This window comes from Lytechinus variegatus, chromosome 6 (assembly GCF_018143015.1).
Source record: "Lytechinus variegatus isolate NC3 chromosome 6, Lvar_3.0, whole genome shotgun sequence".
In the NCBI taxonomy this organism is placed as follows: Eukaryota; Metazoa; Echinodermata; class Echinoidea; order Temnopleuroida; family Toxopneustidae; genus Lytechinus; species Lytechinus variegatus.
The window spans coordinates 41428494-41572672 of NC_054745.1; the positions used below are offsets into that span (position 1 = coordinate 41428494).

Sequence of the window (144179 nt, forward strand, 5' to 3'; positions counted from 1 at the left end):
ATCCCTTCAAACTTAATGCATTTGTGGGTAAAGTCATTACTACATTTGTGAGCGATCGAAATTGATTGTATTTGTGGATGAAGTGCATTTTTAAATTTGTGGGTGAAATTAATACTTTCGTCAGTGAAGTGCATTTTTACATTTGCGGGTGAAATTAATACTTTTGTGGGTAAAGTGTTTATTCCATTTGTGGGTGTTATTACTGTACATTGATGGGTGAAATTTCAATTTTGGGCGTTATTACATGTGTGGACGTTTATTATATTTGTGTGTGTAACACCCCCCCCCCCCCTCATCGGCACTCCGGTGAGCCACTTTCCCTCAGTAATAGGTTTGCACAGCAAACTAAATTGTGCTAATGCTGATGCCCCAAAATAAATGGTATAACTGACATTTGGATTTCCCCTTGCTTTGAAGTGATGAACACATGCTAAGTTAAAATGTAATTTTACAGAAAGTAAACTTGAAATGTGCTTGAGTCCAAAAAGTATGATAATATTATTATATTGTCATTATTTTTTTTTCAGAAGTTTGTACAGCAGTGTTAGAGGGAGCGGCTTTCAAATGGGACGAGCTGAAAAGCAAATGATATTCTAAAGAGTACTGTGAATTGTCAACATTTACTTATTCTTATTATACTCGAATGAACAACGTCCTGATCTGATCATGTTTTTTTAACAAAGCAAGGCTCAGCAGTGTGGAAAAGTCAACATTACTTCTTAAACATCTGAGAGAATAAGGAAATTTTGTTAAACATGCTGTAATATTAATGACTACTCTTTTTTTATAACATCCCCTTTTCACATATCTCAAGACAAACATTCCCCGGGGATTTCCCTTTTAATGTACCCTTCTTACCCGTCTTGTGAAAACAAATAACATGATAGTACCTAACTTAATGAATCTGAGTTATAATATCAATGATGAAAAAATACTACACTCATCGAATGCAAAAACGAGTGAACGCAACGATTATAAACGCAGTAGTGTTGTCAAACTTTATCACCAAAGTGAAACAACGTAATCTGAATTAGTTTTTAGTACGATATATAATTTGTTACTAAGATAAAATGGATTCGAGCGTCAATACCACGAATTCTTCCGAAAAAAAGACAATATATATTATATAGAAGCAATTTCTTGATTTAGTTCGTCTTTCTTATTTTTTTTTTTTGTATATCATTCGTGTTTTTTATGAACTATTACAAATAACAAGAAATCTTTTGAGGTCATAAATATGTTTTAAGATCTTTTTTCAGCTATTAATTTTTGTTTTCAAATGTACTTGATTTTTTAATTGACCCAGTTTAAACGATCCCATTGTTTGAGACAATGCCCACCCCCCGAAAGAAAAAATAAATAAATAAACCCAGACAAACAGAAAGTTTCTTGAAATTGCACTTTTGCCTTAATAAAAGTTAGTTACTCTACAACTGGATCCAAAACTTGTTTACCATGTCTACATCTCATATCCAATACTATGAGAAATACAATTAGATGTGAAAAAAGACGTGACAAGCAATCATAACCTGGAAAGAGCTATCACAATTGATTTTGATTACCATGTCATGATTAGACTGTACTTATAGTTTGCAAAATTAAAATGAAATTCAATATTTTTTTGTTCTTTCGGAACAAGTAAGTTTGTGTTTATTTGTACATATCGTTTATAAGTAGTTCGGTGTGAAAATGGCAGAGGTAATGGTGTCAGAGGTAAAAATGGCAGATGCTTACCTCACGAGATGGTAAATCATTAGAAGATTGTGTAGCATATATTTGAACCTGGATGTTTTCAAATAAGCCTGTTGAATGATAGAGAAACTGAATTGTTAGTCATTGGTACCCCACGTAAGGTTTCAAAATTTGGGAGCTATAGCTTAACTGTTGGCGATTCGGTTATAACTCCATCAGATAAAGCCAGAAACCTTGGTGTAGTCTTTGATACCCACTTAAGCATGGAATCACAAATCAACAATGTCTGTAAATCCGCTTATTTTATGATCTATAACTTGAGACGTATCCGTAATTTTTTTGATCAGGACACCATGAAAATTATTGTTCATGCTTGTATCACAAGTAAATTGAATTATTTTAAGTGTTCTCTATGGATTACCCGATTCTCAAATAAGCAAACTTCCAGAGAGTGCAAAACACATGTGCACGTTTGATATGTCGTCTTTCCAAATTTTCTCCAGTCACACCACTATTCATAGAATTACACAGGCTACCTGTCCGGCATAGAATCACACTTAAGATCCTAATGATAGTCTTTAAAGGTCTTAATGGTCAGGGCCCAAGTTACATCTCAGATCTCTTGAAATTCAAATCCCGATCTTATGACCATCACCTACGTAGCTCACAAGATACACTCAAACTGCAAGTACCCCACACAATATTAAAGCAACACTAGGAGATAGGTAATTTCTGATGTCAGCCCCACGAATATGGAAAAAATTTCCCCTCAATATTAGGAATACAACAAATTTACATAATTTAAGTTAAAATTAAAAAGAAGCAGGATTGTGACAGGGGTTTTGGTTCCGAAAAATAATAATTATTAGGATAAGTTTCATTTACTTTTCGAGGTTAGAATATGTGTTTGGCTTAAAGTACATATTTGCTATCAGAGTTATTGTTGCAAGAGAAAATGTCCTTGAACCTTCCCATATTTCGTTCAAGTCAATTTCCCTCCAAATACCACAACCCCCCCAAAAAAAAATCGAATAAAGAGATACAAATAACAAAGGTATAACTGCAAGAATTCGATCGAATTCGGATGACATTTTTGATTTTCTAAAGTTTTAATTGATTTCACAAAACTGTAATATATACATTTCGACTGATATAAACAAGAGTTCCGATGGTGTTAAAAGCGTATTATTTATTTCACATTTTATCAAATGGAATAAATATCAAATGTTTTCCTAGATAAAATGTGTGGCATGATTAACTTATGAAATATCTAAACCTCTCAAAACAAGTTTGGAAATCTGTGTTTGGCCATTAATTTCTCCCAACTCCCAATTTAAGACGATGTATATCTCACATCATTCAAAAGATCATTAAATTCCCTTTTAAATGATACCATGCTTGTTATGATCATGCCATTACGAAAAGAACAGGACTTAAAAGTGTTGGATGAGGTCTGAATCGAAAAGCTGCAAAACGCGCAAAAAAGGTTTGGAAATCTGAGTTTGACCATTAATTTCTCCTAACTCCCAATTTGACAAAATGCAAATTTGATATCATTCAAAAGATAATTTAATTTTCTTTAAAATGATACCATGCATGTTATGATCATGCCATCACGAAAAGAACAGGATTCAAAAGTGTTTGAATGAGGTTTGAATTGAAAAGCTGCAAAACGAGCAGAAATAGTCATGATTGGCATGGGTCAATACAGAACATGTTTCTTTTGTCTGTGTCAATCGAGATTAAAAATCCATTCAAATCAAGCCCCTGCTTCCGTAGTGATAGTACTGTGAGATAACATGGTTCGATCCGTGGTTTTAAATACCCATGCATGTTTCTTTGTTACATTTTTACTTGTGCAGAGGTGTGTTTTATTCCATGTTAATGTTGATGTTAAGTTGCATGAAAACAATAAAAAGAAACCGCTTAGAAAATCACTCATCACCACTGAAACAACAAAAGTGACTTTTGCTGTTTTGTATCTTTTGAATTTTGAACTTGCCCAACATTTCAAGGCTTTGCACCTCCATGTGAACCATAATCATATATCATGTAGGGTATAATTTTAAAGAACATTGCATGATTTATTCATTGAAGTTAATTACACATTGATATTTATTATAACCGAATGAGGAATTATCGATCAAAGTAAAAAAATAAACGCTGAGAAACTCAATCATCGCTTCCGAAAAAAGAACAGTGTCTTTCAATATTGTGTCATTTAGCAACTTTTTAATTTTGACTTTGCCCCACATTTCAAGGCACTGCACCTCCATGTGACCCATAATCATATCATTTGGGGTATTATTTTAAAGAAAATTAAATGATCTATTCATTGCTATTAATCACACATTGACATCTTTATTGTTACGACCGTTTGGATCTGTATCCATATATTTTTGCCATTTCATGACAATGTTATATACTGTAGCGATCAGTAAATGCTGTATTATTCCGATTTCTCTTCTCTTTGCCTTTCCCACCTTTTCTTCTTTTTCTCCTCCCCCCCCCCCTCTCCCCTTCTCTCTTCCTCGATCCTATCTATCTTTTGCTTTTTTTCTTTCTCTCACTCTTCTTCTTTCTTACTTCTTTTTCCCCCATCTCTCACTGTCTCTATCTTTCTGCGTACCATATGAATGCATTTATCGCAGTTTGAATTTATTTGTAATGTATTTTAGATATTTAATGTTATAATCGTTATATTATTGTATCAAACAGTAATATAATAATGTATTATGATTGTAATGTATAATGTACTCCGATTTATGTATCATATAATAATATAAATTTAACATCCCGGTCAACCTGATAGGTTGTCGGGCCTGGTTTTTGTTATGCTTGATCTTTAATAAAGACATGATGTACTACTACTAAAACCAAGAAGGGATTATCGATCAAACTTAGATTTCAAAACTTTTTTGTGGAGTTTTATGTCTAGATTAAAACACACATAAAAAAATATGTGGGACATCATCGTCTCTTCAAACTTTGCATGACAGGTAAATAGTGGGAAACGTTGGCACAATGCATTGCGTCGTGCTGACAATAATGCAGACAATAATCCAGGCATCATTTTATATATACAAAGCATGTACAGTGTCATCATCATCATCGTCATTCACATCATTATCCTCCTTCCCATTATCGTCATCATCACAATTAAAAATATCAAAGTCATTTCTCTAACGATGATGATGATCATCATCATCATCAACACTATCGTTCATGTGGATGTTTCAAATAACGTAGGGATAGATTGAATTCAAAGCATCTTACCTTCCACAGACTTACTTGATAATCATAACTAAGAACTCCTGCTAGCACAAAAGGTTCAAAATCAGAAGAGAAAGTCGCGGCTACCGAAAAAAATCCCCGTTCTTCACCTCCACCTGCCAGATTGTGAAACAACGCGGAGTTGAACGCAAAAAATCGTCACTCATGAACAGGCACCTGTATAGCGCTGTCGTGTTGTAGATGAGCGAAATCAATACTGTAAGTTGTGATAATAGTAGATTACTCTTTGTTGTCGAATTGAATTTGTTTCAATAAAAGAGAGTTTCAATAATAATAAGCTATACGTGCAGAACTCGAACCGTCGCCGTACTGGGTGTCATTCCTTTAACTAAAATTAGTTTGTCATTTTGTTGGTTAGTGGAAGGCAGGGTAAGTTGAGCATATAGGGCAAGTTGAGCCAGGCCTATAATGAATGAGTCAGTCACTTTGGTGTCATGTATCAATGACCAAATACACAACCCTTAACCCCACCACATTGTTCTCAACTTTGAAAAAAAGTACATTTTTAGAGGGAAAATACAAATTTCAGTAAAAAAAGTTTTAAATCTTAAAATTAAATAAGGAAATAAGAGCAATATTGTTAGTCCAGGTATGGACACTCATTCTTGTTATAGTCTTTTACATTATGTATGCGTAAGAAATGTGTGGATGTGAAAATATCGCCTGAAGTTCAAACCGGGTGTAATTTGAGCCGGCCAACATGGGGCAAGTTTAATACAAAAAAGACCTTCTAAAAACCTTTGATATGCAGGCAGAATGGAGCAAATTCACATGACAGTTCTTTACTTTTAGAGGATGTTAGTATTTATAGAGAATTAGCAAGTGAAAAGACAAAAATGGCATGCTGGTTCTTCCCGTATACATTTTGTACATACTTTTTTGTAGCTCAACTTACCCCAGAAGGTGGCATAACTTACCCCACAGATGGGGCAAGTTGAACCACTTGACATGTTTTTTTTTCAGAGGTCACAATGACTTCTAGTGCCGGAGTAGAAAGTAATAAATAGGTGAAAAATATTTCCCTACTCAAATCAGTTGAAAACCATTTCCAATCATTTTATTCCAGATTGGCTAGTTTGGGGTCTAATTTAGGGATACTAATTAGATGCATTAAAAAAAAATCTGAAAATATTAACCGCGCTTTATCAAGCTGTGTTGACTCGTGTAAAACGTTTCTAATGTAAATGCAAAAACATATGTGTTTTCGGCCTATTTCGATGAATAATCATCTATAAACCTCCCGAAAGATGTTTTTTTCTACTTTGAACCCTTTCACACGAAAAAGGAATATATCAGGATTATGTGGGAGCCATTTCAGATTCCTACATCAAAAACCTCTTGTGAACCTGTTTTTCAACTAGGCTGTCATATACGCGACATTTCGCAAAATGTCACATTTTACGAATTGAGGTAGGAAATGAACAACCTTTATGCGAATTCCGGAATGAAATATTTTTCTGAAGCATTCTTCAAAGTGTTGTCTTTTCGGCTGGGCATGACAAAAAATAAAAATCTGAAATTGCCCAAAATGACTTTTGGCGCACCTTTGTTTCACTCCGGCCCACTGTGCGGCGCTTCCAAAGGGAAATGATGAGCGAAATAAAAGAGAAAGAGGAGCAAATCAGAGTCGGAACGACTCTAGATAGACAGGAGAAAAGAGGAACAAGAGGACAAGAAAAAGAAGAACAGACCAGAAGTCGGAGCGACTCTAGATAGCAAAAGAAAAGCGCTTTACCATCAAGGCAAAGTAAATGAACAAGAATTGAAATTACTGGTCGACACTTGAGCTACCAACACTCCCATTAGAGAGAAGGTGCTTGACCAAATTTAGGAAATCAGAAGACCAGAATTACTTCCAGTGACAAGTGTTGTACTACAAGCAGATAGATCTCAATTGAGAATCAGAGGAAAGTCAATGTTGGAAGTGCAGATTGGAGATATAGTCGTTACTACAATGGCTACAGTGGGTTGTCTAAAGAATGAGTGCATTTTAGGGCTAAATTTCCTAGTCAAAATCAATGCTGTATTAGACTGCCAAAAGATGGAATTGAGGATCAATTATGGCATAATTATTTGCCTAGATAGCAACAGAGAATCATTCTGCAGGAGGATAGTAGTGGGAGAAGATTATTAGATTCCCCCACGACACGAGATGGTATTAGCAGTTAGAGTTACAGGCAGGAAAGTGTTACTAGGTGTTGGATTAGCAGAAACACCTCCAAATCCCAAAGAACTAATCAAGAAATCACTAATCGTCGCCAGATCTGTTGTGAAGGCAAATGAAGATGTATTACCTGTTCGGGTGTTCAACCCAACAAAGGAACAAAGGACTTTACGGACAGGCACTGCCATTGCTTCATTGTCAGGGCTGGAAGAAGTGAGCATGGAAACGTGCAACCTTGCCGAGCCAACTGAGACTAATACCAGCAAAGACATACCAGATCATTTGAAGGACCTCTTTGTTCGAAGTACTGACGAAGTGCAAGCCCAATGCCATGACTTGATAAAAGAACTGCTGGTTGAGAATGCAGATGTTTTCTCTACAGTACCTTCGGATCTTGGACAGACCAGTTTTGTCCAACATGGCATAGACACTGGTACTGCGAAACGAAAACGTCAAGCCCAGAGGAGACATCCCATAACGCAGAGGACAAAAATAAACGAGCAAGTACTACTAGCTCAAGGCCTGCTTGAGCCAGTGACCAGCCCATGGGCATCCAACATCGTACTGGTCAAAAAGAAAGATAGCAGCTACAGCCTGTGTGTTGACTACCGTCAACTCAATGCAGAGGCGATTAAGGTTACCTACCTGCTTCCTAGAATTGACGACATTCAGGAACAGGTAAAATTTGTTGAAACTACCACTGACCGGAGCACACAGCAGATAGCTGATTGGCAAGGACATGAAGGAGAAGACAAGGACAAACGTCCTTTCTACACGACCAAGAAAGTTGGCAACAGGCCTAATCAAAATGAAACATGCACGTGCTCCTTGACTTATAGACGTCTACTAGAATATTGGGATCATTTTAATAGAACTGAAGGAAGATTCTACATGCCTTCCTGTTCAAATGGACCCTGTGCCGCCACATCGGGAAGTACCAGCGAATGAATCGATCTTTTAGGAGGTCACCATGTCACTCTGACTCTCGAACACCACGTTGGTCAGAACGTGGTAATTCGGATCGTCACTCCCGTTCTCGATCACCAAGACAGAGGTCCAGGACACCGCAAAAGTACATGCCTAAATCATTAGTTCCAGATTTTCCAAAGTCTCCTCAACCTGACGATCAGAAGTATCTCCACGGCATGGTCGGAATTCTACCTCTGAACCAAAGGAGCAACTAGATTATGATTTGAGATACGCTTCTAGGAAAGTGGTGTCGGGGATGCCGTCAACCAGTGACTGGTCAGAATGTACTAGTAAGGATGCTGAGAAGCAGGCTGACAACCCCCGCTAGGGAAGGGGCGTCGATCCATTTTTCAGATTGGGGGGGGGGGGGGAAATCATGAATCAATTTTCCAAAAGCGCTCGATCACACAAAACGAACAAACTCACACACATATGCCTATATATATGTGTACATATATATATATGTATATATATATATACACACACACACACCCCCATATATATATATATAAACATATCTCACCAGCAGATTAATGCGAGCGCGAGATGAAAAATTGTGATATTTCGATCTGAAAAAAAAATTGAGTTTAATGGACGTTTTTAATGAAGAACAAGATATATATCCAACAAAAGATTATTGCAAGTCGAAGTGGGAGTTCTTTTGAAGTTTAGAACTGAAAATGGGACCATATTCACCTATTTAATCATGGAAAGTATGGGTGTTTGTTACAGAAATGATGCGAGCGCGAAGCGCGAGCTGAAATTTTTTGATATTCCAATCTGAAAAGTGGACATTTTGAGCACGATTTTAGACGAAGAACGAGTTGTGTATCTCAATCTCGCTCGCTGACATCTGTGTAACATCATAATCTTATTTTATTTTTAGCACATGCGGAATTATTTGGGGGGCAAAACGATATGTTGGCCCCCCCCAATATTTTCATTGGTGGGGCGATCACCCCCCCTGCCCCCCCATAATCGACGCCTCTGCGCTAGGGAATTCAGGCAAATTTACAAGAAATGAGAGCCGGCGGATCAGAGAAGGTGACCCTGAACAAGTCAACAGACACATTCCAGATTCCCCCAAATGTCATCCTTGTTCGTACCATGAAACGTTATATCAATAAGGAAGGAGAACTAGTTAGAAGTAGTGACGGAGGAACTCAAGAAGAAACAGTCGTCTTGAACAGTATCTCTCGTGCTCTTTAGAGTTATGTTGTTAATACAAGGACACAATTAGACGTCATGTCACGAGTAGCTTGTACATTATTTTTCATGCCGCATTGTTTAAGAGTTTTCTTTGAACTTTATTTGTTGTTTTTTGTTGAACCTCAACATTAGTTTATTATGACCCCCTTATGCATAGTCAGATACACATGGATCAATTTTGTTAACGTGCTACATTTTTTTTATGACGCTCGGGGGCCGAGCTTTGAAATATAAGGGAGTTGTGTGACGAAATGGGTTTTATTTCGTGTTTAGAAAGTTACTTTTGGTTGAGTTATAATGTTTTTGTCGTAGCTGGCGATATTTCATGCATGCTTCTACACTAAAAATGACGTGGATAGGAACATAAAAGTTATGCATGTTTTGAACGGTTGTTGTGGAATAACAATTTCCTGAAGATGTTTAACTGGTTATTGTGGTTATCACTAGCTTGATCTTATTAATGCTTTAATATGATATGTCATTGATGCATATCCGATTTCGGAGAGCAAAGTTATAGCTGATTTAAGATTGTTTTAGAGGTTAACTATAACAGAAAATGTATAATTAATGCACAACTACGTTAAGTTTGTGAACTCGTGAGGTTTGGGCGATGATCTGTTAAAATACGCCGCCCACGGGGTGTATTGCACGTAAAGTATGCAAAATGATTTGGATTTGCAATCCAATAAATAAAGTTAGTGGATGCAATCGAAATGATTTGTATGATCGTTCGCATGTCTTTACACGGGAAAACCTAGGATGGATTTCTAGTCCTAGGCGACGACTGTGATCTTTTGAACGCCGGCAAGAGACTATACCAGGGCTTACTCTTTCGGTAATCTGGTTGGTTTGGAAGCGGACGATTCGGAGTCTGGAGCAGACGACGGGGGAAATTACATACACACCAGCGTCCATGGGTATGGTCGTGGGAGCTTGACTACAGAGAAACCCATACCTATGGTCGAGAGAGCTTAATACAGGAATCAGATGCATATGGTCGAGAGAGCTTATGAGCTGATAACAAAGAGTGTAGCCGTCTGCAGGTTGCCTGGTGGTGGTACTGGCTGGTTCGAGGCTTGTGCAAGTGTCAACTGCGGCAGTATATCTCAGCCAAACGGATCCGCGACGAAAAGTTTGGAAATCGACGTGGCAAGACACGCGCTGGCGCGGCAGGCATTCTGACAAGAGCGGGCTGCCGGTGGACCAACCCCCCCCCCCCCATCACGGCCGGCCGATTCCGTCACAATGCATTTATATACATCATTATATTTATTTGTGTGTGTGTCTTTCATAATAAATTCAGATATTTTAATGTATTTTGAAAAAGCATAGGCGTATGGCTTCAACCTTAAAAGGACTGGTCTATGCGAGATGCATTGAAGACTAGGGTGGCAATAATGCCCCCCCCCCTTCTGACCTCGCCCGATTTGACACGCAAATTCTTTGCCACCTAAAATATCTGCTAGAATAAGACAAAAATAACTAAAAATATATTTATTATTTTATCTATCACGACAAAAAAAATGGAAATTTATTCATGAAAAAAAAATCCGTACGTACATGTACCCTTTACAAATAACTTATTTTCCTGATGCGGATTTTGTTGGATCTTTTTTGTTATTCCCGACAGCAACTAGTACAAACAACCGTGAAAAATATTTGCTGACGTTTGTTTAGGTTTTTTTGGTCGTATATTGACCCGTCTACCGAACATGTAAATTGATCAGTGAATGGATTACCCCTTAAGTTGAATATATTCATATGTTACTTTAACAAATTATCATAGTATTTTAATAGTTACTTCGTCAAAATCACTTGCGTAATATTTGGGGGCCAGATGCGGCGTATCGGACAAAATTGATAAAAACAAAAATTGCCAGCAAGTTAAACAAAAAGCGATTTTTTTTCAAACGCAATTTTATAGATTTTTGGCATAGCATTTAAAAAAATAGTCCTTTCCTCTTTTTCTTGGTAATGATTTTCTATCAGGGGAAAAGGTGTTCCGACCCCCCCCCCACACGCACATCTGGATGCTGTTGGTCAAAATTGGCACCAGCTGCCATTTTCATTATTTTGGGAAAAAAAATCCATTAGGAGTTCAAGATCATGTCAACTCCTGAGGTTTGGATTTATCAACATCTATAACCCCCTTACAGATATGACGAACATATTCAAGGCACAAATCACCCCAAAAGGCCTTCTTCGTTAATTTGATGTTATTTTGTTGCTATGGCAATGGCTTAATATGTTATTTTTATATTTTTACAAATATGTTTCACTTCTCTAGAGGAAACCAAGCCGTTACCAAGGCAACGAACTTATTAAAACCCAATGATATTGAATTATCTAAATGTCATACTATTCAACAGGACGCTTGAAAATTATCTTATTGCTAATTTATACCAAGTTTTTTGTTGACAATTAACATAGGAATGTATGCTATTTTTTGAGAAATTGATTCGTTGTCATGGTAACATCTGAAAATGGCATGAAAATATATCTCCTATCCTTAAAATTACGGTTTATACTAATCTTTGTTAAAGTGTACGTTCATGCACAAACGATTTTCGGCTTATCTGTTGTATTAGAGCAAAAAAAAACACAAAGAGTCATTGATAGCAATGATATACAAATAACACTGACGTAGAGTCTCGTTAATTCTTACTAGAATTTTAATTACAACATCTTCCCATCAACCATTACCACAAATCGCATATATTTTCTCACAAAAGTACATGTACAATGATTGTTCAAATGCTTCTAGACTTGCAATAGTAATAATATAGTAGTAATAATATGTATTATAATGTATATACAATAAACACTATTTTTAAACTGCCATTACTTGCATCACTTAATCAAGACAGTACCACCAATTAAACTACTTGTATCCCGTGATAAACAAACTCTTCTCTTATTTTTGGGATAATATTTATATAATATATAAAACACCCAAAAAATTATAAACAATATCAATATCAAGACTGAATTACTGTATTCGAGGTGAAGGGATTAACACCATATCTCTGCAGCAGCAAAACAACACACCAAATATATGGTACATATTTTCTGTTCTACTATTATCTCTATTCCTGCCATTATGTATAAAAAAAATACAAGACTACCGTACAACACACTCCACCTACTGTTACCAAAATGTACACATATATCATATGTATAGAATTAAACAAATAAGCAATTAAAACATGATCGTTAAATGCCACTATCAATACTTCCCCTAAACCAATCAAAGCAATGATAACATCGACGATAAACACTCGAGAGACTGCTAGACATTAAATAAACTACTATGGGCAAAAGGCCTGTAAATGACATACATAGTAAGAAATGACGATATAGCTACGAAAGTAATTATCCCTGACATCCCTGAACCATAAATGACAAATTAATAAAAAAAAACGTAGTAGCAGACTAGCGGTACAAGGGAAGCTGTAAAAAAATGGCCGAACCCGTAAAAACTCTACTGGTCATAGACAGTCCCTTTACACCAGATAAAATTCCCGCTACGTTGTTGAAATTCAGAAAGAAAACTAGCAAGTGGCACCAACTTCCTTAGATTTTCTCGAAAAATATGGTATTTTCACGCGCTCGCTACGCCAGGAACCCCTCGAAGGAAAAATGCTATTTTTTATTTTAAAATGGAAAGAGCCCTTAAAAAAAAAGTCGTGCCTTATTTCGAAATGAAATGCCCTTTTGAAGTCATTATATAATATTTACTGGCCTTGAGGGGAACATCACATATATTGCCAGCAAAGGGATCATATTGGCCCGAGTCTTTAGACGAGGGCAATATGGGTCATTTGTGGGCAATATATTTGATGTTCCCCGAAAGAAGAGCTAGTCAATATTTTTATTATCATCCAAATCAGATATCTAGAGCAAAAAATCATTATAATGGGGATATTTCGTTTAAAAATAGAGTTCTATTGTGTGTTGTTAATATCAGGGTCTAGGCTCTGCACTTTACCACTATGACGTACTTGCAAGCGCTCGGATCCAGCGTTGTCTTTATTATGACGTAATTGTTAGTGCGCAGATCCTAATGAAGCGTATCCCTTTATACGCATCCTCAAATGCCCGGATGTGAGACTAGGGAAAATACAATGCTATATTTTGCATGGTCTCTGCATGCAAAGTAAATATCCCCATTGAGACCGAGGAAAATACAAACAATATTCCTATCCCTTCCTGGTATTCAGAGAATGTAGGGCAATACGGTTTTGTAAATGACCAGCTCAGATGTCTGATACGGGTAATACATAATAAATATTAGGTACTGTACCCCCTTTACACAAATGCTACGTCCATGCAGTTCTAGCAACCTCATTGAAAAATGACAATGACGCAATGGGAGCTGCTACAGCGTACTAAGAAAGTAGCGAGAACTGCTATTGACGTGGCAAAGTCTGCCTGATCTCCGGAGACCCATTTTCCGCTACGTGGAAATTAAAGTCCACAAAGTCTACGTAGCAGGCGCGCCGTCTGAACAGTGCGTACGAATACCCCCTTTACACCAGATGAAGTTTCCACTACGTTCTTGAAGTTCACAAGCAAAGCACCGTGGCACCAGCTTTGTTTATGCCCCCATTACACCGGATGAAATTCCCGCTACGTCCTTGAAATTCCGAAAAAAATACAGGGACGTAGCGATAACTTCCTTGTTTTCGAAAAATATGAAATCCTTCCGTGCATGCTACGTCTGCGCTACGTCCTTGATAGGTTCATGGTGCGTTAATGGTATTCTTTCCGTGTCCGCTACGTCTATGTTACGTCGATGGAGCTTTTAGTACGCGATAAGGTTTAAGTGCGTCGGTACTACGCACTGCTCAGACGGCGCTCCCGCTACGTGGACTTTGGACATGTTCAAAGTTCACAAAGCAAATCAAATTGTCTCCGGAGATCATGCAGACTATGCCACGTCAGTAACAGATCTGCTACGCTTTCAGTACGCTGCAGCAGTTCCCACTGCGTCATGGCAGTTTTCTTTAACGTAGCGAGAACTGTATGGACGTAGCGTTGGTGTAATGAGGGTAGGTAGCAAGGGCCTCATTAGAACCAAGTAACAGTTCAAACGACGTAGCATGGACGTGGTGGAACGGGGGGAAAACGAGAAAAAACTGTTTTCCATGTCTACTGCGTAGCCACTACGCACATTAAGTTGTCACTAATATACATCAGGTAAAGTTCCCGCTAAATTGTTGAAATTCCGAAAAAAAAACTTGCATCCGGAGCCAGCTTCATTCGATTTTTTTAAAGTAAAATTTTCAAGTGCATGCTACGTCCGCACCAGGTGCTTCTGAAGTTCCAACGAGGTCTATTTTGTGCGCAAAAGCGGTCCATGCTGCGTCGAAACAGCTCCCGTTAGGTTCTTACTCCATCAAGCAAATGACTGTGCTTGTTGTACATTCGTCAATTCAGACTTAGCGCCAACCGGGTGTGCGTGATGGCCGCGTAGTGGCGCGTAGTAGCAGTACAGTAGACATAGACAGAGTTGTTGCAACATTCTACTGTTCTCAACGTTTATGCTATTTCGGTGGAGTTGTTAGTAGGTCCTTACTGCGCTTATAACTACGCACTGTTCAGATGATGCTCCCGCTACGTGGACTTTGGACATTTTCAAAGTCCATGTGGCCGAGAATTGTTCCCCCAGAGTAAATGCAGACTATGCACTCTAAGAAATGAAGTGCTTATTTAGCACTTTGGGTGGTTGTATAGTGACTGCACTATGAGTGCTGATTTCTTAGTTCAAATTTAAACTAAAAAATTAGCACTCGTAGTGCAGTCACTATACAAGCACTTTAAGTGCTGAAATAGCACTTAATTTTTTACAGTGTGCCACGTCAACAAGGGTTCTTCCTACGCTCTCAGTACGCTGTCGCATTTCCCACTGCATCATGGCCATTTATATTGACGAGGCGAAAACTGCATGGACGTAGCCTTGGTGTAATGGGGTATCACTTGGAGTTACATCAAAATCGACGAGACAAATCAAGTTGCACAATCTGCTGGATGTAGTCAGAATTTAGCAGGGACCGTTTCGACGCTGCGTGGACCGGTACTGAGCGCAGAATAAAGTTAATGCAGAGGATGATCTCATGGTGAAAAAAAATCCGTTGACACGAAAATGCCAATTTTGAGTTATGAGCATCCATTTTGGTGCTTTGGTCCCCCTACGAAAATACAGTCCTACGTCATTATGGAGTTTATGTTGTCTGCGCGCAGAAGGGGTCCATGATGCAAGGGGTGAAACATGGGTCGGTGGCCGGGGGAGGGGACAAGAGCCAACAATTTCCAGTTCCTATCATGCTATGAACAGGATTTTTACGATTTTGCCCGAGCATAAAGGGCAAAGCTCAATGCATGACAAGTACAAAAAAAGGGGCACAGCATGGCGCGCGCAGCATGGACTTTCCTATTTATTTGTATCTCTGTCCCTTTCTTTTCATTTTCCCTTACCCTTTTCCCCTTTCATCTATTCCTTTCGTTCGAATTCCCCTTGTCACTTTCTCGTTTTTCTCAAAATTCCCTTTTCCCATAAAATCCACCAGGGGGGGGGGGGGGGGGCAGCTTGCCTCCCTCCGTGCCTGTTACGACACTGCATGCTGCGTCGAAATGGTTCATGCTACGTTCCGACTACCTAACAGATTGCGCATTTTGTTGTACCTTAGTCTATTGGACGTAGCGCCGACTTACATCCCCACTACACCAACGATACGTCAAAAAAGATGCCATAAGGTAGTGGGAACTGCTCCAGCGTACTGAGGGCGCAGGAAGAACTTCAATTGACATGTTCAAAGTCCACGTAGCGGGGGCGCCGTCTAAACAGGGCGTAGCAATGACGCAGTAAAGACCTACCAACAGACATAGCGGACACCAAAAGAAAATTGCAAGGACCATGTCTACACATCAGTTTGGATACTCACAAGAACATGCATTCTTTCATTCACACCCATGCTGTACGTGCTATTTTTTCACATTATAATACACCTTACATAATTACGTTGCAAAAAGGCAAATAAAGAAAAATTGTACAGAAAATAAAGGATATTTGCATAACATTCCCCTTTGATGTGAATGCATCATACCTACTCTTGAGAGATTTAAAGGGAAAGCATCATTTTATAAATTCAATTTGTATAAATTAGTCATGTCAATGACCAACCTTGCTTGTGTTCTAATGCAGTAGTGAATAATTGGGAATGATTTAGTCAGCTTAATTAAAGGACTAAGCATAGGCTACGCATCACATAAAATGCAGTTACGAAAATAAAATAAATTGTAATTACATAAATCCCTTCAACTTCTTATGATACAATCTGGCTGGTTTTCGGAAACAAAATTCAAGGTCAGATTTTTCATACAAAAGCTGCAAAGGAAAGGTTCTACAGGGAAGGATTATTGTCGATCTGACAACATAATACATATATCGTTTTAATGTACTAAAATAAATCATCGTTGTACTTGCATGATTTTAAATTGATATAGGATGTTCAGATGGTCCCATGACATTTGCTCCCATGGAAAATCTGCACATTAAGCAAAACATAAAACCTAACTTCCAAAAGTGAAACGACCCAGGTTTTATTATTCTCAATCAATAATTATAGTACTATATATTCCAAAGTATAACCCTTTGAGATATCAGAACAGTAGCAGGACAAGATGTCGTGTCACCGTTCGGAGAGCAAGATTTCCTTGCTCTCCCTGTGCTAGGACTTACGGTACACCACGGCCAGGAGACTTTCTCCTATGATTTGGATCACTTAACTGTTTATTGATTACGTCAGAATACTAGAACGGTAAAAATATAGTGATGTAATGAGGTATGACGTCACGGTTCATAAACTTTCTCTTACCCTTGAGTTATTTGAAGGCATGACAAGTTTTAAGATTTATTTTTATGAAGACGAGAATTGCGCTTGAGCATTACATGTATTCTGACCGGAAGTTACTTGGAGCTATGTAGGGGCGTAAGAAATTGCCACTGTCAGAATGTCTGAAGGCATCGCCTTCGCGTCTTGCCCGAAATGATGATAGACGAACTGGATCATCTCTCTCTAACGCCTGCGGATGATACACAATGATATAATAACAACAGCCAATTATGATTTCCCAACATTGTTACCTACTTTGTATGTAAGTTAGGATAAGAACATATATGAACAGAAATCAATGGCCTGTAAACAAGCTAGAATATCATATAGCTATTAAATGCTTTATCAAGAAGATTATTACAAAACAGAACCATAATAAATTAAACCAAACTGAAACATAAACAAATTAGTGTTGGCTGAAATGTAAGAGACATTCATCTTTAAAAATGATGGAATGGATAAGGCTTAAGGTACGAACCTAAATCCAATTCCGTTTAATTTTCATGAGTTGCGTTCAGATGCAGTTTCACAGAAAATACACCAGCTGCAATTAGGATATTTTAATATTCAGTGTTGTACATGGAAATAAAGACTACATACACTGAAAAAACTCCGATGTTGATTTAACACCAGCACGGAATCTATATATGTCCATACCAGAGAACTTTTAGCAATACCGGTGTTGGTGTTAGTCTAACACCAGATATGTGTTTATACAACACCAATTAGTATTAAAACAGTATCGGTTTGATTCCAATCTGGTGTTCATTCAATACTTTTCTGGTGTGGACGTATATAGGTTCCGAAAAAAGTGTTAAATCAACATCGGAGTTCTTGCAGTGTATAACTGACAGAGTGAGAAATATACTTACCCCATCCTTCATGCCCTTGCGGTTCGTTCTTAAGGCAAACATGCAGCAGAGCAAAAATGTGACAACGAGAACACAGGCTCCTACAGCTAATCCAACCAATCCACCCACACCAAGCACGTTGCCAGCGGAGGTGAATTCTGTAGATGAAATCAACGTATTGATGATGACTACGATTGAAAATAGCAGTAGTAATAATAATAATAATGACAAAGATAATGATTACGAATAAAAAAGTAGTAGTGATGATACAAAGAATGATATGAAGAAGACGAAGAAGAATTTCGTTAATAATGATGATAATGGTATTAATAACAAAGTAACTTTGATATATCAATAGTCTAGGCGAGGGCTAAAAAATTGCACGGATAAAAGTTAAAAGTATAACCCGTGGCAAAATCATTCTTTACCTCACAATAATATCATTTTGAGGGGTGGTGCCAACATTTCCCAAACTTTCCTTAGAATCCTTGGTAAGAAAATTACACCCATTAACTCCATATCCCTTTGTTCTTACTCAAGAATATAAAACAATTAATGTCATTAACTTTTTAAGACACAACCAGGATCCCCCCCCAAAAAAAAAAATCATACAGCAGAATAAAAATGTGACAAAAATAACACAAACTCCTACAACTAATCCAACCAATCTACCCACACGCAGAACGTTGCCAGTTGAAGTGAATTCTGTGGATGAAATCAACGTTTAAAAAAAAATGACAAGCGACAGCAGCGGCGTCGTCAATATCGTAACCAATGTTAGGTTTTTAAAATGTCATCATGACTAAGGAACTATATGGACCTGTTTCATAAAACTCTGACATATATGTAAGACTAAACAAGTATCAATGAAGATTATACCTGAAAACTAGGTAACATGATCCAGTTCATAGGCCATTCAGGGTAAATTAGTCTTGATCATGTTTTGGGAAATACTATCACAATGTTCATCTTAAGGTTATAGGTTGTTTCTGAAATGACATCATAACTTTCAAAGTATAAAGATGACATAAAGGGTAAGAAATTATGACTTGTCTAGTCTTCTTGCACGAATATCAGGTTACATGAATAATATCATGGTCATTTAAGGTCCATGAAGTAATTCTTATATGAATGGTGTTTTGGGGGAATAATTATTCATCTCTTTTTTCATTGTCTTTACTGTTTAAGGAGGTTGCGAAGATATCTATAAATATAACTGAGGTGATTTTTACCCCGCCCCATGCCGTTACCACGGTAATGCAGATTACAAAACATTAAGGAAATGAGTGTTGCATGTCTTTAACCCATGATGAATATGTGTGCCAAGTTACATGAGCACTGGCTTGAAACTGGGGAAATAGTTTGATCTCCTGTCTTTTTTGCCATAGTATGTGGTAACAATGGGAACACAATTTCCGAGAAATGCGAAAAATGTGTATTTCATCTTTCTAGCTTTATACCTATGTGTGTACCAAATTTCACGAGCATAGGTCGTAAAAGGAAGAAGTAGTTCACTCTGCATGTCTACAGATTGTTGTAATATGCTGTTAACGTGGCAACACAATTTCTTTTTTTAATAGGAGGTTTTAAGCTTCAAATGCTAGATTGCATTATAATCAGTTAACATCATTGGTTCATAGACATTATATTTACCGGTTGGTAATGAAAATACGTTTCCTAGCAACCATTGCTATACTGATTAGAGTTCACTTGGGCACTGACCCTTTAAATGTTAAAATGCTATTTTGATCACGTGACGTCTGCCGAGTTTCATGTTTAGCAAAAGCTGAACACTTTTCCTTACCTCTCACCTAGACTACAAGTTTGTTTTTTCCCCTTCAAAACTATTGCAGTTCTAGGTAAAGTGCTAATGTATAATTAAGGGTCAAGTTCATGTCAGAATAATGTTGATTTGCATCAATAGAGAAAAATCAGTCTACCAGAATGGTGAAAGCTTCATCAAACTCGAATGTAAAAAAGAAGGCAATAATGTTTAAACGTTTCGCCTTTTTTTCACAAGATAGTAACATTAAGTCAAATTCAAATGAGAGAATAGATGACGTCTCTCACTCACTGATTCGTTCGTTTGCTCTCGTTTGAACCATACAATATTTCACATTTTTCAGATTTGGCTATAACGATCAACTTGACTGAGCCATAAAATGGCAATTCCACATTTTAAGGGAGAAATTAACTTTGTTTCAAAGGACAATAAGGAGAATATGAGAATATTGCGTAATACATTTTACTTTTTGAGTGATGACATCAGCTCCCTCATTTGCATACCGATCGGGATGTGGAGATAACTGTTTGTGAAATTAAGCAAATCTTAAAAATGAACATGACATAACTTCTTATTTTACATCCGATTTTGATGAAATTTTCAGTGTTATGCTCGTTGGATTTTTCTCTTCTTATTCAAATCAGTTTCGTACCAGGGGGAACTTTTCCATCAATAAGTATTATTCACAAATTTCTTCTTTAGATCAGTATAGGACAAGGCCTTTGGGTGACTGTAATACCTCGGTCACATTTGCTCTACGGCGGCCGTACGGCGAGTCGTAAACAGCCGTTTTATTCATAGTTCATAAAAAAAACCCTATATTTAGCTGGACCCTCCAAAAAAAGGGTTAAAACGACTTTTTTCGACTCGCCATACGGCCGCCGTAGAACAAATGTGACAGAGGTATAAGTGAGATGATAGTATGTATGCGGCGTAAGAGTGTTAGCCAGAGGGTTACTAAGTGAAATCAGAAAGTGTATGGTAAATTAAGGTGAGTGAAATGTGAGTGAGTGTGTGGGTGAAGGGGCATTGACACACAGGGGAGAGTAATGGCAGGACTAAATAGTTTCCTTATTTGAATAGTTTCCTGAATGCAGGTGAAGGTAGATGAAAGTGAGTGTTATAGTGTGTGTGTGCGTGGATGAATGTGAGTGAGGGCAGGTGAGAGTGGGGGTGAATGAGTGAGAGTGTGCGCGATCGAGTGAGAGTTTAAGTGAAAGTGAGGAGAAGTGAGCGTGGATGAGTGTGATTGGGAGAATGGTTGTGATGTCGAGTGAGGGTGGGTGAATGAGTGTGATTGAGTGTAGGCGACTGGGAGAGAGTGTAAGTGTTGGTAACAGTGAGATTAAGTGTGCATCAACGAATGTGTGAGGTTGACTGAGAGTGAGAAGCACATTTTACGATCATGTTCGTGAATTGTTGTGAGTGGCTGGGAGAAAAAAAATTCAATGAGGGCGAGTGTGTCAGTGATTGAATGTGAGTGTGGGTATATTTGAGATAAAAACTGAGAGTGAGTGAGATGGTAACTGTATGTGGATGAGTTTAATATATGAGTGAAAGAGAGTGAGTGCACATGGTGAGTGTGAGCGATCGAGAGAACGAGTGTGAGTTGCGACGATTGAGAATGAGTGAGTGTGCGTGACAAATGTTCTAGTAAAATAATGTGATCGAATAAGATATATATGGAATTTAACTTGATCTTACCACATACTCTACCAGGACCAACTGCAGCTGGTGATACATCCGTGTAACCATGTTGACAGGTGCAGGTGTAAGACCCATCCGTGTTAGTACAGTCCGCGTTTGACGAACAACCGTTCGTTGTCAAGCTTGCACATTCATTGAAATCTAATGAAGATTGCAATAATAGAAATGTAGCTGATCCTTTTTCAAGTTATTTTTTTTACATACATCTAGGAGCCAGATGTTCGAAATATGTCATTTTTGTTAGTGAGGTATAGTCTTCCGATGTCTTAGCTCACTTTTTATCCCCCCCCCAAAAAAAAAAAATGAGGACGAGGGAGCTTGCATAGTCATGGTCAGCATTAAGCTTTTAGGCGATATACTTACAGGGCACATACACACGGGGCCGTACAATATTTACAACCTGGGTCAGTAAAAACTTCAAAATTCTTTCCATAAATTCTTGCTTGAAGAAACTAAAAAAATCAGGGCCGTGGAATGGAATTTGGACATTGTATTTATAATAACAATATAACATTATATATTACATCACCCGAGAAAAAGTGGCATAGTCAGACCGGGGAAGCCAAGTCCCCCCCCCCCCCTTACGATAAGGGCTAATTCATATAATGATAACCAATATGGTGTTGTTAGTCAGACTACGCTTCATGAATATTAATAGCAACACGAAACGTAAGGAAAAAAATGCCCAAACCATCGATCAAACCAATCCGGCAGTCTAGTTCATGGACGCAGTTTCGAGACTCGCCTAGAACGGTTTTCAAATAATATTTGTTTTATTCATTTTCTTATTAGAAATAGAATACTCGCCCAAAACACTTTTTAATTACTTATATATACATATTTGTTTTTTTATTAAGAGAGTATGTCAGGACTATTAAAAATATGCTGACAAACTTGTAGTCTGATTCAAAGCCTAAAACACCAACAATATAGTTTTCCAATAAAGTGGGTTTGTGTGTGGGTGGGGATAGATATGCTGGAGATGCAGATGTTCACTCGGAAGTTCGGTCTCTGTATCGCTGACCTATCAGATTATATAAGTCATTGATCATAAATTATATAAGTCACATACAGGCATAATAGAGAAAAAGTGAAAAGTAGTGGGTTTTTAAAATAAAACAATATAAGCAGCATTGTGGAATTATTATACAAAAGAAAAAGATGCAAAAGATAATTAATTACATATATTCCTAATATTCATCTTCACTAGTTATGTAACGGTTTTTAGTCAATACCCACCTAACAACAACTTATATAGAACCGGTGGACATCACTATCGCCACAACAATATTGACATTTCCCCCCCCCCCAAAAAAAAAAAAAAAAAATTACCAGATATGACTGTGTCACTGGGAGCAAAAAACATGGTGGTTGGTCCTGCAGTAGCAGAGCCAGTTTGAATGGCATTATGTATGTCTTGTTCAAGTTGGAAAATCGTTGTAGAAGACTCGGTAGTGACGTCGGCTAGAAAGATGATGCTCCCGCTCATCATTTGATTAACTTGAATATCAAGAATGTTTGGGGTGTTTTCCATCATCTGCATGATAACCATGTCAACAAGACAAAAAAAAATTAAATTCTTGACAGGTGTACACCCGGATCGCTATCTTTTCTTTAATCTCATTTCAGAAAGTCTTATCCTACTTCATCTACAACCAGATCGTTTTACTAACCATTTGGTTTAATCAAAATGCCAACTAGCATATTCACCTTTTTTTTTGCAGTTGGACTTTTCTAGTTTCTCTCTTTTATCATGTGTATACATTCAGCCGAAAGGTTTAACTTTCGAAACTATTATTGATAAAGCAAAACAAAAGAAAAGAGGGAAAAGAGGTAAGAGACGGGTGAAGTAGAAGTTGAACAAATGGTGGTTATAACAGATGGGAACTTGCCCTTGTGAAGATAAAACATAGAGGAATGAGGACATCAAGAAAGAGAAACACAAAGAAAAAAAAACGGGATTGGTTCTGGGGGATCGTTGCAGAAAGAGTTGCGTTTAAGCGCAAAAACAAGCACAAAAAAAAATCCCAAATCCCAAATGCGCGTTGTTGATTGGTTGAAAATCAAGTTGCGCATGATTTTTTAGAGTTGCGATTGATTGCAAATCTTTGTGCAACGGGCCCCTGATGAGACATACCACGACTTTGAATGAATTGGCGACTGCTTGGAATGCATCAGAATTTGGATTGTTCAACTCGGCCGAGAATTGATACTCGACGTCGTTTTCCGCGAGAGCTGTTATTTGTATTTTATACATGTTCATCGCTGCGAAACAAAAAGAAATGAAAATAATTTAAATAGAAGTATGAATTTGATTACAATAAGGAGCGTGGAGCGTTGTGGCCCAGTGGATTAGTCTTCGGACTTTGAAACAGAGGGTCGTGGGTTCGAATCCCAGCCATGGCGTAATTTCCTTCAGCAAGAAATTTATCCACATTGTGCTGCACTCGACCCAGGTGAGGTAAATGGGTACCGGCAGGAAGTAATTCCTCAAAAAGCTGTGTGCACCGAGAAGGTAGCCTAGCTTAGCCGGGTAATAATAGCAGGGCCCGCTGGGAGAACAGTTTTCGGAACTGAAGTGGCTACCCTGGGTAAATATACCTTTATTATTATTATTAATAATAATAACAATAATAACAATGATAATGCTGATAATATAAACAATATTAATGACAATAAAATGATGATAAAATAATTGTATTGATTCGATAACCAAAATCTAACTGTCAGATAAAAATATATGAGCTAGTAGGATATAACCAAAGCTAATCGAGGCCCCAGATAATATCATATCATATTATAAACAAAATAATAGTAACTAAATTACAATACTGTACATTAAATTCAGCATTATTTCGTCAATAATATTGAATAACTACGGTCGTATTAAGTCACCATAATTACACTATTTGCATAAAAACAATGTATTCGTCCAAAATATCTTAAGACAGAAATAATTCATTTTTAGGCAGTATGCAAATATCAATAATTATAGTAGTAGTAAAATAACATAAATATTTATATGGCGCAAAAATATTCAGTCATTATGTTTGCGATGTAAGAGCTCTTAAAATGCTTGGAACTCAAAATTAAAATTTTTCGATATTTACTAAAATAACAGGTCTGTAGTCTAATTTCAGATGTTTTTCCTGATTGGGGAAGTTTATATCACGGACAACGATGATGGTAAATATAAAATATGACCATAGGGTTAGGCTGTCAGTCGGCAAGCCTTCAAAAAGTAGCTTCTTTTGTCCAAGTGGTATTCATGACTAGAGTGTTTTTGCATTGTTACCGAGATGAGTGCAGACGAAAACACCTCATTTTATTCGGTCATTGCTGCTCTAATTATTCAACTGAGATGTGAGATGTGAAACAAGAAGATGAAAATAAATAACTCTCACGATTTTTGCTTAATGAATCGATACATGTATATTTTCCACGGATATGAAAATCCATAATTGTTCCATGCTTTATTGTTCGAAGTAGACATGAAATAAAAATTTGCTTTGTTCAATTGATCGTGGGCCCGGCAGCCGCTGTGAATTGACAAAATGTCCTGTTTTCATTCAATCCATGAGTCTAGATTTTTAAAATGATTTTGTAACTTAGGTGAACCTTTTTTTTCTAAAACATGAAATGAAATAATTATTTTTTGCAACAAAAGTTGCTACTTTTACACTTCAGCCCGTGTATTTTTGTTACAATGATAAAGCTAAAGATCTCAGAAATTGAGACCCAAAACTAAAGGCCCCCTCACACTTAACCGAATTGCCTGAAATATGCCTTGCGATGGCTGGCGACAGGTGTTTTATTCTAATCGTTTTCAATGGTAACTGATAGTAAATTATATTTACCCTTCGTGTCTGCGTTCGTATGTCTTCTGAATAGCTGCGATCATTCAGATTCGAGCGGAAATTTTGAACATGTTTAAAATTTCGCGACGAATTGAAAAATCGTTGGTTATCTGTTTGAATTCGTATCTCTTATTTAGTCGGCGGTAATCGTTCATTTATGTTATTGTGTTATTGTCGCGCATAGTCCAACATCGCACTTTTGCCCGTGTGGACCGATCTCGAAAGAACCCTTAACGAAGCAACACGATCACACAAACGTACAAGAACGCCCGATCTATTCCCCCATCTTCGTTTCTAATCACACGCCATATCAAACTTTTGCTTACTGTCCGTTCGTCTTATTGAGTTACATGTATATCAACCCTTCGCTCGCCCTCGGCTGCAATTTACTTAAAGAGGTGAACCGATAAATCGATATTCTTTGCATGTCATACTCAGTAGTTACTGATCGCATGATTTGACGGAAATTTTATTTGAATTCGTTGAATTCCCATGCATTTCGTCCATTTTCCCATTCATCACCCTTCGTCCGCCTACATTCGGTCAGGTGTAAGGGGGCTTTCAAAGCCGGATGCGAACGGACAGATTCATATGACCGTTGGTCTGAAAGCGCATGGTTGCTGGTCCGAAGCAGACGATCGGAGGTTACGGGCAGACAACGGTAGAAACTACAAGTAGAGCAGAGCAAAAGCGTATGGTCTTGAAGGGAGTAGGTATTTTGAAAATACAAAGCTGCCGGCAGACCCGCCGCTTCCGTTACAAGATATAATAAAATAGTAATCCAAATCTCGAGGGCTGATATTCGGATATTTGATTTTGTGATTTCTTTTGCATGGACATGTATGAGAAACTCATCAGAATTTATTGATATTATATTTGTACCATTTGTGCCACGCATGACCAAATCACCCGGGGGGGGGGGGGGGGCACTTACATTGAGTAGTGGATACCATGCGCGACCAAAAAAAAAACACGTAAAAAGGATGTCCTTTTCATAGGGCACGTTACGTACGTAACGTGATAAGGGTGTCAAAAACACAAAAATAATGAAAAAAGGGTATCTATTTCGCTAGGAAAATTACGTGTTTAGGGTTGTTACACCCACAAATGTAATAATCGCCCACAAATATAATAACGCCCACAAATGTAATAACACTTTACCCACAAATGTAATAACGCCCACAAATGTAATAACACTTTACCCACAAATGTAATAATCTTTGATCGCCCACAAATGTAATAACACTTTACCCACAAATGTAATAACGCCCACAAATGTAATAACACTTTACCCACAAATGTAATAATGCACTTTACCCACAAATGTAATAAATTTGAAGTGCTTTTTGGCGAATTCGTTCTAAACTAATATCCTATAGTAATGCGTTCATATAGCGCAAAAGTTCAAAGTCTTTTTTCCAGACCCGGTTAATGAAATATTACAGTACAAGTCCAAGTCTTTTTCCAGACCCGGTTTTTCAAAATTATAATATACGTCCAAAGAATTTTTACCAGACCCGGTGGTTTCAAAATTGTAATATACGTCCAAAGTCTTTTTTCCAGACCCGGTTAATTAAAAAATTATAATGCAAGTCCAAAGTCTTTTTTTCAGACCCGGTCGTTTCAAAAGTTATAATATACGTCGGTGAGGAGTAAAGACAACATTCTAAGCCCAAGCATTTTAAGTGGGTTTAATTTTGAAGATTGGTCTCAGCTGTCATTTTTTTCAATATTTCTTTATCTTTTAAATAACCGGGTCCAGACGAAAGACTAAGCATAATACTCGTGTTATTCCACAAGAATAAGAATATGAGTCTTTTGTTTTTAGGATTGTTTAAATCATTTTTAAATCACCGGGTCTGGAATAAAGACAACGCTCTAAACGTGTGCTTTTCTACATGCATGGTCTTAATTTGGAGGATTGTTGGTTCTTAGATTCGTTGTTGGGGGTTGAGTTTTATTGATTTTTTATTCCTGAAATAATTGTGTCTGGAGGAAAGTCGATCTTCGACAATCGGTCTTCATGTTGTTCCACAGTAATTAGATTATTGGGTATTCGTTTTAGAATATTTTTCAAATAGTAACCAAGTCTGGAGAAAGGATGTCATATATACCCACGCGTTATTACAATGTTTTGTAGGGGTAGTAGTATTATTTTAAAAAAGACATATTTTTACTGGGTGAAACTTTGGAAATTTGGTCTTAGATTCGAAGTTTATCAGTTACTTTTTTTGATAGCCGGGTCTGGGGGAAAGAGTACGTTTTAAAACTCGTGTTATTCCACGAGAATAAGAATATAAGGTCTTATGTTAGAAGATTTTTTTTTCGTAACTGTTTTAGGTCTAGAATAAAGACAACACTCTAAACCTCTTTTAAAACAGGTTCTTAGGTTGAAGGTTTGTTTGGTCTTAAACTTTGATTTTTTTAATTCTTACTATTAGCGTTTTTTTTAGAGAAAAAATGGTCGGGCTGAAAGACTACGCTATGTGTTCAGCATTAATAAGATTATGGGGGTCTTTATAGTGTTTTAAACTGTTATTCATAATGTTTAAATAACAGGTAACCGGGTCTGGAGAAAAGACTACGCTTGATTCTCAATTTACTCTTAGTGCATATATTCACAATATACACCGTATAAGTTGAAACAACAATAAAGACATTAGTTCCACCAGTTTTAATTAACTGGGTCTGGAGAAAAGACTAAGCTCGATTTCCATTTTTTCCACAGGAATATCATTATCGTATCTTAGTTCGGACTTATATTCTAAATTTTGAAATAACTGGGTCAGGAAAAAGACTTTGGACTTTTTAAAATTCTTGAAACAACCGGGTCTGGAAAAAAGACTTTGGATTTATATTATAATTTTTGAAACAACCGGGTCTGGAAGAAAGACTTTGGACTTGTACTTTGATGTTTTATTAACCTGGTCTGAAAAAAAGACTTTGCACTTTTGTGCTATATGAACGCATTACTATAGGATTTTAGTTTAGAACGGATTCGCCAAAAATCCCTTCAAATTTATTACATTTGTGGGTAAAGTCATTATTACATTTGTGGGCGATCAAAAATTATTACATTTGTGGGTAAAGTGTTATTACATTTGTGGGCGTTATTACATTTGTGGGTAAAGTGTTATTGCATTTGTGGGCGTTATTACATTTGTGGGCGTTATTACATTTGTGGGTGCAACAAGGGTCGAATTTGCGGGGATGATAAAACAAAATTAAAATGTTTTATAAAGGATGTCCTTTTCCCCCTGAACACTACGTGTCTAGAGTCCTATTTGCATGAGGTGTAGAAGGTGGGGTCGTACTAAACCAAATAAGGTAAAGCCGACGACCGAAGGGCCCGTAACAAAACATTCCTGTACTTTTTTAGGGGTTCATTTCAGGGAATATTTGCCAAGAGTATCGTTTTGTTTCCAATACTTGTTAAGGGTAGGGTTTCACACGCCAATACTTGTTAAGGGGTGCATTTTCAGAATATGGAAATTACGTGTTTAGGGTGCTTTTCGAGACCCCATGGTCGCGCATGGTATCCACTCGTGAATGAAAGTGCCCCCCCCCCCCCGGGCCACATCAATCGTTGTTGAAGACAACAGGTTTTGGTAAATTGGGTAAAACGTGTACTTGATGGAATAGATTGTTTTCCAAAGTAATTTAAATTTTTGGGATGAGATTTTACTTGAGGCATATCTCTGAAATGATGAGTGAAAAGTTTGTTTCTAATCATGGACCTGGACTTATTGACCCACACATGTCTCCCTCTCCTTTGAAAACAAAGACAGAAGCGTGGAAGGATATCTTGGACAGCTAGTCTTTAGTGTTCCTAAAGAATAATCACAGGGCGTGTGGTCAGGTGCTCTTGGCGGCCTTTCAATGCCATGGTTGAGGGCAACAACGCAATGTCCAAAGAGTTCTCTGAGTCTATCATGAATGATACTGGAACGATGGTCAGGAGCGCCGTCCTGAATCCACCAAACATGCCTGTACTCTGCTAACAACTGTCTCTCAAAATGTTGGACCATCTGTGGAACAATCTCCTCGTTAATGGTGTGCACGTACATTCACTTATCAACACTCCATTGGAAGAAAAAGGGTCCAATCAAAAGATTTTTGTCAACTCAGACATTTGAGGAAAGTATTTAGATAAGCATTTCATTTTCATCAAGTTTTAAAAACTTGGAAAAACTGGTCTTTGCTCTTTCTGTCTTCAACATCAATTAATTCGTGGTACCAATATATGGTACCAATGGAAAGCTGGTGAGTTTATCTTTTATATTCATGCACAATAATATCACTGAATTAAACATGTTTTGAATATCACCCTTTTAGATTTGGAATACCATTTTTCTGAAACGCACTTTATATGTATATAATGTAAATAGAGGATGTATTTTTTCATCTAGAAGTAGATGGTGGTTAAGACCAATAACCCCACACAGAAATACAAATTATACCTCACCGGTGCAAGAACTTTCAGCACCGCGGAGTCGAATGAAGCCGGTTGCACAGTGGCATAAGCTCCGCACACAAGTTTCTGCCTCTCCGCACTCACCATCGTTAACGCATCCGGGTGGAGCTAAGACGAAATGAAATAATGTAGTTAGACAAGATTGATGAAGTTATATTTTTATAACATCAACGTCAGGCTTCCATACCCAAAGTTTAAAGTATATTCTTCGTATATTCTTGCCTAACACACTAGCAAATATAGAATTATATGAAAGATGCAAACAAGAGAATATGGAAGACATGCTTATGAAAAGGAGGTGGAGATGGATCGGACATGTAAAAGGAAATAACTGTACAAGGGGATGACATTACGAGCACATCACTACAATGGACCCCCTATGGAATGACAAAACGAAGTCGACCCTAAAGCAGCTGGCGATGAACAGTGGAGGGCGAATGACTAACTTCCGACAGACCTGGGGATCATTACAGAGACCAGCCTAAGAAAGAGGCGATCATTATTTTTCTTACTTCTGCGATATGTGTTTAAAATGAATCATACAAATGTCATTATAAAACCACAAATCTAAATCAATAGCTGGAAAGGTCGGAGGTCACAGCCTCACCTTCCTCATTGCATACTCATGATAAAGAGAATATTGTTAAATATGTATTTTACAATCTATCCGTGAAAGGAGGGGCGTGATTGTGGGTATCTGTTTCTCTTTATTCAAATCATGTCCTTTTCCAGTACCACTTGAATAAAAGTTAAGACAATGTGTTAGACTTTACTCAAATTAGTAAAATCTCGGGCGTGTCAAAGATTGGGTGTTGTGTCTGACTCCGACGTACTTATGTTGAACGCGTACTTTAATTGATGAATAGGGCCAATGCAATGACGCGCCTCCTCTGAGCATGATTTGACAACTGCGGTGCTATGTAGCCGCACACAACTAAAATTCAAGTACGACTCTAATTATGCTTCAATCCCTGTAAAACATCTTTCCCCTTGAACTGAAAGAAACACCATTTCCCCTCATCAGTCACTTACCCGTCACCGATATAACAAATGTACATGTTGCCATGTTTCCACTGAGATCTCGCGCGGTGTATGTCACCAGGGTTTGGCCTATGGCGAATGAATCTCCGCTTCCATGACTTAAATCCAATGTCACGTTTCCGGAATTATCTGATTCGATGGGTTCGGGCCAATGAACTGTTGCTGTTTCAGATCCGACGTCTGATGTTTTAGTCTTGGCAGATGGACAATTGGTGATAACCGGGGCTTCATTATCTTTATAGAAAACATAATTTAGAGGTAAAACAATGGATAGTTGCGTTTTACAATTACTTTATGGGGAAACTTAAAAAACTACGGTTGATTGCTACCATATTTTCATATAAGTAGATCAGGTCAGCTACATAACGTAAAATTAACATAATGAAATCATAAAATTCTTGATTGACATAAACCAATCATTCTTAAAATCATTATTAAACCTTATGAAAACGGCATGTGTGGAAGCTTGTACATTCTGACGAGATGCTGTGCGCATAGGGCTAATTTGATAGCAATGACACATTTCCTTCTGAAATCTTTAGGCACATGTTTATTTTTTTTCTTGTGTATACGTACAAGCACTCTGAATCTGTTAAAACTTGAGATCGCTACCACAACTGGCATTTATCTTTAAAATCCGAGTTTTATCAAAAACATAATATGGCAGCGTGACAGTTGTTACCTTAATTCACAAAAATGGATTACAATTACTAATAATAACCTAATGCAAAAAACAAACAAAGAAATAAACAAAATTAAAAAAAATCAAACCACAATTACAATCGTGATTGCAAATCGGTCTTTCTCCAAATATCTCTCAAGCTTCTTTGTTTACAAAGTTGAATTAGTTTTTGTGGTGTTTTATAATAAGAACTTTGACTACCCTAAGACAAAAGAGTTTTTGTTTTGGCGAAATATAAGAACATAAGCATTTTTGTTGGCATTTTTACTAGGAAATTTTCTTTTTTTTCAGTACGTGCATCTTCTATCATGACATAGGAGTAAAGTCCTCCATCATTTGTTTTTATCTACCTTATTGATATTTTAAAACAACTATTCCACTTGAAAGAACAGCAACACTGCTATAATTATAAGTAAAATGTGAAAAGAAACATTTTCCTCTTCTTTTAATATTATGGTTTCAAATCCTTCACTCTAGTAGGTTTCTTGAAAAGCAAAATATCAACGTTTTCTTGTTTACACCATCTACATATCTGACGTTTAAGTTTGTTCCTTAATCTTCCTACATCCAAACTTTGTAGGTGTCAAGAAGAAAGAGACATATTACAAAAATGTAAAAGGAATTTCCAAAGAACACACTTTACAAAGTCTCTTCAAAAGAAGAAGGAAAAAAAAAACATCTTTTCATCAAGGATTTCTTTCTTGATCTTGGCTTTCGGTTAGATGCAGTGCTCATTTTGATCCTTGCTGTCACTGGATCTGGAGATTCTGCCGAGAGATCAGACTTTTGTTCAGTGACGATGCCTTCCTCGCACTCAGAATACTCCGCTGACACAGACTCATCATTTTGAGAAGACGCGCTTCCACAGGATACGTTTTCATCTGGTGACCAACGATTGCTGACTACACTTTGATCAGTCTAGTTTCTCAGTAAATTGCGCAATCTTCGATTGTTGGTGATTGCTCAACTTTGAAGGTGCAATCTGATCAGCTGTATCCGAACTTTGCTCTGGTCGATTCGTGGTTACCTCGCTTGAGCGGGTCGCGATAGGCGCTGGCTCACCTGGCTAGTTTCGTTTGAAGCACGCACGCTGGTATCGCGATATATCCGGTGTGTGTTGTCTCCAGTTGCGAAGGTAAAGCGTCTATCAGTATCAGGGTTGCCGTGATGTCGGCGATTAGTAGACTTGATAGGTAGAAGACGGATCCGCGTAATCCGGGGATGACTGCTGCTGCGCCTCTCATTGGGCCGTCAGTCAGACAACAGGTCCCAAGAAAGTGGCTTATTTCATCCAAGTGATATTCATGACTGGAGATGTTTTGCATAGTTAATGTGCTTGATGCGGACCAAAACACTTCTTTTCATTCGGTCATTGCTGCTCTAATTGTGCTTCGAATTTCATGAATTTGGTATCATTGCAAAGAAAAAGAACCATTCTTTCAAGTCATATGTTTGAATTTATTCAAAGATTTTTCACTATAGGTTAAAGTTTTGATCTAAAATATGCTACAAAATAATTATATTCACCTGACAAAAGCTGCTATTTTCACACTTTATTTTTGTTTGAGCCCAAATGATTTTTACACCATGATAAAGCTGAATATGTATGCTTTAAAATGGTATATATTCTAAAATAAGAATTGTTTTAATCGGGTCAAGATCACACCTTTTTTTTGCAAACTACATAAAGCAGCTTGAAAACAAGAATACTGCACTCTGATTGGTCAAAGAGACCACACAATGGCAAATTCCAACGGTTCCAGTGCCTGGCTTCATGGGGAGGTCACACTTCTAATGTGGTAATCCCCTCAAATACCCCGCGCCTGTTGTTCTTTGAACCTTATCCAGCCAATCAGAACTCTGGATTTCATGCAAGTACACCATTTCAGAAATCTCGTCTTGTACCTTGGTGGGAAAAGTGTGATCTTGACCCGATTAAAAGGTGCCGCATATCAAGAGTGGCATTGTAAGAAAGAACAGAAGTTCAGCTTTATGGTGATATAGATATCATTGAGGCTCAAAATAAAAAGATATGCACAATTTGCAAAAGAAAACAGAGGAAGAAAATTCAGTTTTAAGGCACATTTTCAGCCCAGAAATTTTCTTATTTAACAAAAATATTGTATACAAAATAAATGACCAATATGAAAGAGTAACATTTACTCTATCTGATGGTGCAATAATATTTCATTTAACTTGAGGTTAAAACAGGTCAATTCTTAGAGAAAGAAAATCTCACAAATTTTGCAAGGAGGAAGATTCAGCCACGACATCATTAGGATGAATCTGGCCTTTTTGCTCATTAGCATATGGACGTGCGGTCTGACCGGCCGTATGTCTGGTTTTCTAAAAACATGGGAAAGTCTGTGTTGTAAGGGACGCTCTCTGTTTCTTGATTTTCATAGCGCAGCTGAAACCCGCACTGGGTGTCTGCTTGCGGGGACCATCGCGATGACTTGACGTTTTCCGGCCGCTGATTGGACGAAACGGTGGGTGTGTCGTGGGTTTTGTTGGTAAGCTTCAATGAGCCCGGTTTGTTTACAATTGCCTCATTTATGCATGCCGAACGCAGATGCCCTGACTGCAGGCATTTTGAGCATGTCTCGTTTGTTTAACCTGTCTGCCCTAGTTGGGAAATTCTCCTCTTGAAGCGTCAAAACATAACTACCTCGGTCACTTTTGCTCTACGGCGGCCGTACGGCGAGTCGAAACCATCCGTTTTATTAATTCTCATTTAAACCACCTATGTAGCTGGTACCACAAATGTTGAAACGGCTGTTTTCGACACGCCGTAGAGCAAATGTGATTAAGATATTAGTGAAAAATAAGCAGAAACTTAAAATGTCGTAATTTTCTAATTTTACGTCTCATTTCAGTTAGTGTTTCCCCACTGATTCAAATGAACATTTTTTTTAGGGGTTGGACTTGACCTTAAAAAGCTATCAACTTACCACTGACAACAATTGAAAACATACATGTTGCTGTGTTTTCGTGGGCATCAGTTGCTGTATAAGAAAGGGTAGTTATTCCCAGTGGAAAGTTGCCGCCATTTCTTCCATTCCCCATGAATGCGAGGCCAACGTTTCGATCCGAGTTGTCCATCGCAGTAGGTTCGTCCCATGAGACTATAGCAAATTTCTGACCAGGATCTGTGCTAACAGACTGTGTAAGTGGGCAATCGTTTATTACAGGGTCTTCGTTATCTGATGAATAACAAAAAAGACAAAATGTATAAATAAACAAAACAATACATGGGTTATTTCAGTCATTGTTTTAGTCTTCTGACTTTAAAACACAAGAGGTTTATGGGTTCGAATCTGAGACAAGGCGTAATTCATATTGGAAGAGTTGATCTAAATTGTGCTGAACTTATCAGAGATGAGGTAAATATGTACCAGAAGGAATATATACGTTTTTGCTATAAAAGGCTGTTGGGGATGACTTAAAACAAAAGAGTGGGTTGAGGCTGATAACCCCCTCCCCCCTCTTTCAATTATCGGATGTCGATCGTGCGATCGCTACGAAAATTGTTGCGCGCATTACCGATTTACAAAATTAAACTGTAGGTTCAAATTCTTCCAAAAATCTTATTAGTTAATAATGATAGTTAATGCGTAAAATCGAAATTTCGCTCCATTTAATACGACCAAAGCTGTCATTTTTCATTAACCGACTTTTTGTAGGACTCTGATCAACTGTACAATCTATAAATATATCATAAATTATATTTCTTTACGATTCTTTATTTTTTATTTTCTTTTTATTTTTTTTTTTTTTGGGGGGGGACTCGTAGGTGAGTTTAATCTGACTAGTAACAAGATAGAATTCATTAATATTTATAATTCAATAAAAGTAGAAATAATGACATGAAAAGATAATACATGTTGCGTAATTTCGTTCCTACCTACATGAAGATCATATGTTTGAAAGAAAAACTTCATGCCACGTCGCGATGTTAGCTAAAAGCGTTACAGATGTATTACAAGGAATTTTCGCGGGAGCGGGATGGGGACACTTAGAGTTGAGCTATGTTATTAATTTCTTCATACCTCACACATGTAATCTGTACAAATGGATGTTGAGGGACAACCCTTTATGTTCACAGTACATCCCCGTAGGATAAAAAATATATATATATATTATCATTGTTTTTTTCATCAGTCACTAAATGCAGTCCTTACCATGTTCATATCATGGTCACTAAAAAAATCGTTCGCGCTTAAGCTCGCGTCAATTCTTTTAATTAGATACACATTTTCAATGGTAACAAAATGTGTAATTCATATATTGTATTATATAAAATTTCAAAGAGTTCGAGATTCGCGCTCGCAATATCTTGCAATGATGCCATTAGCGTCATGTAATATATAAGTTCTAGAAATCTCATTCGGAAGAAGTGTGTTTGATATAAATCTATCACTATTAATATAATGTTTCAGGAGACTGATGAAGTTCAAACGGTTTGCCAATATGAAATTAAAATCAATAACATCAATTTTAAGAACAATTTAGTCAACCACCCTCCTCCCAAAAAAGGAAACATGTAAATTATTGTTTTCAGTAATATGAAGTTTAGTCGATGCGTTCAGATCGTTTGACTCGCATCAACATATTTTTAAAAGGGAAGTTCACCCTGACAAAAATATTACTGCAAAAACACAGAAAAAGAGATAGTCATAAATATTTCCAAAGGTTTGAGAAAAATCAATTTAAAATAGGTTATACGGATTTTAGTTATTACTGCGAGCAATTCCTACAAACTGTATTTTGCTTTGGAGCGTATAACCTTGGACGTGAAATGAATCAACTGTGTAATTTGAAGTGTCTTGCATACTTTAATTAAACTGTATACTTTATCTCTCATGATATTGGAAATGTCATTGGTATAATAATTTTCAACGAGTAATTGCAGGCATGGACAAACTTTCTTCTCAATAACGAACAGAAGTGTAATCATATTCACAAACTTTTCCGAGTCCACCAGCGAAAAGAAATATTTGAATTAAAAGAGAAATATCCAACAAGCATAAGACAAGGATGTAAAACAAATAGTTTAATGGCCTTTTTTTAGTTTCACTTCATTTCACAAAATAGTCATATGTAAGTCCCGATCAGTATTGAAATGAGGAGACTGATGACACCAAACAAACGATATATTTTTTTATCATATGAAATATAAAAGAATCTTATTTTCTCTTCATTGTTCTGTGAAAATGAGTTATATTCATCCCTGTGTGTATGGTATTACCATTTTTATAACAGCTTATGGTTTAGTAAAGCAAAAGTAAACATAAGAGATATTGAGTGACTGACATCATCGACTCTCTCATATGTATTTCATGTCACTGAGTTGTGCATATACTTCTAACTGCATTGTAAAAATATAGGCAAGTACGTAAAATACCGTAACCCTCTAATATTACTTCTGATTTTGAAGAAATGTTTAGTATAATGCTTTTTAAATTTTTTCTCTATTGATTTACTATTTTTTTCTTGGGTGGGCTTGACCTTAAAAAAAAACAATCATCATACCCCTGACAACAATTAAAAACATGCATGTTGCTGTGTTTTCGTTGGCATCAGTTGCTGTATAAGAAAGGGTAGTTATTCCCAGTGGAAAGGTGCCGCCATTTCTTCCATTCCCCATGAATGCGAGACCAACGTTTTGATCCGAGTTATCCATCACAGTAGGTTCTTCCCATGAGACTGTAGCAAAATTCTGACCAGGATCCGTGCTAACAGACTGTGTAAGTGGGCAATCGTTTATTACAGGCTCTTCGTTATCTGATGAAAAAAATAAAAAGACAAACCATTTTGAAACATAACAAGGTTCGTTGAGCCAAATCAGAGACATCCCGTAATTATTTTGGTCTTAAATGTACTGAACTTATCCGAGATGAGATAATTAGGTACACGAAGGAATTCATGTTTTGGAGCTATGAAAGGCTGTGGGGTTGACAACAGAAAAATTGTCTGATTTATTATGACGTAAAGACAGAGCGGAGGTCGGGCTGATTAACCAGCCACCTTTAAGATATCGGGCCGCGATCGCTACAAAATATTTGTCGCGCGCAGTACCCGTTTACAAAATCAATCTTTAGGATCAAACTATTCAAAATATCAAAACATTGGTTAATTCCTTAATGAATTTCGGTTCGTTGAATCATATAACGATGTATATTAATGAATCTAAAGATTAGAGATTATTATCATTATCATTATCACTTAAATGATTGTTCTTGTCATCATTATTATTACTTCCTTTCGCGTGGTTAAAAACGAATAGTGCACATTATTACATTGCGTAATGACGATTTTCGTTTAGTATTAAAGGGTAGTGACAAATTAAGTATACGGAATGGCGTGAAGTGGATGGAGTTTGCACTCGGACTTGGTGTACCACTCATTAGTGCAAAATAGGTTCTGTACAATACGAAATGAATTTGGACGCCATTACATTTCATCGAGACAAAACTCATAACTGGAGGTTAAATATAATTTTCTTGTAGGAAATTATACTGCGTTGTGACGGAATGTATTTTGTATGAATAAAAACTAATTTTTGTGTACGGATTGAACTGAATTCTGTTATTTCCTAGCGGAATGACGTTAATTCGATGGACTTTCCAATCGCACCCTTTGCACCCCTTAAGAAAAAAACGTCTTTTCTTTTCTGCTTGCGAACTAATTACGCATTAATCATCAGTACATCCTACGAATACATATATATATTCATTCAGTCATATTTTTAGAGATTCAAACGACAATTAAAATGAGACACACTTATGCTGACATCATTAACTATTGTATTTTAATGAAAACATACACAAACCTGAGAAGTACGATAATTTTTTTTCTCAGATAACAGATATAAAGCGGCCAAGTTCACTTTTCTCTCAATTAGTAATATAATAGAACATCCGGAGGGATTGCGAATGGCAGATAAAGCATCGACGTTATTCACATACACTCTGCAACATAGATCTATCAATAGAAAGCATTTGCTATGAGAAGTACGAAGCATTCAATAAAACGCTTAATGTATTGAAATGTCTGTTAACAGACAATGTACAGCTGAACATTTTTGTCAAAAATACGTGTGCCACAAGAGCAACAGACTTGTTGTGTGGGCTCGTCGGGGTCTAGTGGTTCTTACTCTCGCCTTTCAAACAGAGGGTCGTGGGTTTGAATCCTAGCCATGTCGTGTTTTCCTTCAGTGAGAAATTTATCCACATTGTGCTGTACTCGACCCAGGTGAGATGAATGGGGACCCGGCAGGATTAAATCATTGAATGCACCAAGCGCCTTTAGCAGCTGGAACTACAGACGGGGTAATATACAGTGCGTCCCAGAATAAACGAAACCGAGATTTAGCGATCATTTTTCATAACTTAATCATAAATAGAATAGACAAATTACCTACCAATTTAAAGCTGAGAATCTCCTCTTTCATCTGATATTACTTAGGTTATTTCTTATTCATGCATGAGTGAGCAAAAACAATTTGAAGAAAGGATACCAAAAACTCATTTGGCGGGGGGTATCTGGGTTTCAAAAGGAAAACCACATTTCTGAAAACTTCAATATCTGCTCTTTAATTTGGTGCCTAAATTACAGAAAATGGTCAAGAAATAAAAAAGTTCTGTCATTTGAAATAAGGCTTGTATTTCCATAATTTCATGAGATAAACGTGTTTTCACCGGTTTCCCAGAGAAGCTTTCGCTTGGTGAACAAAAGATTTAATGCATGGCTGATCGTCAACAAAACAGAGTGTCCAGTGAGTTTGAAAGCCAGCCTGGAGAACCTCTTCATTTTATGAAATTATTAAAATTCAAGCCTTATTTCAAATGACCAGAACTTTGTTATTTCTTGACCATTTTCTTAATTTAGGTGTCAAATTAAAGAGGAAAATAGTTACATTGCCAGTCCAATCGATGATTGATTATTCCCACTATGCTTTCGAAAGAAAGGCCTGATATTATTTGTTTAATAGCCCTCTTTAACATTGTGGATCTAGTCCTACTCTAGGTCTGCCTAGCATATTACTAGACAGTTTATGGAGAGGCGGCGCGCTGCTTCTACCCGACTGTACATAAGGAGAGGTCCGCTGTGCTGCGTTGGCCGTTGCTTCGGTGGTGCTCAAAATAGATACGCGCAGGTAAAACGTATGCTCTAAAACCTAGTATCAGATCTTGATTCACCTTGTTAGGTATGTTTATTTAATATTAAAGGATCCATTGTGAATGGCCGTTGAAATTGGATTTTCTGCATTGTAATCTAGACCCAATTCAACACTGTTGTTCATATTGTCGATAGGGTAATTTGGGCGAGAACTTATATTTTACTTTATTTACTTTTTTTGCGGATGATCGATATCTATGTCAAGCATGCACAATTCAAAGTTGAGAAGAAAAAAAATCGAGCATGAGCATGCGCATTTCTTCCCTTGAAAGTATGCCCAAAAACCTACGGAGCTACACAAAAACTATATCAAGTTTATTGCAGTGATGTGTTTTCCTATTGAAATTATACTTTATCACATGATCACGAAATGACCAATAATTAATGTAGAATACTCATGAATATTCACAAGAGGGATATAACAGATCATATACCAATCGAAACTTTATAAACTTGTAAACACAGCAATGCAAGCTTCATTCATGTTAATCAGCCGAGCATTGTGTTTGAGAATATCTCGAAATTCTCGGGCTGTGCACTAAGTTTTGTACGATTTTCATCGTATTCAAAATCATGGCATCAAATTACACCAGCAACTGCTTTCACTCGTGCGAAAGTAATTTTGTCATGACGCGGTGTAATTTCGTATACCAAATTTATTTCGTGCCACAGAAAATAAATTTCGTTGACACGATATGTAGTTGCGTCTATTATATTAATTTCGAATGGTACAAAAAAAAATTATTTTAACAAAATGTAATTTCGTATATGAAATGGCAAGCCAATGATCCGCCGCACAATTTAGTACTGCTGAAAGATATTTGTAGAAAATGATTGTACCGAAATAGTAATTTTGTAATCACAACTATTACAAATTCCGTTTTCCAACGATCAATGATTAAAAATGTTGTCTCGATTCGACTCGTGGTCGTTCTTTATCATCAAGGTCATTTGACATTTACCCTCTTCTTGAATCTTCTGTACATCGCTGTATTAAAATTCTCTGCTAATGATAATAATAACGTTTTATTTACTCCGGTTAGCGACTTCGATCATATGATTGTTCTTCCAGCGGGCCCTGCATAACATAATATGTTATTATTACCCTCCACAAGTCTAAATGCTGAGCGCCAAGCAAGAAGGCAGAAGGTTCAATTTTTATAAGTCATTGGTATGACTCGGCCGTGAATCGAACCCACGACCTTCCGTTCATGAGGTGGACGCTCTACCACTTTTAGTCAAAACACCCGGTCTAATTTCATGTTAGACTCCTGCCACCAACAACAATAATAGTTCTCTGAGTAACATTTCCCGAAATAATTTACAATATGATTTGAAAAGAACATGATGGTTATACCTATAACTGTTAGGCTGAACGTGCAGGTAGCTCTGTTTCCAGCGGCATCTTCAGCTGTATATGACAGAGAGGTAATTCCTTCAGGAAAGTTGTCAGGATTTGTCCAGGCGTTGACTTCATTGAATATCAGTGTTGCCCTCTGAGAATTGTCCGTTGCAAATGGTGTATCCCAAGATACTGTAGCGTAATCCCGACCTGTTTCCATTGCCACAGATATCGAAGAAGGGCAGTAATGTATAACAGGTTCCTCTTTATCTGTGGGGAAAAAACAAAACAACTATAAATACCCATGATTCTCAAAGATCTTGACCGGACCCACAGGTGAAATTAAAGAAATCATATACCATTTGAAAATGTATAAACTTCAAAACATAACAATTAAAAACTTCCTTCATTTTACGGATTAACAGCTGATCATTCTGCTTGTGATTATGTCGAAATTACTGGGCTGTTCACGAAAGTTTCGTGGACTTTTTTCTGTGCTCAAGATCCAAATTAGACCAGAAACGTTCTGATTTCATTAGTTTGTACACATAAACATGTGAGGCGCAAGTTTGCAATATGAAAGTCCGACTATTTCACACTATTCCGGACACAAAATTAGATTTTACTCATAATTATGAAAGGTATTTTGTAAATTTTGTACACAAAATTTATTTCGTGCCACACAAATCAAATTTGGTCGAGACAATAATGGAGTTGCGTCCATTCAATTAATTTCGTAAGGTAAAAAAAAAAGTATTCGGCTTTTTGGAAAAGCAGCTTTTTCGTATATAAAGTGGCACACCAAGTGTCCGAAGGACAATTTCGTCCAATTCACGCCATTCCATTATCAGAACTTTACTACCCTTACGAAAAACATTTTGTCAATACGCAACATTTTTGTAATTTTTCTAGATTTGCCAATTTTTGACAAAGACTTCTTGGATGTTTCTTAACATGAAGAGGATTGGACAATACATCTCTGTTTGTAATCTCCATACGCCGCTGTGCAAAATTTCCTACTAGAATCCCGCTAACATCAATAATTAAAGGCATATACATGTATAATATTTCTGTAATTAACATTTCCCAAAATAATTTATAATATACATTAAAGATAAAGAGAACATGATAGATTTACCTATAACTGATATGGTGAACATACAGGTAGCTGTATTTCCAGCTATATCTTCAGCTGTATAGGAAAGAGATGTGATTCCTTCAGGAAAGTTGTCAGCATTTGTCCAGGCGCTGGCTTCATTGAATGTCAGTGTCACGCTATTAGAATTGTCCGTTACATTTGGTGCAATCCAAGACACCGTAGCGTAATCCCTACCTGTTTCCATGAATACAGACATGGAAGGTGGGCAGCCATTTATAACAGGTTCCTCTTCATCTGTAAAAACAAAATCAACCAATTTCAACACCCATGAATCATTTACCAGACCAGACTAAAAAGTATAATAAACCAAACATGTACAAATCGAAAGCTTACAAACCTCTAAACACAGCAATGCAAACTACATTCATTCTACGGCTTAACAGTTTAGCATTCTGCTTGAGAATATCTCGAAATTATCGAGCATTCAATAAAACGCTTAATGTGTTGAAATGTCTGTTAACAGACAATGTACAGCTGAACGTTTTTGTCAAAAATACGTGTGCCACAAGAGCAACAGACTTGTTGTGTGGGTTCGTCGGGGTCTAGTGGTTCTTACTCTCGCCTTTCAAACAGAGGGTCGTGGGTTTGAATCCTAGCCGTGTCGTGTTTTCCTTCAGTGAGAAATTTATCCACATTGTGCTGTACTCGACCCAGGTGAGGTGAATGGGGACCCGGCAGGATTCAATCATTGAATGCACCAAGCGCCTTTAGCAGCTGGAGCTACAGACGGGGTAATATACAGTGCGTCCCAGAATAAACGAAACCGAGATTTAGCGATCATTTTTCATAACTTAATCATAAATAGAATAGACAAATTACCTACCAATTTAAAGCTGAGAATCTCCTCTTTCATTTGATATTACTTAGGTTATTTCTTATTCATGCATGAGTGAGCAAAAACAATTTGAAGAAAGGATACCAAAAACTCATTTGGCGGGGGGTATCTGGGTTTCAAAAAGAAAACCACATTTCTGAAAAGTTCAATATCTGCTCTTTAATTTGGTGCCTAAATTACAGAAAATGGTCAAGAAATAAAAAAGTTCTGGTCATTTGAAATAAGGCTTGTATTTCCATAATTTCATGAGATAAACGTGTTTTCACCGGTTTCCCAGAGAAGCTTTCGCTTGGTGAACAAAAGATTCAATGCATGGCTGATCGTCAACAAAACAGAGTGTCGAGTGAGTTTGAAAGCCAGCCTGGAGAACCTCTTCATTTTATGAAATTATTGAAATTCAAGCCTTATTTCAAATGACCAGAACTTTGTTATTTCTTGACCATTTTCTTAATTTAGGTGTCAAATTAAAGAGGAAAATAGTTACATTGCCAGTCCAATCGATGATTGATTATTCCCACTATGCTTTCGAAAGAAAGGCCTGATATTATTTGTTTAATAGCCCTCTTTAACATTGTGGATCTAGTCCTACTCTAGGTCTGCCTAGCATATTACTAGACAGTTTATGGAGAGGCGGCGCGCGGCTTCTACCCGACTGTACATAAGGAGAGGTCCGCTGTGCTGCGCTGGCCGTTGCTTCGGTGGTGCTCAAAATAGATACGCGCAGGTAAAACGTATGCTCTAAAACCTAGTATCAGATCTTGATTCACCTTGTTAGGTATGTTTATTTAATATTAAAGGATCCATTGTGAATGGCCGTTGAAATTGGATTTTCTGCATTGTAATCTAGACCCAATTCAACACTGTTGTTCATATTGTCGATAGGGTAATTTGGGCGAGAACTTATATTTTACTTTATTTACTTTTTTTGCGGATGATCGATATCTATGTCAAGCATGCACAATTCAAAGTTGAGAAGAAAAAAAATCGAGCATGAGCATGCGCATTTCTTCCCTTGAAAGTATGCCCAAAAACCTACGGAGCTACACAAAAACTATATCAAGTTTATTGCAGTGATGTGTTTTCCTATTGAAATTATACTTTATCACATGATCACGAAATGACCAATAATTAATGTAGAATACTCATGAATATTCACAAGAGGGATATAACAGATCATATACCAATCGAAACTTTATAAACTTGTAAACACAGCAATGCAAGCTTCATTCATGTTAATCAGCCGAGCATTGTGTTTGAGAATATCTCGAAATTCTCGGGCTGTGCACTAAGTTTTGTACGATTTTCATCGTATTCAAAATCATGGCATCAAATTACACCAGCAACTGCTTTCACTCGTGCGAAAGTAATTTTGTCATGACGCGGTGTAATTTCGTATACCAAATTTATTTCGTGCCACACAAAATAAATTTTGTTGACACGATATGTAGTTGCGTCTATTATATTAATTTCGAATGGTACAAAAAAAATTATTTTAACAAAATGTAATTTCGTATATGAAATGGCAAGCCAATGATCCGCCGCACAATTTAGTACTGCTGAAAGATATTTGTAGAAAATGATTGTACCGAAATAGTAATTTTGTAATCACAACAATTACATATTCCGTTTTCCAACGATCAATGATTAAAAATGTTGTCTCGATTCGACTCGTGGTCGTTCTTTATCATCAAGGTCATTTGACATTTACCCTCTTCTTGAATCTTCTGTACATCGCTGTATTAAAATTCTCTGCTAATGATAATAATAACGTTTTATTTACCCCGGTTAGCGACTTCGATCATATGATTGTTCTTCCAGCGGGCCCTGCATAACATAATATGTTATTATTACCCTCCACAAGTCTAAATGCTGAGCGCCAAGCAAGAAGGCAGAAGGTTCAATTTTTATAAGTCATTGGTATGACTCGGCCGTGAATCGAACCCACGACCTTCCGTTCATGAGGTGGACGCTCTACCACTTTTAGTCAAAACACCCGGTCTAATTTCATGTTAGACTCCTGCCACCAACAACAATAATAGTTCTCTGAGTAACATTTCCCGAAATAATTTACAATATGATTTGAAAAGAACATGATGGTTATACCTATAACTGTTAGGCTGAACGTGCAGGTAGCTCTGTTTCCAGCGGCATCTTCAGCTGTATATGACAGAGAGGTAATTCCTTCAGGAAAGTTGTCAGGATTTGTCCAGGCGTTGACTTCATTGAATATCAGTGTTGGCCTCTGAGAATTGTCCGTTGCAAATGGTGTATCCCAAGATACTGTAGCGTAATCCCGACCTGTTTCCATTGCCACAGATATCGAAGAAGGGCAGTTATGTATAACAGGTTCCTCTTTATCTGTGGGGAAAAAACAAAACAACTATAAATACCCATGATTCTCAAAGATCTTGACCGGACCCACAGGTGAAATTAAAGATATCATATACCATTTGAAAATGTATAAACTTCAAAACATAACAAAAAAGAACTTCCTTCATTTTACGGATTAACAGCTGATCATTCTGCTTGTGATTATCTCGAAATTACTGGGCTGTTCACGAAAGTTTCGTGGACTTTTTTCTGTGCTCAAGATCCAAATTAGACCAGAAACGTTCTGATTTCATTAGTTTGTACACATAAACATGTGAGGCGCAAGTTTGCAATATGAAAGTCCGACTATTTCACACCATTCCGGACACAAAATTAGATTTTACTCATAATTATGAAAGGTATTTTGTAAATTTTGTACACAAAATTTATTTCGTGCCACACAAAACAAATTTGGTCGAGACAATAATGGAGTTGCGTCCATTCAATTAATTTCGTAAGGTAAAAAAAAAAGTATTCGGCTTTTTGGAAAAGCAGCTTTTTCGTATATAAAGTGGCACACCAAGTGTCCGAAGGACAATTTCGTCCAATTCACGCCATTCCATTATCAGAACTTTACTACCCTTACGAAAAACATTTTGTCAATACGCAACATTTTGTCATTTTTCTAGATTTGCCAATTTTTGACAAAGACTTCTTGGATGTTTCTTAACATGAAGAGGATTGGACAATACATCTACTCTGTTTGTAATCTCCATACGCCGCTGTGCAAAATTTCCTACTAGAATCCCGCTAACATCAATAATTAAAGGCATATACATGTATAATATTTCTGTAATTAACATTTCCCAAAATAATTTATAATATACATTAAAGATAAAGAGAACATGATAGATTTACCTATAACTGATATGGTGAACATACAGGTAGCTGTATTTCCAGCTATATCTTCAGCTGTATAGGAAAGAGATGTGATTCCTTCAGGAAAGTTGTCAGCATTTGTCCAGGCGCTGGCTTCATTGAATGTCAGTGTCACGCTATTAGAATTGTCCGTTACATTTGGTGCAATCCAAGACACCGTAGCGTAATCCCTACCTGTTTCCATGAATACAGACATGGAAGGTGGGCAGCCATTTATAACAGGTTCCTCTTCATCTGTAAAATCAAAATCAACCAATTTCAACACCCATGAATCATTTACCAGACCAGACTAAAAAGTATAATAAACCAAACATGTACAAATCGAAAGCTTACAAACCTCTAAACACAGCAATGCAAACTACATTCATTCTACGGCTTAACAGTTGAGCATTCTGCTTGAGAATATCTCGAAATTATCGGGCTGTGCACGTAAGTTTCGTACGCATTTCACTGGGCTCAAGTTGAACTGCATTTTTGTTTTCACATGAGACGCACTTACGCTGACGTCATCTAATCTATGATATATTTTTGTATGGAAACATACACGAATCTGAGAAGTTCGAGTAATTTGTCCCATATATCAGATACAAAGCGGCGAAGTTTATTTTACACTCAACTAGTACTCTAAAAAGCGAAGTGTTGGGAAATGGTGAATAAAGTATTGACGGTATTTTCATACACTCTACAATATAGATTAACGATATAGAGTTTTTGCTCTCACACGTATGGAGGATTCAATAAAACATAAAATTTGTTTAATCCCTGGTATAGGGGTCTACCTGCACTCCCCCAATGAGATAAATCGGGGGAAAAGATTTGCGGTTCACAGTAATACTTTTCGATCTTATTTTTGCCTCCCAGGCACAGGTGACGAGTAGCAAATAACAGAAATAACAATATTGAATATATTATTTACAAAACACATATATATGTATAAATTATTCACACAAGAACTTTTTTTCAGAGATTATTTGTTTTTAGGTAATATACATATATATATACAGTACACTAGTATTTGCACTCTTCCAACATCATTAGTTCTAGTATTTGCCATATATCTTGCGGATGGAGTTGTTTCTAATATTGCTTGGCTGAAAATTTTATAAAGTAGGGCCCGAAGAAAAAATTGATTGTTTGGTGATATTGTTTGCCATGATTCACATCTATCTTTTCTCATATTATAAGGACGGTCTTTGAGTAAACAAAAGAGCAATATAACACTACATATATGCGTTAACCGATTATGCATGAAATTGTTCATAAAAACCCATATCAAATATTTTTCTTCAATATCTACAATATTTAGATCATAAAATAAAGGAGCAAAGTAAGCATGACCATTTTGCATTATTATTCTAGCCATCCTTTATTAAAGTAATATTATAGGGTATAGGGTTGTCTTGCATGTCCTAACCCAAACTTCCACACCATAAACGAGTTGGATATCATTGTTAAGATTCTCTTTGATGCATAATTCCGCAATCTATAGGGTATGGCATTTTTATTATTATATTTTGTTTTGCCTTGCACATTGGATACAATTTTAATCTGTTATTTTCATGCAAGGATTTTTGTCGATACATATACAAAGCAATAATGTTGATTCTACACAGTCTAATCATGTGTCGTTCATTGACAATTGTCCTGATATTAAAACATATTTTCGTCTATTATCAAAGAACATATATTTAGTTTAGTAACATTGACTTTTAATTTATTGGGATGAATCATGCTGCTTTATTCTTAGATTAGGAATGATTTTTTTTACACATGACCCCTACCTGCTTCGGCCACAAATAATAAATGATAATAAAACAAACAACCGGAATCGGCAAAATAAAATGCAAATGGTTCGAGTTGAAAATTAAATGTTGAAATTTAATCCGTCCGAATATCCAAGAATAATATTTGAACTTACTGTGAACCCTGACTCACAGAAATAAGAATTATGCAAAATGTTCTTTTCCAAAACACACACACCAAATAAAAAATGATAATAATTCAAAAGAAAACCCACACTGAAACGATGAATCTACATGTCTAGATACATATACATAACATCTAGAAAAATCTCGTGAACAAACCTCCTTTTTAGATGCATACATGTACATTTCCGTAGTTGATTTTCATCGGATCAATCGCAACACTTAAGTAAGGCCTGGTCACACCGCCCGAGCGTTGTTGGAGCGGTCGTGGAGCGGAGAGAAAAAAATCATCACCGCTCGCTACCTTTCACCATTTTTGATTTCGATTGTTTTGGGGTATTTTCGATTTTTTTTCTCGATTTTTCCCCAAATTTTGTGAGCGAAATTCGACCCTCTCTCCCTACCGCTCCACGACCGCTCCAACAACGCTCGAGCGTTTTTACCAGGCCTTAAGAAAAACAAAATATGGACCCTAATTCAAGGTATTTACCTATAATGGATATAGTGAACGTGCAAGTTTCTCTATTCCCTGATGGGTCTTCGGCTGTGTAAGAAAGAGGGGTGAGCCCGATGGGAAACAAGCCAGAATTACTCCAGGTGTGTTCCTCGTTAAAAGTCAGTGTAACTTCATTTGAATTATCAGTTGCGTTTGGTGCATTCCACGACACAGTAGCATACATTGTCCCATCCTCCGTGGGTACAGTCATGGATGGCGGGCAACCAGTAATAACCGGATCCTCAGTGTCTGGGGGAAAATTATGATGTGTTGATTATCATCCAAACTATTACATGCATGTAACGATAACAAGGATAGTTCCCTATGACAAGGTGATGGTGATTATGATGATAGGACTTCAAACGGCAACACAAATAGCCATTATCTGGATAACAAGTAGAACAAAAACAATACCTGATTGTATTATATATAAACAAATTAATTGGACTTACATGTATATTCATCATGCTCACGACACACACTAAACACGACCGGATATTACCCGATTTATTGTAACAAATCTCATTTTGCATTCAATTCGAACGGTCCAAGAAATAGAATGACTACATTTGTACTTCGCCATAATGCTAGGAATATTAAGATCATGATTCCGATTTGCTGCAAGACATGTGGTCGGAATAAAGTTAAAATCGTTTTTGTAGCAGCCGACAATGACGCCATAACGATTTGGATTTGAAATTTATACCTTACAGGGAAGCTCGGTTGGGTTTTTTTGCATATAAATGCGTATTTGAGATCTGAGGTCGCTCAGTGAAAAGGACATGCTACTTTGTTTTAATTACAATACCATTTTATGAATATTTTTTTATTCAACATTTTACTAGAAATCTATTTATTCAGCGCGTCCCAGAAAATAAATATCCCTCTGACATTGGACTGAATTCACTAAAAAAATATGAAGGTATTCTTCATCAAATGTACAGGATTACAAAAGCCATGTTATCGGTCTCGCTTAAGTGGTTTTGAACGCACACTCTGTTACGTAACAGTGGTGCATTTCGGCCCATTCCAAGTTTGCAACATTGCTCTATTACCCCCATTGACCTAAGCATGACCGCCTTTTCTACATCCAGGATCTGAGCTGGGACATTTAGCTAATCTGTCCAGGCTCATCAAATCATAACATTGAGCATTTTCTGAAGGGCATGAAACATAAAGAAAAGGGTTTTTTTGGTCGATGGGGGAATTGGTGTAAAAACAACGAAAGAAAATTTGAATAATGGAAGAGAAATAAAAGTTGCATGATAAAGGAAAAAATAGTAGAGTATTACATTTTGCGATTGCGAACATAATCAGTGGAAATCGTCTTTAAATTATGATAACTTAATAATAATAATGATAATAAAATAAATGAAAAAAAATCATAATGAAAATGAAATGCAATTTTTGGAATCGGGCAGGAACAATCATGACCTGTTGCCTCCATTCGTGTGAAATAATCATTATCAAAACAAATAAAGCACTGCCAAGCACTTGTGTTGCCCTTCTAAACATGCTCAAGGTTGTGATATGATACGCCTAGTTAGATCAGGAATTTCCCTGGTCAGATTGTGGATGATCAAAGGGAGTTGGTAGTGCTGGAAAGTGCAGAACATACAACATTACAGCTGGCAAACTTGGAATGGGCGGAGAAGTTTCACTGTTACAAAGATATTGTGTATTCAAAACCGCTAAAGCGGGACCAATGATATGTTTAAACAAGTTAGAACATGAAATAAGCTTCATATTTCCATACATATGCTGATTCAATTTTGGAATTGATTTAGCCGTATGTCAGAGGGACATTGTTTGGGGACACGCTGTATATTACTTTATACAATATTCCTCAGCTCTGCATACTGCTACCCCGCCTTTAGTAAGCGCAGATACTCTATCTAACCAGTTTGCATTCATGGAAATCCTTCCTACCGGCAGTCAATTCTTGCACTGTCGGAGAGTGGCAAATGTAGATAAACGCCTTGCTAAAGAACGCAAATGCCATGGAGGGATTTTAACTCCTAACATGTTTGTTCAAGGACTGGAGTCTTATCCACTGGACCACAAGCTGTTTTTTTTATTCTTCTTGATTTGCATTAATGGTTTAATTTTCATTATTTAGAAGGAAGTAGCGAGGGTAATTCGTTTCATTATTTGATTGTTAGTTAATCGGTACATATCAACATTTGTACATTTCAGATATTTTATTCCCAATAACAAATATATTACCTTTCACGTGTATTTCAAACGAACATATGTCGACCTCTTGATCTAGGCTGTCTGTTACGTTGTACTTAACGATATATATCCCTATATCGAAATCCATGCCGTTCACTGTATTGGACATCGATCCGCCTCGGTATAACCATGATAACGTAAACAGGCTATCATTTCGATTTATAACGGGCATAACAGAAACCAGTGGAGGTAAGTTGTCGGATAGTACAGGTTCGTGCCAAGATACGCGTGCAGTCGCTTTTCCAGGATCCGTAATGACGCTTACACTCAGTGGACAGTAATCAAACAGTGGAGGCTCGTCCTCTACATAAATTGAAAATGATACATAGGAAAATTCAGAACTCAGTCCGTTTATAATTTTCATTTGAATTAATATATGTAAAATGTGGTAAAAATTAAAATTGATTAGTAATAATAATGATACATGTCTGACATTCTAAAAACTGAAGTGTTAAATTAACGCTTGATGTTTCTTGTACAGGTACTGTACTTTTAGTGCTGATTTTCTGGTTCAAATTTGATCAGCACTTGAAGTGCAGTAACTATACAGGGACAATAAGTGCTAAACTAGCGCTTCGTTTTGTAAGTATGGATTATTAACATGAATATATTGCTTACTACGCTTTGCTTTTAAGCACTTTATATTGTATACGAGTTCGGCACATGATCGGAACTTGGTCGTACGATGATTTTTTTTTGCGGGGGGGGGGCAGGACGTGAGCCTTTTTTTTCTGAAATGGCCATGTACAACTTGAAAGTGAGGGAACGAACAAATAAAATAATTAGATGACACAATTATGTAGTTGATTTACGCTTTAAAATCGCATGTATTGAATTAAAAAGAGCTCCTTACAAACATACCAAGCATTTTATTTTCTGAGATATGAGAGGATTTTCATGGTGATTCCGTACACATTTTTAATAAGCTACGCAAATCCCATTGGAACGGGTACTGTAGGAGCGCGATACAACTTGTTGACTGACCGCGATTTCAATGCGCGAGGTCAACCAAACTGTCGTATCGGCCATCTGAACTGCATTGACTTTGCACTTGAAAAGCGATACGACGTTTTGACTGACCGCGAAATCGCGGCAAGGGTCGTTGTATCCTTTATGGCGTTTTTGTATAGGGAAGATCTAAACCGGTCAAACCGAAATTTTAAGCATGTAGCTCTTTTGCGATATTTTATCGGATTCTTAGTTTTGTGTAAAAATAAACATACCAATGTCATGCAATTGTTTGGTCTTTCCAACTATGTATTTATCTAGCAATGAATATGTTGTAAGGCCGGGGAACTAAGTTTGAAAATTATAGTAAACTTTGAAGTCGATTTTCCCTGAAATGGGTTTACACCATCGTATGTGTGAACCGACTGTTCGGAAGACCACCGACGAAGTATTCCCCAGACCTTCAAAATGTGTCCATGTAATATAAGAAGATATTTTGCCAGATATGATGAACTGAAGGTATTATGTTACATAAACTTGAATTTCAGTTACACATACACTGTATCATATGAAATAGAGAGTTATGTTTAAAAAATATTGTGACATGAGGTACCATAATCAGTACCCGGGTACCAAAGTAGAGTCAAATAAACAAAATAACACATTTAGAGACTCGATAATTTAATAATGTTGAAAGGAAATTCTATCCTTTAAAAGTGCTGAATAAATAGGCTATGACATATTCATGATAAATGTTCAGTTAAGGTTTATCAAAGGCATTGAGTATGAACCCGCATGACCCTGATAGAGCATACAGTGCGTATCAAACTTTGAAAAAGTCTCGGGTATTGACAAATATGCAACAGGTGATCCTTTCTTGTGCTAAATGGTACGTTCATTGTCGATGATTTTGCGCTTAAGAAATGATCACCAGTAATTCTGAAAGCCGCCATTAACTTACGAACAGCTTCATGAAATAGTTCCCAGATTGAGATAAAGTTAATGTGCTAGCCTAAACTTGCCATTAATGACAGTTTGATAAGTGTTTAAAAATTGGATCTGAGCATAATTATAAGGCCTATGTCAGGGGCGGAAATCTCTCCCAAAAGGTAGAGGGGACGAGGGTCTGGAAAATTTGACCCAAAAAAAGGCTATTACCTAAAATTTAAGGTCATTTCGACGAAAATAGAATTGACAAGCAAAAAAAAAAAAAAAAAAAAAGGTCATCTCCTCCGAAAACGCACGTTTTATTCACATTTTGAGTGATATATTTCTTAGCATCACCAAAGACCCAAAATAGTAGGGGGGACATTTGATATTATGCCCCCCCCCCTACTATTTTGAGACGTGTCCCTGTCCCCCCTGGGATTTCCGCCCATGGCCTATGTATGTAAGGGTCCAATAAGTTCAGGGTGCTGATTCATTTGTGGCAACGTGTACGCTAACGACGATCACTGACATTATTTTGTAAAGATAAAGTCTACGCCCATGCGTACTCGTATTCCGAAGACGCAAGTAATTAATATTCATATTGACTTCCTGAACTGCGGTGGGAAAAATAATTTCCCGGCCCGGCAACCTATCAGGTTGGCCGGCAGGTTAAATTTACATTATTACATAATACTAACAGTATATTATACAGTACAGTCATAATACATAATTATATTGCTGTTCGATATAGTAATATGACAATAATAACATAAAATATATAAAATAAATTACAAATAAATTCAAACAACGATGGATTTATCCACAAGATAGAGAGAGTGAGAGATAGAGGACAATAGAGGGAAAGAACAAGTGAGAGAGGGGGAGTGAGAGGAATAAACGAGAGAGTAGATAGATAGGAGAAGAAACATTGGAATAATACATTATGATACTGTTCAATACAATAATATATAACAATGTTATGGGAAAGTAAAAACAAGCGATATATATAGATCCGACAAGAGATATCGAGCAGTAGGATACAAAGAGAAATAGAAAGATACATACATAAAGAGAGGGGAGAGCAATAGAAGAACAAGAGGGAAATGTAAAGAGAGCAAGACAGGTCGGAATAATGTATCATTTACTGCACTTAATGCTCTTTGTTTTCTCTCGCTCTCCCCATTTCTCACTTCTTCCTTCCCTCTATATCTTACTGCGTACCACGCCTATGCATCCATCGTTGTTTGATTTTTGTATTGTATTTTAGATGTTTAATGATATTTTTGTTATTTACTGTTTCGAACAGTAATGTAAGAATGCAATATGATTGTAATGCATAATCTACTGTGATTTATCGTCTGTAGTATTGGAGGAATTGAAAGCGAGTCAGCAAAATAAGATCCATTTACCTTGACAAGTATCAGTGTCTGTGTGTACGCTGTATCCCACGGCACATTTTCCCTCAGGACATGCTCCTGTTGTTTTATTACATGATGCATCATCCATGCAATAACATTTATCAATACACTCAGGTCCATAGTAACCGGCTTTACATGTATCAGGAACTGAGAAATTACAAGTGGCAAATAAACAATTAATTAGACATAATAAATATAGTGATTATTATTTACAACCAAGGATATTGAGCGTGCTTCTGCCGTATTAGAGTATTCACACGAGTCTTTCGAGTCTTTCAACAAGCATTTTTTTTCAAACAAGGGACATCGTAGACTCTGTCATTTTTATGTTACTATTTTGTGAAAAAGTAGCGAAAGTTAAAATATCATTACTTTCCTATTTTACATTCGATTTGGATGATTTTCGAGGGCAAGACGCTTGACTGATTTTTCTCTATTAATTCAAATCAATAGTTTTTTTCTGGGGTGGACTTGAGCTTTAAGCTGAAACCAGATTTATTTGTGTTTTCTTTTCTCAGTGGGTTTCGCACAACAGTAAGTGTATATACATGTATTCTGAAATAGGCCGTGATATCTTGATATCTTAATCATTGAAAATCGGATATAAGATAAAAAAAGTTATGATATTTTAGAATTTCGCTCATTTTTCTCAAAGTATTTACATGCACAATTAACTCATATATACTTTAAATCGGAACTACGGTGGGAAAAATAATTTTGCCGGACTTTCCCTTTTTTTACGAAAATGCAAAATTTGACCTTCTGTTTTTGCGCTCCTGTGAGTACTGAGCTGACCGGGCTTGACCCTTAAATTGTCGGTAAACTGAGCAGCAGGTGGGAGGGCACCATCCCTCACCAGGACGTAGCTTGGAATTCCGGTGGTTTACGTGAGTATTTTAAGATCTCTTTGTTGTTTGTATATATCCAAATTGACTGTTCCTGGGCTAGCGTCAATAGAATCTCTGGACGATATTCGTTCAATAGGGCCCCAAGGAAGAACAGCAGTATTTTGTAAATACAGCTGAATTGGGTGACCTTCCGTTATTGTATGTATCTCTCTTGTACATGTTGTTTATTGCATAATTTTTTTTCAATAAAAACAACAACAATAAGTTATTTCAATCATTAGCAAAATAATCAAAATGAACGATTTAAATACGATTTGAAACGTTTTAAAACAATAAAAGCATTTATCTTTGTTAAATGAAAAAAAATAAAGCCCCGTGCGAACAAAATATGATATCTACATCCTGGTGAGGTCTTGTGTCCTACTTGCTGCTCAGTTTACCGACAGTTTAAGAGGCATGCCCGGTCAGCTTAGTACTTACATGAGCTCTAGCGCACAAGGGTAAATTTCAGACGATTTTTTCCCCACCTTACTTCCAACCCAAAGTCAATATGATATAAATATTCATGACTTGTGTCTTTGAAATAAAAGTACGAATGTGCTTTGACCTATTCTTGACGAAATTAATTATGACCGTTTACGTTGCCACGAAAGAATCAACACCCTCAAATTACTGGTGCCCTTACTATGCTTTATGGTTGGATCTATATCTGTCCAAATCTTTAACACTTAAATTGCCATTAATGAAAAGACAAAATTCTATATAAGCAAGGCTTGGGCTAGCCTAGGCAAATTTTATCTCGAATCTGACCCTGAAATGGTTTGATAACTTAGAACTGGTTTATTTTGAACTTTACATTCACTTACATAAGACCAATGAGGGTGGTACACTCTAAATTACAGGGATTTAAAATAAGTCCAGATGGACTGTAGTTAGGGACCAATCGATTTCTGGATTTAGTTTTAATTATAGAGACTTAAAATTCAAATCTCAATTTAAATCTTTCGAGATTTAAAAATTAATCTTAAGGATTCAAACTAAATCAGGAATTTGATTGGTACAGTCCATGTAGACTTATTTTAAATCCCTGTAATTTAGAGTGTAGCCCTGGTTCAACAGGACTAGTCCATATATAAAGCTAGTCCTAGATATAAATGAATTTAGTTTAGATCTAGTCTAGTCTCTACATCATGAAAGACTCTGCTCTACACTGTATGAGCATGGAATGTATTAACGTCAGTGCGCAGAGGATGCGGCTCTACATTATTACAAGTATTGCAATTACAGAGTAAAATCCCTTGATCAAGAAAATGCAGCAGATAGATATGCATCGTCATAACCAAAAATCAAGTTTTTAATTTCTAAACCAATACTACCAACCTCGTTCGTCTAACATTAGTTATTGTAAAATTCGAAATTAACCAGTTCTAATTACACAATAAAATTTGGCGGGCCCAAGCCTCACATTTTGTCTGGTTATTAATGGCAATTTGATAAGTGTTTAAGAATTTGATTTGGATGTAGATCAAAGACCCCTGTTACACCAGATTTCCTAAGTAGTCTTGGGACGCCCCGAGAACATTCTCTGGCGGGTTTCTAATCCGGTGTAAAAGCACAAACCTACCCGAGACCCCATCTGAGCAAACCTATCCCAGACCACCACGCGATGCATTCCTAGACCGGTCTCGGGCGCTCAGAGACTGATTTTGATAATGGGTGTAAACGCACACCTGCCCAAGATTGGATCGGTTATCCAAAAAACAAACACAGCGCGCGCTTGGCGCTCTGCCGAAGCCATCTTGGTCAGCATTGGCAATTCGGTTTAAATGCACAAAAAGTTGTCTTAGGGCGCCCCGATACTCGTCTTAGTGCTCATCTTCTGCGCCCTGGCGTTAATACATTCCATGCTCACACAGTGTATAGCAGAGTTTATCATGATGTAGAGGCTAGACTTGATTATAAGACTAGATTAAAAAGTTGTCTTAGGGCGCCCCGATACTCGTCTTAGGTAGGACATCCGATGTAACAGGGTTCTAAGCCTAATGCCTATGTAAGGTTGCCTGTATTTTGAGGGTGCTGATTCATTCGTGGTAACAGGCAAACGACTACAATCATTTTCCTTTGTTTTTTTTAAGATAAAGTACAAGCCCATGCGTACTCTTATTCCGAAGTCATGAATCTGCATACGTGTAGACTTGGTGTCCAGAACTGCGGTCCTGGCTGCTGGCCGTAAACTGTGTGAGGGTGTAGGCCTGTCAATAACGACAATCTTTATTCATTATTAATAAGAATAATGATGATAATAATGACAATAATATGTTTTATATATATATATATATATATAGCGATTTTTCCATAACAGCTAAAAGTGTTTTACAGCATATTATTACGTGATATTTCGTATTTTGCTTGTAGCATTTCACTAAATTGGTTGTTCCCTGAACCCAACACTTCGTAAATTAGGGGGATGTATACGGATGTACGCAAAACATGATTCGCACCGTGATTACGTGAGTTAACCAAATAAACACACATATCCATTCAAATTTACAACACACAATTTTATCCTGTGTTTTATAGTGTGTTTTTTTTTTTTTTTTGGGGGGGGGTAAAAAGTTTGTGCATTAAAATGCGTTTAAAAGAAACATGTTTTAAAACGCATTTAAAACATGTTTGAACACACACCTTTTAAACATACCTACCCTATTTGCATGTTCAGGATACAGATGATTGTGTCATGGTAGAGTTTAAACGTGCAGAACCTTACACATACACATGTATACTGTTTCTTTCAGAACAAACCGTTTTCTCTCAGAAGAGCTAGAATAAGGGACTTACTTTGACAATTGTTCCCTGACCATCCCGGCTGACATCCACCTGTAGTGCATATTCCACTAAAAGGGTCACACGATGATTCATTTGCACAGTGACATGTCTGCGAGCATCCTGCACCGTATGTACCAACAAGACAATCTGAGAGAGAGGGTAATTGGTATTCTTAAGAACAAAACTTTGGCCTGTATTCTTGACAGCAGGTTAAACTTAAACTCAGGTTTATAGGTGTGGCTTAAGTATGGATAGCCAATTGTTACATGAATAACTAACGGTAGAGATAGCATATCTCAGCTCATTTGGCTCTCAAATCATTCATAAATTTCTAGGAAGTATAAGTAAATTATTGTCTTCACCATCGATGAACCAGGAAAGAGAACAGTAAACATAAGAAACATTCATCTTAAGAAAAACAATAATTACTTGGGCTTACCATACTCAAACCACAACTTTAAACCTGAATTTAAGTTAAACCTGACTCCATAGGGTCATTTCATCTTTTTCCTCCGCTTTTCTCCGTTCTCTCTCTCTCTCTTCTCTTTTCCTTCCCTTTCTCATCATACTCTTTGACCTCCTTCTTCTCCATCTACTACTACTTACTACTACTACTTCTACTACTACCCCTCCTCCTTCGTCGCCTCGGTTTATTTCCTATTCGTCTAACATCCATTTGGTTTACTATCACTTCATCTACCCACCTCATGGTCTACTTTCATTTAGTCTAATGCCATTCCGTCTAGTAACATGTTGTTTTAATAGCCATTTAGTCCATACACCATTTGGTCTAACTAAGCCAAAGTGTCAAATGTGCAAAATGAATGAAAAGAAAATGGATATTTGGCCAACTGGTTATCACACGAAATAGTATTGGACGAAATACACAAGATGATGATTGGACCATTGTTTGAATAATTATCCATAGAGACAATTTTAGAGCCCAAATACAAGTGTTATTTTGTTGATGCACTCGACCCACTTAAAAAGTTTGTTGAACTCGCCTAATATTTTTTTCCGAGGTGACACAACATTGAAAATATTGGACGACTAGAAGGGGAATCCCCGACATTTGTAATAATAATAATAATAATAGCGGCATATTTACCCAGGGTAGCCACTTCAGTTCCGAAAACTGTTCTCCCAGCGGACCCTGCTATTATTACCCCGGCTTTAGCACGGCTACCTTGATCGGGCGCTCGAGCATTCGAGGAATTTTTTCCTACCGGGTACCCATTCACCTCACCTGGGTCGAGTGCAGCACAATGTGGATGAGTTCCTTGCTGAAGGAAATTACGCCATGGCTGGGATTCGAACCCACGACCCTCTGTTTCAAAGTCCGAAGACTAATCCACTGGGCCACAACGCTCCATGGTGAGGGGGGGGGGGTAAAATACGCACCACACATCGCGCGCGCATGCAGTTTTCAATGGCAAATGCGCACTCTGCGTCGAACTGTGACTGCAGAGTGATGAACAATTCCTATTAATTTTTTTCTACAGAGGCTGCAGTAAATCTGTAAATGCAGAGAAAACCAACAACTGTTAGGAAGTTCGGAGTTATATTCGCTTTAATTTCATTTTATCCTATAATAATTTAAATATATTTTAGAAATTGAGGCACAGGAAATACTATTTTTTGCATGATAAATCGAGTGCGTAGCTTTAGGACCCCTTCTACATCGGGCGGCGAAATCAAGAGGTGTTCGAAAAACACGACGGGATTTTCGTATTAGTGAGTTTTGTGATATTTTCTACTTGGTTAAGAATGTTTGCCACAAATTAGTGAAATATGATTTGTGGAAATATTAAGATTGGGACAGTTTTTATTGTTTGAAAACAAAGTGCGTAGCTTTAGGTCCCCCTATCATACAGCAGAGTCAGAGTCTCAGGGCGGGAGGGTAAGTTAAAAATTACTTGCTAAAATTCTCTGTATGAATAATAATCATAATACTGGATGTCCCATTTTTCGGTCAATACAAGGAAATATAGGACTCGCTTTGCAAAATATTGGACTCGTCTTCGACTCGTCCAATATTTCCTTGTATTAACCTCAAGGCCATCCAATATTATATAAATATCAAACTCTAGATTTTGGTCAGGATGAAAGCACTATGCAAGGAGCAATACAAGTAAAAGTCGATAGAATCATTAACCATTTTAATAATGCTACTATGCATGAAGTGTAAAACATACTTTTCTAGAACAAGCTTGACGGACACCGTTCACCACAATACTTACCACTATCACATGAAAGGCCTCGGGAACCAACATCACATGAGCATCCATAAGGATCAGGTAGACAAAACAGATAGGTACGACAGCTCGTTGGGAGATTACGATATGAGCAATAAGATTCACAGTCTATTCCAAAATTATTCCCTCCATCATCCCTGCAAACTGAGGAAAAGTTTTAATTGGAAATAACAATATAGGGTATTTATATTGCGCACACATCCACCTTGTTAGGTGCTCAAGGCGCTCCTATATTACCCGGCTAAGCTAGGCGTTCATAGCGCACACAGCTTTTTAAGGAATTAGTTCCTACCGGTACCCATTTACCTCACCTGGGTTGAGTGCAGCACATTGTGGATCAGTTTCTTGCTGAAGAAAATTACGCCATGGCTGGGATTCGAACCCACGACCCTCTGTTTCAAAGTCCGAAGACTAATCCACTGGGCCACAACGCTCCAAATGATGCAGAGAAATATCACATGGTGCATTCCTAAATTTGTACTTCCAATATCAAGGACATCAGTGTTATTTTTTCAAACAACCCTTAAGATTATTCAATTTGTATAAGCCCTATGATAATGCCAGATATACATGTGCTACAAACAAATCATTCCAGCATAATTTAAACGTCCACTTTCCAAAGATATTTCCAAGCCATCTATTGTGTTTAGGACTATAATAAACCATACATTGTCATGTACATGTACATGTACTCTGTCAAAGTACTTACTACTGGATGATGGTTAAAATATGCCTAATAATGCATAATAATAATAATAATAATAATCAATTGATGATGATGATAATGCTGCTGATGATTGAAGGTAATGATGACGACAAGGATGATAGTGAACCATTATTACCGTAATAATATAAACAATAGTGTCGCTGGGGCGAGCACATATAGTACACCCGTCTGTAACGCGACAAATTCAGTTATTGGTCAAGCAAGAACAGTTGAAGGTGGCAACTTAAACTTTGACCTTTTGACCTAAAAATCAATATGCATTATGGAATCCTTGCTAGTATCATTCACACAAAATCATATCACACAGAATAACTTAAACTGAAGTTATTATGTTTAAAGAGACTTTTCGAGGGGAAGATAAAAGCATGTCACTGTGACCTTAACCTTTGACCCTTTGATCTCAAAATCAATAGGCTTTCTTGGATCTATGCTAGTATTTCATACACACTAAATTATATGAGCCTAGCTTCGGCTAAACTGAAGTTATCTTGTCTATATAGAAAACATAAAGGACAGACACCGAGCGTGGTATTATAATGCGACCCGTGGGACAGGCGTATGAAAAATAAATGCTTTTAGTTATTTTTTTTCATTAATACTAACTTTCTAAACAATTTTTTCCTTTGAAGTTGTTCGGGCAGATGCAAATACCAGATTTATCATCACAGACACCACCGTTGTAGCAGTTATCACAGACACCTTGGCATTTAGGTGGACCCCACTTTCCGGCAGGACATTCTAAGTGCAGACACAGAGAAAAAAAACGAAACAAATAGAGAATTAGCAGATGCCATGGGAACACTGCATGGACGAAACAAAGGGAACTGAACCGACGAATTGAATACTCTGTGTTGTGAGAAAATTATGCAAGCTGTGTTTTAGTTATAAAATAATTGAAATAAAGAGCGTCGACCCCCCCCCCCCCCACTACACAAATTGTGTGACAACACCACAGCGCAATTTTTCTATCGTTCCGCTTGCTGACTTCCTTTTTTAAAGTCTTACATATCGCATGTCCTGAAACTAAATTTGAAATACCCAAACTGATGCAAGATTTTATAAAAGTATGTCAGAAGAAAAATGCTCAAAAACGCGCTTTCAAGTGCTACGCAAAGTTAGTTTCGTGTGTATACAAGGTCATTTCAAATTGCATTTTCAACCTAAAATCATACGTGTATGATCAAGTTAACTTTTACTGGTTTGAATTGATAATAATATCAAATTTACGTTATTTGAAAAAAAAGTATCAATTTATTCACACTGTGAAATGTTTTGATTTTCAATAATTATTTAAATATACTATGCCCTTTTTTAATAAGCTGTAAATGACTAAGGCAATTGAGTAGCAAAGTTTCTTTTTAATGAAGATTATTTGTTCTTGATAAAATAATATATAATTACATATATTGAGAGGGACATCATCGAACGAAAATTTTTCGATCTCAATGCTTCCTAGAAATTAAATGTTTGTTTCGTTTCTTAAGGGACTTTGAAATAATTCTAACTGATCTAAGTGATTAGAAATAATAAGATGCAGATTACCCCTGACGATAAGTCTGGCGATTCCTCCTCTGTTTTGATCTCTCTCGCCATCATAGTAGATCTCATAAAACCCTTGGTCTGATATCCGGATTGGGTTTGGGAAGCTGATATTGGTCTGACCTTCAAATTGTGTAAGAACATCACCACCATCTTTCCTCCATGTGATACTTCCATCATCATCAGGTTGGTATCGATCAGTCATTGAGATCACTACTCCTGTGTCATCCACACTGACTGTCTTTGTAAACACTCCATCACTTGGTATGAACTTAGCTGTTAAAATGAAAAAAAAAAACGCTCATGAATATTGAATCATTAAAATGATCGTTATGTCGTATCCTCAATGCACCATGATGCAGCTTTATTCTCAGATACAGTAACCCTTCATGCAATTATTTAAGATAAATCAAATGCTTTTAACTGAACGAGTAAAAAAAAACCGGGACCACTTTTAATTATGCACGGCATTTAAAAAAAATAGCAGGAATATTATTAAGAAAAATCAAAATACTGCGAGAGTATGAACGAGAGAGGTTTAGACCTAAAATCACCGATTTTTTAAGAGAAAATTGTAGCAAACACTATACAACATATGTCCTGAACGAATATTTTTCTCAACAAGAGTGTCGCTAAGGCGAGCGAGCACATAACACGCCCGCCTGTAACACGGAAAATCGAGTTATTTGTCCAGCAAGAAGAGTGAACTTCACACAGCAAAAACTGTGGTGTTAACCGGTGTACATAGAGGACCACACCAGTTATTTTACAACGGTGTTATATTGACAGTGTTAGTTTTACACCGATTTGTGTCATCACAACACCTTTGGTTGTTACATTTACAATCTGGTGTTATGTTCAATCTCTTGGGTGTAATTTTAACACCTCAGGGTGTGGTCCTCTATCAACACCAACTGGTGTCAGTTTTAACACCACAGTTTTTACAGTGCACATTTTACCTTCTGACCTGAACATCAATAGAATTGCTTGGATCTATAATAATAATATTAATAATAATAAACATAAATTCATATAGCGCAGCTTTAATATGGATATATTCAGCTGCGCTTGTTCACAGTTCGTTTTTACTTATGTCTACACAGCATATTTTCTTAACTAAAGAGATATGTTTTTAATTTTGATTTGAAGAGAACCAAGGATGGAGAGCTTCTTATATCAATTGGCAGGCTATTCCATAGTTTGGGGCAGCAAGTGCAAATGCACGATCCCCAAGTATGACTTTTGTTTTGTGAAATTGGATCTGAAAAAATAATTTATCTGTGGAACTTCGCAGGCTTCGACTGTGTGATTGGGTTTTAAGTATGAGTAATTCTGTAATGTAATGTGGGGCTTGAGCGATTAATGATTTTTATACAATTGATAGAATTTTGAATGAAATTCTTTGACGTACAGGCAACCAGTGGAGTTCTCTCAGAAGAGGTGTATATGGAAGTAAACTTTGGGACACGGTAGATAAGTCTTGCACATGAATTTTGGACTCTTTGCTATTATCATACACGCCAAATTATATGAGCTTTGGTTGAGTTAAATTAAAGTTATCGCGTTTACAAGGACTTCAGAAGGGTGAGATGAAAACATGTCAGTGTGGCCTTCACCTTTGACCTTTTCACATCAAAGTTTTCACAAAAAAGGGTGGAAACACGATCTTACCATCACTTCTCTGGAAAAATGTAGTGACCCTTGTTACATCTCCACAAGCCGAAGTAGCCTCACAGTAGAAGGGACCAAAACCGTTTGTATGCCAATAATCCCCATAATCAGAGAACTTAACAATCTTTATTTGTGCATTGTTAGGGTGACTTCTGTATGGTGGTGGTAATATACTGGTTGTTATGGGCGCAGATCGTCCAAATGATAATGATGCATCCGCATGCTGTACACTGCGGTAGCATTGGTACCATACATCACTGGAGGTCTCGATTGATGTATATTCCTTGGTGAGCACTGTGATACGAACCACCTCACCTGCAAATTAATATGGAGATTACCGGTAAACATAATTTCAATTTCAATTGAAACAGTCGACTTTAAATGTAAAAGACAGCAGTTGCAGCAAACAAATCATCTTTAGAATCAAGGTGAAATGCCGTCATATTATCTTAGATCTAGTTTTAGTTCTGGTATATTGAAATGAAATAAACTGTCCGAAATCAGGAAATCTTAGCTATTAAAACGGGCAATTCTTGTGATCACTAATAATATAAAGAACACATATTTGGGACAGTGTATTTATACTGTTCGGAGAAAATTCCCGACGGTTTATTTTGTAATCATTTCGCTTATTTCTCAGCAACCAGTACACATTTTCATTAAAAGTCATTTGGCGTGTTTTTTTTTTGTATTCATGCATACAAACACTTGGGGCAATTCTATTGGAAAACGTTTAAACTCGTTTTTAGATCGTTACCACAACTGATATTTCTGATATTTATTTTCAAGAAAGCTTTTGATCTGATTGATCACGATTTTACTTTAATAGTCCTAGAATCGATAGGCGTAGGTCAATTTCAATTTTAGTTAGTTCACTTCCATCAAACAAAAACAAATTGTATACCATATATAAACATAAGTATTTGTATCCGTTGCAAAGAAACAAAACAATAATGCATATGTTGTGAAAAACACTTACAAAATTTGGGCAACACATTGGAGGTTTCAAATAAGTATACTATTTTTCAATAGAAACTAAATTAAGATGGAAATGGAGGGACCCACTCAAAAGCAATGCTTGTACAATGTGGGTCCCTCAAAAAAATAGATAACAAAACCAATAACAAAGTACAAATACAGGCATATGTAATCAAATGAGAAAAAAATAAATGAGAGAGAAATAATACTCACAAAATAAAATCCCCCCCCCCCCCGAAAAAGAAAAAAAAAGAAAGGGAGAATGCCCTGAGAAGATGGATGGGTGCTGCTGAACGTAGGTAGAACACATGCCATTGTGGACTCAAGCAAACTTGATTCAATGATGTGTATAAAGGGAGAAAAAAAATATATAAAACGACCTGGAAAGAATATAATGCGCGAAAGATGTGATTGATGCCGTGAATAAATAAGCGGTAAGAAGGCGGCTAAGCGGACAGGAGAGAAAGAGAAAATAGATGAGAGGATAGACACAAATAATGCATGAGGTTCAAAACCGAGCACAACTGAGAAGGACTTGCGTCTGTTTTTTTTTTTTCAATTAAAAAAAGATGATTTATGTTTTAATTATAGTCTTTATAGTAAAAATGATGACTTGACAGAGATGATGAATTAGATTGAATTTGAGGATACATTATAAGATTTTAATAAAGATAATTTGAATTTAGTCTTAAAAGAGTTCAAAGATTTTGCAGTTATAACATTATGAAGTGACTTCCATAACATCGGTCCCTTATATATAAATGTGTTCTGAGCCAGCAAAGTTCTTAAAAGTGGTAAATGGAATTCACCCAATCGCCTAGTTGGATAGTTATGAATGGATTGATTTTTTGGAAACATTGAATTAAATCCATTTGGGGAGGTTGTTGTTGCTATAATTGTACATAAACTGACCGAGATTAAACAATTATAAGTCTTTAATTTTCAATATTTTATGTTAAAAATATTGGGTCAGTATGAGACAAATATGCTGTGTGACATATGACACGAAAAGACTTCTCTTGTAATAGGAGTAATTTGTCTAAGAGTGTTTCATGTGTGTTGCCCCACGCTAAAATTCCACAATTTAAATAAGGCAATATAAGGGATGAATATAATGTAAGCAGGGACGACAATGGTAAACAAAATTTAAGCTTGTTAATTATACCAAGGTTGCGTGAAATAGTTTTACATATGTTATCTATGTGGAATTTCCATGAGAGCTTATTATCGACTGTTATTCCAAGAAACTTAATAGGTCCAATGTTGATCAAGTGGGTCACAACATTTTATCGGGACATTGAAGGATGTGTGCTGAAAAAAGGCCAATCTAAAGGTTATATCTTATATCCATGACATAAGACAAGCGGATCAATTAACACCTTATTTTTTCTGATTGTAATGGAAATATTACCATTACGTATAAGAAGAAAAAACAATCATTTGAATCGAAGCTCTCAAATATGTAGACGCAAATTATAATGGTTCCATTTGCACACACCTATCAGGACTATGCGGTACGATTGATACTAAATAGTGTGTCAGAGCGATTGTTAAGGACAAAATCTAAGGCCTGAGTACAACATCCTTATTTTTTTTTCTTGTTTGTCATAGTAATCTTGCCGTGTGTAAAAAAAAATATTTATGTGCAATGGACCTGACTTTATTTTTCAAAATATACATCAAGTCTAATTTGTTTGCATAACATTTATTGCAACGGTCTGGCTCCTTCGTACTGTTAAGAAAACAATTGTTCGAATTTAAATGAATACGAGGAGATGCAAGATTCAATGAATCAGATCAAGATCAGATTCAATACAGCGTATCCCACAAATATATGCTGATGGCTATTCCATGAGTACAGTTTGAAAGTTACCAATTTACAATGTACGTATTCTTTTTGTCGTTGAAAAGCATATTTTTTAAGCCGGATTAGATTGCATGCAATATGGTCCTTTGAACACAGAGATACGAGCTGTTTATTTTCCGAATTCATCGGGAAACCTCTCAATCCATCTTTTGCATTGAGTAGTTTGTGTAGTTAGACTCAGCTGATTTTTCTTTTTCAGGGGAGCAAATTAACATTCTTATTTTACTTTAATTTTCCTTTTCCGTAAGACACGATGTATGTATTATTTGCTGTATTTATAGTTTGTGAACGATTTTTTTTAATGAACTTTTTCTTAATAAGAGTCTGAGGACAATTTTTATGTTTTTAATCATTGAACATGACATTAACATAATTGAATTGAATTGAATAATCAATGGTGAATGAATTACTTACCGCAAGATACGGGAGATAAAGATTGGGCGATAAAGACGGCAACAAGTATCAACTTTGACCAAACACATCTCTCCATATCTGAAGATCAGAATCAATACTTCCCTGCATATGAAAAAAAGACAATGTATAATTATGCAATCACAGTTACATACCGAGCGTCGTAGTTCAGTGGTAGAGCGCCTCTACCATGCGCATGAGGTTGAGGGTTCGTTCCCTGGCCAAGTCATACCAAAGGCTTGTTGAAATTAGACTTATTCCCTTCTTATCAGGGGCTCGCGCTCTTGAGAATGTAGATAGTAAAGTTTTACAGGACCCGTTTAGCAATCAGCTAATTGTCGGAGTTACTACCCAGGGTAAATAAAATTGTTTGTTTTCATCATAACAACTGTTTTTAAAATAATAATAATATTAGACATTTGTATAACGCCATCTAATTAGAAACAATCTATTCCGAGGCGCATAGTTGTTATTATTACAGTCAGACCGCAGGTCAATATGCTAATGAGCAAAAAGGCCAGATTCATCCAAATCATCTCGTGGCTGAATACGCCTCCTTGCAAAATCTCGTGATTCATGAGATTTTCTTTCTCTAAAATTTTACCTGATTTAACCTCAAGTTAAATGAAATATTATTGCACCATCAGATAGAGTAAAAGTTACTCTTTCATATTGGTTATTTAGTTTGTATACAATATTTTGTTAAAAAAGTAAATTTCTGGCCTGAAAATGTGCCTCAAAACTGAGTTTTCTTCCTCTGTTTTCTTTTGCATTTTTTTTTTTTTTGAGCCTCAATGATATCTATATCACCACAAAGCTGAACTTCTGTACTTTCTCACAATGCCACTCTTGATTTGCGGCACCTTTTAATCGGGTCAAGATCACACTTTTCCCACCAAGGTACAAGTCGAGATTTCTGAAATTTTGCACTTGCATGAAATCCAGAGTTCTGATTGGCTGGATAAGGTTCACAGAACAACAGGCGCGGGTATCTGAGGAGATTACCACATGGGAAGTGTGACCTTCCCACGAACCAAGGATCTGAGACTGTTGGAATTTGCCATTGTGTGGTCTCTTTCACCAATCAGAGTGCAGTATCCTTGTTTTCAAACTGCCTTATGTACTTGGCAAATGAAAAGTGTTATCTTAACCCGATTAAACCAATTCTTATTTTGTAACCTATATCATTTCAAAGCATACATATCTAGCTTTATCATGATATGAAAATCATTTGGGCTCAAACAAAAATAAAGTGTGAAAATAGCAGCTTTTGTCAAGTAAAAATATTTATTTTGTATAGCATGTTTTAGATCAAAATTTTAACCCATATTACAAAATCTTTGAATAAATCCAAACATATGAAATGAAAGAATGATTCTTCTTCTTTACAATGGTACCAACTTTATGAAATTCGATGGACAATTAGAGCAGCAATGACCGAATGAAAAGAGGTGTTTTGGTCCGCATCAAGCTCATTAAATATGTAAAACATCTCAAGTCATGAATATCACTTGGATGAAAGAAGCCACTTTCTTGGGACCTGCAGTCTGACTGATTATTATTATAATCATTATCATTATTATCTGTATTATTATCATTAACCCGGCTTTTGCTCAAAGTGCCTTTAAGCGCTCATGCATTGAAGGAATTAATCCTGCCGTGTACACATTCACCTCACCTGGGTCGAGTGCAGCACAATGTGGATACATTTCTTGCTGAATGATGAATATAATAGACGAGATGCCGAAGCTTGTCATCCACGCAAGATATCATTAGCAGTGTGAATTTGAAGATTCAATCCCCTTTTTTTAACAGAGGTGCTACATACCTATGAGATTTGGTTGCCCTTCGTAATTCCAAAGATTCGTTATTCCGAAGGCTCGCAATTCCGAAACACTTAAATTGACTATACCTCGATGTTCGTTAATCCGAACATTTGTCGCATTATTCCGAAGGTTCATCAGTCCAAAAACGAAATAAGGTTCGTTATTCCGAAGGTTCATGAGTCCGAAAACGAAATAAGATTCGTTATTCTGAAGGTTTGCTAGTTCGAAAACGAAATAAGGTTCCTTGTTCCGAAGATTCATTAATCCCAAAAGAACATAAGGTTCGCAAATCCGAAAACAAAATAAGGTTCTTGAAAAAAAAATATAATCGGTGGCGATGCCGGAAAACCGGAAGGTGAGCATGGTCGAGGGGGGGGGCACCATTGTTGTTCAATTGTTATGAGGATGGGGATGCTGCAAGAAGGGCGACGGAGTGGTTTCTAATTATAGCAAGATGTATATTTATTTTAGCTTTATTTTTCGCGAGCGAGTGTAACGAGTGGTTTAGAACAAAAAAAAAATCAAAGCTGATCTTGAAAAACTCATTTTTGTCTATTACTGTTAAAAGCGTGTGCTTGGGAGGTCTTGCTAGCATGCTATCAAGTCTAATTTCCACTTTGTCTAATTTCAATTGGTCTAATGACCACTTGGCTATTAGCTAAAGTTTCTATTGACCAGTTGGGCTAATCGTTAATTGGTCTATTTTTCACTTCGTCTTTTTTCATATGGTCTAATGATCGTTAGGTCTAATTCAAAATTGATCTAATAATAATAATAATAATATAGGGTATTTATATTGCGCACATATCCGCCTTGTTAGGTGCTCAAGGCGCTCCTATATTACCCGGCTATGCAAGGCGTTCATAGCGCACACAGCTTTTTAAGGAATTACTTCCTACCGGTACCCATTTACCTCACCTGGGTTGAGTGCAGCACATTGTGGATCAATTTCTTGCTGAAGGAAATTACGCCATGGCTGGGATTCGAACCCACGACCCTCTGTTTCAAAGTCCGAAGACTAATCCACTGGGCCACAACGCTCCACATGTCTATTTAGTACAATATAAATTATCATTCATTACGATTTATTATTTTGATCTAAAACTTGCAATTATGGTCATGAATAACTAAATGCTACATGCATTGATCAGTTAATACATGTCGTCAGGAGCCGGAGCGGTAAGGCCGGCCGGGGTAGGGCTTGTGGCGGGCGCAAGTCTTCTCCTTTAGGAATACTGATGATGAGATCATCGAATGAATTATTTTAAACAAATACAATTTCTATGATTTGGTCTATAACGATAATATCAATGATGCTGAAAATTATATCATATTCATAATCATTACATCACCCCATAAACAATATTCAAATTATTGGGTTAACAATAGGTTGGGGACCTTGTAGGTTGTAGGGTTTCATCAGAATAACATCATTATGAGGAATAGAACGAAAATGTAATTGATTGTGTGGATACGTATGTGATAAACATATTTATGTCCCTTTTATAATCATTGTTATGCACCATTACGGACGATACTTGACCTTGATTGAAAAAAAAATGCAAAAAATTAAGTAGTTTGAGGATTCCAAAAGTTACAAAGCCATCTGGGGTCCGTTGCAGAAAGAGTTGCGTTTAAACGCAAGTCAAAAAATCAATCGCAAGTCCCAAATGCGCGCTGTTGATTGGTTGAAAATCAAGTTGCGCATGATTTTTAGAGCTGCGATTGATTGCAACTCTTTCTGCAACGGGACCCAGATCATATAATTTGAAGAAAAAGGTTTTCATTATTCATCGTCTGGTTCTTTTTCTATTCTCCTTTTTTCCGTTTCTTCTCCTTTTTTTTCTTCTTCTTCTTCGTCTTCTCATTATTTGTTCGCCTCCTTCTTGTTGTTGTTTTTCTTCATGTCTTTGTTCGTACTTTTCTTCTTTTACTTCTTCTTCTTCTTCGTTTAGTTATTCTTCTTATTCAAGTTGTTTAATGTAGGGGTTCTTCTTTTAACCTTTATCATTCTAATTTCGTCTTATTTTTTCGCTTGTTATCATTTTTATTTCCTTTCTCCATCCGCTCTCATTTTTCATTTTCATTTAAGAAAATGGAAAGGCCTAACATAAGGCCTAGAACGGACAACATGCAATGCAATATCAAATTTCCACCATGTTAAGGTTCAAAAATGAAAAAGAAAAACACAACGTGAATAAACTGTGCGTGTAATGGCGTAATGTGAATCACAGAGCAAACCATTATCCCAAATGGAAATTAGAGAATTTGGAAATAAACGCAATTTATGTGTTACACTCTAGAAATCAGACGAACTGGATTAGACGAGAGGAAATTTGACGAAGTGGAAACTAGCCGAAATGGAATTTAGACCAACTGCAATATAGAACAAATGAATAATAGACCAAGTGAGATTAGACGAACTGGTTTTAGACCAAGTGAGATTAGACGAACTGGTTTTAGACCAATTGATATTGGACTAACCGAATATTACACGAACTAGTATTAGACCAAATGCAGTTAGACCTAGTGAAAATAAAATACTTTAGACGAAATGGCAATTAAACCAAGTGACGATTAGCTCAACTGGGCATTACTCAAAAATATATAAAACCAAGTGGTAATTATAACCGACTGACTATTAAACCAAGTGGTCATTAGTGGCATATCCCGGGGGGGCCACTTCCATTCACGAGTGGATACCATGCGCGACCATGGGGTCTCGAAAAGCACCCTAAACACGTAATTTCCATATTCTGAAAATGCACCCCTTAACAAGTATTGGCGTGTGAAACCCTATCCTTAACAAGTATGCGGGAAACAAAACGATACTCTTGGCAAATATTCCCTGAAATGAACCCCTAAACAAGTAGTAGAAGTACAGGAATGTTTTATTGTTAGGGGTCCTTCGGTCGTCAGCTTTACGTTATTTGGTTAAGTACGACCCCACCTTCTACACCTCGCGCAAATCGGACTCTAAACACGAAGTGTTGGGACAAAAAGGACATCCTTTATAAAACATTTTAATTTTGTTTTATCATCCCCGCAAATTCGACCCTAAACACGTAATTTTCCTAGCGAAATAGATACCCTTTTTTCATTATTTCTGTGTTTTTGACACCCTTATCACGTTACGTACGTAACGTGCCCTATCGTGAAAAAGACATCCTTTTTACGTGTTTTTTTGGTCGCGCATGGTATCCACTCGTCAATGTAAGTGGCCCCCCGGGTGGCATATGCAGACCTCTTTAGTGACCTAATGCGCCACAAAAGTAGAGTGGCCAGATCGAGCAAAAGTGAGACTTGCGCGCAAGAAAAGAAACCGTTATAATAGGAAAATAAACAAAACTGGAAAGACTTTATCATGTAATTTGGAACATGATTATATCTTTTATTCTTCATTTCCTTTCCAATACTTTCCTTTGATTTTGTTTTGTCATAAATTTTTAAGGGGACTGTGACTATGACTTAAACCAGTGAACTACTTTCCAAGTGCAAAATGTATGCACAACAAAGAAAATGGGGTTGGTGCGGATGCTCTTATTTAAATAATAAAATGTTGTTTTGATTTTCCATTGGTTTGGATTTTTGAAAAAAATGCGAAGGTAATTTTTAAAGGAAAATTGCTGGATATAATTAGTTATGTAGTTGTTTATTTCATTTCTATCACCCCGTTTGAAAATCAAAATAAATTAAGAGACATTTGATTTATCAGGAACAATGTGTTTTTTTTCTTTAATCATTTGTTGAAAATATAACATAATGGATCGTCTGTTGATACATAAATTACATTTACACTTTACAGCCTTCAAATGGGGCAAAGAGTTATCGCACAGCTCCTAAGAACTAGAAAGAAAAAATTATACGCTTCATTTAGATCTTCAATAAAAAAATACCAGACCAGCCGTGCATGATAGAAATTAATGAGAAGTGACTAAAGATACATTCCAGTTGTGGTAACAATCTAAAAATGACCTTGAATTAAATAAATGAAATTACCACCAAATTGCTTGAATGTATACGAAAAAACATGTTCCTAACACTTGTGGAAGAAAATTCGTAATTGCTGAGAAATCAGCAAAATAAGCACGGAATTCCATTTGCAAGCAATATTAATACACTGTCCCACATGTGTCTTGTCTGTGTTAGTTATCATCATTCTTTCTTTTCTTGTGCGCCTCGGAATAGAAAACTTCTAGATAGATGGCGCTATATAAATGCCTATTATTATTATTATTATTAAGTTTCCTTTAATGTGCTAGAGCTACATGTATATTCATATTTTGTTATTTCATCTTGATATAAAAGACTTTCTCATTGACATAATTTTTTATGCAACTACCAAGACTTCTGTCTTTTTCCCCGTTTAAAGGGGAAGTTTACCCTGAAGAAAAGTTTATTGTAAAAATAGCAGAAAAATTAATAAAAAATATTGGTGAAGGTTTGAGGATAATCCGTCAAAGATTAAGAAAGTTATTAGAATTCAAAGTTTTGGATTTGTGACGTCATATGCGAGCAGCATTCCCTACATAGCGAATGGTAAAAAAATCAAAGAAATGTCATTTTCTCACAAAATTGAAAATGGTTTCTACAGTGCCTTTTGTATATCAATAGACAAATCACTTCACACCCGATCATAGATAGAAAACAAAATAAAGTCATCAGGAACCATACAAAATTTGAAATTCATTGATTTTTTACCATTCGCTATGTAGGAATGCTGCTCGCATATGACGTCACAAATCCAAAACTTTGAATTCTAATAACTTTCTTAATCTTTAACGGATTTTCCTCAAACCTTCACCAATATTTTTTATTAATTTTTCTGCTATTTTTAAAATAAACTTTTCTTCAGGGTGAACTTCCCCTTTAAAGTTATCATCTGAAAATATCGTGTTTTTAAGTTTGTTTTGGGTTGACCTTTTTTACTTTAGATTAAAAAAAAATGAATACAGGAAAATAGTCAAATATAATTATCATTACAGTATAAACACTATTATTTGATATTTTACCACAGGGATTGACAAAAAAAATACCGATGCACAAAAGTGAAGTAGCTGATACACCATCGATTACAAAACCAGCCTGGATTACTAACTAATCTGCTACCCTTAATGATAACATTTTTGGTAATGTTACTCCTTTACCCGAGTCAGGAATTATTTTGTCTGATATCTCAGACCATTCTTCGATCTTTAAGAGACCCGTTTACGTTAACAAATTATCATTTCCCGCAGCAAAATTCCTAAGAGTAATACCTAATAATATAGCAAGATAAAAATACTGTCAATAATATATTCATTACAAGTTTTATCACACGATGAAATAGACACGTACCATTAGTCAATGAATGTTATAATGATATAAAAAGCTCCAAGACTGGATTGGATATCAAAATCAACATTACAGTCGATAAATCACGAAACAATTTGTACGCCGATAAAATAAATCGTTCAGAGAAGTCGCATCGCAAATGCATTATGTATAAAAAAAACAGAAATTCAAACCAATTGATCATGGAAAAATACACTCTAAAAAATGAAGTGCTAATTCAGCTCTTAAAGAGCGTGTATAGTGACTGCACTTCGGAGTGCTGATTTTTCTCGTTCAAATTTGAACTAGACAAATCAGCACTCCGAATTGCAGTCACTATACACGCTCTTTAAGAGCTGAATTAGCACTTCATTTTTAGAGTGTATAACAATCTTGAATAAGCATGACGTACATAACCCGCTAAAAAGTATAAAACACGATCATGTCGAAATCCACGATTCTTTAGGGATAGCTGACATATTCAATCAGTTTTTTTTACAGATCGGAAAAAAAATTGACAACAATACACCAATTTACCGATTTCCTTCATCGACCAAATCCGAATTCTCCGTTTTCTATTTCCATTTCGTAGGAATGAAATAATGTAAACAGTGAAAAACTGAAAACGAAGCACCGTGTTATTGATACTATTTTCTGAAAGAATGCTTAATATAATTTCTATTGAAAAATAGTATACATATTTAAAACCTACAATGTGTTGCCCAAATTGTCGAAGTGTTTTTTCACAACATTATGTATCATTAATTTTGTTTGCAACGGATACAAATATTTATGTTTATATATGGTATTCAATTTGTTTTTGTTTGATGGAAGTGAAATAAATAAATTTGAATTTGAATTTTTGAATATAGAATATACCGTTGATCCATTAATACACATATTCAATCATTCTTTAAATAATGCCGTCATTCCAGACAACATGCAAATGTCTAAAATAATACCAATGTACAAAGCAAAGGAAAATCAATGAATAATGCATGTAACTATGGAGCGATATCTTTATTGCCTGCTGTATCAAAGGTTTTGGAACGGGTGATATGTACAAGATCAATTTTGTTGAAGACATAATTTCTAAAAAAAGAAAGCCTTAATATGTTATTTTTGTCATAATCAGAAATCACTTACAAAGGGCTTTGCTCAACTTAATCACCTAAACACATAATGACTTCAACGCAGATGATAATCTCATGGCAAAAATATCCGTTTGCACCAAGATACCCATTTTAACCGCATACATTCGTAATTCCGAAGCTTCGTTATTCCGAATGTTCGGATATTCCGAAGGTTCGTTATTCCGAATGTTCGTATTTCCGAAGGTTCGTTATTCCAAAGGTTCGTGAGTCCGAAAACGAAATGAGGTTCGTAATTCCGAAGGTTTGTTAGTCCGAAAACAAAGTGAGGTTCGAAATTCCGCAGGTTCGTTAATCCGAAAATGAAATGAGGCTGTAATTCCGAAGGTTCGTTATTCCGAGAACGTAATGATTAATGAATCTTATTTCGGACTAACTAACCTTCGGAACAACGAACCTTATTTCGTTTCCGGATTAACGAACATTCGGAACAACGAACCTTATTTCGTTTTCGGACTAACGAACCTTATTTCGTTTTCGGACTAACGAACCTTCGGAATAACGCCACAAATGTTCGGATTAACGAACCCCTTTACGTTTTCGGATAAACGAACATCGAGGTATGGACAATTTACGTGTTTCGGAATTACAATTACGTAGTGTAACCATTTTAAGACATAAGTGCCCTTTTTGGCATTGCCCCCCCCCCAATGCCTTTTTCATTTTCATAGTAATTGGGACTGGAACTGTGTTTCTACCCCCTCTCCCCTCCACCGCGCTTGCCCTTTCGGTTTTCTGGGCTAATTACAATTTTTTTCGGAATAACGAGCCTTATTTCGTTTTCGGGCGTTCGGAATTAGGAAACTCATTTCGTTTTCGGACAAAGGAACCTTCGGAATAACGAACTCTATTGTTTTTCGAACTAACGAACCTTCGGAAATACGGACTGTTACCATATTCGTATTATCGTTAAATAGCATTTACTATAAATAGCTAGCTAAATTTAATGTAATATGGTACGTTGAAAACAGAAATATGATTTTTCTTTCAGATTGACCTGGAAAACCATCCAACTTTTGCATTATGCCGGGGGTTCAGCTTAAATTTATCTATTCCAGGGGAGCAAGTCAACATTTCTATTTCATTTTATTACTTTTTATTATTATTATCATTTTTAATAATGAATGAATTACTTTGCAAGGAAATGGGTGATAAAGATTGAGAGAAAAAAAACAGCGACGAGTAACAACTTTGATCAAAGACATGTACAGTGTATTGATATTTGAAGATCAGATTCCATGCTCCCTTGCAAGACAGTGTGTAATAATATTAATAGTAATAATAATATGAAGAATAATAGCAACGTCATATTAAATAGTAGTAGTAGTAATAGTAGAAGTAATAGTAGTAGTAGAAGTAGTAGTAGTAGTAGTAGTAGTAGTAGTAGTAGTAGTAGTAGTAGTAGTAGTAATAGTAGTAGTAAAATGGTATTTATTAAATGCATCATTTATTAGCCCAATTGCTGAATTACAAGAAGTTTACTTAGTTTGATTACACATTTATATGTACATTTCAACAACAAAGTTCAATGATATAATAAAAAAAAAGAGAATAAGAATTAGATTAAAAAAGAAGAAAGGTAGAAATGGGGGAGACGGTGGGAGGAGGAAATAAAAGCTAAAAATATCGAGGAAGGGAAGTAATAGTAGTAGAAGTATTTATTGTCCGTATAACCCCCCCAAAAAAAAAAAATAAATAAATAAATAAAAATCCAAAACGGATGGATAGCCGATTTTCAGTTTAGTCGACTTGACTATACCGTTCTTTCATGTGGTCCATATACAATACAAAGTAAAACGTAAACACATATGGAGAAGCATAACGTATGACGTAAATCAAACAAAATAACAAAAAGTGGCATGATATATGCTGTTACTAATAAGAAAAGATCATAATATTAAATAGTTTGGCAAGACTTTACACTAAATATTTTATAAAATGAATGAATGAAATGGATAAGGAGGAGAAAGGATAAAATTGCTTATCTAAACAATAGTGAATCCTATGGTGAAGAGGTGGGAATGAGACAAATTTGAAATAGTGGATAAGTAGAAGAAGATATTGAAGGAAAGACGCACTGTGAGTAGGTAAGACAAGGAAAAGAAAGGGGTGCTTGACAAGGAGGGGATATACAGCAGAGAAATTAGTGGGACATTTTTGCTTCACTCCAAAAATGACGTTATAAAATCACATAATAATCAGGATAAAAAGCAAATTGCACAATTAGAAGCACAGTGGAATATGAAAGACAGAACAGCTATAGGGAAGAAGGAAATAAGGTTGGATGGGGAAAAGAGAGAGATGAAACATCAAGCATACATAAGGAATGAATTTTTTTACGGAAATGAGAAAAATAAAGTTGAAATTTGCCTGCATGTCCATATGTGAAGAAACACAAACCTACTTTTGTGTGTGTGTGTGTGTGTGTGTAAATCATGCAACCATGGTATTGTAAATTATTGAAAGGATCATTAAAGGTGGTAAAATTTGATATATTTATTCAAGGGAGAAGACATTCCTAGACATCAAAGTATGGAATTAAATAGATAACAAAATAAAAGTTATAAACTTTCAATTTGAATTACACTTTTATGTATACTCGGATCTTGAGTATATCATTACTTTATTATGTTCAAGTAGGAAATAATTGGTTAACATTTAGTAGGTCAACTAGGTAGAGCATAGAACTATTAGGATAACGGTTTTTTGTATGGAAGCTTCAAAGCGCCACCCAGATGTATGACAAGATCTCGGGTATCGTATTTTCTTCATCCTGTTTGAGAGATGAGCAGATGACAACATATCGGATCTCGTCATGTCTACATCATGTGGAAGAGATAATTAGACGACAAGATTTCTTACATATTCATGTATACACCATGTGGGGAAGATAATCAATTAGTCAGATCACAGATCTAGTTATGTCTACATCCTGTGGGGGGACTCATGACTATAAAATGCACTAGATCATAGTATCCGTTGATGAAATTTAGAAGAAAGAGAAGAAAAAGGCAAAGCTAGAACGACAGTTAAGCCCGGTGAAATGTGATAGCTGAAAATTATGGAACAGCGGTTTGTTCTCCGCTCTCTATTCTTCAATCCCAGATCCGGCCTTTGTGCTCAGTCAGGGCCCTGGGAATGTTTTTCTCTGCCCCTCTCTCTCTCTCTCTCTCTTTAATAAGGGGGTGCTGGTATATTTCCGGCAACAGGCCATCCCCCCAAACAAAATAGATAAATAAATAAAAATATACACCGTACAATGCTGCTTATAAAGATATCTACAAGATTTCCAGGGGTGCTGCCTATGGTGATAATAAACGTAGCTCCCCAACACCCTGCTGCCCAAACAATAATGAAATGAAAATTAAATGAAAATTAAGTCATTTTGGAGAAAAGATTAAATCAACTTGCGATCTTCGTTTTAGTACGAGAAATATGCAGTATGTTTAGTCTGTTTATGACTTCTTTAGTAACCGAATGGGCCACAAAAGTAGAGGGGCCAGATATACCACATTGAGCAAAAGTTCTTAAAACATGCTAGTGAGAGAAAATTGTGCGCAAGGAAAATAAACCGTTTTGATATTTAAAAAAAATCACCCCGAAAAATTAGATAGATTTTATCATAGTTACTATTGAGAACTTCAGCTTATATTTCACTAACCATTTCCTTTCCTCCTATTTTCGTTTCTTTTCTATTATTGTTTCTGGCGATTTTTTTTAGGGGCTATGACTATTACCCAAGCACCCCATCCCCATTGCTACGCCAGTGAACCACTTTCCATGAGTTTTTTTTTTGCATAGCAAACAACATGATGCTAAGTTGATGCACCAAAATCTAGTTTATAGATGATGTTTCGACTGAAGTGAAGAAAAATTGCTAAACTCAAGCTGAATTTATTTGGAAGAAAATGACACTACAGAAATAATTCTGTAGTTCCTTTTTTGTCACTCGTTTTGATGATCGAAATACATAGACGTCTAATTTATCAGTAAAAACGCTTTTCGTTAAACATTGATTGAAAATATGACATAATCAATCGTCTATGGAAACAATTATTACATTTTCGATTTACAGACTTCTAAAGGGGCAAGTGATTTTTGCACAGCTAGTTAAACTTACAAAGAAACACATTAAATGCCTCATTTGGCTTTTCAATGTCAAAATACAGACCATTCATGCATGCTCAAAATTGATGAGAAGTGATTATTGTTAAATTGCATTTGTGGTAACGATCTCAAAATGACCTTGACAGAATCCATAAATATAGTGTTTGTAGGTATACAAAACAAATATATGCCAAATAGCTCGGGAGGAAAATGCGTAATTGCAAAGAAATGAGGCATGGAATTCCATGAAATGTTGGTTTTTTCCCTAGCAATAATAATAGACTGGTTTTGTTTTGCCAGTGATGATCAGGATTATCGATTTTGAGCTAAGAATTAATTATTTCAAAAATGATTCTAAGTTTTCATTAATATACTAGCTAATATTCTGAAAAAATAATCTTCATTTAAAAGACTTTCGTATGAAGTAATTGTTAGCTACATCTACTGTGGGTTTTTTTACCTTTAAAGTTATTATTTGGTCATTTTGTTTTTCAAATTTTTGCTTCGGGTTTGTTTTGTTCCTAGTGAAATAATGGACAGTGGTCATATATATCACAGTATATAACACTATTTTTATAATTATTTTTTTAATAAAGAGATTGGCAAAAACATTGCCGATGCATGAAAATGAAGTAGCTGATACACGAGGGCTATAAAGGAATATAAAAATAAAAAAGTTTCTTGAGGTTATGACGATTTCCTTCAGGACTCGAGTTACTGATAAGATATAAAATATGCTTTCACTCAGTATTTGAGACACGAGAAAGAGAATTCAGTGATTTGGAAATAAGGATTATTCCTTTTATGGATATTTATCGGTATATTGCCATTTCGTCTACTGCCCTTTTCCCCACTATCGCATGGTCTGATATCATTTCGTCAACCATTAGTGAACTATCAACATAGTCCAACAACCATTTCGTCTAATTACCATATCGTCTAATAGCCAGTTGGTCTAATAGCCGTTTCGTTTATCATTAGCCTGATTGTATTTTTTTTGAATTGGTCCAATATCCACTTTTTCCAATATTATTACTTCTATATATTATTTTTTGTTCTACTCTCATTTCGTCCATGTCTTATTTGGTCTCACTTCAGTTGGTTCACTATCACTATGTCTAAACCCATTTCGGCTAACAATCAATTGGTATCGTTACAATGGGTACAATCACCAACTCGTCCAATAGGCATATTCATATCATCTTATAACCATAAATGTCTCCTGGCACCGGACGTCTACAGTGACTATATGTATCAGTGCCGAATTGTTGCAGTGCTACTCCTGATTTGTGGTTCAGATAATAAAAAAATTACTATCCACCGATAGGGCATAGGCAGATCTAGGGAAAGGCCCACCCCCCCCCCCCCCCGCATAAAATAAAGGAATGGGAATGAAAGAAAAGGGAAAAGAAGGGGAAAGAGAGGAGGGAAAATGGGGAAAATAAGAGGAGACAGAAGATTGAATAAAATAGGGTGAGGTGAAGATTTTGATTTTTTTTAATATTCATGTCTCAAAAGAGGCACGATAGCTTAGTCGGTGAAGTGAGGGTCTCTGAATCCGGTGACACGGATTTGATTCCTAATTGGTGCCCCTTGGTAAGGCATAATAGTCATTATGTATACCTGGTCCCTTGGAAAGGATCTAAAGCCGTCGGTCCTCTGGTTGCTTGCTTACAAGCATTCATGCTTTATTAGCAACCATGTAAAGAAATCACCAGGTACTATTATATAAAGGCTACAATTTTCGTTCGCGCTTCGCGTTTGCATACACATCCATTTAAGAATTTTTATGCATGGTGCTTAAAAAGTGCTTAAAGGTCAAGTCCACCTCAGGAAAATGTTTTGAATCAATAGAGAAAAATCAGGCAAGCACAATGCAGAAAATTTCATCAAAGTCGGATGTAAAATGGGAAAGTTATGACATTTCAAAGTTTCGCTTATTTTTTATAAAATAGTCAGTTACATCCAAATGAGAGAGTCGATGATGTCACTCACAATTTCTTTCTTTTATTGTTCGAATTATACAATATTTCAGTTTTTACGAATTTGACGATTAGGACCTCCTTGCCTGAGGCACACAATTAAAATAATGAAATTGCACGTGTTCAGGGAAGAATGAAACTTCATTTCACATGACAATGACGAGAAATTAAAAAATATTTCATATTTAATAATACATAGAAAATAGTGAGTGAATTATGTCATCAGTTCCTAATTTGCATACCAACCAAGATGTGCATATGACTGTTTTTTTATGAAGCGAAGCTTTAAAAATGACATTACTTTCTTATTTTACATCCTATTTGGATGAAATTTTCAGTGTTATGCTTGTTGAATTTTTCTCTTTTTATTCAAATCAAGTTTTTGTTGGGGTGGACTTGTCCTTTAAATTTACCTCTTTTTGAACTGGAATATGAAGTATATTTAGCTCGCCCTTCGCTCTCGCTTTATATTTTAATGTTTCTTTTTCAGTTCTGTTTTGCTTTGCAAAGTGTACATCGATAAGTATTACTAACATTGCTCTTACTACAGTATTACGAAGTTAAATTTATGCACGTGTGTCAAATTAGGTAATGAAACTCAGTTCTGGAGTTGGCCTTACATACAAGCATTGCTTATTTTCGGCAGCCCCTCCGATTTACTCTAAAAAAAAACCCATTTAATTCAGCTTGATGTCATCAAATGTGTTTATCAAATCTATAGGCCTTAGTATGTTTTATAGGATGCTATGTTTTGTTATAATTTTATTTTTATGATATGTTCATTATATACAACACTGTGAAACGGAAAACAGTAAATAAAGTGAAATGATTAAAACATGTATTAAAAATGCCTAAATTCTAGGTCTAAATCTAAAAAACGCACACTCAAGTTTATTGAGAAAGGCAGCTTGTTCTATATATTTACAACGTCCTTGAATTATTGGAAGATAAATTTGTTCATCGCTTACAATTCATAATCATATGCTTTAAAAACTACAGAAATTTGCAATAAAGGGATGCTTGTGGCTGGAAATTATATGGATGTAGACATTGCTTCACTGTAACCGTGTTCGTCAATACAGTGTAGGTAAATTACTCCGATATCTCTATATGATATTTGGCTAACTTCAGCAAAACATTTATTAACCATAGAATTGGGAAAAAATAATGAGCAACATTTTAATAAATCAATTGACGAGATTGTGTCAGGTCTTCCTTGATACTCATTTTGTTTTCTTTTTCAGAAACTTTCTAGCACCTAAGCACCGATTACATTGTTTCAGGCTCTGTAGGAGCAAAACTTTTACAATTACAAGTAAGCCCTTTTCATATAACTAGTAAGGCTTCAATTGCGTGCAGAAAATAATCGCATCAGCGTAATAACTATACACCATTTTCATTGTCAAGATATTGACGCGGAGTTTTGTTATAATTGGCAGTGTGATTATGATAATGATAATGATGATGATAATGATCATGATCATCATAATCATCATCATCGTCCTCATTAATATTGTCTAAATTTGTATACACTGCTCAAATTTTTTTTTGTCCTAACGACCTGGTAAAAAAAATTGACAAATTAATGATGAACTTTCTTTGGGGATCCAAAATTCACAAAGTAAAAAGAACTATGGTAATTAATGATTTGTCAAATGGTGGATTAAATATGTTAGATCTAGGTATACAGTTAAACAGTTTTAATAAAGTTAAGATGGCTTTTCAAATATTTCGATGACACTAAATCAAAATGGAAATGGATGTTTGATTATTGGTTTGATAAATTAGGTGGAAGCTTTATTTTAAGAAATTGTAAGTGTGATCCACAATATATCCTGTCATTGAAAACGATTCAAAAGTTTTATCGTGATATAGTTTGTGTCTATTTTACTTTTAAAAGAAAAATTGCTTAAGGAAAAGAAAAAAATAATATCAAGTGCAGAGATTTGCAAAGAATTGTTATGGTTTAACAACAATATCAGACATAATGGAAGGATGTTGTTATTTAGGAACTGGATACGGTCAAATATTTTGTTCATAGGTGATCTGGTATCTAAGAATACCGTTCTTACTGTAAATAAATCAAAAGAAAAGTTAGTCAATCTTGATGGACAATGGTTGTCAGAATATGCAGTTTGTATAATGTCAATACCAAAAATGTGGAGAGAACAACTAAAAGAAAATAACCTTGCTTTGTTTAGAAAATTTAAAAATTCAATTTTGAATGATGAATAATGTATGCCATCTGTAAATACATTGCTTAATTGTAACTCTAGAGTAAAACAAATTTATCAAGAGATGTTGCAATTAAATGTTGAAAGATCAAGGGCCGAATTATTTTGGAGAGAAATTTTAGATGAAGAAAATAAGAATTCTTGGTTGTTTACATGGACACTGAAACTCAAAAGTATTCAAGATAATGCCATAGCCAACTTTAATTTCAATTTTATGTATAATTTATTACCTACTCTCTGTAACTTAAAAAATTGAATTTAAGAAACACTAATATTTGTAGTGAGTGCAATAAGTTGAGTGATTTATTTCATTTGTTTTGGTTGTGTATAGAGGTTGATAAGTTTTGGAAATACGTAGAAGCACTCATAAGAAAATGTTTAATTCAAAATTTTCGTTTGAAGCCTCAGCATATTGTTTACGGTCTAAGAAAAGAAAAAGGAAAAGAAATTAATTTAATTTTGAATTATGCATTATATTCTATTTACAAATGTTACAAAATAACATTAGTTACAATGAAAAAGATGAAGTTTTATGATTTGAAAATTATGTTCATATATGTTGAGAAAAAAAGATACGATATTGAGAAAGGTAAACGAACGGAAAATTTGTATATGAATATGAGCAAATGGAATCTAATATTGAATAATTTGTAAAATTTTTGTTTGTGTACATATGTATTTTTATTCAATAAGACTTATTTTGAAAATATCCGTAGAACGAAAAGTAGAGGAATAATAGCAATATAGCTATGTGAAACTACTTGCTATAGTGGAACTCGCTTTGTCCAATATCTAAGAACCACAAGCAGATGAAACCTAATTCTTGGTTGAAAAATGGGTCTAAAAATGTGCACGCATGTAAATTTAGGTAAAATCACCCTTTAACTCTACAAATGTTTTAAAGTAAACATTTCAAAGTAAACATTTCAAGTAAAAAAGATTACCTGCCCGTAAAAAAACATATGAATAGACACCAAAACCAGAGAAAAGACCACCAAATAAAGAAGTTGTGGCCAAAACTGTGATTGGGGGAGGGAGGGGGGCTGGCGGCTATTTCGGATTTTGGCCCGGCACACTTTTTTCTCGGACCCGAGACAAAAAATATTGTCATTTCATGTTGAGATACATTACAAGGAATAGATAAAAACTGTTGCCATATTAAATTGACAAAAACAGTATACACATGAATAGTCCACTCCTAATAAAAAAGTACTTCAACTTTTTATAGCATCTTACCTGTCACGGACCTACTCGATAAGCATAACTCAAAACTCCAGCCAGCAAAAACAGTTCAAACTCAAAAGAAGAAGTCGCAGCTAGCAAAAATGTCCCCTGTTCCTCAGCTCCAGATTCGAGATTCTAAAACAGTGTGCAGTTGGACGCCAAATAAATATCGTTACACATCAACAGACACCTATGGTAGTGTCGTGTTGAAAGTCAATATTAACCTGAGATTCACTTTTAGTCGATTTTTATATATATATATCATATCAATAAAAAATAATTTTAATATCTATCCGTACAGCTTGAACAACCATCGTAGTGTGTGCTATAACTATGGTGAACCATATTATAAATCAGAACTCGGGTCTTGCGTGCTGGTTGATAAATGATTGTACCGATGCTCCTATGAACAGCTTTTGATCTGAAGCTTTCAGACAGCTGGATTATTTTGTTTCCTTCCAGAATTTTCACCAGGATAGAAAAAATAAATCAGTCAAACAATGCATCGGTCAAGATCCCATTTGAAAATAGGTTGGTCATAATAATCATTTCTAGGTTAAGAACCTATTTTCGAACGATGCAGAATGACAAAAAGTCAGAAAACCAAATTCCTGGTAGATTATAAACTTTAGTTTGATTTATTTTAACACATTAACTTATAGGACGTTGGTTTTGGTCAATCTTTTTCGTCTCTCATCGCCTTTTCACACGGTAAGAAAATTATCGTAATTTGAATGATTCCAGTGAAATATAACGTCGGCGATCATCCAAACCGCCGTATCAGCCAATATTGGTCAAAAATATCGATTTTGAGATTTTTGCAGAAAATTAAAGTACAAGTCCTACTCTATTTATGACTAAATTTATGGGCAGCAATTTATCTTATTTTTAAGATATGAGAGGATTTTAAACGGCGGTGCCATACATTTTTGTTTAATAAAATGCGAAAATCCAATTAGGAAACTTGTACCGTAACAGAACGATACGACATTTTGACTGACCGCGATTTCAATACGCGCGGTCAGCCAAACTGTCGTATCGGCTACCTACACTGCATTGATTTTGCACATGAAAAGCGATACGACGTTTTGACTGACCGCGCGCATTGAAATCGCGGTCAGGGTTGTTGTATTCCCTATGGCGTTTTTGTAAGGGGAAATGTAAACCGCTCTAACCGAAATTACAAGCATGTAGCTCTTTTGCGATTTTTTTTTCTGATCCTTGCTTTTGTGTAAAAATAAGGATACCATTGTCAAGTAATTGTCTTGGTCTTTCCAACCATGTATTTTTCTAGCAATGAATATGTTTTACGGCTGGGGAAGTAAATGTGAAATTTAGGGTAAACTTTGAAGTCGATTTTCTCTGAAATGGGTTTGCACCGTCGTATGTGTGATACGACAGTTCGGAAGACCGCCGACGATAAGGCTAATGGCAAATATTTTTAGCACGTGTAAAACCAAACTAGAATCACCAACGCTAGTCACATTCACGAATGCAAAATCTTCTATGGAGGTGTATTCCAGTTAAGTTTCTCTCAAATTATAGTATGAATTTTAAGTGTGAATTCTTGAACTTAAAAACGTATTTGTCTTTTTTGTCTGTTAAAATATTGGCGTATTACAACTGACACTGACTGATGTTCTCAAGACTCCACATAGGACAATATCCTGAATACACCCTATGGATTTGGCAAAGGTGTAATAAGTATTGCAAAACGCCAATATGTGTTGAAGTAACACCAACAGCTGACACCAGATCGAAATTACAGGTGCTGTTCTCTCTTGAACATCACAATATTTGTTGTGCAAAGAAAGGAAGACAAAAGTAAAGAGGCGCAGTATGATACAATCATACGTCTTCAAAGCTTTTTCTTAAAGGACAGGTTTACCCCCAACAAAAATTTGATTTGAATAAAAAAGACAAAATCAACAAGCATAACACTGAAAATTTCATCAAAATCGGATGTAAAATAAGAAAGTTATGACATTTTAAAGTTTTGCTTCATTTCACAGAAGAGTTATATACACATCTCGGTCGGTATGCAAATGAGGACTGATGACATCACTCACTCACTATTTCTTTTGTATCTTATTATATGAAATATTCTTATTTTCTTGTCATTGTCATGTGAAAAAAAGTTTCATTCCTCCCTGAACACGTGAAATTCCATTATTTTAATATTTTGTGCTTCAGGCAAGGAGGTCCTAATCGTCAAATTTGTAAAACTTGAAATATTGTATAATTCAAACAATAAAAACAAAAGAAATAGTGAGTGAGTGACATCATCGACTCTCTCATTTGGATATAACTGGCTCGTTTATATAACTATTTTGTTGAAAATAAGCAAAACTTTGAAATGTCATAACTTTCTTATTTTGCATCCGATTTTGATGAAATCTTCAGCATTGTGCTTGTCTGATTTTTCTCCATTGATTCAAGTCAACATTTTTCTGAGGTGGACTTGACCTTTAAGCTGTCAAAATTTCGTAAAAAATAGATTATTATTTTAAACATGATTCAAGGTGTTTGCCCTTGCTGACGGCTTCTTAGAACATATATCTTAATCGTCAGGAAATTCTGCCCCTCATTATTTAAGGCTAATTACGCCACTTACGAGCCATACAATAATGATAGGAAAAATAATAACATCTTGGTTCCACAGTTCTTAAGTATTAGAAAATAATGTGATTAATTAAGTGTATATTTACTTGTCAACCAATAGTTTGCTCGATCCATGCCAGTATGGTCTTAGTCCAGGCCAATCATCTCTCACTGCTTTGTTAAATATTACTGATGATTTGCTAACAAAATTGATCAAGGCAATTTTATTGTAAACCGTTACTATACACAAGCGCAAGGAATTTAATTTAAACTCGCCTATATTATTGTTAAAGAAAAAAAAATACTTTACTTTGGACTCAACCAGGACGCAGTAAAAATGGTTTCGCGTATGGTAGGCAGCAATCAACGGTATCAGTGGTAACATGTCGGTTATTCATACTGTAGAAAGTGGAGTGCCCAAGGGGAGTATTTTTTGCCCCCTCCCTTTTATTATCACTCTGAATGATTTTGTCAGATCTGAAGAACAATGTCCCTCTCTTTGCATGCAGATAATACATGTATGTGCTTTGCATCTGCAGAGCTCAGAGATTTAGAAATTACCATAAACAGACATCTAAAGTTAATTTCTAGATGGTTCTCAATTAACTATTGATCAACATTTTGTTATGACGATCTACTAAATGCTTCGTCTATTTGATATTATAAAAACACAATGCAAAATTGAAAAAAAAATGTCTTGTCTCATAATGATGGACAGCTCGCTAATGTGGAGTCCAAGTTGACAGTGCTTGGAAATAGGGTTTCGGAGACATATTATTCCTTAAAATACATTCGATTTTATATATTAAAAAATGAAACAGCTCTTGCGCAGAACTATGGATGCATAACCTGGATAAATGAAAATAAACATGATTAAAGCCAAGTAATGCGTTATCAAGTTCTACAAAACAGGCCTGGCGCTTGGTACCCGCTGACCAGTGCGAGCAAGCACCGCGCGCCGTGATTGGCCGATGCTGCCGGCCTGATGAATGGGTTACCTACCTTCTGACGGCATACGGCATCTACCGTTCACAGCGTGTCGCAGCCTGACACAAGCGCGGATGCTGATAAGCCGGCTGCACCGGCCAATTACAGCGCGCGGTGGTCGCAGAAGCGGGCACTAAGCTCCAGCGCGGAGCCTGATTGGCCGACGGCATCGGCCAATCACAGCGCGGCTCACACTCAAGTCGATCCAGACAATAGCGTGGAGCCGGGAGCGCCGGGCACGCCCGTTAAGGCCCTAAACCGCAAATTGCACCTAAACCGCAAATTGCCGCCTAAGCATGTAGAATATTAACAAGGACCGTGCGCGCGTAAGAGGCGTGAACACAGAGGGCGGCAAACATAAATCGCAGAAGGATAGAGGTTGAAGAGTGAGGAATTAGAACTAGGGCGCTGATCTCATTTTTATGAGCAATGTTGTTGATACACGTATTTATTTATTTATATATTTATTTAAATATTTTACCAGGGTGCTCATTCAACATAAAGTTGGTCTCCCATGGGGCCCTAAAAGGCTATCATTATTGTTCTTCTTGTTTGTTGGTTTTGGACTTTTGGTTATGGCGGGAGTTGGGCAACTTGGGCTGTACATAGTGCCGGGTTTTGGTTTTTTTTTTTTTTTTTGGTGTTTTTTTGTGTATCCCTAATTCTCCCCTAGTATAATCTAACGCCTGCAGATTTAAACAAAGGAAAAGGAAAAGGGAAGAAATAAAAGGGAGAAAGTAAAGAAAGAATCACTATATTTTTTTTTTATATTTATTATAATCTTTTTAAAACTTTAATACAAATGTTACGAGGGTAATGAAGCAATGTACTCATATTACTATAGTCATAATCAGTACGAAATAGTAGTAGTAGTAGTAGTCGGAGTAGCAGTAGTAGAAGTAGTAGTAGCAGTAAGAGTAGTATAGTAGTAGTAGTTTTAGTAGTAGTAGTAGTAGTAGGAGTAGTAGTACGAGTAGGAGTAGTAGTAGTAGTAGTAGTAGCAGTAGTAGAGTAGTAGTAGTAGTATAGGAGTAGGAGTAGTAGTAGTAGTGGTAGTAGTAGTAGTAGTAATAGTAGCTTATTTTCAAAAATTTTCAAACTTTGATAATAAATGTTACCAGGGGAGTGAAACCACTCATCCAAGGTCCTTCGTTATCATTGGTATAATCATTATCATTATAGTCACAATAATTATCATTATTGGCAGCAAGAGTAGTAGTAGCAGTAGTAGTATCCGGGGGGGGGGGGGCACTCAGTATATAATGCATAGTGGGTATGTGCCGCGGAGGGGACCCCCATTTTCACACTCAAATTTCCGTTCCAAGGCATAGCATTTTTGCCTTGTTGAGAAAAAGAACAAAGAAAGCCGCTCCAAGGCATAGCATTTTCTTCTTATCGAGAAAAAATGAAGAGAGAAATCCGCTCCAAAGCTTCGCAAATTTTTCGTTACGCCGCTCCGATCGATCGCATTGAATGAGCAGCAATTTTTGTGAAAAGCGGCCGCAGAGCTCCCCGGCGGAGGCCGCGCTAGCTGCATCATGCACGCATGACCATTCCATAGGGATGCATACGCACTCACACGCTGGCGATCCGTTCCAAGGACCCCCGTTTTCACAAACATTTGTCGTTCTGAAGCCCGTTCAGAGGACCCTCCTTTTTACATTAAGCTCGCTCCAAGGCCTCCGTTTTTTGTTTCGCCCGCGGCACACCCCTACCACTTTTTGGTCAAGTGCCCCCCCCCCCCCGGAGTAGTATAGTTCTAGTAGTAGTAGTAGTAGTAGAAGTAGTAGTAGTAATTTATAGTTTATTTAGTTACAATGAGTGCATTGCTATTGAGTAAACAAGACTAAACTTTTTTCTACAAGCTTAGACGGCGATTTGCGGTTTAGGTGCAATTTGCGGTTTAGGGCCTTAACACACGCCTGCCCCTCACCGACGCGATACAACCCGTGCGCAGCAGCGTCTTTGCTCATATCATTGCATGACGAAGTATAGCAACTTGCAGACGAAATGTCACTTTCATGGCTTTACCACTACATTTGATATATCGACTTCTACTTAATCAAACAATTTTTTGATACATAAACTACAGTGCGTATCAGTAACAACTTTACGCTTTCAAAGAGTCCTGGCAGTCTAAAATGATACATCATGCCAAAAATGTTTTACATATTATTTTGGGATTCTGATCTCATCTATTCAAATAAAAGTAAAAAAATGACAAAACGTAAGGGTTGAGTGAGGACTGTCCTTTTGTGTAAAGCTCACAGAAATTGGTTTGCACATAATTGCTAAACCTGTATTCTGCGTTAATGAAATAAGGACAAAAACAAACTGGGCCTTGCGGTGCATTTCTCGTGGTGCATTTTCTTTTGCATTTTCAGCAGACTTGAGTTAAACAAATACATTTTAAAATTTTGTCACAACTTTGCTACCCATGTTAACGTTTTAAACCTAGGAAAGCAAAAACCCACCTGGGTCTGAGGACAAAATTTGAATTTAAACTAACGTTTATTTCAGACATCTCCACAATGTTTAAAAATATATATCATTTCAGTTAGGTTTATATCACTCTTTTTATGTATTAAGAAGGAAAATCAAGCCTAGGCAGTTTCATGAAAAGTGATTCACTACTAGAAAAAAAATCACTAGAAAAAAAATCATTACGATGACCTCCGTTTCTGGGGGAGGATGCGCATTAGTGCTTGATTTAAGTGTTTTGCGCAAGGAAACAAGTTAATTATTCAAATCGATCTTTTTACCTAAATTCATTTTGCTCTCATTAATTACCGTCTACTTTTCTCATTTTAACTATTTGCAAGTTCTGCACAAATCATTTTTAACGAACTTATGAAAATTAAATCGTGCTCACAGAAGGACAGAGATTTTTTCGATAGTTATTACGGCATTCACTTAAAAAGATATGTACCTAATGTGTAAATTTGGAAAAGCTTCAGGCGATGGCAAAGATAACTTTTAAAATACATATTTTTCAGTGTATGTTTTAAATACGCGCTGTACACACTAAGAAATTGTTGAAACCGAAATGAAAACTTTTAGCGTCCTTAAACGGTGCAATCTTGCACTCTAAGTTGAAAAACGTGCATAAATTGTATTATTATCTGTACCATTAACATGATTAATGCTCGTTAGCACCTAAAAGGAGCAAAATCATACATTTTTTAGGCTTATAGTACTTGACATTTATGACGGTTCTGAAAAAAAAAGGATCCTTGGAGGATGATTATTAGAGCTAAATTGCACCCTTAAAGGTGCACAAATGAGCAGAATTGCAATTATTAGCACCCGTTAGGATGCTGCTATTGTACCACCCAACGGCTTATTATGTGAACCCTTAATTCTTAGTGTACAACTAAATAAAATTGTCAAATCATTACATAATACACGATCAACAAGCACGTCTATTAGTGTGAAGAAATTTGTACATATCTTTCAACTACTGAACATAAAAAATGCATATACAAGCACTTTTACGTACAGTGTATCCTTTACTACTATTTGTTTGACGGTTAAGAAAAAAAAAACACCGGGTGTAGATTGTCGAATCCACTGTGCTGAGTTTCTAATCCTTCTCAGCACGTATCTGATATCTCGATCACTGAAAATGAATAATATAATAGTCCGGTAAACTTAAGAAAAAAAAACGTTTTTTTATAACGCATTAACGAAAATATACCTGTTTCAACGGAGTCTGGGATCGTCGAGGAGAAGACAACAGTTATTTCGACAATATGCACTGTCCTCGACGTACCATCCGATACTCATTCATGCTACATCAGCAATAGCGCCACCTTAGACGAAGGTATGACAAAGCCTATACCCTATCAAGCGAAAGCTTGCAAAAAACAGGTACTTTCTCGTAATTGTGCAATAACGATTTTTTTCTCTCTCTCTCATTTTCCTTGATCCAATTCTGGATTACATAGTATTTTGCTTGAAGGTTTGCATGGTGGCATGTACAATCGCTGATGAGGTTTACGGTACACTGTGTTCAGGAGACAGTCAACCTGCCAAAACGTCGAGTCTCTCTACTGCTCCTATTCATCATCTTTACTCGCCGACTCAAGGTAGCATCTCCTCATCCATCCTACTACTGAAACTGTCTTCAACTCACCAGTCTCTTCTGGTTTACAGTCCTTTTCAGGACTATATTCAAGAAAGATTACTCTACTCTCAAATTTCCACATTCTCGCCTATCCATTTCTTTTCATCTTCTATCCACCGTTTCTATAACACTCCACATGGTGTAAACCACATCAGCGATTGCATCATATTTGTTTATATCAAACTGTCTCATACCGATCCTTGATATGTCTAAAAAGAAGGTACGAGCGCTTTGTTGCTTTAAAGTCCTTTTGAATTAGTTTCACATTTAACCTGTTATTGATAAATGCGAAAAATATTTCGCTTTCTCAGCTCTCCTTTTCTGAATTTTATGTAATTTAGTTTTACCTCTCGGCAAAAAATAATATCTATACATTTTTCACTGATCTATTGTATATAATTTGATTCCTACAAATATTATAGCGCTTTCTGTTTTATTTATTGAGGGCGCAAAAATGTTCATTTTCTACACCAAGTAAGAAATATAGTTTAATAAGTAGATCAAAACTCATTAGCTTTGCTAACATGGCAAGGTTGAAAAAGCAGCAAAAATGTATACAGTATGTGTTATAAAATAATAAGAAGCCTATATTCGTATTTTGTTTCATCCTTTAGAATAGAAAAAAGAAGTCTAAGATTAAAAAGTGTATAGGAAAAAAATCCCATTTTGTTTTTTAAAAGTCCAAAAACTTGTCAGAATTGTTAAAATTTTGTAGGGTACTGTTTCCGCTTTATTTAATGAATCACGAATAGTTATGGCTACTTTAAGTTATATCTCTTTGAAAATTTGATGTATATTTGGAGTATATGTGGAGCGTTGAGGCCCAGTGGATTAGTCTTCGGACTTTGAAACAGAGGGTCGAATCCCAGCCATGGCGTAATTTCCTTCAGCAAGAAACTGATCCACAATGTGCTGCACTCAACCCAGGTGAGGTAAATGGGTACCGGTAGGAAGTAATTCCTTAAGAAGCTGTATGCGCTATGAACGCTAGCTTGGCCAGGTAATATAGGAGCGCCCTGAGCACCTAACAAGGTGGATATGTGCGCAATATAAATATCCTTTATTATTATTATTATTTCTTTTTTATGAAATAATTTTTCTGCCGTTAATAGGTGCATTAGCATTTTAATGAATATTTAAAAAAAATTGTAATCTTTCGTAATAGAAACATGTATTTCTTCGAACCTTTTAATTGTGTTTCTTGCGAGTATACTTAAAGCAGCATGACTGAAACTCATTAAAAATTGAATTAAGCAGTTAACCGGTATGTACTCAGATTATCAAGTACAGAACAGTTAGCATGAGGTATCAATAGTATGTTCATGTTGTTTATTTTACTATCATCAAACCCATGTGGAAAACTTAGTTAAATGGTATTGTACGGCGAGTCTAAAACATTTTTTGTACGAGCTAGATACGGGTGGCTTGAATAAAACTGTATAAAACGGCTGTTTTCAACTTACTACACGGACGCCGTAGAGCAAATGGAAATGAGGTACAACTTTCATTCCCCTCGGCTCGAAACCCTACCTCTATTTCCAACCAATTCCCATCATAACCGTCGGGGTTCGGTGAAATCATTGTTCGACTTTTCTAGTAGCTCGAACCGATTCGTGAACCTGGTCATTTCTTCGTTCATTGCCATTTCAACATCCTTTTTCAACTATTTACTCGATGGAACTGAGGAATTCATCACCTTTAAGGTAATCATTGGTTGCCGTAACAGAAAGAACACACACCCAAAAATGCAGCCCATTCATATTATCAGAGTTCAAGTTCGGCAATGGAATAAATCATGAGCATGATGAAATGTAATTAAGGTTGATTAGAAAAAAAATTCAATGCAATCGTGAGGTTTGGTCCTGATGATTACGAAGCATAATGTAAAATGTTATCATGAGGATAGACTGTTGATTGTAGATGAGTGATTATGAAGACTTAATGGTAAATTTTTTTGAGGATTGACTGTTGATTGTAGATGGATGATTATGAAAACTTAATGCAAAATTTTGATATTGTAATTGGCTGTTGATTATAGATTGACCTTCAGGCCTAGCACAAATTGCAGATTAGTTTATGTATTATATTGCGTTATGGTTTCTGCAAATGCAATATGTTCGGTATCCGTTGATAATCATTGTTCACATACGCCAACTGAACCCTACCACACGCAAAACAATGTATTCAAACCATCATACTGCAAATACGCACTAAAAATGAGTATGATAAAATGGAACATGAAAAGGAAGTTGATCAGTGCAATCAAGGCCAAAATAAACCTTAGAAACTATTAAGGTTTATGTAAATAGAGCTTTATGATACAGATTACAAGTAAAGACTGTGAGTGCATGTGGGTCTGAGGCGTCCCATTAAATCGTCCAAATGACAGCGAAATTATATCTGAGATCCAATAAAAAAAATTGATTTATTTTTTCTCAAAGAATTATGCTAATATATATACAAATTGTTCTGCAGAGTATGTGTTTCGATATTCATTCACTAATGCAGAAAAAAAAACTAAAAGAAAAAATGAATGGTTATCCTCATCAGCTAATCCGCACATGCAGTTCATTTCATATACTCCATATCATAGCATTACACCTAGACGCTTTGGGTGATTTGAAGCTGGAAACATACTTAGCCGCCTTTATAAAATTCATTTTCAAAGAGTGTCATATTGCCTTTATTATTGTGAATTTTGTATTGCTTTGTAATTCACTAATATTGCTCATGCTTTTTGTTTTTCAAACGCAGATAAAGTGGAAATGTAATTATGACGATTGGTAAAATCATGGCGTACGATCGCGGACGAGTGCGCGCTGTCGGTTTTCCCTCGTGCGGAAAGCCAAATACCTGTTCTAATTAGGCTGATTATGTTTTTTTTTTACTTTTCGTTACGTATAAAAGAAGAACGCACAATATAACGCGATGTATTAACATTTCGTCTTTGGCTCAACTGATAATTCGGTAGAGTGGGGTCGTATACTTAAACATAGCTACCCAAACTTTAGCGAAGATCTCATTTGTATTTAAAAATGGTTCGTATGACGTCTTTTTTCACCATTATAATGTTTTTAGTCCTATTCATTCTAAATCTTTTAACCCTATCTAGGCCGGGGGGGCCTTGGAGGCCCCCCCCCCCCCTCAACGAATCGCGCGATATTTTCGCCATGCGAAATTTTTTGACCATGCCGCTCGCTGACTTTTTACTTTCAAGTCTTGCGCAATTTTTTAGACCAATTTTGCGTCACCCGGGTACGTGGTTCTGAAATTACGAAACATTATGTAAGTTGCTCAAATTGCTCAAAAACGTGATTTTGTGTACAAAGTCAATGCAAATTGTGTTTTCAACCAAAATTCATAAATGTATGATTATTTTTAGTTTTGCTAGTCTAAATGTATTCATTGTATGCTTTTTATGATCACAGAAGAGTCCCCAACAAATTTCATTGATAAAACAATGAAAAACAAAAGGTCAAAAACAAAGAAATACATAAATTGCAAAAACAATATAATACATAGGAAAATGATTTGATATCACAATTTTTTTCATGTAGACTTGCTAAGGACACCACAAAGAGTTTCTATGCCAAAAATTAGAACATTTGGAGCTCTATTTAGGGAGTTAGAGTATGATTTCGCAGACTAATTACGCATAAATTAGCATAATCACTTAATAGTGATTCGCATGAAATAAATTACTATACAATCTTGTATATTATGTCCCAGGCAACCCGCGTGCCAATTTTCGGCGCGATTGCGCAGTCGACGGCCGAGATCTTAGGGGGAGGGCCTGGGAGCCCCCCCCCCCCGGCCATAGGAACTCCCAAATACCCCGGCCTAGATAGGGTTAAGTTAGGTTGGATGCATTAATTTTCAAGAATATCATAAAGCGTTGTCATTCATGTGAACCTAAATGTGTGGGGTATTTTCACGTACCTTTGCGCTGGAATCAGGCAGGAAACATCGTCACACATTTCCAAATGTATACTAGTTCACACCCAAAATCATGTATGCATACAGACATATGCATGTTCATCTTTTGTTTTTAACTATTTGAGTTACATTGTATTACACTCTGATCCACAATGTGCTGCACTCAACCCAGGTGAGGTAAATGGGTACCGGTAGGAAGTAATTCCTTAAAAAGCTGTGTGCGCTATGAAAGCCTAGCTTAGCCGGGTAATATAGGAGCGCCTTGAGCACCTATCAAGGTGGATATGTGCGCGATATAAATACCCTTTATTATTATTATTATTATGTTATTGTTACGATTGAGGAATTAATTATTCTATTGTGTTTCTTGCGATAACATTTTTTATCACTGAGCAATACTTTTAGAAAATGTAAGCGATACTCGTACATGCATTCGATTTGCTAATAGTTGTAAGGCGAATATAGACCATTATCTCTCATTTCATCATTGTCATTCATTATTACCATATCTTCACCATTTTTGCAATTATCAGTAATAATGATAACAACATTCAAAACATATTAATTAAAAAAAACTTGACAAATTTGTTGTACACATATGATTGCTCACATTAATTTAACTTTTAAACTGAACATGTGTAATATTTCACTGTTTGTTAAATTTTCTCTTTCTTCCCTTTTAAGCATTATTTAGGGGTGACGGCCTTCTCTGTGTTCATCATACTGAACCACGAATTTTACGGTAAGACGAACTTACTCGACATAAACATGAAAATCGTTATTGTTTCGCATTCAGACCAATCGGAACGAAAAATTTTACATTGATCCGGTATTAATCTAGGATGCTCACAGGTGGAGAGAGGCATCTAGCACTGTCCAAAAATGGTGCCTTTCATCCCCTTAAAAAAACTGATGGGGCGAATCATACTTTATTTCCTTATAAACAGTTTAGGTAGAGTGCTTTTAGTTAAAATCTTGAAAATTTGACAATATACTTAAATTCGAGAAAAAAATGGGGATATTTTGTATTACATAAATTATTGAGCTTTGGTCTCTTCTATCAGGAATCAGTACGATTAGTGACAAAATATCATGCTTCAGAGAGGACTGCCAACTTATGCGCGTCGTGGTCTTGTAGTTCGCATTCTCGCCTTGCAAACAGAGGGTCGTGGGTTCAAATCCTAACCATTGCGTGTTTTTCTTCAGTAAGAAATTTACCCACACTGTGCTGCACTCGACCCAGATGAGGTGAATGGGTACTCGGAATGATTATTTCCTTGAAAGCACTGATGCGCTAACGCCGGAGTAATAATAGCAGCGCCTTGCATCTTCAGTCTAAAAAAAAGTTTTATATGTTCCAGCTATTATTATTATGCAAAGGTTGCACAATTCAGCTTGCGAAATAATGCTGGTGAAGCTGTGTCGTAGAATAAGCTGCCCATGCTGTACATTTCTGACCCCCTCCCCTTTATAAGGTATTGTATTGTAGGCCGTTGTTAATATTGTCATTGCTTTTAAAAATGGAAAAAGAAAAAGAGGAATGATCGAGAAATACGACTGACTATTGTTTTTTTTACAAAATGCAACTCTCTCGAGTGGCCTAAGTCCATTAATTGCGCTAAGTATTTTCTCCATCATACGTAAAATATCGTATTTATATTTTACAGCTCTTTATAGTCTGAAATCTCCATAAAACAAGGATAAAGCATTCAAAAGAAGAAGAGCAAGAAGAGAAAAATGAAGAAACTACGCAAGTGTCAGTAAACTATTTGTTTATTCTTTACCCTCATGATTACCATTAATCAGGTGTATTCGGTGGCCAAACATGTGAAACAATACCAGACATTGCCTGCCCTCAAAGCATTTCCGAGCACACCGGGGAATTAGTGCAGCTTATTCCCAAGTATCTAACTCGTGATCATCCTGAATATGAAGCCCGAACACAACCGGCGATGAGAGATAAAGTCAACTTATACTGCGCACATCCAGGTACGATTATTTTCTTAATGAAGAACTTCGCATACATTCGTAAATTCGTTATTGCAAAGGTTCGTATATCCGAAGGTTCGTAATTCCGAAGGTTCCTTAGTCCGAAAACACAATGAGGTTCGTAATTCCGAAGGTTCGTTAATCCGAAAACGAATTGACGCTCGTAATTTCGAAGGTTCGTTAGTCCGAAAACGAAATGATTAACGGACCTTATTTCGCTTTCGGACTAATGAACCTTCAGAACAACGAACCTTATTTCGTTTTCGGATTAACGAACATTCGGAACATCGAGCCTTAATTATTTTTTGGATTATCGAACCTTCGGAATGACGCCACAAATGTTCGGATTAACGATCCCTTTTACGTTCTCGGATTAACGAACATCGAGGTGTAGGCAATTTACGTGTTTCGGAGTTATGAACCTTCGGAATTACGAACCTACAGAATTACGAAGTGTAACCGAAGAATCCCTTGAGAATCCCTTGCAACAGGTCGGGTTGTACGAAAAATAGGAAACAAAAAATATGTTATCAATAAAAGTTCGGGAACATTTGGAAAAGCAATAAAAACGTCACGAACATTTGAATGTCAAAATTACTAATGTTTTTGGGAGATCCGAAAACGTAAAAGGGTTCGTTAATCCGAACATTTGTGGCGTTATTCCGAAGGTTCGACAATCCGAAAACAAAATAAGGTTCGATGTTCCGAAGGTTCGTTAGTCCGAAAACGAAATAAGGTTCGTTAATCATTTTTCGGACTAACGAGCATTCGGAATTACGAACCTCATTTCGTTTTCGGACTAACGAACCTTCGGAATTCCGAACCTTCGGAAATACGAACCTTCGGAATAACGAACCTTCGGAAAAACAAAGCCTTGGAATAACGAATGTTTGCGCAAAAGAAGTACCTGTAAACTTAAACAGATTATTGTGTTTTTTGCTTGCTGTTCCAAAAGCTTGTACAAAATACGGTGATTGCAAATTAACTTTTACCACATCGAAGGGATGGAAAACCGTCCCACCCTTTCATTATATCATCAAGCTATGTAAATCAATGTAAGAAACGAATAAAACACATCTCTTTTCAGATAAAGCATTTCCTTCTTTGGTATATTCTGTATTGTGATTATTGTTATTATTATTATTACTATATGCGCTATTATATGCATGGGATTTGCAAACTGTGTACACCTTATGAAACTCTAGTATCTTGTTTTCTAATCAGCTTCTCAACGGTAAAATTAGACAGAATGAAGGACAATTACTATTTTAATAACCTAAAATATCTTGCTTTTTTGTGTTGTTTGTTTTTTGGCTGAAAGCAATTCGAATATACTAATTGCTATTTTCAGCTAACCTTACATTGAAATTATTATTAGTTGCTCTCTGATAACGAAATCAAATAATATATATATATATATATATATATATATATACCAATATTGACAAACGTCTTTTAAGATGATACTAAATATATATATATATATATGTATATATATATTTAGTATCATCTTAAAAGACGTTTGTCAATATTGGTTATATTTTAATACACTGCCAGGTATAAGACTTCACACAGTGTTGGTAGTTTCAATTATGTTTCATGTTCCTGCCTTCATGTTCCTATTCTTTAAAGCTTGTCACTCAAATCCGTGCCTTAATGGAGGAACATGTACAGAGGAACTATTCGGATATCGTTGTTCTTGTGTCGACGATTACGATGGGACAAACTGCGAAAAGAATACCAGTAGGTCATTTCGTAGTATTAGCTCTCGTCCCTAGTCATCAATTTCGTCTTCTTCTTCTTCTCCTCCTCCTCTTTTTTCTTCTTCTTTATCTTATTCTTTTTCTTGAAGGAACTTTTTTATAGGGGTACCTCAAGGAGGAGTTCTTGCTCCTACGCTATTCTTGCTGTTAATAACATTTTGTTTGTCGACATTTATCTTTATATGGTTTAGTTTATACTGGTCATTAAGGGAATCAATATTTGATAACAATTTTGAAATTGGTGTCTCAACATGCATCTTTACCAGTCTCCAGTAAAATAACATGATCATCATGTATTTTTTTTATAACATCGGACTTAATTGATTTTGAGATAACGATTATATTTTTTTAATAACACGCTCCCATGAAGTAATGAAAATATTGATCGGTGGGACTGAAATTGAGCAAGTTAAGTCAATTCGTTTTTAGGCGTTGTAATACTTGAAAATCGTAAATTGTGCATTCATGTCAATAACTTATGCAGAACCTTTGGATTCATGATCCATTCCCTAGGAAAATTTTGAAAATCTTTAAGTCCTCCATTATTGAACACCCTCTATGAATTTACAATATAACCTTGCATCGATTATGGTATACCTGTTTGTGGAAATACTGCTAATAAAAACAGAAACAAAATTTATAGATTACAAAATAGGGCCGCTCTTTACATAACTAGAAACTTTGGTCAAAATATTTGTCTTCAAACACTCGCAAAAATCCTATTTGGACTTATGTTGCTGAAAGAAAAGGATAATTTCTTGCCACACGAATATCCAAATGTATACATGGATTAGCCCCTACCAAATTTTGTCATGAGATTGAAATGGTCTGTGAGCGACATAATTACCATACAAGAAATAATGATAGCCTAAGCGTAGTCGCACCCGTTTTTCACCTTTCAATTTTCAAATTACCTTCAGATTTTCCGGTGCCAAACGATGGAACGACATACCCCATAAAATTCATAAATGCACAAACTAGCGAAATTTTAAATTGATTTATAAGGAGTTTTATTTCAAGGATTGGTATAAAATGTTTTTGTTCTATTTCACTCTATTTTTTCCCTCTTTTCGATTGTGTTAATGATTTGGGATATCCAATATGTAAGAACGAACGACATTCATATAATATAATTCGTACTCTTAGCAAACAAGCTTCCGATATTTTGCTTGGCGATATTCATTTTTTTTTATTTACTACTTAAAGGTCAAGTCCACCTCATAAAAGTGTTGATTTGAATCAATAGAGAAAAATCAGACAAGCACAATGCTGAAAATTTCATCAAAATCGGATGTAAAATAAGAAAGTTATGACATTTCAAAGTTTCACTTATTTAAAAAAAAATGAACGAGCCAGTTACATCCAAATGAGAGAGTCGATTATGTCACTTACTTACTTTTTCTTTTTTTTTATTGCTTGAATTATACAATATTTCAATTTTGACGAATTTGACGATTAGGACCTCGTTGCCAGAAGTACAAAATGTTACAATAATGGGATTTCTCATGTTCAAAGAGGAATGAAACTTCATTTCACATGACAACGACGAGAAAATAAAAATATTTCATATTTCATATAATAAAATACAAAAGAAATAGTGAGTGATGTCATCAACTCTCTCATTTGGATGTAACTGGCTCGTTCATATAATTATTTTGTTGAAAATAAGCGAAAATTTAAAATGCCATAACTTTCTTATTTTACATCCGATTTTGATGAAATTTTTAGTTTTATGCTTGTTGATTTCTTTTCTTTTTATTCAAATCAAGTTTTTGTTGGGGTGGACTGTCCTTTAAGTCTTGTATGGTATGCTCAATGATAATTAATTTTCCTAATTTCTTTTATAAATTTTGTTGAATTATGTATTTATTATGTCAATGATATCTTTACTATATCAATGATATCATACAACCCATTTTATAATTTACTGTTATTGTATTGCGTATAGGATAACTCTTCTCATTTCATCGATTCCTGAAAATTTGACCATTTTATCTTTGTACAATTTGTGTATTAGTGATAATTCTGATTTCATCCATTACTTGCAAATGACCTAAGTTACATTTTTTTCCTTTTATGTATATATTGCTATTTTAACAGCACCAGGACCATGTTAACAGAACCAGGTGAAAAACAGTCAATCTAAGCATGTTATCCTGTATAAAGATATTTTGATCAATGAATAAATAAGTAAATAACAGATTCGAGATGAACAGAAACTGGTTATCTTGTAACAGATCTAAACTACTACAACCCTTGCCCCCACCCCCTGCTGTGTACGACCATGATTTTATTCATCTTATCTAAAAAGCGTTTGGTACAAGTAAAATTTGTCCAATATATTCTTCCTTTTTGGAATTGATGAGACCGAAATATTGTTATTTTTTCTTGATAGTATGCCCTGAAAGTTGGTTGTACGCGACCACGAAGTGTTTCCTTGTCATAAATTCAGCGGATGCCGTTTCTTACAACAGCGCTCTTGAAGCCTGTTCTTCTCTCCCTCATGTCACTTTGGGTAACGGGAACGAGTTCGCTCCTTCCATGATTAACATAGAGAGCATCGGAGAGTTCGAAGAAATAAGACCTCACCTGTCAGGGAAATATGTCTGGAATCACTGTGAAAGACCGGGAGATCAGTGGAATTGCTACAGAAATCGAGAAGGGTCCTTAACTTCCTACCGAAGTAAGTTTTCACAATATGAAATAGTAGTAAGAGTAATGTTAATTATCATCATTATGATAATACATGTAGCAATTAAATCATAATGATACTGATAATAAAAGAGAATTCACATTTCGCAGCTGTCATATTTCTACTGCACATGGCAAATGATACAGAGCATTACTAAAAAGATATTACCTTTAACTGTGGATGAATCCCTTTAATACAGGGTTGCATTGTGTTTCATGCTTGAGAAGCTCAATATATTGGTTACACTTCGTAATTCCGAAGCTTCGTAATTCCGAAGGTTCTTTATTCCGAAGGTTCGTAATTCCGAAACACGTAAATTGCCTATACCTCGATGTTCGTTAATCCGAAAACGAAAAAGGGTTCGTTAATCCGAACATTTGTGGCGTAATTCCGACGATTCGTTATTCCGAAGGTTCGATAATCCGAAAACCAAATAAGGTTCGTTGTTCCGAAGGTTCGTTAATCCGAAAACGAAATAAGGTTCGTTGTTCCGAAGGTTCGTTAATCCGAAAACGAAAAAAGGTTCGTTGTTCCGAAGGTTCGTTGATACGAAAACGAAATAAGGTTCGTTTTCCGAAGGTTCGTTAATCCGTAAACGAAATAAGGTTCGTTTTTCCGAAGGTTCGTTAATCCGAAAACTAAATAAGGTTCGTTAATCCGAAAACAAAATAAGGTTCGTTAATCCGAAAAATGAAAACCGGGAAAGCAGAGGCAGAGGCAAGGGGAGGGGGGCGGGGGACACTTTTGCCGTTCAATTATTATGAGGATGGGAAGGCAAGGGCGGCCGAACGAATTTTCGTTGGGGGGTAAAGCCAAAAAATGAAACCCATACGTCAAAATGGGCACTTTGGTGATATTTTCACCTTAAGATTATCATCTGCTTGAAGTCATTGTGTGTTTGATTCAAGTAGAGAAAAACTTTTTTGAAGTGACTTCTTATTATGGCAAAATGTATATTTAGGCTTTATTTTCGGGAGAGAGTATAATGAGCGAGCGGCTTGGTAAAACAAATTCAAGGGTGAAGTTGTATAACGTTTTTTGTGGTCAATTATTCTTAAAATGGCATTATTGCGAGGTGTTGCTAGCAAGAATCACAAGCTAAAACTTAAGGTTATTTCAATAAAAAATGAAAATTAGATTTTAAAAATCCGAGCAGATTTCTGCTGTCATTAAAAAGATGTGCATCTAACTAAAGAATTAACACGAGCGCAAAACGCGAGCTTAAACATACTGACCAGAAAAGGAACCTGTTAAAGAAAGCATTTAGTGACCTTTTTAGGATGCATATTTCACCAATCGAATGAGAGTGCGAAGCGCAAGCTGAAAATTTTCAATATTCCAGCCTGAAAACTTAATTTAACTTGTATACTTTAAAAAGAGTATTTTATTTCGAAAAAACATGAAAAACGGCATATTTATTTTTGAAAAAGGAACTTTCCAATTTTGGAAAATATTAATTCCCCTGTTTTTTATTTCATTTTTGATGCCTCCTGCCTCCCTCCCGGCGGATCCAACTTTCGTCAAATAGAGGGGGGGCAATTTTTTTAGCCATAATTTCCTTGATCGGCAGTTTAAAGTTAATTTTTGTTTGTTTCTTTGAAAGGGTAGTCCTAACAGTCAATAATTAGCTTTATCCTTATAAAATAAAGTAAATATGTAATAACATGATAAACCCTTCTTAAATAATGCGAGCGCGAGCTATATATTTTTGTTAATATGATGGGCAATATGTTTGTGATCTTCAAAGCGAGATGCCTATGTAACTAAATTTAGACAATAACTGCTAGCAAGAAGCGCGAACAGAATTTTTAAATATATAAGCTCTGACCTGATCTAAAGGGGACATTTTAAGAACTTTTTGCAGTTAGCCATGAAGACGATGCGTGTTTTAACCAATGGCGGCGGAACGTATTTTTTTTTTTGGGGGGGGGGGGCAAAGCAAAAAAAAAAGGGGGCCAATAGGGGCAATTTGGTGCAAACGGATATTTTCACCATTAGATTATCATCTGTGTAAAGAGGTTGTGTGTTTTGTAGTAACTAAATTGAGCACAATTTTTTAAGTGATCACTAAAGTTATATATTTACGTTTCATTTCTGCGAGCGTAGAGAGCAAGCGATTTGGGGGAAAAAGTCAAATCTGAAGATGTAAAATTCACCTTTTTCGTCAATTACTGTTAAAAGGGCATCCTTGTGAGATGTTGCGAGCGAATCACGTGCTCAAACTTTTGGAAATTTCATGTGGGCCTAGAATGATATTGATATAGATATTATTTACTCAGGGAAGCTACTTCAGTTCTGAAAACTATTCTCCCAGCTATTATTATTTTTTTTACAAGAATGCTTAGAATTTCCAGTTTTCAGGTTGGAAAATCAGAAAAATTTGGCACACGTTTCTCGCTCGCATCAAGTATTGAGGAACTCATTCTATTCCTGGTTACAAAAAAGAAGTATGAAATGTCCAGTTTTCAGGTTGAAATATCACAAATTTTAAGCTTGCGGTTCGCGCTCTCATTATTTAGTTCGTGAGATATATATTCTATTCATGAGTCACTAAATGCAGTCCTTAAAAGATTACTTTCTGAAGCCTGTTGCATAAAACTTTTTACCTGAGAAAACTCTGGTAAAAAATGAAAACTAAGGTTAGTCTGATTTCCGCCATTGACTTTAGCACAGGGCAAAAACTCCTGTAAAAACAACCTGAGTTTTCTCAGGTAAGAAGTTTCATGCAACGGGCCCCAGATCAGTATATAAACAAATTACAGCTCGCCCTCGCATTAATTCTTTAGAAAGATACACATCTTTATCATGATTACAAAAAATGCTCCGAATGCTCACTTCACGTCTTGTTACATGAAATGTCTACTAGTTTGAGCTTGCGATTCGCTTTCAACATCTCACAAGGATCATTATTAGTATTATTTTCATTTTTATTACCAGCAGAAGCTGTTATTAAAAATGACATCACCTCCAATACAAATCCTATTATCTAGAGGATACTCACACGCGACCAACACACTTAATCCCCTGCATCTTTAATTAAACCATTTGCTTATAGGCAGCAATTGCTCAGATAAAATCGAAATTAGCATATGCTTGATCAGGGCGCCTATATTCTTAATGAAATACATGCTTTGGCCCCAACACACGCATGTATCATCGATCGTTATTACTATCATTGCATAATATCGTGTAATCTTGTAATGACAACATCATTTTTGTTACCAAAATGAATTATTTTCATTTTCGGAAATACGAACCTTATTTCGTTTTCGGATTAAGGAACCTTATTTCGTTTTCGGATTAACGAACCTTCGGGATTACGAACCTTATTTCGTTTTCGGATTAACGAACCTTCGGAATTACGAACCTTATTTTGTTTTCGGATTAACGAACCTTCGGAATTACGAACCTTATTTCGTTTTCGGATTAACGAACCTTCGGAATTACGAACCTTATTTCGTTTTCGGATTGACGAACCTTCGGAATTACGAACCTTCGGAATTACGTACCTTCGGAAATACGAACCTTCGGAATAACCGAACCTTCGGAATTACGAAGCTTCGGAATTACGAATGTATGCGAATATATTATATAACCGATGGAACGTGTGAATCGGAAAATACTTTATCACATTTTGGTCTTGGGTTTAAAATCTACACTTTGATTTAAACACCTCATGTCGTGATCCTCTAGAGACACAAAGTGGTAGCATTTTTTAACGCCCCCGGGACACGTACATAGACGAGCGGATACAATGCGCGACAAAAAAAAAACATGTAAAATTTATGTCTTATTCAACATAGGGCATGCTACGTACGTAACATAATAAGGGTGTCAAAAACACTAAGACAATGAAAGGAGAGCTACGTGCTTAGGCTCAAATTTGCGAGGTTATAAAAAACTTAAGACTAAAATGGTTATAAAAAAGATGTAATTTTGCCCTAACAGCCAACGCTACGTGTTTAGAGTATGATTTGCGCAAGGTGTGGGACTTGGGGCCGCTTAGTTAAGTAGCAATGGGTAAAATCTGACGTCCATGATATAACAATTAAATTATAATAATAATAACATTTGTAGGGCGCTTTTTACCGGTGTTTCGCAGTGCACAGGTTGGCAGGTTATGTAATATACAGTCAATCGGTCAAAAAAGAAACAAGAAAAAAAAATAGTCCGGGGCTAAGAAAATCATGTGTAAAAAGGGTATTCTTTCACAGCATTTTTGCGAAGTGGGCTAACCCCACCTGTAGTACGGGATTATTTGGCCCTGCAAAAAAAGCAGGGTTATCCCACCAATTGCGGCGCTAAGAGCGATAGTACGGGGTTAAGATCGCTAGTGTAAAACGAACGTGGGCTAAGCTTAACCCCGTACTATAGGTGGGGCTAAATGGCAATTTATCCTCACCTATAGTACGGGGTTAAGGAAATTTCAGCGTGTGTAAAAAGTGTACGAGTGAAGTAATTGTACTTCGAATGATCGACAAATTTATTTAAAGCGTGCGCGATTTTGGATATGACCCGAATGACCCCTCGGTGTGCTCGTGAATATTCATGAGCTATCACTAGTCCGGGGTTAGCGAGTTTCGTGTGTGAAAAGCAAGCATTCCTTATCAGGGATTAGCAATAACAATTTGGCATGCGTGAAAAGGAAAAAAATAGTACGGGTTTACGAATAGTATGCGGGGTTAGCGATAGTTCGGGGCTAAGAAAATCCTGTGTAAAAAGTGTAAATGAGTTTTTCAGTAGAGGCTTGGTCGAGTAGTCGCCTGACCTTGCCAATCCTACATAAACCACATGATGCTGATTTGCAGATGTTCCTGATGTGTGGCTGGAGGGTAAGGTTCTTGTCTAAAGTGACACCAAGGTATTTGACAGAGTCAGACATCTTCTTTATGCCCTCTCCCATATTGAAGTCTGGCAGAGGCTCCGTAGCTCTAAAGTTCTGATTTGGCTTCGTTGTACCAGGTGTTTGATTCAGGGAATACTTGCCAAGATTATTTTTCCCAATGCTTGTTAAGGGTAGGGTTTCACACACCAATAATAATAGGTGCATTTTCAGATTTTCAGAATATGGAAAATGCTTGTATAGGGTGCTTTTCGAGACCCTATGGTGGTGCATGGTATCCACTCGTCAATGGAATGCCCACTGGTCAACAGCATAATATTAACGATGATCGTTGCATTTAATTGCAGACTGGGCCGCAGACCAACCGGATAATAATCCTGGTGAGAATTGTGCTCTGATTTACGTGTCTGACGGGAAGATGCATGACTACCACTGTGATGAGTCAGCAGCCGTTGTGTGTCAAGCCATCATATAGGGGTATAAGAGGGGCAAAACAAACACCAACATAGTTAGAATATAGCTGGAGCAAGCCCAAGATCTAAAGTAAGCACAATATGCTCTGAGTTTAGACTACTAATACCATGGTCACATTTGCTCTACGGCGGCCGTACGGCGAGTCGAAACAGCCGTTTTATTCATTTTTACTACAACCATCTATATGTAGCTGGGACAAGCAAATGTTAAAACGGCTGTATTCTACTCGCCATATGGCTGCCGTGAAACAAATGTGACCAAAGTATACTAAAGAAGAAATTACAACCAGAACAATAGTATTTTTATTTATCAGTGTATCAATCGGCTTATGCCTGTTATTTTTTCTGAATTGTTTGATACAATATTTATATAAATACAATACGCGCCTCTTTTCTTTATTTCATTTGCCAAGACACAGGACCTGTTCTTATCAACGTAATTTTCGTTTTATAGGTCCAAAAAGTGGAACAATTTACCTACAAACATCACAAATGCATCAACTTTAAATAACTTTAAGACAAAACTTAAACAAAAATTACGTCTGTCCCTAAATTTTCTGATTTGCCATGTATTTATTTGTTTGATGATTGGTTTGACGATTTATTTTCTGTTTCGAATGACATACTAGTATTTTATATAAAAGTTGCCCTGCCCCCCATTTTTCTCGCTTGATTTATATTGTACTCTGTTAAGATAAATTTATTTCATGTAACTATGTATATGTATTGTTTTTGTCACGGTGCACTCATCACAAGCTGTGCTTTCTGAGTTGCGACCTCTATTGTTTTGTTCAATTTAAATAAGTGGTCCGTTGCTTTTATTATTGAGAAATAAATGCACTACATTCATAAGTCTAAAGCCAGCCAGGCACTAAATTTTTGCTGTAAAGCAACACAAAATAAATTCAAAATTCCATTGAATGAATTGAATATGCTCGTCAAAAAAATGAACAGCTGGGAGGTCCTTTGTCGACAATTGTTTCACCGGAGCGGTAGTTCCATCCTAATTTTCGGAGCAGACAAAAATGGAAAATGTGTCATTTGGGCAGAGTCGGAACGAAACTACCTTCTTTTTACACTGTAAAAGTGAAGTGCTAATTTAGCACTCGCAAGTGACTGCAGTGACTGCACTACGAGTGCTGATTTTCTAGTTTAAAGACGATCAGCACCCGCTGTGCAGTCACTATATACAAGCACTGTAAATGCTAAATTAGCACTTCCTTTTTCACTGTGTATATCCCAAAATTTCATTATTATTTCATTTGATGAATCACAAAATAAGAATCGATATGATGTAATGTTGATAGTGATAATAATCATACATCGATATCATTAAGTTTCTACTGTGCTGTACTCATGGGGTAAAGGCCGGTAGTGGGCAATTATTGCCCCTTTAAAGGGAGGGGGGTTGGCGTTTTTTTTAATCATCAAATGATTAATATTACTGTTAATGAGTGAAATTATGTTTACCTACAACTCACGTAAATGGCCCCTTTTTAAATTGTGTAAATACTGGGTTGAGCGAAGGGGCTAGGGGTGAATTTTCTGGTTATGCTGGTGCTTATGCCGTTTACTATCCATCATTTCACTAACATCTAATAAAAACGGTGATAACGTATCTTCATGGTTGAGTGGACACACTTTTTTGTGACGTATCATAAGGGGTGTATGGGAGAAACGTCTTTAACTTAAAAAAATGCATGTTAAGTTGAAATATTTTCAATAACATGTAATGAATCTAATTTTGTTTTACTTGCATGTTGAAGATTCCACAGCTCATTTTTTTTATTTGCAATCATAATTTTATTAGTTTACTATGCAACTATTTAACGTTCTATTGTTTGCAAATTTCATGTGCATTTTACCCGTTACCATCTCTGATTCATGAAGGATATGACGTGTACATAATCTGCTCTTTGATAAATGTTTCTCCTCCCTTTCTCTCCTTGCTTGTTCATTATCTTCAATTATATCCTTGCATCTTAACAACTTCCATTTGTATTCGTCTAGTTTCTGTCTGTATTTTCACTCACATACCACTTTCTCCACTAAAGCTTTTTTTTTCTAAGATCAAATTGTTCATATAATTGTAAGTTTGTGCGAGAACTGCATATGTAACTTGCATGTTTGTAAAATTGATCATGATTCGAACTTTGGCTGCAATGGTCTTTTAATAAATCATTCTATCTATGTATGTATCTATCTATCTATTTGTTTATCGATCTATCTATCTTTCTATCTAATGTAGCGACTTTCGAAATCCACATGTACACTTTATTTCAAATATTGGCAAAGAGGAATTCATTAACTTTCGACAAAGACATTTGGTTGCTGTTTTCCCGAAGAGCATTTTACGATTCATGTTTTTATTCTTGAAAGCATTCGGCGTAGCGGTGCAAAACATGTCTTTTACCCGAACTACGAAGCGATTTTCTTTCAGTAAGGAATTTCTTTTTTATTATTTAATTTAAAGTTTGGCATAATGCGAGGAAAATTTAAAACAAAAGAGAGAGTTCTCATTTCTGCAAGCCTTGTCGGGAAAAGTTTAGATCGGCTTCAAGCATGTCAAGTCGCATCCGGTGATAAAGTCCCTATTATTAGAAATTGAAGTTGTTGGTTTTTTGTTATTACTGTAATGGAAGCTAGACATTACCTAGATTTTCGATTTTAGTATTAATACAACTATTGGGAACTTCGATCGTTAACATTTTATTGGTTACACAGTGAAAAAGGTATACAACGCTGATTAGTATATTAACCTTACATAATTGCTTAAACAGTTAAAGCAAGTGTTTCAATCGTATTAAAGCAACAAAGTTTAATTTCAATATCTAATCGACAACATCATTGTTCAAACGGTTAAAATATACTGTAAGGCTCATATAGTAAATAGCGTTGTATGAAACAGCATTTGTATTGTGTATAATATTCAATTGGAAACTGAAAACGATCTGTTTAAAAATCGGATTGCAACGGATCAGTGTTGTAGATGCGTTTTTTTGTTGGGGGGTGGGGCTGTGTTTTACGGCGCTCTCCTAATTGTACTTCGTGGTAGACCAATGTGATTTGCATTCTAGCTAGTTTGATGCCCCTCAGTAGTTTGTTAATTTAAAGGAAGTAATAGTGCTCTTTCTTATTTGCTGAATCAGAAATTACTGCATGTCCTTAGAATTAATATGTGCTTTGCATAATATCTTGACAAATTTACATCCGATATAACGCCTGAGTAGCAAAATAAGACAGTTGAAAAGTAATTGTTTTCTTTGTATATATTTCATGTCATGCAATTGTAAAATAACCAAAGTTGGGTAGAGTGCTTCAGTTTCAAAATGATAAAATAATGCGCTGTTTATTTAAATTTAGTACCGATTTGTGTTTTTCTTTGTCAATAAATTGGAATATCAGTTTGCCTTTCAAATAAATATTCGTTGTGAATTATTTCTTTACATATTTGTAAAAATCGTATGCCTGAGAAGTAAATTGTTGAAGAGGTTGTTTATCTTGATTCCGTGTAAATATTACATGTCATACAACTTAATTGCAACAATATTCAAATCAAATTGTGTGCTTGTATTGCAAAATAATAAAAGTGTGCAGTGCATATTATTTATTCCTTGTACATCAGTCATATTCTCTACTCTGTGTAAAGATTACTGGACAAACAATTTTAAAATTGTAAAACTAATAAAATCAGGCAGCGTGTATTAAGAGCGTGCAGTGTTCATTATTCATTGTCTGTTCATAGATTTATTGACATTTCATTGCCAGTTTTTTTTATTTGTAATTAAAAGTTAGTAAGTAATATCACTTTGCATTTCAAATCATACGCCTGAGCGGGAAAAATAAGCCATTCAAAAATTAAAGCTGTGTATTATATCTGGGTAAATATTAGTTGTCATGCATCTATACTATTGGATGAAAAAATAAAATTAAATAAGTGTGCTTTCATTGCAAAATAATGATGATAATAAAAAGTGCAACGTATAATTTTTTTCCATTAACATCAATAATTCGGGGGAAACGGTGTGTTTTTTCCTTTGTGTAAACATTGCATGTAATACAACTATACAATTTGCTAAATAATTGAATCGAGTTATATTTGCTTTCAATGCAAAATGCTAAAAGTGCGCAACGTGTATTATCTATTCCATGTACATCAGCAATTCGGAGATTTTTTTTTCTTCTTTGTAAATAATGCATGTCATTGAACTATAAAACTGCAAATATAATAAAATCAAGCAGTGTGCTGAAAATTGAAAATAATTACACCGTGCTGTGTGCATTTCTTTTCTATGTATAAACATGGCGTGCATCCATATAATTGCAAAATAATACCATCATGTATTGTGGAAGAGCTATGGTGTAGTGGTTCTGACTATCGCCTTGTAAACGTGTGTTCGAATCCCACCGCGGTCTAGCGTCCTTTGGCAAGGCGTTAATCCACACTTTGCCACTCTCGACCCAGGTGCTAAAGGGGTACCCGGTAGGATGTGAAAGATATTGTATGTTTGATTTTGCCAGCGCCATAATGTGGCTGCGACGAATGCAAGGAATGCGCCCCATGGAGTGGAAATTGTGCACTTTTCGTGCTTGATTGAAATTAATCCAATGACCGGGGTAATAGTATGCTGTAACGCGCTTTGGGCCATTCTGGGAAAAGCGCTTCATAAAAATTGGCTATTATTATTATTATTGTGCTTTGTTTATTGTATGTACACTACATGACATGTAACTAAACAACTTTATGAAGTCTGCAGACACAGAACGTGATTTAATTTCTGATCAACGAGCGGGCATTTCAAAAGACATGCTGTTCGAGATGATCTTTACTATACAATGTAGAAGTCACTGTAAGCCATTTCAATAAAGCCCCTTTCACAATTGACTTCCGACCAGTTTACGACCGGCTGCAACAGTTTTTTCTTGCTGTTGCACGATCGATCTCTAGGTGTCTTGTGAGCACTCGCAATCGTTGTAGACGGTCGCAAGAACTCGAGGTGGTCGTGACTGGTCACATCTGAACTTTGAACATTTTCAAAATCCAAACGCGATCAAGTACGATCGATTCACTCGCATCAGGTCGTATCCGGGGTCGTACCATCGGTCGGGCGATCATCGTGCGAGTGTTGTGCAATGTTGCACGACTTGGTGCGAGATGTGGCACGACTTAGTTTACTCGACAGGAGGTCGTACAACAATTGTACATGTGCTAGCGACCTACATGTACAGAGACCTGTCTTGCGACTGGGTGCGGTAATATATTGTCCATATCCTGTCGCAACACCGATCGCAACGGCGTACAACATTACACTACCGTTTTATTCGCATGTATGCGACCGTTCCCCTCGCAATCTCTCGTGCAACACTCGCATGTGATCGCAAGATCACAATAGGATCATAAGCGACTTACCCGTGTTTTTGCTGTACGACAGCTGTTGCAACTGTGAAAGCCTCTTTTTGATCATATGAGATGACTGGCGATTGATGCCTGTTGCAGCCTGTCGCACGACCAAAAGGTCGCAAATGGTCGTACGTCAATTGTAAAAGGATCTTTAGGCGAAATACGGTTGGTTTCCTTAAAAATTCCAAAGTCAAAAGGTTCGTAATTGCAAACATTCGGGAATGAAATATAATTCGTTTGTGCGAGGGTTCGTTATTCAATATCTAAATAAAGTTCAATAGACCGAAAACGTAATAAAGTCTTTTTACTCCCAAAAGTTCGCTTATCCGAAAACACAAAGGTTAAATAATCTGAAATTGAAATAAGGTTCGTTTGAAAGAAATCAACTTATTGTAGTAAATTAAACGGTGTCAAAATTAAAAATAATATGATTTCGTTGAATACTAAATAGCTGATAAGTGTGTAAAAGTGGTGGATAAAAGATTTATCATTGTATCTGATTTCATCTGATCAATTGCTGCCTGACACAATGGATTGATAATATGGCGAGATATTCAATCTTGCCAAGTCGACTTTTCAAAGTTTGATGTCAACTTGGCGAGATATTTGGATTTCTTGCCTTGGACACTTAAATCTTGCCATGTCGACATATAATTATTTATAAGGCGACTTCGCAAGGTAAGTTATCTCGCTATCTGGACATATAACGTCTTATCTGTAAACTTGGCAAGATACCGTATCTCGCAATGTCGACATATATCTTTTTTATAAGTCGAATAGGAGAGATTACGTATCTCGCTAAGTCGGCATAATACGGTTATTTTGTCGACATGGCGAGATAGAGTTTCTCTCGATTTAAAGACATTGACATGAATCCAATGACGGGGTAATAATATGCTGTAACGCGCTTTGGGCCATTCTGGCAAAAGCGCTTTAATATAAAAATAAATTGATATTATTATTGCCTATTAAAGGTTTCAAAAAAGCAAACAATAAGGAATATTATTTCATTGTTGGAATGACGAATTTAATTTCGATTTCGGACCAACGAACATTCGGAATACCTTACCTAATTTCGTTTTCAGAGAAACGCCCATAATGTTTAACGAACCCTTGTTGGTTTCGGAATAGCGGATATCGAGATAAAGGCAGTTTAAGTGTTTTGGAATAAGGAAACAAACCTTCGGAATAACGAAATGTATTCATTAACATCATCATTTGCATTCAAAACCCTCTTTATCTGAACTGTTTAATAACAACCGAATCAATCACATCGTGGTTCATGTAAAGATAAATGTAAATGTCTTTAATAACATAAGTTTTATTAAGTTCTCAGGATGCAAAAGGACTAAACAACGAGAAGCATACATCTACCAAACTAAACAAATAATGTATTCGAATTACATACACACATTCAACGTTTACATAACGCCTTTGATTCATTGAAATATGGTCAAAACGCTTTCAGATTTAAAATGACAGTCAAATAGATTCTTCTCCGTATATGCTTAGATTATTGATAGATGGGAAGGGGACATATAAGTTTTAGCTTCATTTTGAATACTTGTACTGATGAACATTAACGGATTTTGCCGGGTAGACTGTCGCGGACATTGGGGCCTATGAAAAGTATCAATTGATGAACTTTTTTTATTATTTAGACTAGGAATTCGGAAATAAAAAAAAGTATTTTCTAAAACATTATGCACATCGAGATTGTTTGAATGGAGAAAACAAGCACACTGCAAAAACTCAGGTTTTGATTCAACACCAGCCCGGAATATATATATATATATATATATATATATATATATATATATATATATATATATATATATATATATATATATGCCCACACCAGAGAAGTATTGCAACAACACCAGTTTAGTATCAAACCGATGCTGTTTTAATAATACTTGGTATTGTATAAACACCTATCTGGTGTTAGACCAAAACCAAACTGGTGTAGCCTAACACTTCTCTGATGCGGACATATATTGATTCCTGGCTGGTGTTAAATCAACACCGGTGTTTTTTTTATTGCATGTATTGTGGTGTCAGGTTATTCATGGATATGTGAATATACATTATGGATTCAGTGAAAATGAAAATAATTTCGAATAGACGCATACTCACTGAATTAACGCCATATAATGACAACAAATGACTTTTCAATACCAGTAAATGAATGTAAACAAGTTCAAAGAATGTATCAAGCAAATGCAATTTCATATTATTCTAATTATGTTAAAACTTCTTAACTGTATTCAACAAAGTCTAAATGTTTCTCACTAGTGGGAAAATATTCTTCAAAAGCATTGGCGGCGGAAGCCAAAAATTTTAGGAGGGGACAACCAAAAAAATTTTGACAAGAAAAAAAAAGAAAAAGGTTCTCAACCCTAAAATTTTTGGGGGGGACGTAGGAAAATAAATTGACAAGCAAAAAAAAAAAAAAAAAAAAAAAGGTCATCAACAACAAATTTAGGGGGGACCGTCCCCCCTCTTCAAATTTAGGGGGGGACACGTCCCCCCCGTCCCCCCCCCCTTCCGCCGCCTATGTTCAAAAGTAATGCTAATCCCCCTAGTTCATCGAAGCCTCGAATCTTAATCCCTTTATCAAGAAGTAAATAGTATCATGTTAGATATCTACAAACGTTTAAATCCGCAGATTCATATGTATTAACTAAACTGATTAATTATTTTTCTAAACCTCCTATAGACTGTTACGCATTGCTATTTCGTAATTCCATTTTTCTTTGCGAAGTAAGTTTTGCATTGCCATTGTAATCTTAAAAGAATATGAACATTTATTATTTTCCATGGAATCAACGGAATTTGGGTAATTAAAAGCATGTGTATTGCAATGACTGATTGATTTGATAAAAAATGAAGAAAAAAATCATGGCACTTAAAGTTTCTTTACAGTGGGTTGTTAAAGGATAGAGCTGACAAATTTTAAGGTTTTGCTTAATTTCACAGAACAGTTATTTGCACATTCTAGTCAGTATGAAAGAGTGGTTTATTACTCCTAGAATACGTTGACTTACCCATTTCCACCTTTTTTGCTGCAATTAACAGGGTCTCTTCCTTTTCAAAATTGTAAAAATTGATACATTATTCATACATTACGAAACACAAGAAACAGCGCGTGGCTGAACCGGTATCATCGATGTTTTTAATCTGTATTACATTTTGAGCCAAGTTGGCTCTGTTGGTAAAGTGCCTGCCTGTCGAACCAAAGATCGTTGGTTCGAGTCCACTCCGAGTGAATGACTAAAGCCAGTGCGTTGTGTGTAAGCGTCTCTCCCCTGTTTCATAGATGCATAGTATATTACAGTGGTAAACACTCCGTCTCTCGGATAGGACGTTAAATGGAGGCCCCGTGTAGAGGAGATCGAGCCACCACCTTTCCACGTTAAGAACCCACTGCACTATTGGAATGAGAGTAGGGTTAAACCATAGAGCTCCATTGTTAAACCCCTGTGTGGTGATCCACCTGCATTTCCACAACCATTTATAGTGGAAGGAGGGACCTGCGGGTCATAGTTCGTGTGCCCGCTCTTCTAGGCGACCCAGATTGGCTGGCTCCTCGAAAAATGCGCCTTTGAATGTATTTGACAGATATATGGCACTATACAAATGCTGTGCGTCACAATCACCATTTTAATGAAAATGTCATTGCAATTCTTATTTGAATTTTTTTCCTATACAGATCTTACAACGATATTCATTATCTATATGAGAGTCGAAATAATTTTTAATTTAATAACTCTTATAAATAAATAAATAAATTTCGAGCCTATTTTTATAAACAAATGACATATAAACGTATTCCTAACAGAGGTGTTTCAACGCGAAAAAAATAAGGATGCTACGAAATTATCGTTAACTAATGCGATTCGTTTGTTTACAGAAACATAATTATCGTAGATAATGTGCCTGTTGTTTTGATCAAAAGACTCAGAACAGTTAAAATGGCTGCAATGATATTTACAAACGAGAATCACTTTCACTAACAATTTAGATAGCATTGGTCTATGCACTCTTAGAAAATAATGTTGTAACCAAGCAATAAATCGGTTCAAATAATTATAAACTTACCAGCTGTTTGTTGAAAATAAGATAGCATGCGAAATGAATAGGATTTGATTTTTGTTATATTTTTTTTTATAAAGGAAAAGTTTGCCATTTCATGTTTCTCCCAACTTTGGCTTTGGTTGAAAAGACTCTTTGCATCACATGTGGCACGTGTGGAGTTTCTCTTAAATGATCACTTGGCAGACAGTGACACCCAATTTAAACGTACAGTCAACAGGATTGACATCGATCTTGTTGATAAAGGTCGAGGTTTCCATATCTACCATTAAACATGACCTTCCCATTAATGGGATCGTCTTTGGGAGGAGTCTGTCCTGATCTGGAAATAAAACATGAAAAATACACGTTAAAGCCCCATAATCTTAATCAAGATAGAAATATAATATATATACATGCATTATGTGTATAACGGTCCTTTCAGGCCACAACCAGTGATTCGCTCAGTGAGTGAACGGCCCTTCATGGTATCACCCCCCCCCCCTTCATGTAAAGGAGAAATATATAGAGTATGAATACGGTCTTATAATGTATCAATATACAAATTCAGGCTAGAAATTACACAATTGTGACTGACTGAGTAATATAAAGACATAACCAAATGACTATAACTAAAATAGAAAGCTCGTTAAATTATGTTCAATCTAATATGAAACATAACAAATAGAGAGGCATTATTGAAAAGCATTTTGGGTGGAGTTATGTTATTATTGCATACCTTTGTAGTAAACTTTAGTTCCTTCCCTATCAGTGATACACATCCAGCCCAGTCCAGAGTGTTGGCAGTTTAACATGACGTATCGGTCAATGCGAAAAACCTTTGGTCGTAGAATAGAAAACTCTTTCATGCTCTCAAGAACGAGCAACGTAGGCAAAACGGCTAGTCCATTTTGAAGGACAACTTCATCTAGACCATTGCAATAGTCAACAGCAGAACTCTTATCAGTTCTTATCTCTTCTATCAGAAAACACTTCGTTTTTCCGTTAACCCATCCATCTGGACAAACTGGGCGTTTAGAAATAGGGAGAAAAAATGTGGAATAAACATAAATGTTAGAACTTTTTTAAGTACGAATATATACCAACCATCTTCAAAGATGTAGATTAATCTATAGTGTCAACAAGCCCCAAACATTATTATTAAAGGAAAATAAACAATACTTACCTACAACAAGCCCTGTTATTCCAACCCAATCTACTCATATAATATGTTATCAAAATATTGTACTCTACCTCGATAATAATAACGTGTTATAATATTATACAGGTGCTACTAGAAGAAATGAACTTTCAGCTGAAGTGGCTACCCTGGGCAAGTATGGAGTAACATTAAATATCATCATTATTGTTACTACGAGATTAAAGAGCGAAGCAAATGCCATAACATACATCGCTAAGGCATTACATATCGCTCTTTATATATAATTTACTCTGTCAAGAAAAAAAATATATAATCTTACCATGCTGTTCACAATAAACTCCCATGTGACTTCGACGACAGGAACAGGTAAACCCAATAGGATCTTCTTTGCAGGTTCCTCCGTTGAGACAAGGGTTGGAATGGCACGCTGCATTTTATAGAATACATAAAACGTAATTCACAAATGTGTAATGAGTCTCATAACTAAATCATTCACAGAATTTATATTCACAGTATTATTTTGTTCGATGGGAGGGATGTTTTTGCGCTAGTTTACTCTGATCTGTAGTGTAATCTTTATAATTTACAACGTTAAACAATTTCCCCTTCAAAAAACAGCATATACATACATGTATATACACATAATACATATGTATATATATATATGTATATATATATATATATATATATATATATATATATATATATGTACACACACATATATAGAAGAGCGGTGTTGGCTCAGTCGTTAACGAGTCTGCCCGCCGAACCAAAGATCATGGGTTCGATTCGACCCCTGGCGGATGACTGAGTCCAGTGCATTGTGTGTAAACGTCTGTCCCAAGTTTCATTGAAGCAGGCTATGTTACAATGGAAAACACTCCGTCCCTCGGATAGGACGTTAAATGGAGGATCCGTGAAAATGAGAGTCACCACATTTGCACGTTAAGAACCCACTGCACTATTCGTTTAAGAGTAGGGGGGAAACCCCGGTGTAGTGGTCCACCTGCATTCCGCCCAGTCAGTTATATCGGGAGGAGAGACCTGCGGGTCATAGCGATTCAGTTCGCTTTTCGCTTCCCAGGCACAGGTGACGCCAAATAGATAATAATAATAAACAAAAGGAAACGTAATACACACGCCACGAGGAGACAAATGTATATACAGTGTGTCCCACAATAAACAAAATCGAGACTTATCGATGATTTATCATAAATCAGTCACAAATACAATTATAGACATTTGACCTACATTGTACCAATTTAACGCTTACTATCTCCTATTTCATCTAAAATGTCTTAGATTATTTCTCATTCACACATGAGTGAGCAAAAATAATTGAAAAGGGGATTCCAAAAAGTCACTTGGCGGGCCGAATTTGGGTTTTAAAAAGAAAACCAAGTAAAAAAATCAATATCTGCTGTTTAATTTGATACCAGAATTACAGAAAATGGTCAAGAAAAAACAAAGTTCTGGTTATTTCAAATAAGGCTTGAATTTCAATTATTTCATAAAATGAAGAGGTTTTACAGGCTAGCGTTTAAACTCACTCGACACTCCGTTTTGTTGACGATCAGCCATACATTAAGTCATTTGGTACATTGCGAAAGCTTCTGTGAGAAATCGGTGAAACACGTATATTTCATGAAATTATGGAAATACAAGCATGGTTTTAGGGATCATAACTTTTTTTCTATTTCTTGACCATTATTTTTCTGAAATTAAGGTATCAAAGGAAAGAGCAGATATTGAACTTTTTAGTCATGTGATTTTCTTTTTGAAGTTCAGATACCCCCGCCAAATGAGTTTTTGGCATCCTTTCTTCGAATTGTTTTTGTTCACTCATGCGCGAATGAGGAATAATTTAAGTAAAACCAGATGAAAGAGGAGATTCTAAGCTTTACATTGGTAGGTCATTTGTCTATTTCATTTATGATTGATTTATGATGAATCAGCGCTAAATCTCGTTTTCGTTTTTTCTGGGACGCACTTTGTATATATATATATATATATATATATACATACAGTGCGTATCAAAAAAAGATTACACTTAGAAAACATCCTGAAATAGTAAACATTTATAAAATCTTGAAGATATTTCCAGATTTTAACATTGGTACAGATACATTTAAATATTTCCGCTTGAGTGAGCACCACTTACTTTTGAAAAGTTAGTGAAAAATGATTTGCGCAGAACTTTGAAATAGTTATGCGAATTAAAAATGAACCTTAATCATAAAGACCACGTGGAATTGAGCTAGTAAAATTGATTGGAAGATATCTTTTACCTTTTTAACTTGTTTCCTTGCCAAAAACACTTCGAAGAGTGCATTGCACCCTACCCCACTCCCCACACACCGAGGCCATCGTGTCGATATTTGCTTTACACTGAGCTGCGATGTACATGAAATGGCTTAGGCTTGATTTTTATTTGTTAATTATTGTCAACCTTGTAAAAAGTGTGGAGAAACAAGAATTAAAGGGAAAAAAATAAATGTAAATCCACTTTAAATGGTAAAAACTTAGCGAAAAAATGCTGGAGATGTCTGATATGAACTTTTGTTCAGATTCAATTATGTCCTCAGATCCAACTTGCCCCAAAAGGTTAAAAGTTGTGCTTACTAAGTGTTGAAAATTCAATTTGGGTGGCCAAAATCGATACAAAATGCTTGAATGAATCCGTTTTATTCTAATGGACTAAAAGTGCAAGGGAAATGTAGAAACATGTTTCGCAGGGTAAGTTTGATTTCGCCCTTTCCTCTTGACACATCGTGTAAACAAGCATTTCTGCGCAAACAGATTTCTGCGAGCTTTACAAAAATGGACAGCGCTCACTCAAGTATAGCATTCTGTCTAAACTTGTACTTTCATTGGATAGATGAGACCCAAACCCAAGATTATATGTGAAAAATATACCCACATAATATTTTTTAATTCCCAGGGCTTTTTAAAAGTGTAAACTTTTTTTGATACGCACTGTATATACACATACACATACACACGCAAAATATATATATATATGTGTGTGTGTGTGTGTGTGTGGGTGTGTGCGTGTGTGTGTGTGTTTACGGTTTGCCGGCATTTACAAAAAAAACCTGTGCAATAATTTAGGGATTTTAGTGCCTTATGCATCGACGATAAAGCAAAAAATAAATTGGTTCTAATTTTTATTTTTTTCTCAATCGACGTTGGGAAAACTTTCTTATTTTTGGATGTCCTGTACTTTGTCTGAATTCCTCCTAAATTATGGAGAACACACTGATGCTAGAAGATCCAATTTGTAAGGTTGGCCAGCCTACAAAAAAAAAACATGCTCAATAAATTAAGGATCTGTCCCTAAAAACATCTACGAGAAAACTTAAAGTGGGATGTGGTTTTTTAATCAAGGTAGGAAAAAAAATCAGTTGGTAATATGCTTTTCTGTAATGCTATTTAAAACCCCCGGACTCCCCGAAAATCATGTAGAACATTTTTAGTATCGACGACTTCAATTTTTTACGGATTTTTTTTCCCTGCATATGATTTTGTGGACATTACCAAATTCTCCCCAACCGATTGATTGAAATGTGCAACATCACATGTCAAATCAATTCTTATATGTAAGGTCGAACTAGCGGATGTACTTATGCCTGTATACATTTTCTTTTGGAACTATTTTTTTTATTAAAGCACAACATGTCCAAGATATTCTGCGTAAACATATAATAATAATGAGACTTTTAAAGTGCCAAATCCACTCTATAGAGTGCTCAAGGCGCATAAACAGCTAAAAGTTAAATAGCAAAGTTCTTAGAAGATTTTGGAAACTTTCGACAGAGGTACATTATTTGATGTTTTCAGGAAGGCTATTCCACAAAGTGAGGCATGCAAAAGCAAATGATCCCCCCAGTTTTTGAAACTTTTGCAATGACAATGAAGCCAGAGGTGGATGAGCGCAAAGATCTGCCTGGTCTGTAGTAATTGGTAAATGAAAGACTGTTTTGGTGCTGATCCACGAATACTATGAAAGGCAAGCAACAAAATCTTGAAGATAATCCGGTTTTTCATATGGAGCCAGTGCAACGAATACAAGATGGGGGTGATATGTGAGCGTTTACTTGACAAAGTGACAATGCTCTTGTTTTACAGTTGTAGTTATATATCAAATATATTTTTGTCTTTTGGTTGTATCGACAAGATCGAGTTGTATATTGACAAAATCCAGTTGTATTAGTTCTTTAAAAAAATCACAGCGATACTGGATACACCAAAATATCTTTACCTGGGAAACTGCAAACGGACTGATGATCTACGCCAATAATATCTCGTAGTGGGCTTGATGTCTTGGAAATGAGTTTGGGTACCATGTTAATCTTAGATCCATCACGGCCAAGAATTGCATTGCATGGATTTCTTTTTCCGAAAGATTCCGCTGTTCAGGGAAGCAATAATATTGTAACAATTGTTTATCATTATTATTCTTCTTTTATATTGGTTAAGCTGCTCATGGGGGATCGGGTTATACGATCGCAATTGGTTTAGTAAACAAGCTACATCCTTCAATTTCATTTTTTTAATGACGAGGGCAATGTAAAGTTAATATCGTGCTACATTTTGTTTTCATCTTAAGAAAACGAAATATTTCGTATGGAATATCATGTCAGTCGTGGTTTGCATTTTAAAGTGAGTTGAAACAGAATGCAGTCATATGACCACTACTATGTACATTTTAATTACACACAGGAAAATTATTCTGGATGAAAAAAAATAACTCCTTACAACATTTCAAAACAAGCATGGAACTTTTTTTTTCAAGATCACAGGTCTTTCCCAATGAAACTATATTTCAAGATCCCGCATATGTTACCTTGGTTGTTGATAATCAGTTTGTTCTGTTTTCAGCTTAGATTTCATTATTGCACAAAAACATGTTTATTTAAATTAACCATGTCTGCTATGCGATGATGATAGTAGTCTTGATATAAACGATTTTCTCAAGAAAATCATTGTTTACTTTGATATTAACTGATATAGCTAGCTTCAAACACGTGTGTTATTCGAGTTTGAGAATAAAATGATAAAAACAGATATGAATACGCATTGTCCGGGTGTGTGTCAACTGAAATTTCGAATTCCTGGGGAGAGTTTAATCAACACGTTTTGTCCCGCAAGTTATCAGATCTGACAATTTTCCTTGATTTTGATTGGGAGAGACGGACTTTTACTATGGCAACTGTCAGATAAAATGGAAATTGTCGGATTGCACTTTAAACAAGTCCTTTAATGCAAAGATTCATTTGTTACAGCCTACGAACAAATACGGATCTGACCATTTTTTTCTTGATTTTAATTGGCTGAGAAGCACTGTTACTCAGGCAACTATTGGAAAAAATGGGACTTAGAGGATTAAATGTCAGACAAAACAAGTCAGTAGTCAGCTGATATGGCAACCACTGATGAAGTTTTCTGACATTTTTTCTAGTTAGAAATAACTCTGTTCTAGTAAAATACGACTAGAAAATAGTCAACTATGACTAGAATAACAGTTGCACCCAGCTGACCCTACTTACTAGTCATTTTTACTGATTTGTTTTTAGAGTGTAAACGAACACATACGGAAGCGCAATGAAAGAAGCAAAGGAGGCAAAAATTATTACATATTATTGTATTATTATATTTTTTGCGGCCTCAAGTATCTATTTTTTTCAAATGCTTTTTAACATTGAAAGTTATCTACCATGGAACAAAAGACGGGTTCGTACAAATTGTATGGAATACAAAACAATACCCTCTCAAACTTTATTGGACTTTCACCCAATCACAGTTTCTTTATATGTTATTTCCAGTGATCTTTTGTTTTAAGGATGGACACGGTAAACACAATCCAGCTAGTTACAAATTGTTTATGCAGTATATTTTCCAAACTCTGAAACAATTTTTTGAACTCTCTGTAACTGTCATCATGATTGCTTGAAATAGTTTGACCTCTTAAAAATGGTGCTTGCATTATTATCAAAGGATATGAATACCCACTAATCAAAATTGTACCTTACCTGCTAATGACAACAGTAAGAGGAGGCATAGTGCGATCTGTTTAACGGCTAGATGTAAGATAGCCTGTGTAAAAGTGAAACAATTATCTTGGTTGGTCGCGGAGCACCTTCATATTGATGTACAATTCATAGCACAATATTTTCGTATTTGTAAAAGTATTTTCCGATTTACAAGGTCATATTTTCATTATAAATTCATGGACAAGAAAATCACCTATTATCATTCGATTGAGTCTACATTTCCAGGTTTTCAAGCATTTTTGTATTCATAGTTTTTATTTATCCCTCCCTCATATCTTATGTAATATATTCAATTCGTCCAACAAAATACGAAACCGAGATTTATCGATGTTATGATAACTTAATAACAAATATAATATGCAAATGATTTATCACTAAAAATCATAGAGTCTCTTATTTCATCAGCAATAACTTAAACGATTCCTCATTCACGCCCATGAGTGATTACACATAATTTTAAGAAAGGACATCGAAAAGGCAATTGGCTGGCGGTATCTCAGTTCAAAAGGAAAATAACATTTTTTTAAAAGCTCAATAACTGTTTTGTTGTTTTCATTTCGATACCTCAATTACCCCCAAAAAATTATGTTCATGAGGCTTTAATTTCATAAAATAAAGAGGTATTACAGGCTAGCTGTAAGGTGTATGGCACTGCGTTTGTTCACAAACTGTCACGCCTAAAGCCGTTTGTTAACTGTGCGATAGCTTCGGTGACAAACCGGTGAAAAACGTTGGTTTAATGAATTTATGGAATTACAAGAATTGTTTCAAAGAACCAGACTTTGTTATTTCTCGACCGTTTTCTGTGATGGAGGTATCAAATGAGAATCAGTGTTTTCGTTAACACATATAATTTTTTCTTTGAAATTCAGATAACCCTGCCAAGTAACTTGTTAGTATCCTTTCTTCAAATCGATTTCTGCTCACTTATCCATGAATCTTGAATCTCCTATGTTATACTACCCGAAAGACGGGAATTTAAGCTTTACAATGATTGGTAATTTGTCTATCATATATGTGTAATAAAATAAATTAGAAATCATCAATTAATCTCTCTTAGGTATTTTTTTGTGGAACGCACTGTGCATATATCACAATATATATATATATATATATATAAATTTGGAAGTTGGTAGAAATTAATCATGGCCAAACTCAGATTTCCAGACCTTTTTTTAATGAGGGGTTTATATATACATGTACATGTATATATGTAAACATATAATAGAAACACACACACACACATACATGCATATACACTGTATATATATATATATATGTATGTAAATCACATAGAATTAATCGAATTTTGTAACACGCAAAGTGACATATGAGCTCTTTAAAATCACCTGCCCTATGAAAAAATGTTATGAATGAATGTGAATGACACATATGGAAGTGAAATTAAAGGAAATGTGTTAAAAATCAGCATCTAAATGTAGGTACCAACCTTATGTTTGGGCATGAGTAAAATGGAAAAAAATGAATATAGACAGGAATCCATGAAGGTCTGCACGCTTTTTGTACTATGTAAATGTAAAAAAAAGGTAGTCTGCCTATTTCGTTGAATTTTAACCACCTAAAAGGTGTTGTCAATACACTTATAAAACTTTCAAGCGAGGAAAAAAAGTATAGTATAATTTGTATGCGTGTAATATACGGAGAAAATTCAGAATAATTCATTAAAAACTTTGGTGAATTTCCTTTTTTTTTTTTGGTTATCAACATCTGTATACATGGTACCTAGCAAAAAGTGTTGCAAATAGAATATCAGTATCCTTAATCCATATACCGGAAATTATGTTACTGAAGTGTCGTCTTTCAAATGGGCATGACCAAAACGGTCAAGAATATCAAGCTGCCCAAAAATGATGTTTTGCACAGTATGGTTCCACCCCTGCCCTCTGACCGACCTAACAAGTGATTTCTTAAAATAATTACTGTATATCAAATCTTTTTTAGTGTAATGATTTGAGAAAGGACTTACCATATTTTGATAGATTCAAATTACCTCCAACGATTCCAAAGAGAATCAGACAAGTTTTTGTTTGGGTTTTAGACAAAACGGTATTAACGAGAACAGTTCAATAATACAACCAAACGTGACGCTTCTACAAAACAAATTGAAAAAAATGATCCAAGGAATTGGAATCTCATCAAGAGCTCTCGAACCTCTTTGATGCTGACCAAGCTAATTGTTCTATTCCGATTTAAGAGTTTTACGGACGTGTTTGTGTTTCCTCTTTTCAGGCCAGAGTCAGCGTTTCTATACGTGCGTAGTTGAACACGGGTGCGTCTTCGCTTTCATTCACCCTTCAAAACAGAATCTATATGTGAAACTAAAATTTAAATGTTCATCTTACAGCTTTATCCCGAACCAGAGGTCTGTTACAGAAAGACTCGAATCTACCGCAAATCGATTTTCAACCAATCTAGAACGCGCTATCGGAACTTCCGCTTGATTTTTGGACTTGCATTCATTAACGGAACCATTTACGCATCCAACTCGAGAACTCTTCGTACTATGATAGGTTATATACAGCAAATAACCAATCGACGTACGACACATGGTATATGCATGCAAAGGTAATACCATAACAACTTTGATGCAGCACGTATATTCTACGCTTGATTTTACAGGATGTTGCTAAAGTAGTCGCGCGTAAGTTTTTACGCTTAAAGAGCGTTAAACTCTACTGAAACTTTTTTTTATTAAACAGTTTTAGAGATATATCTGAAAAAGAATAATCTAGGCTCTCTAATTCTTTTGATGGATTTGAAATCCAAAATTCATCGATAGCTCTAAACTATTTTTGCAGCCATTGATGAGGGACTTCTTTGAATATTGTCATCATGTTTCTGGTCTCTAGTTTCCTCTACTTAATTATGTTGCCCATTTTTTTCATTTCTTAGTACATATTCTCTACATTACTGGAGGCAGATAGGTATTTAGATATAATCATGATATGCACACGGTGTCTTTATGGAATGATAAAATCGAATTTTTTTTTTTTCAATCTTTTTTCCCTCCACAGGGATTTTATTGGCAATGAAAAATTAATATATACAGAGTACAATGAATAATACAATCACTGATATAAACAATGAACTGACAAAATAATTTTACATGTGTAAGTCAAACAATAAAGAAATTTTTCAATCGAAACCATCTTTTGTCAAATCTGTGTTGGTTGAAATTAAGTTGGGCAATGTATTTTTCATTTTGGTAATAATTGATTATTGAGGATTTGATGATACTGAAAAGAGGAATTGTTTTGTTTATTTTACAATCATACACAGTCTTTCTTACTATAATAAAAATACAATTGAGTGCACAATTGTTTTTTCCAATAAATCCGAATATTTTATTTTCATCTGAAAAGTATAGAGTCTCATTGGTTTTGGTCCTAATCCAGTCCTCTAACTCTTTCCAAATGTGATTAACATGCCTGCACTCCGAGTATAGATGCAAAACCGTTTCAATTTCTTTTCGACAGAAAGTGCATTTGTTTACTGAAACTAATTTCAATTTGAAAAGCAAATCATTTGTAAATAATATACGTTGCACAACCTTATATTGAAACCAACGCAATGTTACATCAATGGTACACTGAAAACCCAATGAGCAATAAGATTCCCACCTTTTATCGTTCAGATCAAATATGCACTTCCATTTAAGAAAGCTTTTATTTTCTGTTTTTCGTCGTTTCAATAAAATGGAATAAATATGCGAGCATCCTTTTTTAAGTTTAGTAATAAATGCTAGCACATCTGGAATTAATGGTTGGGGGATTCTATTGAATGTAGATCTTTTGTAGGTTTCCTTGATAGCAACACATAGTGAATGATAAAAAAGGAAATTTGATTTGACATCATAAAGATCCTGAAAATCTTTGAAAGATAAAAAATGCCCTCCTTCATCCAAAATATCATTAATGAAACGAATACCCCTTTCATTCCATTTCTTCATATATATTGGAAAATTGCCTATTCTGATTTTATTATTCCATAGAGGATGTGAAGATACATTGACATGACTATTATAATAGATAGTTAAAAAATTACTATAAGCAAAAAACATTTCACTCCAGAAAGTGTTATAGGTCTGTTTTGATAATTCTCGAAAGTAGTGACTACCCATATACGTCATATACAAAAGAACATCTTGTTGTCTTGGCAAGGATGACATAAGAAAGCATAGAATGAAATTATCAATTGATCCATTTAAAATTCTCCTTATCCAAGAAATCTTTAATGATTGACAGTGTGAATATATGTCTATCATTTTAACCCCGCCGCTTATGTATGTTTGGGACATTTGAATCCTACAAACTTTGTCCGGTTTTTCCTCCCATATGAATTGGTAAAATAATGAATTTAAATCTTTTAAAACTTCGTCACTTGGATTCGGAAGAGACATAATGAGGTAATTAAGCTTAGAAACCAACAAGGATTTAACCACAGTTACTCTTCCTAAAACAGTTAGATATCTTTTTAACCATGAAGTCATTTGACTCTTTATTTCTATAATTTTTTCGTTGTAATTATACTGTACCATCTTCTGCAAATCCGTACAAAAATCAACACCTAGATATCTAAAGAATTCATCAAATACCCATGTTAAATTACGATCAATAAGTATCTTATCTCTTGTGTTTTTGTTTAGCCCTATCCAAATTGCTCGTGTCTTATGAATATTTATTTTTAATCCAGATATCGCAGCGTATTCATCTAAAATATTTAATGCGATATTCAATTCCGAAGCAGTACCGTTTAACGTGAGTAAAGTATCATCCGCATACTGAATCAATTTCAAATTTTGTCCAGATATCCTTATTCCATTAATACACCTTGTATTTCTAAATAAAATTCCAAGAATCTCTGCACACAAGAGGAAAATATAGGGAGATAATGGGTCCCCCTGGCGACAACCTCTTTCGATTCTAAATCTCTGAGTGAGGTGACCATTTACCACAATACAAGACTGAATATTTTCATAGAAGACATTAAACCAATGTATAATCGATGGGCCAAAATTAAAGTATTTTAAAACTTTTATAATGAAGCTGTGAGAAATGGAATCGAAAGCCTTTTCGAAATCGATTAAAAGCAATAAACCTGGGATATCGTTCACATCTGTATATAAAAGCAAATCATAAAGCAGTCGAATATTTTCACCAATAAACCGGCCTTCCATGAAACCTTTTTGGTTCTCATGTATTAAAAGAGGAAGCACCTTTTTGAGTCTATTTGCGATACATGCCGAAGCTATTTTGTATGTAACATTCAATAAAGATATTGGTCTCCAATTTCGAAGATAAAGTCTTTCTTTTTTATTTTTGGGAATAAGAGATATCACACCAAGTTTCTGACTTCGGACATGCTTCCTGACTTAAAGGCAAAATTTAAGTATCTAAGCAAGAAAAAAATTATATCTATCCAGAAATGTTTAAAAAACTCGACTGTATACCCATCTAGTCCGGGAGATTTACAATTCTTCATATTTGACAATGATTGATATATCTCCTCTATAGTAAGCTCGCCTTCCAAAGATTGAGATAAACAGTCTGTTAACTTGGGTATATCAGCATAATCTAAAGAGGTGTTCAAATCAATATCAATGACCTCGTTCTTTCGATACAATTCTGAATAAAAACGTAAAATCTCGGATTGAAGATTTTCCTGAAGACAAATAGTTTTATTTTCGTTATCAATCAGTCTATTTATTTGTTTGTTCACTGCATTCTTTTTTTCTAAATTTAAGAAGTATTTTGAAGGTTTTTCACCGAATTCCATCCATTTAACTTTTGATCTCATCTTTAGACCCTCTATCTTTTCTTTTCTTATCAAATATAACTGAACTTTCTTGTTTTCCAACATCTCAATATATTTATTTGTATCATGTCCATTCAACATACCAATTTCTAAGGCTACAATTTCCTTTTCTAAATCATTTTCTAAATTATGCATTCTTTTCTTTTTATTCACAGAATATGAAATCGTCTCACCCCTTATTAAAGTCAATAAGGTGTCAAAAAATAATTGGTCATTAATCATAAATTTACAATTCTCGTAATTATCATGCGGGAAGTTTATATCACCGTCAGGTTTTACAATATAAGTTTCAACTGTTTCTGCAATTAGCTGTCTTATTCTATATGTATAATCATCGTCTTTCAATAAGGAGTTATTAAATTTCCAATAACCGGGACCGATTTTGTCACGATTCAAACATAATGATAGGTTTACCCATGAATGATCTGATCTGTAACCAGGTACTACCTCGGTATTGTCAACTACTGACATTAATTCTTTTGATACTAAAAAGAAATCTAATCTGGCAGCCTTGTAAGGTGTAGGCTGACGCCATGTAAATACTCTATCACTGCCATGCAATTCCCTCCATGGGTCAATCAATTCTAAGTTAATCTTCATCTCGTCAACCCTTTGTTTCGCTTTGGGATTATTTAGTCGAATATAATTGTGTGCATCCTTTTCAAAATCCTGAACTAAATTCCAATCACCACATATGATCGTAAACGGGTTGTTGAAATCCAATATTAATTTCTCAATGTGTGCATAAAAGTCAACCCTATCCGTGTTAGGACCATACAGTGAAATCAACGTAATACTGTAATCATATAACTTCATATCTATAGCAACAAAATTTCCATCATGACATTTTTCAGTTCTTATTACCTTCACTGGTACTTCATCACGAAATATAATCACTACACCTCTTGCGTTTGATGTTTTGTTACTAAAAAAAACAATTGTTTCCCCAAAATCTTTTTATATCATCTTCTTTATCAGTGTTAAAATGTGTATCTTGTAAACAGCATATATGATAATTTTTTGATTTAATTAATTCAAAGACATCTCTTCTCTTCACTGAATTGCCTAAACCTCGGCAGTTCATTGAGACAATCTTTATACTACCCTTCATGAAACTGTTTATTATAAAAACCAACAAATCCTGTGGAGTTTATACTTTCTTTAAAAACAGAACACATTATTACTACAATAATAAACAAGCTACAAATACAAAAATTGTTTCCACTTCTCCTGAACAATAACAAAATACATATATGATTCAAGATAAGATAAGATGGCCTGTTCAGTCGTGGTTCTAGCCTAGACTTATAGGCTTGAGACAAATAACCAAAAAATACAAATGAGACAAAACACATAGTGATCCTGGTGTAATTACACACAGTGCTCACTATTAAAAACATTCAGATAGAGGACTGATCTTTACTCCCCAAAAAAAGAAAAAACGAGAGCAGGAGGATTTTTACTTTCTCATTTTAAAAAGATATGTTTTAGCCATACTAATATCATAAGTATTGAAATAAAACATTAACCGTCTTCTTGGTCATGATAATTAGAAAAAAAAAAAAACAGTTTGATATTCTGTTCATGTGTCGATAATACTCATAATCTGCCTTGATATTTATCTCACTCCATTTGGTTTCCTCGATTATTTTTTTTGACACGTTTTATCTTTTAGAATGATTCTATTGTAAGTCTGTCACGCGGAGTGTTTTCAACGGTCCCGGTCCATCTTTGGCACCTTCCTTGTACTTAATTACTCTGGGAATGGAGTTAGGTATGAACGCAAACTTTCCTTCTTCTCTTAACTTCTTCACTCTTATCATCAACTTTCTGTGCTCCTCGCGTGTCTCCGGATGTACATCATCGCTAATTCCTATTTTCTTATCTTTTATGCGGACATCCTTCAGCGCTGCACTCCTTTTCAGAATCTTTTCTCGATCGTTGAATCTCAGTAGCTTCACGTGAATGGGACGGGGGCGTGCCGTTGCCACGGTTGCATCTCTTTGTCTAGATCTTCCACCCGGCGTTCTATGTGCTCTTTCGACCTCTACGTTGGAAACATTCATATGCGTATCGAAGAATTCCTTGACGAAATGCGAGCAGTCATGCGCGTCACCTTCGACTCCCTCCGGAATTCCATGGAGTACGACGTTATTCCTCTTACTCCGATTCACGAGATCAACAACATTCCGCTTCAACTCATTTGCATATTTCACATCCGCTTTCATATCCTTAATTTCTTCAACTTGCCGTTTCAAATCCATAACTTCTGTTTCAATGAACTCAAAACCCTGCTCTAAATCTATGATCCTTGTATCCAATGCTTCTACTTTCCTTTCAATGTTGACAACTTTCTCAGAAATAATATCAACTTTCTTGTACAAATTTTCCAGACCAGATACTTTGTTCAAAATTTCTCGTAAGAGTTGGTCAGTAGAGTTTGGATTCGAATCACGTACCTCTGCCATGTCCGTGTTGGTATCAGAGCTGGGTGTGGCGCCTCTCTCACGAACTGTCGTCTTAAAAATCCTGTTTTCTCCTCTTTGTTCGTCCTCTGGAGAAGGAGATCTCAGCCGTTTAAGAGAAAACATCGTAATTACTAGCAAATCACTACCTTGTTGACCGAGGATGTGTATTTCAGGCTAAAAAACGGATTTTTTTCTCCTGCTCTCCTTTCTGTGTCTCTTTAGCTTGACATCAAGGGCGCCCTCCCTAGGCTCTCTAATTCTTTTGATGGATTTGAAATCCAAAATTCATCGATAGCTCTAAACTATTTTTGCAGCCATTGATGAGGGACTTCTTTGAATATTGTCATCATGTTTCTGGTCTCTAGTTTCCTCTACTTAATTATGTTGCCCATTTTTTCATTTCTTAGTACATATTCTCTACATTACTAGAGGCAGATAGGTATTTAGATATAATCATGATATGCACACGGTGTCTTTATGGAATGATAAAATCGAATTGATTGTTACCGCTAACGCCTTTCCCGGTTTAACTTGTGTTTCTGAATTTATATGATTTTAAGTTTTGGATTTGTGACGTCATAAACGAGCAGCTGCCCAAGATGTTATGTAATATAACATGCACGAATTTCATTTTGCTTGTAATTGTTCCTGGTGACTTATTTTTGTTTGCTATTCGTGATCGGTTGTAAAAATAGATTTGTCTGTTAATATTTAAATGGTTCAGTAATAGGTTTTCTGAAAAGATGACGTTTTATAGATTCCCTATGTTGGAATACTGCTTGTATATGACGCCACAAATCATATGATTAAAATTCTCATATTTTGTTTTCCTTTGATGGATTTTTTTCTCAAACCTTCGGCAATATTTTTTTATATTTTTTTGTGCTATTTAAACGATTTTTTTTTTTTACCAAGATGAACTTCCTATTTCAAAATATGTACTGTTGACCTACACTATAAAATGTGAAGAACCTTTAAAAAAAAGCTTTGTGCATTTGAGTTTGCTATTAAATAAATAAATAAATAATAGTAATAATAAAAACAATCTAATAATAGTAATGTTGATAATTAATAAAAAAATAATAATCATAGAATAGTAATAATAATAATAAAGCAGTTTTGAATGCACCAGCTCGTATCAATTTTGATTTTTTTTTTACTTTGGGTTCTGGGGGACTTTGACTGGGATCGTCTTTACTGGATATCTTCTATTATGTTGTATTTCTATGTCATAGTAAATCAATGTTGGTTGGGGATCAATAAGTCTCCCTCTGTCTACTTAAAGTCTGGTCATCATGGCAGATAATCTTACACCAGTTGAAAATCTTTAAAGCTTTCAACACAACTTTTTCATTCTAAAAAGCACGTTCCATCTCTCCAAGATGGGTCATCATGTCTCCAATTGATTCCACACTTCACAATAACTTTAAAATGGCACACCAACGTGATCCAGAATGCATTCCTCTAGCACTAAATACGTGTCACTCGAACAAATATTTTATATGGATTAATTTGCAAGCGTCTAGTAAAATCTAACTGATTGCCATGGACACAAGACTACAGAAGAAAAAAACAAGTTTGTACCATGATTAACTTCTTGGTTTTTTTTCTTCTTTTTTTTAAGAAAAAAGAGCCAGAAGCCTAAATAGCGCTAGCTCAAGTCCTCAAATTCTTACATCTGACAAGTATAGGTATCACAGGCCTAAAACATTTTCAATAGACTCTTGTGTTAAATGGCACTTTAAAAAAAATAAAATCATAAAAATAGTTATGAAATTCGGGGGACAAATATTTACTACCAGTAGATTGGATATATATCTGACAATCTGATTGGAAGAGGGTCCCACGACCGACTTTAAAATAATTCGGCATTTATAAAAGAATATCCTGGGGGCACAAATTCATCACCTGAACTAGTAAAATAGCCCTTATCATTTCAACAGTAAAATTATAGTTCCAAAGTTGGTTATTTTTCATCCCAAATTGGGAAAAGGAAGTTCAGTGAATACAATAAACAGAATCAGTGTCAGTACAGGATATTTTGTATTATATCTTATTTCTATGTCATAATAACCAAATGTGGGTCGGGGATCAATAAGTCTCCCTGTGTCTACTGGAAGTCTGGTCATCATGGCAAGAGATCTAACACCAGTTGAAAACCTTTAAAGCTTTCAACACAACTTATTCATTCTAAGAAGCACGTTCCATCTCTCCAAGATGGGTCACCACGTCTCCAAATGATTCCACACTTCACAATTAGTTTAAAATGGCACACCAACGTGACCCAGAATGCTTTCCTCTAGCATTAAATACGTGTCACTCGAACAAATACTTTATATGGATTAATTTGTGAGCGTCGAGTAAAATCTAACTGACTGCCATGGATACAAGACTACAGAAGAAGAAAAACACTGACCTGTCGTCGTCGCACGTCGCACGTCTATCCAGGCACCTGTTTCGATTTAAAATCCGCCTTAATCTGCTTTTTTACCCTAATTTTGAGCTTTAAACTGCTGTTTTCTTTATTCGAGGAGATCTATATACTTGGATTTAGAGATATATGTAGGAGTTTTGTCTCACCGGGCAAAAGGAATGAGGTAAGGCATTTTTTCTTGAAGGCTATACATATACTACTAACACAACGCACTCTCCTTTGTATTTCCCGCCTTATTGGTTCCCACCAATAATGGCCCAAGCTTCGGTATCAGCGCCGGAGATCATCGAAGACCACGGACCCGATTTGGATGATGACGATTTTATGACTGTCTCTTACTCTCGTCCCAAAAAACGACCTGGGAAAAGGCCGAGACTTGCCAGTAATCTGGGAGCAGATAATATGAAAAATACGGATAAATCGTCATCATACGAATCGGACCGCGGTAACTCATCGCCATACCAGAATAGAAATTTCGATCTGATTATTACCACTATTGAAAAACATAAGAGCTTCAAGGATGTAAGTCCAGCCATTTTAGCTAATGCAATCAAGGCAGTTGCCATTAATCCTGTAGAACGTATTTTACCAATACAACAGGGTAAGGCGATTCTTGTTAAATGCAAGAACATCAAACAATTGAGGGCTATTCTACAATTAAATAACATAGGGAATCTCCATGTAAAAGTAGAACAGAAAACAACCGGCCTAAAAGGAGTTATTTCTAATGTACCACTTGAAATGACGGAAAAAGAGATTGTAGATGAGCTCAAATTGCAGGGTGTAACATCGGCTAAAAGAATGAGTAAGACTGTTAAAAATGATAACCCAGACAATGGAAATAATTCACGTGTAACCATACCCCTCCGTTCGATTCTACTGACTTTCAATAGAGCATCCCTACCAGATAAAATTACGATGTACTTTCAAATCTTTATGGTAAAACAGTACATTCCTCGGGTAACGAGGTGCTTTAAATGCCAGCGTTACGGACATGGAATTTCACAATGCCGGTCAAAGGTTAGATGTGTCCGTTGCGGAGAAAATCACACCTTTGAAGAATGTAAACGAAAAGAAGACCGAACGTGTGTAAATTGCGGAGGCAAACACTCAGCAGCGTATAACGGATGTATTGCTGCCAAAAATGCTAAGAAAATTCAACAACTGAAAATTCAAAACAACTTAACCTACGCCCAAGCTACAAAATATTTTGTAGAGAATGATCAAGCGAAAGAGAACAATGTAAATAGACCCATCCCTGTAATAGACAACCATCCCTCAATCCCCCTACCAATACCGCAACTCCTATGACTAAAACGAAAACCCCTCAAAGTGAAATAAGAAACCCCGATCAAAACCGTCCATGTGATCCCCTTCCTTGTATCCAAACCCAGAGCAACCAGTCATCACAGCTACCAGGTTCTTCTCGGGAAATACCGAGAGAAGAACGAAATAATGACGAATCGAGAACCGAAAATAACTTTGTAAATGCAAATAATGAACAGATTATAGAGCTCATCTCTCATCTCATTTTCCTTTTTACGGACAGATACTCTAAAAAAGACGTAATAAACATTGTTGAACCTACTGCCCAAAGGCTTTTAAACATCAAAGCAAATACAAACAATGAACATGATGAAGGGCAGTAAACTTATGACAATACTATCAGCACTCACCATTTTACAATGGAATGCGCAGGGCATGTGTTCTCATGGTAAAGAATTAGTAAAATTTATTTCTTCAAAAAATAGCAAAGTTTACCATATAATTTGTGTACAGGAGACGTGGTTTACGGATGATAATATTTTTTACATTCCTGAATACACATGTTTCCCCAGGAATAGAATCAACAAGGGTGGACAAAGTCGGGGTGGATGTGCAATTTATGTGCACCATTCTATAAACTTTTATTACCCTCGATATGATGACGAGCTTGAACTTCAATCGGTGGATATACATATCTTGCAATCTAGAGTATCTGTAGTAAATTATTATAACCCATGTAAAAAAATAGATGTCCATATTATCAATAAATTAACTGAATTCGTAAAAACGAATAACATGAATAATATCATTTACGTAGGGGATTTCAACGCTCATAACACTTTATGGGGTAGTGAGAAAAACGACGCTAACGGTCGGGCTGTTGAACATTTCATTGCTTCAAATAATTTTGTCATACTTAATAATGCAACAGGTACTAGACTGGACCCAGTGACTGGAAAGATGTCGTGTTTAGATTTAAGTATTACATCCCCAGATATATCAAATAAATGTTCATGGGAAGTACTCGACACCTCACTCGGGAGTGATCACTTTCCAATAGCTATAAAGATGCTCATGGAAAAGACTACGATATGTCCTGAAGTTGACAACCACACTTCAGAAAATTTCTGGTCCTTCAAAAACATGGACTGGGTAAAATTCTCCAAAAGATGTGAAGAAATTTTCAAGGACATGACTTGGTCTAATTTACAAGAGGACTATGCTCTCTTCAAACAATGTGTTTTAAATGTTATCAATGAAACAATACCTAAAAGAGGCAAGAAACATCACAAGCCTATCCCCTGGTGGACAAAGGAATGTTCAAAAGCAATTAAGGATAGAAATAGAGCTAATAACAAATTAAAAAGACACATCTCAATAGAAAACCTGAATACATTCAAAAAGAAAAAAGCCCAAGCCCAAAAGACGCTCCGTCAAGCAGAACGTACTTACTGGCACAACTTTTGCATCAAATTAAATCGCTTCGTGCCAGAATCGGTAGTATGGTCAATTATAAAACAGATGAATGGAATTCAGATTAAAAGAGGAAATAAAATACCGATTATAATAGAAAAAGAAAAAGAATTTATTACAGACCAAGAAAAGGCGGAAGCCTTTGGTGATTTTTTCCAATCAATAAGTAAAAATAAAACCAGTCTTAGTTTGAATCTAAACATAACTCAAATACATGGAAATATTCTCGATGAGCCATACAAATTCTTCGAATTGGAAAAGGCTCTAAACTCCTGCAAAAATTCTGCTCCAGGAGAGGATAAAATCCCCTACGAAGTATATAAAAAACTTCCATTTTCAACAAAAGAAACCATGCTAAAAAATAATAAACTCTATGTGGGACACTGGAAAGATACCCACTGAACTGAAACACTCTATTCTCATTCCTATCCCGAAACAAAACAAAGACTTAAGTTTTCTGTCTTCATACAGACCCATTGCACTTACTTCGTGTTTCATAAAAATATTTGAGCGTATGATTAAAGACAGACTTGACTGGTTCATAGAAAAATCAGATATATTGCCTATGCATATGGGTGGCTTCCGTAAAGGAAGAAGTACAACAGATAATATCATTAATCTAGAGAATGATATTCAAAAGAGCATCAATAATGGTGAATACACCCTTGCCTTCTTAGATATTGAGAAAGCCTATGATAGGCTCAACATAGATGGACTTGTTTACAAACTATTAAAAAACAATATCAATGGAAAAATCATAATTTTTCTTCAAAACTATTTGAAAAATAGAACCTTCCAAGTGGCTGTGGGAAAAACAAAATCTGAAATATACACTGTGCACAACGGTCTACCGCAAGGGAGTGTCCTTAGTCCCATTTTATTCAACATCATGCTAAGTGATATTCCATCTGAAGAATCAATTTCAATTTCCACTTATGCGGACGATTGTGCAATATGGATATCAGGTAATAACCTTGACCAGATCACAGGAAAATTACAGAAATATATAAATAGACTAAGTGATTGGTTTACAAAATGGGGATTCCATCTATCTCAAAATAAATCAAACCCAGTACTCTTCACAAAAAAACATAAAATACAATACCCAAAATTAGAACTGAATGGCAAGGACCTTACTTTCCAAAGTTCTAAACGATTTCTGGGAGTGATTTTTGATCAGAAGCTTACGTGGCAACAGCATATTGCTGATATAATAATTAGATGCAAAAGAAAATTGAATATCATCCGCAATCTGACAGGAACCACATGGGGAAGCTCAACAAAATCTCTTTTAATGGTCTATAGAGCGTATATACGATCTCTAATTGATTATGGCTGTGAAGCCTATGACAGCGCGGCACCTTCTATTAAAAAACAACTAGATTCCATTCAATATCAAGCCCTAAGAATATGTGCAGGTGCATTACCACTCACTTCTTTGGAAGCTCTCCAGGTGGAACTAGGAGAACTTCCACTCGACTTACGAAGACAAATGTTATCTGATAACTTTCGTCAGAAGATTGAAACGCATAAAAACCACCCTGTATTAAAAAGCATCGAACCATCTTGGCAGTTGGAACTTTCTAAACTACAAAAAATAAATAAACCATTTGGCTGTAGAACGGAAAACCAGGGCCCCCATATTGAAAAAAATATTAGTAATTTTCCACCGTGGTTCTTCATACCCCCTGTAGTATCCACCGAACTTAGTTACTGTTTAAATAAGAACGAAAACCCCTCATTTCTGTATCAAGAAAGTCTCAGACTAATTAATAAGAAATGGCCTCATCAACTACACATATATACAGATGGATCTAAAGCACCCAATACAGGTGCTTCTGCGGCTTCTTTCTTCGTACCCACATGGTCTTACCACCAATCAAAAAGACTAAGTGATAATACTTCAGTTTTCCGGGCTGAGTTGGCTGCAATAGTACTTGCTTTAGAGTGGTTAGAAAATATTAATGTTTATGTAGGAACAGTTATCTTAAGTGACTCACAGAGTGCGCTGTTAGCTATACAAAATATGAAAAACATATCATTTGTAACTGAAATACTAACTTTAACTACCAAACTACAATACCAGGGTAAAGAAATCTTTCTTGAATGGATACCAAGTCATTGTGGTATAAGTGGAAACGAAACAGCAGCAGATTTTCATGCAAAAGCAGCCTTAACGAAGAAAATCGAAATTCAAAATAGTTTAGGTTCCGATGAAGCAAAAACATTGATAACAAAAAAATATACACAGGAATGGCAAAACAGGTGGAAGTATTCCATTTGTAATATGAGACAGATACAACCACGAGTGAATCTTTCTTTATACGAATGCCACCTGAACAGATTTGCCGAAAGTTTACTACATAAACTTCGTTTCGGAATAATAGGTCTTAACTTTGATCTTTTCCGATTAAAATTACATCCCACTGGTTTTTGTGATTCCTGCAAAATATTGGAAACTATTGAACATTTTCTCGTGAAATGTCCACGTTATATCATTCAAAGAGCTATGCTGCTCACTGAAACAAACTTGACGGAAGCTATAGAGATTCCGTCCCTGTTAAAAAGCACAGACATCGACAAACAAAAATCACTCATACGTTTCGTCCTCAGAACGAAACGAATATATAACAAACAGTAATACATATACCTTTTCCTCAGAGCAGTCTCTATAATACAGTTCGTTGAATTATGAGTAATAAATTAACAATCGTGAAACAATAAACATTATATAACCCCACTTAAAGAATGGCATGAATTATGGTAAGTTCGATTTTCTCAAATTTACCTAAAAAAAAAAGTAATAATAAATATATGTATATGTATGTATATATATATATATGTATGTATATATATATATATGTATATATATGTGTGTGTGTGTGTATATGTGTATATGTATATATATGTATTGAAGGAAGAATGTCTTATGAATGTAATTGCATGCTTTTCCGGTTAGTTTATTTTGAAATATATATTATAATGCTTTGGGAAACACTGCAATATACACAGAAAGCCCGGATGCTTTCCTCAATTAATTCTGTAAGTCGGATACTGGGGCCAATGTTTTTTATGTTGGTCAACGGTTGGAGAGAGTCTCCTTCTCGGCTGATGATTAGTCACAGGTGACTCGAGGAAAACGGCCGATGAAAGCACCATGTCGATCTAGTTCATCAGTTACCCAGCTATTCGAGGAGCAGTTAAAAAATTGAGCTCTTTGTTTTGTTTTGCCAATAATCATATGCCAAGCTTTATGCGGGTTATTCAAACTCATAAAAAAAAATACAAGAGAGAGGGGAAAAAGTGGAGGAAGTATTGAGACAGAAGAAAACAGAAAAAAGAAAACTTTTCATGTACAAATTACACTGCTCTTGATTACCGGTACCTTTAATCACATTATGTTTATTTTGCAATTACATCTTTATGTGGTCATGACTAACCAAACATGTATAGCCTTCAGATGATTGCCTTACGGTTTGCTTATCTTTAAATGATGAAAGTATGCATGTTGATATATAGATTATTATAATTTTTTTTTCCCAAACTCACCCAAAGTCACATTCCATCCTACAAGGGCTTGTCTCCCAAAGTAGGTAGGATTTAAAGGCGTCTTGTCTCCGGGAAAGATCGAGACTTCACTGACGTTGATGTTCACATCAACGGGACAGACGTATCCCCATACTCCGGTACGGGTGTAGGATTGGAGCTGTGATTTTCCTAATTTCTTTTTCTGTCATCTCCATCCTGCTTGCATACTAGTAGGCCTATATAGCAAATTGTTAGCAATAGCCCTGGTTTTAATTTGTGAGACACACCTACTCGACTTTAAATCCTAGTATCCTAAAAAAAAATAAAAATAAATAAAAAAAAAAGCATAGAAAAGAAAAAGAAAAAAGAAAGGAAAAAGAAATATTTGAATTTTACTTTTTTCCATTTTAAGAAAACAAACGTTAATAATATGATATATACTATGGCGAAAATAGTCAAATTGACTGGTTGCCAAATAAAAATAAGAACCCCCCCCCCCCCCCCCCACTTTACACCATGTTTAACTTCTTGGTTGTCTTTTTTATTTAAGAGAAAAGAGCCAGAAGCCTAAATAGCGCCATCTCAAGTTCTCGAATTCTTACATCTGACAAGTAAAGGTATCACAGGCTTAAAACATTTTCCATAGATTCATGTGTTAAATGGCACCTTTAAAAAATATCATAAAAATAGGTATAAAATTCGGGGGTCAAATGTTTACTACCAGTGGGTAGGATCTATACCTGACAATCCATATCTGACGAAAAAGGATACCTCGACCGGTTCATTTAAACATAATTCGGCATTTATATAGGAATCTATACAAAGCCATCACCTGAAACAGTAAACTATCCCCTATACATGTTATCCTTCCGCCAGTCAAAATACAGTTCCAAAGTTGGTTATTTTTTATTCCCAATTCAGGAAAAAGAAGTTCAGTAATTACTAAAATAGACTCAGTGCTAGATGAACAATTATATTCATACACTTTGTCAACCAGCAATATCTAAAAAAATATTTGCAAAGGGATTTGCTCGATTGAATTAATGTTGCCTTCCCGATGTTAATAATCCCGTACGACATACATTAAAATATTAATGGCAGAACACCACTCAACACTGTTCCATAAGCCCATGTGTTAATATTAATATTTGATTTAATTTTCTGATAATAGAAAACAAGATAATTAATATGTTTTAGCTCTTTTTTTTCGGTAGGGGATGTGAAACCAAGAATACTTGGTTGCAGTAAATATTATTTCATTTGATGAATCACAAAATAAGAATCGATATGATGTAATGTTGATAATGATAATTATCATACGTCGATATCATTAAATATCTACTGTGCTGTACTCATGGGGTAAAGGCCGGTAGTGGGCAATTATTCCCCCTTTAAAGGGAGAGGGGGGGTGGCGTGTTTTTAATCATCAAATGATTAATATTACTTTTAATGAGTGAAATTATGTTTACCTACAATTCGCTTAACTCATGTAAATGGCCCCTTTTTAGATTGTGTAAATACTGGGTTGAGCGAAGGGGTTAGGGGTGAATTCTCTGGTTATGCTGGTGCTTATGCCGTTTACTATCCATCATTTTACTAACATCTAATACAAACGGTGATAACGTATCTTCATGGTTGAGTGGACTCACTTTTTGTGACGTATCATAGGGGGTGTATGGGAGAAACGTCTTTAACTTAAAAAAATACATGTTAAATTGAAATATTTTTAATAACATGTAATGAATCAAATTTTGTTTTACTTGCATGTTGAAGATTCCAC

General features: G+C 35.8%; 2 protein-coding genes across 2 annotated transcripts; both read right to left on the bottom strand.

The window, feature by feature from the left end:
- Positions 1-17954: 17954 nt before the first annotated feature.
- Positions 17955-88911, bottom strand: LOC121417832 (hyalin-like). Its single transcript, XM_041611564.1, has 21 exons — positions 88899-88911; positions 64203-64517; positions 62535-62807; positions 61596-61730; positions 60251-60409; positions 58023-58157; positions 54328-54483; positions 51032-51343; positions 48800-49054; positions 46364-46618; positions 45239-45493; positions 42280-42534; positions 41157-41411; positions 37151-37402; positions 34570-34821; positions 30928-31170; positions 29887-30003; positions 23702-23829; positions 22897-23101; positions 21562-21705; positions 17955-18232 (listed from the first exon to the last, which is right to left on the bottom strand). Exons 1-21 carry the CDS (start codon positions 88909-88911, stop codon positions 17955-17957), a joined length of 4392 nt encoding a protein of 1463 aa, XP_041467498.1.
- Positions 88912-132912: 44001 nt separating this feature from the next.
- Positions 132913-133821, bottom strand: LOC121417833. The gene has a single exon (XM_041611565.1). The coding sequence runs from the start codon at positions 133819-133821 to the stop codon at positions 132913-132915; it is 909 nt and encodes a 302-aa protein (XP_041467499.1).
- Between the last annotated feature and the right edge of the window lie 10358 nt (positions 133822-144179).

Bases quoted from the DNA above. Each gene is read 5' to 3' on its own strand.
- LOC121417832 (XM_041611564.1), bottom strand. The intron at 41,412-42,279 runs GTAAATCTATCA...TTTTCCCCACAG, and splicing joins GTTCACCATATCAGTTATAG to ATAAAGAGGAACCTGTTATA. The intron at 31,171-34,569 runs GTAAGTTGATAG...TTTTCTATAAAG, and splicing joins GTTTTCAATTGTTGTCAGTG to ATAATGAAGCCCCGGTTATC.
- LOC121417833 (XM_041611565.1), bottom strand. From the start codon at position 133,821: ATGTTTTCTCTTAAACGGCTGAGATCTCCTTCTCCAGAGGACGAACAA.